The 144,179-nt window shown below is 43.9% G+C and overlaps 1 protein-coding gene across 2 annotated transcripts; it reads right to left on the reverse strand.

Annotated features, from left to right (window-relative positions):
* Window positions 1-458: 458 nt before the first annotated feature.
* On the reverse strand, window positions 459-116,027 carry Klhl2 (kelch like family member 2). 2 transcript variants are annotated; one of them, XM_051169499.1, is made up of 15 exons: window positions 115,862-116,027; window positions 99,137-99,262; window positions 86,990-87,096; window positions 76,101-76,222; window positions 43,442-43,604; window positions 23,971-24,080; window positions 19,545-19,661; window positions 18,157-18,306; window positions 13,181-13,298; window positions 11,523-11,720; window positions 10,453-10,554; window positions 8,460-8,588; window positions 7,752-7,892; window positions 2,765-2,908; window positions 459-1,566 (listed from the first exon to the last, which is right to left on the reverse strand). In XM_051169499.1, exons 1-15 carry the CDS (start codon window positions 115,885-115,887, stop codon window positions 1,538-1,540), a joined length of 1,782 nt encoding a protein of 593 aa, XP_051025456.1. In that variant the 5' UTR covers window positions 115,888-116,027; the 3' UTR covers window positions 459-1,537. The 2 variants fall into 2 exon arrangements, with proteins under 2 accessions (XP_051025456.1, XP_051025457.1); XM_051169500.1 differs by lacking the exons at window positions 76,101-76,222; window positions 99,137-99,262; window positions 115,862-116,027 and having other exon boundaries at window positions 86,990-87,079.
* Window positions 116,028-144,179: the final 28,152 nt, after the last annotated feature.

Raw genomic sequence — 144,179 nt, forward strand, 5'->3', positions numbered from 1 at the left:
ATCTTCATTTACAATGGAGACCTCAACTGTGTAATGTGCTTGTTTAAATCCGAACAACTTGTATCAACTACAGAGAAATGCTACCCTATGTTTTTTTCCTAATGATTTTGCCAACAGTGCAACTTAACCCTTTAGAGTCCTCTCCTGACAGATAGTTACAGGCTTATTACTTTCTTTCAGTTCCATCCTTCCTGCTGTGCCGAGCACTTCAGCCCACACCCTGCCTCCCGTCCTCCAGTTCTCCGTGTTACTACCAAAGCTGTGGGTTCTTGGCTGCTTCACAGCCAGCTTCCCCATCCAAGGCCACTTGCTTTTTAAAAAAATTCTGTTGGCCATAAAGATTTGTTAAAAACATTAAAAAAAAAAAAATCAATTTAGGAAGTTGGAGAACCCAAGTTTTGCAAAAAGAACGGGCAAGCATGTTGCACAGGTAAAAATCAAGGACATTGTAAAACAAATAATATACAAACTTTTATTCAAAGATAATTCAAGAAAGACACATGGTGGTCATCTTTAGAGAGATTAACCGAAGATCTCAGAAACCCTATCTGCTCAATACACATGGTTACTCACAGAAAGCTTTCTCTTCCATTAATAGCAGCTAGATTTATACACACAGAAAAATTCTTAAGACCATGCAAATTCAGTTGAATTCCATACATTCATTATATCATCAAAAACCTGCAGGTATTTTCATGCCAAAAGTGTTACTTTAGGGAAAAAAAAATTAAAAACACACACCAAAACATGACCAAGATTAAACTAAAGAAAAAAAATAAATAAGCATAATTTATGTTTTATTTAAAAAAGTTTGGCATCACACATATTAAAGTGTGTTACGCCATTTTCATTCCTCAGAAGTGGCGTTTTAAAGTGTTAAGCATTGTTAAATATCAAAAAATACAACTCTGTTTTACAATGTAGTACTGGCATAATTCAAAGTACTGTGCCAATTATAAATAGATAATCAAGTTTCAAACACCTTTTCAAACATATTTAAAGGAAAGCATATAGACACACATTTATATGCACACAATTTATTATATCCATGTAATCAAAGATACTTATAAAAGCAAACAGTTTCATCCCTCTACTATGTTTATACTTACATAGATTTTAGTCTGTCCCAAAGATTCTGTTCCCATGAGTTTTCAGGAGAAAGAATAAAGATAAAACTTAATTTTACAAGAACACATGTTAACTTTATTCTCTTTCACAAAATAATCCATAGTCATTCGAGGCTGATAAGAACTAGTTTTATGAAAGCAACTGTTGCCTAAAGACCATGGCGTAGGGACCGCAGTCTAGGTCTCTTGTTGTCAGTCAGCTGCTGCTCGGTGCAGAGAAAACCTACACAGTGCTTCTACCAAAAATAATCTTCAGTATCCGAGGCCTCTAAAGGCAGATGATCTCGTCTTCCACTGAGACGTAAAGTGCAGCTCCTAGTGGAGAAGCGCTAGGCTCTCAGTCACTTCAGAAATACTTGTTGATGGTGCCTGTTCCTCGTGTATTGATACGCTGAAAATGTCCTTCGGGCTCATAACGGTTTATCAATAACTGTGACCCCTGCATGAAGAAATGAAGAAATAGCAACACTCTGTGCTTTTGAGGAAATCTGGACTCCTCTACTGCTAAAGCCACAGGCAGCTTCTGAGTGCCTTTCCTCCAAGCATGCAGCACTATGTTTTAAAAATTAGATTTATTTATTTTATGTATATGAGTGTTTTGCACGAGTGCATGTATGTACATCACATGTGTGCCGAGGTGTGTGCCTAGTGAACTCGGAAGTCAGGGAAAGGCACTGGTCTCCTCATACTGGGTTAGCCATGTTTGTAAACCACCATAAGGTTGCTGGGGACTGAGCCTGGTTCCCATGCAAGAGCAACCAACACTCTCAACGGCTGCACCATCTTTCCAGCCTTTACCACCTCGCCTCTGTCTCTGTCTCTAATAACGCCTTTTTAAAAAGGGCTGGTTTTCATCATTTAATTATGTGTATCTGTGTGTGTCTGAGTATGTCCCTCCTGGAAGAGCCTGTCAGCTGTCCTGGAGCTGGAGGTTCCTGCAAATCCACTAAGCACTCTTAAGCCTGAGCCGTCTCTCCAGCCCCAACATGACCACTGTAACATAAATGACTGTGAAAGCTCTGCTTAGACCTGAATAAATTCTACAGCAGACTATTTGCCCTACAACTTTTTTTTCTCCCTTCGAAGTTATTTAGTGGGGAGAAGTTGCGTTAGTGAGAAAATAAGAAAGTGTAGCTAGTACTTGAAGGGTTCAGAAGACATGCTGGATGTCCATCTTGGTCTTGGTGACAGTCCTGTGGGCATGTGTGAGTGCCATCAGAAAGAAGGCGTATGTGTCACAGCCCATACATGGAGGTCAGAGGACAACCCATGGGAGTCATTTTACTCCTTACATCGTGTAGCTCTCAGAGATTCAGCTCAGATCACAGAGCTTGGCCAGAGCCTTTGCTCGCTTGAGCCCTTGTGACCCCCTTCGTTACGCTTCCTAGTCAAGGAATGAAAGCCTTGCTGCATAGTAAACTGCTCTCCACCATAGACATTATTTAATCATTATAATTTATTAAGTACTTCTGAGCTGGAGGTTCGGGCTTTTAAGTATTACACAATGAGAATGCTGGTGCTTCACTGGGAAAACACACACACCCAGGGCACACTGTGTAAGTGTACATCACAGAAGATCCTCTTACAGGAAGATATGTCACGTGTATAGCAGGAGACAGAGAATGAAGCAACCGTACCTGCATAGCTTCTCCCCGTGCTCATACAAGAGGACACAACTGTCCATTTATCTGTTGTGGGGTTATAATACTCTACTGACGCCAAGTTACAGGAACCGTCATCTCCTCCGACAACATATAACAGACCGTTAACTGCACAGACACCTTAAAAAGTTATGCAGAGAGGAAACAATTATTTACAACCTCCAGGTGGGTGCAAGAGATGTTCCACAGAAGGAGGCAGAGGAGGGGAGGATGTTACGTGAGACCTCCTCTGTGCAGGAGCACAGCTTCTACTGTGCATCCTTTCTGCAGTAGCTGCTTTAGCTATACCAATTCACTCAACTACAACCACACAGCTTTACATGTAGGTTAGAAAGTATCTCACTCTTCATCTTAGAAACACAAAGAAAGAGGAAGAGGGGGAGGGGAAGGGAGAGGGAGAGGGAGAAGGGAGAAGGAGACTGAGGAGGGAAAGGGAGGAGGGAGGGGGAGGGAGGGGGAGAGGGAGGAAGGAAGGAAAGGGGAAGGGAGAGGAGACAGGGAAAGAGAGGTCATAGTGGTAATGTTCTCCATGTCAGCTTTTTAGGGAAATATAAGAAAACATTTATTAACAGGAAGTTGAAATGAGAGCTGGGGCTATCTACATAGCTCACTCGTAGAACAACTGCCTACCCTATCTGTGATTTCTAGTCTTCCATTGGATGGTTCAGCTACTTTCTTTTCTTTTTTTTTTTTACTTTTATTTTATTGATTTATTCTTATTACATCTCAATGGTTATCCCATCCCTTGTATCCTCCCATTCCTCCCTCCCTCCCATTCTCCCCTTACTCCCCTCCCCTATGACTGTGACTGAGGGGGACTTCTTCCCCCTCTATATGCTCATAGGGTATCAAGTCTCTTCTTGGTAGTATATGTGCATTCTTTTTTTTTTTTTTTAAAGATTTATTTATTACATATACAGTACTCTGCCCGCATGTACACTTGCACACCAGAAGAGGGCGCCAGATCTCACGATAGATGGCTACGAGTCACCATGTGGTCACTGGAATTGAACTCAGGACCTCTGGAAGAGCAGATGGTGCTCTTAACTGCTGAGCCATCTCTCCAGTCCCCTATTTTATTTTCTTTAAAGGGAGTGGTGTGTTCAGTAGCCGAGCATCTGCCGAACGTGTATGAGGTGCTGGGTGTAATGGCTTAGGCTGTAATCCTAGCACTCTGGTGGCTAAGGCAGGAATATGGCGAATTCAAGGGCAACCTGGGCAATGTATCGGGAGGTAAACATTATATTTCAACTTCACTTTGTCTAGGGCTAGAGAGAGCGGTCAGCAGTTCAAAGCACCAACTGATTTTCCAGAGGACCCGGGTTCAATTCCCAACACCTGCATGGCAGCTGTGATAACAACTGTCTGAGACTTCAGTTCCAGGGGACCCTGTGCCCTCTTCTGCCCTCCACAGGTACCAGACATACAAGTGGTGTTCACTTTCAGGCATCACATACATTCACATAAAATAACAAGATTTTGGTTAAAGTCAACAGAATTTGTTTCTTTTTAAGTAAAAAGCCTAACCTGGGCATGGGAGCACACACATACCTGGACTCCAAGCATGTGGGTGGCAGGGGAAGAGCCAAGTTTTTAGGCTAACCTGGTCCATAGTGAGACCTGGTCCCTCAGACACACAAAGATATAATATTTTCAGAATTATTAAAAATGTGTATTTCAAAACTACACTAAAATGGAGCGAACCTTCTCTCTTTTTTCTTAGACTCTCAACCATTTTCCTAGTCTAGTCTTTCCACAAGAGCCAAACTCACGGTGTTTACAAACAATTAAAAATCTTTAGGAACAGAAGAAGTCTTTATAGCAGCTCCGCAAGGTCAGCGTGTGTACTCAAGTGCATGCTAGCTCACTGACAGACGGTGGTGAGGAAATCCAATGGGCCCTGGATGGCCCAGGGAGCTCAGGTCCTATGCTGACCTGTGAGGGGCACACAGGTGAAAGGGTGTCCCACCGTGGAGGAGCTCAGGTCCTACGCTGACCTGTGAGGGGCATACAGGTGAAAGGGTGTCCCACCGTGGAGGAGGTCGGCTTCTGCATCCTTCTAAAGTCCTAAGATTTACTTACACCAGGTTCTTTTAGGCAGTTGGGAAACAACAATCTACTTTGCCAAAAGAACAGACCTATCGCAAGCTCTTGACAGTCCTGGTCTGTTTGGTTTACTTTATGTCAACCGAACATGTACCAAGGACCTTACAGGTGTCATAACTATTACAAGGGTGCTTGCAACACTTCTCATCTCTTTCTTCTGCTCTCCGTGCCATACATTTCCTTTTTTCTCCATTCTGATTTTGTTGTTGGTGGTGGTGTTTACACAGTATCTCCCTATGTAGCCCAGGCTAGCCTGGAACTTGTGTCACTCAGAGCAGCCTGGAATGCAAGATTTTTTTTTTTTTTTTTTGCCTTTATATCTCCCCAGCGTGGGGATTACAGGTACGTGCCACCATGTCTGCATTTTTTTTGTTGTTGTTGTTCAATTTCGATGTCACAGTTTACCACGCTTATGAAAACTTTTGAAATATGGCCTACAAATGGGTTGCTAACTTAAACTTCTGTGATGCCCTCACTTCTCCCCTTTTGTAATTAGGACATGTCCTGCCCCTTCCTTGCCCCATGAGTCCTTTTTTCCCCTTGGAGGTGCCTAGATGAGGCCTGCCTTTCTCCTAGATTATGTAAAGACAGACTGGAAAGAGCTTCAGAAACAAAGAGTGAAGGTTACCTGACGTTCCTAGTCCTGAGTCCTTGCACCCTGGATCAAACATTTACTAACCCAAAGGCCCAGACCTGTGGGTCCTGCAAAGCCTCTAGACTATCTCTTGCTGAAAAATTTTTACTATCTTACCAAATACAATTGATCAGGTAAAGTACACGACCGAACAGTTAATTATAAATTTTGTCCTGCTTAGTGACAGTACTTACAGTACTGTACTTTGTACAGTACCTCTGGCCACAAAGAAAACCAAAAGAGCATTTTTACGGAGGACATCTAGCAACCTAATCTAATGGTGCCTGGTAACCTTGGGAACCACTAGGAACTTACACTAAGGGAAAGGGCAGGAGAACACTAGCACTTCCTTCCCAGGAGTCTTTGAAGTACGGTAGTCATATGAGCCGTAACTGTTTAGGGCAGCCATAGGTTGTATATACAGTGCTGATCCCATGACAGTGTAACAGAGATGGAAAATTCCTACCCTCCAGTGATGCTGCAGCCTGGGACAGCTAATCTGACACGGTGGCAGGTTGTTTCTGGTAATGCCAATGTGAACACAACCATCGACCTGCCAGCTGTGTAAAAACACTGCATGCGTGGCTACAAACAATACACAATACTTCATGGTAAATAACCATAGCTCCTGTTTTATGCATTTTGTAGTTATTTTTGAAAAACACATGCTTCTACTTATCAAAGAAACATGTACTGTTAAGCAGTGAGCTATGTTACCCAGGCAGTAGCTCCATACAGGTTATGCCTATTGGGTTGTTTTCATTACATCAAGAGGCCACATGGGGTAACAGGCCTCTAACACCTTGGATTGTAAAAGTGTGATGTTCACATAATGTGAAGCTCACTTGCAGCTAAGCCCTTTCTCAACATGTTCAACCATCTGTGGGAAACACGTGACGGCAGCTCTCTGACCTTGAAAACCTCTTTGTTCTCAAGATTATTTTTTTGTGGTGGCCACAGGTTTCTCTATGAATCTTGAACCACGTTAAATCAGGGCAAGCTCCTCAGACTCCGCTCCCCGCCCCAAGGTTCAGATAATAATTTGCTTTGTTTATGAAAGTCTTGTTACACAACGCACAACAGCTGGAATCCAGTGCACCACCACACGTGGCTCAAGCAGCTTTTACCTACTATTGATATTTACCCAACTGGGCAGATTCCATAAGAACTGAGCTCACTGGTATGTGATAAGCGGTAGGCACTTAAAAAAATGTTTGCAATGGGGCTGGAGAGATGGCTCAGTGGTTAAAAGTGCCGCCCGCTCTTTCAGAGGTCCTGAGTTCAATTTCCAGTAACCACATGGTGGTTCACAACCATCTATAATGTGATCTGCTACCCTCTTCTGCAGATACAGCACTCATATGCAATAAATAAAATAAATCTTTTTAAAAAATGTTTGCACTAAAAAAAAAAAAAAAAATCAATGAATTCAATAACAAATAAAGAGGGTTTGACCAGCAGTCAATCAGTTTACAAACCACCATCAAAAGATGGTAGAAAATATTAGGTTTCTAAAGTAATACACACACACACACACAGAGCTAACAGTGACCTTGAACTTCTGACCTTTCTGTTTTCATAAGTGGAATGCTTAGACTAAAAGCATTTACCACTATGCCTGATTTCTGTGGCCCTACTGATTGAACCCTGGCCCTCAGAGATGCTAGGCCAGCATTCTACCATAGGGTCTTACATGTGTTTGTCCGTTTTGAGACAGCCTTATTCTGTAAGCGCAGGCTGACCTGGAACCCTCTATGTAGCCTCAAACTCCTCTTGCCTCAGTGCCCCAAATGCTAGGATTATAGGCATGAGCCACCATGTCTGGTTTCTTAAATTTTTAAAAAATTACCTTGGTGCTGATAGGGATCAAACTCCCGGTCTTACACATTGAAGGCATGTGTGCTAAACTGTGCTCCAGCCCTAGGAATTCATTTTAAGCGCTTGTTTTGTTTTGTTTTTCAAGACAAGGTTTCTCTCTGTGTAGCCCTGGCTGACCTGGAACTCACTCTGTAGAACAGGCTGGCCTCGAACTCAGAGAGATCTACCTGCCTCTGCTTCCCGAGTGCAGGGGCTAAAGCACGAATTATAAGTTTTGCACTGGAAGTGCTCAAAGCCTATCAGGAAACGAGATCAGCAAAAGAACAATGAAGACACACAGTGAAACTAGGAAAATGTTCCTGAAAATGCAGTTATGGACAGCGTAATCTTGGCCTCAACAGATACCTGCATTTCTTCTGCACATGTTCATATCTGCAACCTGTCTCCAGGCGTTGGTGGCGGGGTCATATACTTCAACGCTCTTGCGGACCAAAGGGCCATCATGACCTCCTACAGCATATAATAAGTTGTTTAACACGCCCACACCTAGAAAACACAACCAAACACATTACTGGCGAGCAAGGGAGGTGAGAGCCTTGCGGTTCAGTGCAGCTGATGCAGATGCCTTGGGATGAAACCCTGAAGTCATAACTCTCCCTGACAGGGCTCTGACAGGAAAGCTCGGCACTGCAGAAATGGAAGGGAACGGACTGGCAAGGACCTCAGTGAGAGCCGCTGTTCTACTAAGAGAAGAAAGTCAAAGAGAAGGAAAACACGCCAAGCCCTTCAACAAAACCCTTTCACAAACAACTTTCTCTGAAGCGTTCAGTCTGTGAAGGCATACAAATGCAAAGCAGTGGCCATGAAAACACTTGCTCGCTGAACATCTTCCCAAATAAGCACTAAAAACAAAAACCTAAAAGGAATGACAAAACAACATTATATAACCAAAGCAGAGGATCTTTCACTCTGTAAAACCACACAGTAGTCTTACTTATCACTGCCATGTAAAAGCACTTGACAGAGGCAGTAAAAGCGGCAGACTTTCCACACGCCGTACCCAGTTGCTCCCCAGTCACTTCATCCCAGCTGATGACTGGGGCTTCTAGTTACCTGCCCCGCTCCGCCTGGTGCTCATTTCCGCTATGTACGTCCACTCGTTTGCAGTAGCGTTATAGCACTCTACTGTGCTGAGACACTGGCGCGAAGCTCCATCGTAACCCCCCACGGCATAGAGCAAACCTAGATGTGGAAACCACAAAGAAAGCCAAGTAAGCAACCCATTCTCCTTCTCATCATGAGATATTAATGTAAGTTCCTCTGTGGCAAAGTATTTCTAATTTTCATAACACACGATACTCTTGACAGACGGTAGCGGGTGGAATGATCAAATCCTATTACAAACAGTGCATGGAATCAAGGATGCATTCTTGACATTTTTTATACTTTCATCAGTGATCTGACTAAGAGCATAAGAGAAGTCCATGCATGACTTTAGGTAACCCTAGCTGACTCATGAGCAACATCTTGGAAAATAGAAATATCAGTTATCATGGTAAGTTGGGGAAGGGAGTTAAATCAACAGTCAGTAGCAAGGGGCTAGACAGAGGGCTCAACAGTTAAGAGAGTTGGGTGCGCTTCTAAAGGACCCGTGTTCTATCCCTGGCACCCACACGGAGGCTCACAACCACTTCCAACTTCAGTTCCAGGGGATATGACACCCTCTTCTGGTCTCCATGGGCACTTCAGGCACACGCTGCGCAAGCGTACATGTAAGCAAACCATCCATATACATTAAAAGAAAGAGCCAGTAGCAGGATGAAATGTAGAATACAATGAAATATTTGGGAAGAAAAAGTTACAACGTGCTAATACTATATCATGGATGAAATAGCAATATAATGACATTAAAAGCAACATGCTGAGAAACGCTAGTCATAAACATGCTCTGATGTCATTTATATAAAAGGTCTGAAAGAGAGAAATGTACATGGTAACAGAAAGTCGTGATTGCTAAGGACTAAGGAGGATAGGGGACAGCTGGGGGAAGTAGGAAGGCTTTTTTGGGGTAACAAAAATAATCTTAAACGAATTGTGGCGAAATGGGAAATTATACGACATTTCAATTATTTTTAAGAAGCCACTTTAAAAGAAATGCATTTATTATTATTAATTATACATTTATGATTATTAATAATTATACACATAATTAATAATCATAACACACTTGCATGTGAATACAGATGCCACAGAGACCAGAGATATTGGATGGCCCTAGGGCTGGGGTTATAGGAAGCTATGAAATGCTGGGAATCTAAGTCAGGTCCTCTGGAAGTGCAGTAGATAGTCTTAACTAGCAAAGCATCTCTCCAGCCCTCCTCTCCCATTCCACCCCCCCCAACCCCCCAAAAAAACTTTTAAAAGTATACAGAAAGCTGGGACTAGTTGCACATTTCTTTAGCCCTAGCACTCTGGAGGTAGAGGCAGGTGGTTCTTTGAGTTCAAGTCCAGCCCAGAGCTACAGAGTGAGTTCCAGGACAGGCAGGGCTACACAATGAGACCATTATCTAAACAAAACACTTTTCTTCAGCTGTAAGCAAAGTGATGTGAGCTAACTAAAGCAACCTCGCCCCCCCTCCCGCTTTGAATGTAGACTGGCCCTCGTTTAGATATAAACTTTTTAAAGTATAATGACCTGAGATTGTTTCCCCAACAATTGTAATAAGACCAGGGGAAAGGGCTGGGTGCCCCTTAGGTAATAAAGTGCTTGTCTAGTGTCTGAGGTCAATTCCCAGAAATGTTTTTTAAAAAAAATTTTTTTTTAAAAAAAATCAGTTGACTGTCTTATATAAGTCACATACAAAGAAGGGGAGGGAGGAAAAAAAGAGGGGGAGGGAGGGAACAGGTAAAAAAAAAACCGGCTTACTTGTACAGTTTAACTTATGTAAATGGACTGATTTTAAAAGAGAACAATTAAACTATACAACCACTGCTTTTCGTTCAGCCATTTCTAGAAGAGTGCTCAGATCTCCAGATGACCCAGTCTCCAGAAGCCAGCAGGCCAGAGTACCTGCACACGCTCACGTGAGGGGACCGCCAGACCTACCTCCGACGACGCCCACCCCCACACTGCTCCTCCTCGTGTTCATCGGGGCGACGTGAAACCACTCGTTGGACTTTATGTTGTATGCTTCCACAGACGAGAGACCTGCGAGAAAGCAGAACACCCTTCATTTCCTCTTCCAAAAAGACACCGGTGTTCTTCTATATAAATATCACCAGAAGAAATAATGCCAGGCATTCTACACTGTGCTGAAATTAAAAGGAGGAAATGGGAGAACATGCTAATTACATGATAAGAGCGGCTTCTCTTCTAGAAGCTTCCACTCAAGCCGTTGCCATGTATAAGATTTTTAAACACGGAAGAGTGGCAGATATTAGTTAATGCACAAGAAACAAAACGATATAATTTTCACTGTTACGTCTTTTTAAAATAGCTATTTATGTGTTTCGATGACCCTACATAAAATTGTTACTTAAGTGTTTACGTACATGGGTTTGTGCATAGACTGTAGTGCTTATTCAGGCCAGAAGAGGGCGCTGGGTATCCTAGAGCTAGAGTGACATGGGTCGTGAGCTGCTTGGCCTAGGTGCTGGAAGCCAAACTCTGGTCCTCTCAATGAGCATAAAACACACTTAACTATGCAGCCATCTCTCCAGCCTCTATTGATATCTTTTAAAGGAAAAAATTAATTTAAGATTTTGTGACAAGTTCTCATGCAATAGCCAAGGCTACAGTTACAATTCTCCTGTCCCTAAAATTCACCACACTGGCCTTTAAAGAAATTCTTAGTGTCACTTTAAAACATCTCTTAGATATCATACCTGCTCAAAGCACTCAAGCATATGCTAATTTTACCATAATCTGTTCCACAAATGTGGTTAACATGCTAATTATAATACCAATGTAAGAGAGAAAAAAATCAGCTGCATCTAGAAGTTTCAGAGCCCACTCTGAGGGCTTTTTGGCAAGCCCCTCTTTATGGCCCTCCTTGGGGTCAACCCTTCTTCCTGCCCTACTTTCCCCAGCCCAAACCTCCTCAATGTTAGGGTTGGGCCAGCCCCTGAAAAAAAAAAAAAAAAAAAAAAAAAAAAAAAAAGAGAGAAAAAAACTACCTGTGCTGCCATCAAAGCCCCCCACGGCATATAACAACCCGTTAAGCACAGCCGCTCCGAGAGTGCTTCTTCGGTCTCGCATGTTTGCCACACTGGTCCACTGGTCTTTCACGGGGTCATAGGAATCTACAGTGCGAACTCTCAGTGAGCCATTAAAGCCACCAACAGCAAAGACAAGCCCAGCCATATAGACCATCCCTGCAAAGGAAGACATCAATTCAGGATAAGTATACCACCCAACAGCTGCCCTGATCTGAAAGCAGGCCGCGGCCAAGAAAGCCTACAACCCTTGTCAGAACACACAACTCTTAAGAGTTTTAAATACTGAGTCAGTCTTGAAAACTCTGCATTTGTAAGGAACAGAAAATCAGATGTGCACTCGGTAGTAAAGGGCTTGCTTGGCCTTGCACCCCATAGACAAAACTAGTATCACAAAAGAGTAGCCAATGCGGGGGGGGGGGGGGGGCGGGACAGACAGACAGACAGACACAGAGAAAGGGAGAGGGAAAAGAGAGAGCTCATGCGTGCATGCGTGTATGCGTGTGAGTGTGTGTGTGCGCGCGCGCGCGTGTGTTTTACTGGCGCTTGAATCCTGGCCCTCATACATGGTAGGCAGGTGCTCTACAACTGGATCACACCCCTAACCCTTTATTCTTACTGAATGAAGAAACTCTGGGTTTGCTGGCACGTAACGATTACCAGGACACGCTGGCGGGGCGCTACTGTCATGGACAGACACTACACTGAGAACTCCTTTTATGAAGGAGACGAGAACAATGGGTCCCGTCTCAGCCCCAGCAGAGATTCTCCAGATTTGCAACTGCTCCTTTTGAGTAGTTCTGGTTATACAATATCTGCTTCAACATGTCTGTAAAACAAATGGCCGGAAAGGGAGCAAATGATGCTTACGGCTTAGTTGGAGATTTCTAGAACTAAAGGCCCAAGATTAAAGAGTTTTCTTCTCTCTTGATATTTTATTAAGGTAACTAGTCAGCAAATTGCCAGCTCCGCCAGTTTGTCCTAGAAAACCAGAACAATGCCGAAAAATGAAGACAGCATAGCAGCCAGGCATAATGGAAGACTCCCGTAATCCTAGTGCTTCAGAGACCAAGGCAGATGAAACAGGAAGTTCAAGGCCAGCATGGGCTACATAGACACATAGACCCTGTCTTAAAATAAAATAATAAGGGGCTGGAGAGATAGCTCAGTGGTTAAGAACACCGCCTGCTCTTCCAAAGGTCCTGAGTTCAATTCCCAGCAACCACATGGTGGCTCATAACCATCTGTAATGTGAGATATGGTGCCCTCTTCTGGCTTGCAGGAGTACATGCAAGCAGAGCACTGTATACATAATAATAAATAAATAAAGCTTAAAAAATTAAAATAATAAAATAAAATGAGCTGCTATCCTTTCCACAGAACGGGTTCTGTCAGTTCTATACAACACCCTCCTTCTCTTTTTTCCTCATGTTGTCAAGGCTGGCCTTGAACTCACTGTGTAGTTAAGGATGACCATGAGCTCCTCCTCCTCCCTCCACCTCTGGAGAGCTGGGCACAGACCACCACTCTCAGCTTTCTAATAGACACTTTTTTTCTAAAGATCTGAGAGCTCCCAAAGACCCAGCAACAGAGAGCTGATCACAACACCCCACACTCACCTGCCCTGCATCTCCTGGAAGGCAGCTCTGCCACTTGGTGCCATCGCTCCTCTTTGAAGTCATAGCATTCCACGCTTCGGATAGCCTTTGGCGCTTGGCCCCCGACTACCACCATCAACTAAAAGGGAAGAAATGTAAGTGCTTGAACCGATGACGTCATCTACTCAGGACACTGACAGCATCCTACAGAGACACTGCCAAGAGGAGTGCTGGGATGAAAAGGGCACCACAAGCTGGGGGAAAATGGCTACCTAGCCAACATGAAAGCGACACCAGCAAGGGGCACGTGTTAAAATTGCACTTCTATCATCTAGCACATTTAGTTTAGAAATGAGGCTTTTAGAAACTGAAAGAAGCTTCTGGCCACTCAAGCAATATTGAAGGCAAAACAGTAGGCAGCCAGCACTGGCAAAGTACTGGGGCTTGCTGTAAACCAGATGCTGGTTCTGCAGTGATCAGAGGGAAGACTGCTACAGTACAGAAGAGGCAGAAGTAAAGCCTGTGAGTGGGAAATGAGAGAAAGGATAGTAAAGTGTACGCACATGGAGAAATCATTTTAATTAATAAACCATCATCAGAATATAATGGAGATGCCAAGCTCACAATGGCCAAATGCTGGAGACAACCAAGGACTGCAGACTCTCCTCATGTCACTTGGGGAGCGGGTTAACCAAGTAACTCCACATTTCTGTCTGCTTAGGATTATGACAGGAATTGCATAGGACATGGTCTCTGCCCACCAAGAGCTTATAGACCTCACTACTAAGGACCTAACCCCCAGGATGCAATTCCAGACCCATATACAACTGTGCATAATCAAAAACCTGTATGACATTAACTGCTACTGGGGAACAGAAAAAAAGAGAGTGACCTTGATTAGTGAAGGCTTCGCCGGGAGCCAGAGCAAAGGCCTTGGAGGACAGACAGGACTTAGAAACCCATGTGTTTGTCTTTTACTAGACACATGGATACTTTCTGGCAAGGAAGAATAAAAACTATGACATCAGGACAATGTCACAGTTAATAAAGTCTTGGATGGAAAACTGTAAGGAATGGCAGGACTTTGGGGAGAAGATGAGAGAAATAATACTGAAAATAAACAAAAAAAAGCCAATGTGGAGAAACTCACACAAGTGGGATGTTTGTGATCTTGACAGCATGACTTAAAACTACAGAAAGATATAAACATAGAAACCGCGTTTCCAGACTCACAGCAAATCCCAAGTTTCAAGGAGAATAGCCCGTGTTATTGAGTAAAGCAAAACAAAACAGCCTTAGGATGTTAAGGCTTACCACGGACCAATGGACCAACGGTGCAAATTATTACTGTTATTCCTCCAGTTCTGGATTCAAATAAACAGCAAGAATGGAAGAAAATCACTATACCCTACTACCAAAAGACCAAACAAACCATAAAGACAGTAGTGGCAACTCTGTACATACAGATCTGTGTTCAAAGCTGTCTGGTAATTACAGTATGGAAAGGGTCCTCAATGGTGTACCCAGTGAACACCAATGCAAATGTCAAACCTCACAACAGGATACAGATATTTTAAAGACTTTGTTTTGGACTTCAACTATGCCTATATGTGTATGCGTCTAAGTGCGGGGTTTGCGCAGGCTGAGCGCAGGGCCTGCAGAAGCTGGAGGATGAGGGCGATGGGAACTAAACTCAGGTCCTCTGCACGCACAGTACACATCCCTAAGCACTGAGCCATCTCTCCAGCCCCGAGAATACTTGACAATCCTCAGTGGGCATGCCGACTGATAGATCTCATCCTTCTTAAACTGAAGCCCACTGTTTCTATACTGAAATGAGAACAGAAGAGAAAGCAAGTCACTGCAGAGAGCAGGGGGTAACATCTTCATTTTACTTATCCAACAAAGACAAAGTGGGATAGAGATTTGTACTCCAGCGATCAGAGGAAAGTGAGCGGGCAGAACATAGGGGGCGGCATGAGAAGCCGCGGCAGAGCAGAAGGGACCGGGAAGTGTTGTGCGACCAGCATAAGAGGCTGTTCATATCACTGGATCCTTGTCACTTAATGGGATCTGAGAGCCACGCTGTATGTCACAGCACACAAAGGAGAGCTTCTGGAGAGAAAGATCAAAGGTAATGACGGAAGAGGACAAGAAGTGGGGAGACAAGTCAATCCCTGTGGCCACTTAGACTGTCTTTACCCAGAAACACATCAATATTTATTTACCAAAAGCCGGGGTCGGGGATGGTGGTGGTTAAGACAAAAAAACAAAGCACAGAAGCAGTACGTCTCTGGGGGTTGGAGAGATGGCTCAGCAGTAATGATGTGTACTGCTTTAGTAGAGACTACACAACAGCACCCAGCTCAGGTGGTCCACAGCTGCTTGTGACTCCACTGCCAGAGAATCCAATGCCCTCTTCTGCATTTCGTGTGTGCCTGCATGCACACGCATATTTGTACACACAGACACATAAGTAAAAATTAAAAATAAACCTAAAAAGATTATAGTTTCTTGCTATGATATTCAAATATAAACATGCTTCACACAATGCTTATATAGTTTACCTAGAACATAAACAAGTGTGTGAGGCTAATAAGTCGTATGTGCAATTAGTGATTGCTGTAGGCATAAGGTTACTGTGTAATATAAATGCTGATTTCTGTAAACCACCCCTCCTGATGTCTGGTTCCAAGCTTTGTTCTTTACTGTTTAAATGTTGTTTACTTGCTTCTCCCCAACTGTCTCCTTGAGATGTCTATAAGGCAGCTGCAGCCAATCAATGAGCAGGAGAGAGAATAGGGCTGGACTTCCTGCCTGCCAGAGGAGGAGGAATTGGGAGAGGAAGTAGGGGATTCAACCATGGGTAGAGGTCTAAGGAAAATCAGGACGAAGGAGCCAAGGAAAGCTACAACGTGCAAGTATCACAAGGATGTTTGCTGGAAGCAAGACAAAATAGCACAGAAGGCTAAGAACAGACTTAAACTGCTCAAGATTGTGTTGTGACGCCTTGGATTATAAAAGAATCTCAATTTGTATGATAGCTGGATTAAGAAATAAGCTAAGAAAAATAAACACTGTTTCATATATATATATATATATATATATATATATATATATATATATGTATGTATAAATAAAACTTTAACAGAGTGCACATGAGAAAACATATTTACAGTGGGAATTTATCAGAAGTTACGGTAATTTCCTCCACATTGCTACTGTGCTTTATTCTATTTGACCCTTCAAGATTATGATACAGATACCATTACTATGAGATACGCATGCATACAACATTAATCCTGTTTCATTCTCACCTACTCAGAATAAATCCTGACTATAACCACTGTAAAATCATAAACAGTACCATAGAAAAACTTCTCACATAAGCACCTTTTCCAAAACCCATAAAGAAATGTGAGAAAGGATGGGGCATACAGGAAGTGCATACTCAAAACTGAACTGCTGCTCCTCCACAGCAAGGGAAAGCTTGAGGAAGTGAGTGCCAGAGAACTGCCATGAATCCGTATGCATACTGCAAACAGCAGTTATAGTGTGGAAAACTCTGGAAGGAGGTAAGAGTGGGAAAGGGAGGCCCAGGAGACAACTTAAGTGAATAGATGGCTTAAACCTTACAAAGAGAAAATAAAACACTCGGCAGGATTTAACCCAGAGCTCCTTAGCTCTGAGAAAGTGCCGTGTTTAGCCTGGAAATTAGATGAAATTAGGTGGAATTCATCTTGATTCTAAAGATCTCTCTGCAGTATATAGCTGAAGATGCCAGAAGATGGCACGTGAGCCAAGAAGGCTTTTATTCTCCTCCTCCTCACAGACATGAAATATTTATGAAGTATTAAAGTTAAGTGGGAGATGTCAATATGGCTCAGCAAGGAGAGGTACCTGCCACTGTGCCTGATGATGTGAATTTAACCTCTAGGACCCACATAGGGGAAGGGAAGAATGGACTCCCCAGTCATCCTCTGACAGCCATGTGCACACATGTATGCACGTACGCACGTACACACACACACGCACACACACACACACACCTCAATCTAATAAGACATTTTAAAAATGTATAGAGGACAATGTCACAGTGCACACAAGGAATAGAAACAACTGACTGAGCTACTGCTCATCTTTCATCCTAACATGTAAATCTAAGAAAACCCCAGGATTTCGGTTATGAATGACCTTGCTCACAGGAAATTCTGCTGTTTAGTCTAATTCCCCTCTTGTTCCCACAACTACTTTAACTAGAGGAACTCAGAAGGAACAGAAACCAATTGCCTTCCATTCCAGAAGTGTGATGACATAGAACTTATCAAGATTAAATGACGGTGCTCTAGAGATGGTTCTGTTGTTTAGAGCGCGTGCTGTTCTTACAGAGAACATATCTGGCTCACAGCACCTACACTGAATGGCTCACAGCCACTTGTAACTCCAGCTCTAATGCCCTCTTCTGGGCTCTATCGGTACCTGCATGCATGTATATGTACTTACGTACGTACGTGTACACACACACACACACACACACACACACACACACACGCGCGCGCGCATACACAGAGACAGAGATTAAACAAATTAGGCTGAGAAGATGCTCAGTGGTTAAGAGCACCTACTGCTCTTTCAAAGGTACACAGTTCAGATCCCAGCACCTAGACTGGGTGGCTCACTAATGCCTGTAACTCTAGATCCAATGACTCTGGTACATCCTTCTGGCGTCCATGTGTGCACATACATCACATAAATAACATAATAAAATAAATCCTAAAAAATGATGGGAAAATGATTTTTAAAAGATTAAACGAATTGAACAATCTATACGTTAACACGTAGCCAACAGACACTACATCACATTTGCATTCTTAGGCACACTTCCCACACAGGAAAACTCAAACAACCAGGTGTGGAAATTCAGATGATCAAAAACAGTAACAGCTCACTGTGGGCCTTGAGACGGGGCAAGCACAACTGTGAACAATCGGTCCTACTTTGGGAAGGTTCATGGGTGTCCTCAGCCGGGTCCGCACACTCTTCATTAACATGCGCTGCTCTGTTGGCAGCAAATGGTACTTCATGGCTTCAATGAGGTAATCTTTGCACGCACTGCTGTTCTTCACCAGTGCTTCCTCTTCCACCCTCTGTGGGAAGGAAGCAGACAAGCTCTGTGAGGGGGAACAGCTAGCGCAGAAGAAAGTGGCTACAGAAACAGACAGGAAACAGAAACAAAGCAGTAACTGTCGTGTCCGCCCAACTTCTGCTCAGGCATTTGGCTATAGAGAAAAATAGCACTGAAAGCTTTAATCCACTCATTCCTTATCTTTAAAGAGGCCACAGAGTTGACAAGAAAAGGAAAGGAAAAAAAGAAAGAAAGGAAAAGAAAAGAAAAGAAAAACTTGATGGGAAAGGCAGGGCATGCGGGCTTGGGGACTTCAGCTTGGAACTCACGACCCCATGATGTCCCAACAAATCTAAGTGACTATGAAGAGGCAAAGCCTGTGATCTGGGCTACTAAAAAACGTAGATAACAGGTTCTTCAACTGGGCTAGGCAAGGCTATTAATTCATGGTACTCTCTCTAAAACAGAAGAACAAATGAAAAGAGACCCAAAATACTCTAAACCATTATACCTATGTCCGTCAATCCCTCACATCCCCAGAATGCTTGGCCTCAGTACTGTCCTGTCTGTCTGTCTGTCTGTCTCCTTCCTTTCTAAATACTACACTATCCAGAGACCATACAGACCATGTTGAATGATGAGGTTTCAATAAACCTTAAAATGTTGAAACCTGATCTGCTAATCAAAAAGTGTCTATTTATTAATGGTTTCAATTACAGGAACTAATGCTGAGAAGTTCCTGAAAGATTCCTAATAAGCAATGAAGAGCAGATTTAAAATATTCCAAGGATGACTAAGAACCATGCATTTCTGATTAGTTCGAATACCCTGCTTTTCTTCATCTTAGAAATAGAGATAGCCACATACACGTCCCTGTGCAAGTACGAAGTAAGATTAAACAGCAATTGGGTCAAATCTCAAAGGTCCATTCCTGTTATGCAATTGGAAGAGGCTACCAAAGGAAGAAAGCAGGATAAACCTGAGCACATTTATGTACATGCACTCAGAGGGCCACAAATGCCACCTCAGAAAGTTCTAGTACTTTCCTGATAGAGAAAGACAGCGGAAGCCAATTCCTAGGAAGAGGGGATGGGCTCAGAGGGGGTTGCTGTCAAGGTGCCAGGTGCCTTAACTTCCCTCCTTCATACACTCTAGAGACCTGTACCCTGCAGCCTTTACCACTGTGGGAAGGGGCTCTACACGCTGTCAGGCAGGTGCACAGGTGCTGTGCGCATGCCTATGATTTATATATGCACTTACCTGTACCAAGTACTCCCGAGGGAGCAAGGGTAACCGGACGTGTTCCATGAGCCGAGCCATAAACTCCTGCCTCACATCCTTATCATGGTTTACCCAGGCTATTACTGCTTCAAATACCTTAAAAAAAAATTGGAGAAATAAAAAACAATGAGTTATATGCCAAAGCATGTAGCTCTGCGACGAAGCACATCTTATACACAGCATTGCTAACACTATAACATCTGGATCAAAACTTCTGAAATCCTGACTTGCCACACACAAAGGTGTTTGGTCCAACTCGCTTCTCTTTCTTTTGGCATGCAGAGCTTAGTAGGTCGTTCACTAAGGAACTCTGGGCACCCAATAAGCACTTTTCAGTTCACTCTTGCTAAGCACTTCACCAACTCCATCATACCTCTTACTGAACTTCAATGGTAGCTGTGCCAACATGGTAACACACGCCTTTCTCCACTGTGCACCTAGCTCTAACTACAGGCTTAAGCTCCTTTAGAATAAAGCACCCATAGTAATGCTGCACAGCGACATCCTAAAATGAAAACCACACGTCTTAGTTTCTTTTCTATTGTTGTATCAGAACACCGTGACTATGGCAACCTATAAAAGAAAACACTGACTTTGAGGCTTATGGTTGATTTTCACCATCGATGTGACTGACTTTAGAATTGCTTCTGGTGTCTCTGTGAATGTGTTTCCAGAGGGGGTAAAAACTAGGGAGAGGGAAGGACCCATCCATCTTAAACGCAGGTGACACCTCTGCATAGACTTTGCATAGACACAGATGCAATAAGTGGGGAGACGGAGAAGGCCAGCAGGGTGCTAGCATCACAGTTTCTCCACTTCCTGGCCCTCATTGAGAGGAAACTGCTGCCCCACCATGCCCTCCTGCCACAAGAGCCTGAACACTCTGAGACCATGAGCTGAGTGAGGCAAATCTCTTCTCCTTTATGGTGTTTCTGCCCAATGTTGTGGTCACAGTAACACAAACGTGCCAAATAAATACACTCTTATAAATAACTCATGTTTAAAATTCTCTTCAGTTTTATGAACCAATTTTGGGCCACACATTTAGAAATCAAGGGTCTCCACAGTGGACCAGCCCTTCTTTACCACAACAGAACACACGTAACCATAGCACCCTGAACATTTTTACAACGTTAACAGAGAGAGCATCACTACACAACATAGTCCTCTGAGGAAACAAATAAGCCAATAGAGAGGCAGTGTCTTTCTACATAATTTCCTCCCGGACTGACGGATACATTTCCTGATAATCTTTAAAAGGTTGTAGGAAATGTTTGGCAATATGCAAATGGGTTACTGGAAATAAAAACGGGCTATTCTGATACAGCATGAAGCTAAAAATAGTGTGCCTTCTAATTATCATCTTTCTTTAATTTATCCTGTCAACAAGGACTTATTAAAGGCTTCTGAATGCCAGGTGCCTAAGATAAAGAAGTGAAAGAGTTGGCACTCTGTCAGCCACCCACTGCTGTTCAGCTCTGTCGGCTCCATGGCCCTGTTTTCACGGTCCCCCCTCAGATTCTCCTGCTTACTGCTATCACCTCAATGTTCCCCTACTTGGCCCTCACGCCACAGGCACACGCCTGCTCCTCATCAACATGGAAGCTAGTCTCTGCAGCTGCTTCCCAGAGAAGTCTCATCTCCGAGGACTTATACCACTGTGTGATAACTTTCCACAGCTAACCTAAACTGTCCCTGTGCAACTAACAGAGCGTGCACAATAGCAGCAACTCGGTGCCATCTGAAGGCGGGAGGATCAGAGGAAGCCAGCACCTTTCATCTTGGTTTCTTGACTTGTTTGCTGTGATGGCCATGTACATCACGTAAGAGTTATGGTTACCTGCAGCAATGACCACAGCATGAAAACCTTCAGCAAGTGATAAAAGAGGAAGAAGAGAGGACAGACAGGGATTTGGAGACAGACAGCATAACTATCTCCTACCCCCAGCTCGAGCCTGACGTGTCTATGAAGGAGTTACTTTGGACATTGCAGACTCACAAGATACCACGTGAAAAAGAAGGGAAGCCCCAGATACCCACTACAGAAGAATCTAGAAGAATAAGGCTAGACACTTCCAGTCAGCTGGGCCGCTCTGACTGAAGCCTTGGATGCTGCAGAGCTGAAACAGGCTGTGTCTGCTACATCTTCCATGAAGGCTGACCACTGAAATGTACACATGATAAAAATGGGTCCTGAGTGTGCTGTTTCGGGGTGGCTCATTGCGTCAGTCACAGTCACAGCAGTTCTCATGGCCTTTCTCAAACGCAGGGCTTATCACGGCGTCTGTCTCCTGCTTAGAGCCTGGAAGCAGCTCTTCAGCACCACAAGGAAGGTCATGACAGCTAATACAGCTGAAGGTATCCACAGTGCTCTCTTCCCACCTCGTTTCCGACTACTCTCACTGCCGCACTCCCCCAGCCACCCTTGAGCAGTGACATCCCTTACATCCGCCTAGTCCGTCCCTGCACCCTGAAATGCTTTCCCCGCCCCAATCCACTTCCATTTCTCTGGCAAACTCTAGCTTGTTGCGAAAGGTGTGGATCCTACATCTAAACCAAGCTGACGTATCACCCCTCATCCCAAAACAAAACGCTCCTACAGTGCCCCGGACAGAGCTCTGGAATCACTTAGTTGCTGGTTTACCCACTATGACTATGACTCTAGTGTGACTAGAGAGGTCTACTCTGTCACAGAGTCAGGATCCTGAGACAGTGACTGGGGTGTGGAAGAGACTCGGCAGTAGTGTCACCCTTCTCTAAGCTGCTAAGATTATGCACGTCACAGTTCTACATATATTTTCACATCATAGAGAGAACGTTTTTTTTTTTTTAATCCCCAGATGACATGAATGCCCTGAGAAATAGAACCAGGGCCTCTATAAATGTTTTTTTCTCCCCAAAACAGGGTTTCTCTGTCTAACAGTCCTGGCTGTCTTGGAGCTCGATTTGTAGATCAGGCTGGCCTCAAATTCACAGATACCCCACCTGCCACTGCTTCCCCAAGTGCTGGGATTAAAAGTGTGTGCCACCACCACCCAGCTCTCTATAATGTTAAATTTCTCTGAAATTCTATTTGCAGCTGTTGTTTTAGTTTTGTTGTTCTTATTTTTTGCTTTGAGACAGGTTCTCTCAACTGTCATGTATCCTTGGCTGTTCTGGGTTCATGTAGATCAAGCTGGCTTTGAACTCATGAAGATTCACCTGTCTCTGCCTCCCAAATGCTGGGATGAAAGGTGTGCACCATCAGGCTGCTCTGTCAGCTTTTGTCTCTTTATTCCTATGTGCTACAAACTGCCCAGAGAAAACAGAACAGTAAGAGGAGCTTCTATCTCCAGTCATATAAGACTCAATAACGTAATAAAGGCAACCCAAAATGTAAGGTCAGAAAAAGCAACTGCATGGAAGGGAGGGAGGGAGGGAAGGAGGGAGAAAGGAAGAAAGGGAGAAAGAAAGGGAGGGAGGGAGGGAGGGAGGGAGGGAGGGAGGGAGGGAGGGAGACTGACCTGCAGGGCTGATATATAAGCTTCAAAAAGCAACTTAAAAGGATGACAGCACTCAAGGATGTTCAATCTAGAACTAATGAAACTTTAATGCACTGAGAAAATTCTTCTGGGGACTGAAGAAATGGGCTGTGCAGTGAGGAGGAGCACGTCCTGTTGCAGAGGACCTGAGACCAGTTCCTAGCACCCAACTTGGATGGACAACTGCCCGTATCTCCAGCTTTAGTGCATCCAACTCCCTTCTGGTCTAATAACTTTAAAACTTTTAAAAGAAGGTGTTTCAGCTCACAAGACAGCAAAGCTAATGAGTTGTTGTCATTCGGGTTTGTGTGAAATATTTATAGGCATCTAGCTGTAGAAACAAGCCCATTCTCCCAAAGGGACTTGGTCCAAATCCTTTAATGTGTACTTGCTCTTGCTGTAGAGGTCAAGTGCACTTCTTCCAGGTCACTGAGGCTTCTAGTCACACGGGACACAACTTACAAAACAAGTGAAAAGGCACAAGAAGAGAAAGGTCTAGGCTGGAGAAACATCTCAGCCAGCCCCATCTTTGGAAGCATCAGAACCCGACTGTGGTCCTTGGAGTCCAGATGAAAACAGTTAGACATGGTGGCACTCCCTTGTAATCTCAGCAGAAAGGGATCCCTGGGCTCACTGGCCAGCTAGCCCAGCCTACTGGAGAGTTCCAGACCAGCTAGAGACACTATCTCAAAAAAAAAAGGGGATGGACAACACCATGTCCTCGGTTCTACACACAATGCTTGAAGTCCCACCCCCACCCAACAAAGAAAAAGGAGGACAGGAAACTACCCAACTCCTAGAAGGATACAGAAGGGAAGGTGAGGGCAGAAAGAAGAGGAAGAGGAGGAGAAGTGGAGGGGGTAAAGAGAGAAGGTATCACTTGCCTTCTCCTCTGAGGAAATGGTGAGCTTGTCACTTGAGATTAAGCTGCACACTTGCTCGATGCCAAGGTTGAGAAACTCCTCACTAAGTACGACGTCAGCAAAATGTTGCTCTGTTGGACAGACAGATAAGTCATCAGTCATAGCATCAGCATACAAGCAAAGCGGCATCGTTAACTGATCTCTTAATTAACCCAAGAAGAAGGAAACCAACCACATTTCTTCTGGGCAAGAATGGGTGCCAAAGCGGCCTTAATGGACACACACTGGGCAGAACGGAATTAAGGCTTAGTGCATGTTCAACAGTGATGCCTTATGGAGCACAATACTATCGATACTTAAGTCTGTAAAGCCTTCCGGTCACACAAAGCACATGGCAGTATAAATCCACATCCTTGAATGTAGGGTGTAAAACGTTACAACAGGAGAAAACTGCTTATTTGAAAACTAAACAAAAAGCCTTAAATGCTGCTCAATATGAACACAGGGCAGCATTAAAAATTACTTTATTAAAATAAAACAAAGGTTTAGAATAGATTTAAAGTCTATATAAGTGATTTATTTGGGAACACAATGATTAATTTTATATCTCACATCCTTCCCCGGAAGCTGGCAAAATTGGTACTTCTTAAAATATCCAAACCCTCTCCTTGATTTCCTAAATATGCTTATTTGTGAGGGGGTTGGGGGAGCAACATAATGACATAAGTCTATTGACACAATGATTTAAAAGCTTATAAAGAATATATCCGGTCAAAACAGCTTTTTTTTCCCCCCAAACCTACTTCCCACTTACAAAGGTTGAGCTGGAACTAAAAGACTGAGGCCCAGTCTTAGCGCTCACTCAGACACACCAATGTTGGATCTCAGCTCTACCATGCTCCGGCTTGTACAATATGAGGTGATTAGGTAATCCCCTAAACCCTGGCTTGCACACCTATAGAGGCTCAGAAAGAACCTATCATAGTAAGAATGCTGTAGGTGTGAATACACTCTTGGTTTATAAGGCATTAAGAACTACGGTGGAGGAAGCTGAGAACTCTCTAACAGTGCCTGTTAGCCCTGTGACCTCCCAAGAGTTAAAGGTGTGCTACGAAGTCTGCACTGCCTCCTGCGTGGCCTTCACAATTATCTATACCCAACAGTACATCTGAAAGACTTTTCTACGGTGAAATAAAAGGTTCCTTTCAACACACATTTCAAGACCCTAAAAAAGATTATTGGCCTCCTCTTTTAGAATTATTTAAAAAATAAAGTGTGCACTTTCACAAGCCGCCTGAATACCTATTCATTTTATAAAAGGCTCCTCACAAGACAACTTCAAACATAATGAACAACTCTTTGGGTAATTACAAAATGATTAGATTTTTAAAAAATCCAACAGACACAGTTCTTTCAAACTCAGTGTCTGCATTAGGCAAGCAAAACAGCACACTGAAATAAACATAAAAATGAAGGCTGAATTTCTTTTGTAAATGAAAATAAATAAACAAATAAAAATAAAAAAGCAAATGGGCCCAGAAACGGTCCCACACAAACCGACCAACTCTGGCACAGAAGCAAAGGTGACATGGTGGAAGGAGGGTGAAGGTGGTGGCGCACACCTTTAGTCCCAGCACTTGGGAGGCAGAGGCAGGCAGACCTCTGTGAGTCGGAGGCCAGCCTGGTCTACAAAGCAAGTCCGGGACAGCCAGCACTACAAGAGAAACCCTGTCTCAAATCAATTAATCAATCAAACAGAGAAAGAGGTAAGGATGAAAGTGGCCAGCCACACATGAAAAACAATCTAGAAAAAGACCTTATATGTTTCACAAAAATTAACCCCAAATGAGTCACACACACAGCTGCATTAGAAGCACAAAATGTCAAGAGTCCTAGAAAATAACACAGAAGGAAATCTAGAGGGTCCCAGCCCTGAGATGACCTTCCCCTACAACACAGGAAACAAGACAAATGAAAAGAACAATTAGTACTCCGGATTTCATTAAAAATAAATGTTTGGCCCTGAACAATGGTATTACGAAATAAAATGGTAAACCATAACCTTCAAGAAAAGTTTCTATTAAACATTTATCACAAAAAAAGTTATGTAAAACACAACACCCACAAAACTCAACAAGAAGAAAATAGCCTATTTTTCAAATGGGCAACAGATCTGAATAGGTATTTCATCAAAGATTATATAAAGGTGAAAAACAAGCACATCAAAAGACACCTATCACCTTGTACCATCATAAGATACAGCATCCTACAATTCTGCACATCTCTCAGAACACCTGAAATTCAGGCCATCCAGGGGCTACACAGTGAAGCCCTGTCACAAACAAAATCCCAAAACCCAAAACACCAACAATGTTGAATACAGGGTGACAGCAACTCTTGTTACTTTGCCTCCAGCAAGGGGGAAAAACCCAAAAACATGGAAGAGCAAATAAAAGCCTTAAAAGCCTTGGCCACAGAAGTCTGAGGTCAGACCTTGCGCCCCCAGAACCCACATCTGTGACAACAGGACACCCAAGGCAAGACGGGAGATGGAGACAGGAGGATCACGCAAAAGTTCTTGGGCCGGGTAGCCTGGAACAGGCATCAAGCAGAAACAAGGAACCTTGCCTCAAAAACAAGGAGAGAACTGACACCCCAAACTCTGACCTCCACATGTACCATGGCAGTATATGCCCCAACAGTAATATTCAAAACCAAAACCAAACAAACAAACAAACCCTACACACAGTGATGTATAGCAGCTGAGCAACATTCCATTGTGCCGATGAATGACATTTTCACTATTGATTACTATCTGCTGACAGGTATCTAGGTATCCATTGCCTGGCTACTGTGGAAAGAGCAGATACACATTATCCCTGGTAAGATGCAGAGTCTTTGAGAATATGCCCGGAAGGTATAGCTGCGTCATGTGGTTAGATCTATTTTTAGCTGTTTTGAGAAAGCTCTACACTGATCTGCACAGTGGCTGCACTAGTATCTGCTCCCACTAACAGTGAATGAAATGAAGGTTCCTTTTCCCCTACATCTTTGTATTTAGTCATAAAGAAAAATGAAATTATTAAAGTTGAAGGAAAAATATATATTAAGTATAATAACCCAGGATCAGAAAGACAAACATTATGCGTCCTCGCTCATATACAGATACTTGCTTCCAATTTTTTAATATGTATATTTATGTAGGGGGGTAAAGACCAAGAAACTGGAAGGGTTGAGGACATGGGGGAAAAGAGGTGAAAGAGAGAGAAATTAAATGTGAGACAGGAGAGTGGGAGGGACGGCATACTGGAGGTAGAAGAATACAAACCAAGGATGGGGAAAGAAACAGTGAAAGGCGCTGCTGTTAGAAGGAAAATAACACAAGAAAATGGGCTACTTTGTACACTAATTAAAAATTCTAAGCATAAAAAAAAAAACCCTTTTATAAAAAGCACACCAAACAAAATGCAGCCATGTCTATAATATTTAACCAGAATAAAGTAAAAATGGCGCAGGGAGCAACAGTCAGGGGACATGCCGTCTCCAAATCAAGCCCAGTTGAAGAGGGCAAGATCTAAATTGAACACCAAGATCTTAACTCTTCGTTAAAAACCACCGAGCCTGCCAATCAAAACAGGACAGAACAGGAAGATGCTGCCCCGCTGCCAAAGCAACTTAGTAACAATTTACTTCCTGGTAAAACTCTAATCTGGGAGTTGGAGAGAGAGAATGGGAGGGAAAGGAGGGTAGCTGGGTAGGGAGAGGGAGGGAGGAGGGAGACAGGAGGGGAGAGGGGGAGAGAGGGGGGAAAGAGGGGAGAGATGTGTCCCTCCCTGGGTAAGGCCACTACTCCCATTCCTAGCAATCATTGTGTAGAGTTAAGCCTCAAAAGGCTTTTCTCTGTCCACTTTTGGCATGACAAACCATAGGCTTTTAATAACAAGGTCCATACTGGCCTATCCACTGTGAGAAATACCATAAGGTGTTTATAACAGGGGAAACCAAGTGTGATAGAGGAACTAAAGGAGATTATAGTGAATGTAATTTGTTCTAGTATTTTCCATAAACCTAAAATTTTTCTAAAAATAAAATCACTTTTAAAAGAATACATTAATAAACAGCATGAATGGTAACTTTATGGTCAAATTTGAAGTTAACCAAAAGTTAATTGAAAAAAGGTCAAATCAATATTGGAAAAGCACAAAGAACCAAGAGATAGCCATCTAGTGTTTAGGGAGTGGTAAAAAGAAAACCTCACTTAGTAGGGCTTCAAGATTAAAGAATCGGCCACAATCCCTTCTACATCTGAAAACCCCATCCTACATTCCCTGACCTTACCAGAGGTTTATGAAAAAAATTAAAATTTAAATAAATCACCCTGAAAGGTTTTCTTTTTTAAAAAAATTATTCATTCTTTTATGTGTGTGTGTGTGCACGCGCGCGTACACTGAGTACATTGACTATGTGTGTTTTTGTACACTGTGTAAAGGTTGTCTTTGTAAATTCAAATTCTGATTTCTGTACCAGCAGAGAGCTGAGCAGACTGGACTTTGGTTCTGTTGAGCATCGCCTGTTTCAATGTTGTGTAAACACTGTTCTCCATCACCTTCTGACTGGTTGAGTAAAGACCTGAACAGTCTATAGCAAAGGCAGGAGAGAACAGGCGGGACTTCCGGAGAGATAGGAAAGAAAGGTGTGAAAGGATTTGCCTATAAGACACACAGGAAGTTGGACAAATGAAACTGAGGAGAGGGAAAGAACCACATGGCAGAACATAAATAAACATAGGTTATAAGAGCCAGTTGGGAACTACAGTGAGCCAAGGTCTAAAGATATTGTATATAAATATAAGTCTCTATATCATTATTCAGAGCTGAGGCGGACACAGAAAGCCCATATGGTTTGGTGTGTGTCCACACATGCATATGTGAATGAGCCTGTGTGTGGGTGTGGCGGAAGCTGGGGACCTATGTGAACTTGCATGAGCCAGTTCTCTCCTTTTACCATGTGGGTACGAAGGATGAGACTCAGGTCACCAAGCTTGGTGACGACACCCTTGCCTGCTAAGCCACTACATCAGACACCAGTCTTTCCTTAGCCAGGTCTCGTGGCTTGTGCCTATAATCCCAGCACTTAGATGACTGAGGCAGGACAATTTCTGTGACTTTCAGACCAGGCTGAGCTGCAGTCTCAGGGTGCCTAAAGGAAAGGGGAAATAAAATGAAAACCACAAAGCAGCAGCAACAAATATGATTTCTGGAATATTAAGAAAAACAGAAATATTGTTTTACAAGTAAGAAGTAAGTAAAGGTCAGGGGGAAGGCGCAGGGTGTAAAGGCATTTGCCATCCAGCCTGCTGAACTGATGTCAATGCCTAGATTGCACATGGTAGAAGTCGAGTGTTGACTAACTACACATTGTCCTCTGTCCCTATACGCCATGCCATACAAATAAAGAAATGTTAAAAAGTAAAAGAAATATAAGAAAAGCAGAACAAGCTGGTATTGTGGCACAAGCGTGAGAGGTGGAGGCAGGAGAATGAAGAACTCAAGACCACAGTGAGTTCTACACAAGCCTAGGCAACACGGCAGTGTCCTGTGTCAAAAAAGTGTTAGTGAGGGCTGGAGAGACAGCTCAGCGATTAAGAGCACTGACTGCTTTGGCAGAGGATCCAGGTTTGGTTCCCAGCGCCCCATGGCAGCTCACCACTATTTTTTTTTAATTACATTTTTTAAAATTAATTTATTCTTGTTACATCTCAATGTTTATCCCATCCCTTGTATCCTCCCATTCTTCCCTCCCTCCCATTTTCCCATTATTCCCCTCCCCTATGACTGTTCCTGAGGGGGATTACCTCCCCCTGTGTATGCTCATAGGGTATCAAGTCTCTTCTTGGTAACCTGCTATCCTTCCTCTGAGTGCCACCAGGTCTCCCCCTCCAGGGGACATGGTCAAATGTGAGGCACCAGAGTACGTGAGAAAGTCATATCCCACTCTCCACTCAAGTGTGGAGACTGTTCTGACCATTGGCTAGATCTGGGTAGGGGTTTAAAGTTTACGGCCTGTATTGTCCTTGGCTGGTGCCTTAGTTTGAGCGGGACCCCTGGATCCAAATCTGCCTATCATAATGTTCTACTTGTAGGTTTCTAGGACCCTCTGGATCCTTCTACTTTGCTATTCTCCCATTTGCTCAACCATGTTCATATCAGCCTTACTCACCACTATTTTTAACTCCAGTTCAAGGGAATACAATTCCTGCTTCTGGCCCCCAGGGGTGCTGCAAACACGTGGCAGAAATGTCGGCAAAACACTCATACATGTAAAATAATTTCAAAAGCATAATGATATTTTCATTTTTTAATTTTTGAAACAAGTTCTCAAGAATCCTGGGCTTCCCTACAACTTGATAAGTAGTCAGCGATGACCTTCAACTTTTTAAACAGTTGCCTCCGCCTCTTCCACCTCAGATTACCTCAGGCACACGCCACCACACCCAGCCTATACAGCGGTAGGGGTGCAGGGCTTCATACCTACTAGGCAAGCACTCTCTCCAGTCCTCACAATGCGATTCTTCATACTGAAAGTTCTAGAACACTGAGGAGCAAATTCACCTTGTGAAAAATATGGCAAACTGGCATACACATTGAAAAATATTTATGTGCAGCAATTTGGAAATTCAGATAGAAAAACAGACGGCAGCTACCAGACCTACGACAAACTAACATACAATTCTTCCCCTCAGTCACAGCAGGGTCGCACCTGTACAAGTATGTCTATTAAAAAGAATTATTTCTTTTCGCTATGTTTGTTCCACAAATGTAAAACCGAATCAAAGCTAAGAGACTGCTAGAGGCCTTGTGCTTCCCAAAGGGGAAAAGGCGGTCTCTCCAGGCATGGTGAAGCCAACGGGGAGAAGATGCTCTCTCCAGCCATGGTGAAGCCAAGGGGGGAAGGACAATATCCTTCTATGCTTTCACTAAGTGTGTGTGTGTGTGTGTGTGTGTGTGTGTGTGTGTGTGTGTGTGTGTGTGTGTGTGTGTGTACACATATAAAATCTTAGTCTCTGCTTCATGATCAGGAAAACATATAATCACTGGAAAACAAACTTGGTGAATTTAAAAAAAATAACCTCAACGATTATATAAATTAAAAGCTAAAGGGTTAGTAAACCTCATCCCAAATCAAGCCTGGGATCTAAAGTCATGGTGCAGTTTACTAGTCTATCAAGGAGGTCAAAAGCGCACAGAAAACAGTCAGCTATTACAATGCACAAGCAAAACTGTCACAGCCAGCTCTGAAACAGAACAGCACGCCTTGCCAAGTATTAAGAAAGTTAGTAGCTGAATATGGCCGTGCATACCCGTCATCCCAGCAGTTGGGAAAGAGGGACAGGAGGATTATGGGTTCAAGGTCAAGTTCGAGGCCAGCCTAGGCTACTTGAGGCCCTGTCTCAAAAGCAAATTAGCCGACAGGAGAAGAGAGAACAAAATATTCAAGACAAACACATGCTTTAAAATCATTTCCAACTCAATTCTTACAAGCTCCCTACCATAACCATCTTTCCCCAGCACAATCACTACTATTCCCCACATTTAACCTTTCTTTGGGACACAAGCAGTAAATGTGTGTCACCAAAAGCAAGGAGTGCTGGTGGCACCTAAGTCTGCTTTTTTCTTTTTAGAGCCTGCCTTTCTTCTATTCAGATTTCTGACATGGCTTGAGACATTAACTAAGTGACTTGTGACACATTTCCCAGGACCAGATACCCTAGTCCGCCAGGTTGAGTCTCTAGAAAGCATACGTGGAGATAAAACACTACTAGTGCTTAGAGCTTATGGCTCAAGTAAACAATTGTGACAATGTCATGGAGTCATAATATTTACATTGGCTGTCACTACCTCTTTCTACACATTGCCCTACAACTAGTTTATGTGAGATGTCTTCACCACACAAAGCCAACTGACGCAAGCACATCCAGGGCCAACATCCCCGCCCCCACCCCGCGGGCTTTCTGCTTGGCCAACGATGTGTCTGTGATGTCTGGGGTCTCATTCTCCCCCTGCTGTTGGCTGTTCTTGCTGCCTTTTGTTGTTGTTGTTCGTCCCTTCCCTCTTCCCTCTCTCCTTCCTTTGGTTTTCATTGTTTTATTTTTCTGAGAGACAGTCTCATTCTGCAGCCCAGGCTGGCCTCGAACTCACAGCAATCTCCTGCCTCAGCATCCTCGGTGCTAGGGTTACAGGCCCCAGCCAACGGCCTACCTCTACCTCTTTTCTTCTTCAGTTCTCTTGTACGGTAAATTTTAAAAAGGTCTGATGAAGAACAGGTTCTCAGTGAGACCTTGTGTTAAGCACTGCTGGAAACTGGAAATAAAGGAGCGAACACGTCAATTAGTTCTTAGCTATGGAACATCTCCTTGCTCTGTTTTGCTTGTTTGAGACAAAGGTCTCACCTCAGACTCTCTATATGGCTAAGGGTGACCTCGAATTCCTGATTCCCCTTCCTTTATGCTCTGGGACTGCAGGTGTACACCACAACACCTGACAAAGATGAAACATTTCCAATTAGTGGCTGATGGAAAAACGTGTCTAAATAGTGTATTTATCTCAACAGACTTGAATAACACGCAGTCTCTTTTCTGAGTGGTGTGTCACAGTAGTGGTCCCCCAACTCCAAGCTGAGCGGGACGGATGCACTTGTGTCATCAAGCTATGCCACCTGCCAGGCATGGTAACAAGCTCATTCAATCCCGACACCAAGACAGGAGAGGGACGACGGTGAGTTTGATGTCATGACTATGTCGTGAGACCCTATCTAAAAAATACTAACAATAAACCAGAATAACCCTTACTTTTTTTTTTTAAATTATGAGCTAGAATGGAACTGTGAAGGATAGAGCAGTGTTCCACAGTGGGGAATATGCACTATCAAGAGTCACTCCTGCACACTGTGTATTCAGTCACACATCCACACACAGCGGCATTCATACGGACAGGTGAGCCGTATTACCCGGTGGATGCTTAGGTCCCAGGATGCTTGCAAGAGTGTCCAACCTTTCGACATTGCTGTATGATGTTGTCATCTAAAAAGTTCACACACAAGTACAGTGCAAATATACACAAATCCCATTATGTTTTAAGTAAGTTTATGGTCTTTGGGTTGGGACACATTCAAAGATATCCCTGGGTACATGCATGCAGCCCGTGGACAGGCCAGACACAACTTGGGTGTAAGAAAAAAGGCTATCTGTGTAAAAGCACATATGCACAATCTCTTGAAAAATAAAGCATGGGCTGGAGAGGTGGCTAGTAGGTAAGAGCACTTGTTGTACAATCATGAGAACAGCACTTAAGGTCCTATCACCACGTAAAGCAAGCCAGGCATACTGTGAAAGTCTAAGGCCCGGGGGGAAGGAGGGAGACAGAAGGATGGCTGGGGTTAGCTGGTTTGCAGCTTAGCCAAGAAAATATAAGCTCCAAGTTCAGGGAGAGGCTTAGCTTCAAAGGCACAAGTGGACAGCAGTAGAGGAGAACATTCAGTGTGCTCCTCTGCTTCATGCACCCACACCCACACACGTGGGGGCACACACACACACACACACACACACACACACACACACACACACACACACACACACAAATAAACTGAAAATGCAGGGGCCAGCGGGATGGCTCTGTGGGTAAAAGTGTTTTTACACAAATCTGAAGACCTGCGTCTTATTGCTAGTACCCACCTAAGAGTGACAGGGAGAAAGTGTTCTACAGAGTCGCTCTCTGAGCCCCACATGCACACCATGGTGCACATGCACCCATACCTACACACATCAGATACAACAACAACAATGGGAGACAAAATATTTAAAACAAAATCAATCTTACAATTTTTTGGAACAGAAGTTTGATTCTATATTTGAAGAAAAACAGGTGATATCAAACTTTTAAGGGCAAAAGGAGCTGGGGAAAAAAACTGTTATGGAAACATGCAACATCTAAAACGCATCTCTAACTTCTTGGCTTTCTCGAGTTTGACTGAAATGAAACCATACTTAACTTATGTGAGACTCTGACCACAGGGCATGTTACTTCTTTAATATATATCATATATAATTATATATTATATAATGTTCATATATACACACATACATACATATATATACATACACATACATACATACATACTTACACACACACACAAATTAATATGAATCCAATGTAACTAATAATGGCAGTTCTCAATGCAGATATATAGATATCAACTATCAAGTGAGAACACATCTGGATGGAAACCACAGGCACTTAGGAATGTAACAAAGAACATATAACATGTTCTTGATTCAGATGATTCATCTCTGGTGCTTAGCTCATGACATGAAATGCTCTCATATTAATTTCTTTTCCAGGCTCAGCCCACAAAACCATGGAGACCAAAGTGTCTTAAAAACCTCTACCATAAGCCAGTCTCTCTTCCTCCCTCTTTCTCTCCTCCCACTGCCGAGAGAGAGAGAGAGAGAGAGAGAGAGAGAGAGAGACTGCACAGTAGAGAGTACATAAGCATGGCTCCACAAACGGGTTCTCACATTCCCCCCCCCCACTTGGCTCCTTGGAAAATGACACTCTGTGATTCACTATTAGTGCCACACTATTAGGAGAGGAGATGACAGTACTAGGCTCAAATCGACTTGAACATGACAGGAGCACTGATTTTAATTATTTAGCAGTTTACCAGTAAGCGTTATTTAAAATACAGTGAAGCCATGCCATGGAACAATCTACACATATTAAAAGGGAAGCTCACAATATAAAAGCAGCTTCAGGAAATACAAGTAAATAAGAGACTATAAGGCATAGGCCAGTATACATAACATGCTAACTACATGTTACACATGTCATATATGCTAGTTACATAAAGGGAGATGCACAAGAAAGATAAAAAAGTAACTAATAAATATTGCGTGAAACAGGAAAAAGCATGTATAAATCCCTTATGCGATGAGTCTGTATCTAGAACAACAGCTGACACATCATATGGGACAATTAAAAAGTAAGGGTTAATAGACGTTTCTCCGAAGACCATACACGAATGCCCAATAAGATTACAAAATGATGGGCCCAGGGGTCCCGCTCAAACTAAGGCACCAGCCAAGGACAATACAGGCCGTAAACTTTAAACCCCTACCCAGATCTAGGCAATGGTCAGGACATTCTCCATAGTTGAGTAGAGAGTGGGATATGACTTTCTCACATACTCTGGTGCCTCACATTTGACCATGTCCCCTGGAGGGGGAGACCTGGCGGCACTCAGAGGAAGGACAGCAGGTTACCAAGAAGAGATTTGATACCCTATGAGCATATACAGGGGGAGGTAATCCCCCTCAGGAACAGTCATAGGGGAGGGGAATAATGGGAAAATGGGAGGGAGGGAAGAATGGGAGGATACAAGGGATGGGATAAACATTGAGATGTAACAAGAATAAATTAATAATAATTTAAAAAAAGATTACAAAATGACAGTAGCGTAACTCATCAGCAGAGAAGTGGGAATCAAAGCCACAGGCACCTGTTCAACAGCCCGTGCTCCCTTCATGTCTTGATGGTTTTGCTGAGGCCAAGACTAAGCGAGTTCACTCTTCTTCTCTCGCCCTTTTAAAGGAAAATATTATCCACCCTGCCATCCCCCGCGAGTGTGAGACGGGGAGGGGGGTGTGCCTATGCTACTCAAATCCCACTGAGCACATGAGGAGATCAGAGGACAACTTGATGGAACCAATTCTCTTTACGGCCTTTTGGCCTTTATGTATGTCCCAGGGATCAACTCAAGCTGTCAGGCTGGGCCAGAAAGTACATTATCTGGTGGATCACTTCCCCACCTCTCCCTATTTCTATTAATTGTGATACAATGTTTCACTTTAGCTATTTTCTAACATACTGGTTGGTAATGTCACAAAGTCACATTGTTGCAAACCACAGCCTAGAACTTTCCCACCTTGCAGATATATGAATGATCCCACTCGTCTCTCCCATTCTCACTTTCTCTCCAACACCTAGCCTGGATTTGCAAATCCTCTTGATTCTTGATTGTTTCTCAGCAGTGCTATAGGAAACATAATATTGACTGGCTCAAGGCATTTAAAAAGCCATCTGAAACAGGTTGCATAAAACATAAGAGTAATCTATAAGTTTTTCATAATAAATCCCTACTAGGCTGTCAACAAAAGGTAAGACAGGCATATCGCCCCTGAATAGTTACTACTGGAAGTTCCTTCAAATTAACCCCTCTCCCTCAACCAACATGGCGTCTTAGTTAGGGTCCCTATTGCTGAGGTGAAGCATCAAGACCAAGTGCAGCTTGGAGAGAAAAGGGTGTGCTTTGTTTATACTTCCATTTCACAATTCATCGTCGAAGGGAGTTGGGGTGAGAAACTCAAACAGAGCAGGAACCTGGGGAGGCAGAATGTGCTGCCCTTTATGGCTTGCTCAGCAGGGCAGAATGGGATGAGCATTTTACATGTCTGTGGACTCGACTCCGATGCTCACTGAACACACTATCAACCAAGGGCCAAACATGAGGGGATTAATGTGACTTCCACAAGCTCAGTGTCTCACAGGTAAAAACTGTAGCCACCGCACAATAGCAATAAATGTGCACTCTAGAAGCAGCCACCACAAACGCAGGAAAAAGAGTCTGTTATCTCCTCTATGCATACTTATAACCATGCTTCATTCAAACACTACTTATTTTGGAGCTGCAGGGAAAGCTCTCGGTGGCTAAGAACCCTTGCAGCTCTTTCAGGGCACCCAAGCTTGGGTCCCAGCACTCATTTTCAGGTGGTTCACAACTGTTTATAACTCCTGGGGATCCAAAACCTCTACCAACCGGAGGTGCCTGCACTTATGTGCACACACCCACTTGCAGACATGGTCTACCCGTAATTTTTTTTAAAAAATAAAATTATTTTAAACTATTTTTTAAATCTCTGTATTCTTAAAAAAGATCCATTTATTATTTATGCAGTACTCTTCCCGCATGTGGACCTGCTCGCCACAAGAGGGCACCAGATCTCATTACAGGTGGCTGTGAGCCACCCTGTAGTTGCTGGGAATTGAACTCTGGACCTCTGAGCCATCTCTCCAGCCTGTTTATTTATTTATTTTTTTTTTAATTAAACTCTGGTTCTTAACTCTATTACCAATCTCAGATGACGTCCCATCACTTCTAATCCTTTCAGTCACACATTGTCAAATCACTTACAACACACGGCTTTACTGTGTGACCTTAGTAGTTACCCTGCCTAGAGTAGTTCAGCCTGGTCACTGAGTAAGTCCTATGAGCATTTACTAGTCAACCTTTTCTTCTCTCTGAGCCTACAGGAAAACGGCAATAGTGACTACTTTTCGACCGTATGGATTATGCCATTAGTATATAATACATATTAGACAACATACACATACTACGATATATGCAATTAAACAACATATATATGCAGCCTACAGGAGTGTGTGTGAGTGTGTGTGAGTGTGTGTGTGTGTGTGTGTGTGTGTGTGTGTGTGTGTGTATACAAGAGCTTGCCCTCACTAAAAAGTGGAGGAAAGCCAGGCAAGACACAGCAAGTGCATGAGTAATGCTAGCAGCACCTGGATCTGCAAACAGCTCGCCGCATTAGACAGAGTTCTGGGGAAAATAAGCGCCTACTTCATCCTCATATTCTAATCAATAAAGTAAGTGCACAGCTGCCATAGTTCCTATAAGTAGTAACACTGATTCTTGACTCTTAATCTCTAGGAGGAAAGAAGAATTGTTACACATTTACTGCCACCAGTTCTGTTATCAGAGGGTTTTAGTGGGGGATGAAAACAGCTAAGTTATCTTCACTAGAAAAATTGCCTGCCAGCCAGCTGGGTGTAGTTGTGCACGCCTGTTAGGGAGGCAGAGGCAGGCGGATTTCTGTGAGTTTGAGGCCAGCCTGGTATACAAAGTGAGTCTAAGACAGCCAAGGCTACACAGAGAAACACTGTCTCAAAAAAAAAAAAAAAAAAAAAAAAAAAAAAAAAGAAAGAAAGAAAGAAAGAAAAGAAAAAGAAAACAACAAAAAAACCAAAGGCAAAATTGCCAGCAAAGCAGAGCTTGCATGTAGTTTAGTAAGCTATCAGTGAGGAACATAATAGGTGCAAGAGATCTGAAAGTTATTAATTATATTAAGAAGCATCATTCAAAGTTGCCATGAACTGAGTTGTAAGCCCAGTGCTTGCGTATCCTCCAGAAGACTTTCGTATCAATAAATTACATGGCCTAGACCCTCAAACAATCATCTTCTGTATGCTATCGTCAGTATCACATACATAGTTAAGTCTTGTAATACTGTTATATAAATCACTCACTCAACATGGTGTTTCTTTTGAGAGAGAGAAGCATTCGAATCATAGTTTATTCTGATAGATGTTTACACGAAACACGATGATTGCTTGCCTAAATTATAGGAGCGTAGACACAAAAACGTAATTAAGTTAAGCTTTTTGCAGAATAAAATCTTGTAGAATTGCTTTTGGCCGGGGGCGGTGGTACATTCAGGAAGCTGAGGCAGGAGGATAAGTACAAGTGCCAGGCCATCCTCATCCACAAAGAAAGATCTCTGTCTTGAAGAAACATCAGAAAGGCAGCCACAGAGAGCCACCTTTATAGAGAGACCAAGGCGCAGAGGCTGGTTTTGAAATGAATGTGTGTAACTTGAACATGCATGAGTTTTACAGGAGAGATGTGATCAGAGACAACAGACTTATGGTGAAATATAAGAGAATAAGAAAGGAGAGAAATGGTTGGCACACACATTCTGAATATCAACAAGGCATGGAATGTGCTGGAATGGTATGCAGTCTAAGGTGACAAGTCAATTCATGCAGGAAAGACGGGAGCTGCAGGAACTCTGAAGAGGGGCCTCAACTGTGCCAACAGCGTGGTCCATGACAGAGCATGGAAGAAAAGGATAATTCAGGTGTCAAACTCAGAGGCCATGAGGGAAGACGGGCTGCAGGGAAAATGCTGACACTTGTCAGGGAGTGCAGAACCAAGGCTGGTGACACGCTAGAGCAACGGTCAAAAGACTGAATGACTTCCCAGTGAGTTGGAGAGAGAGGCCTCGAGTACCTCTGCCTCTGACATGCAGCTGTAGGGCAATGCCACGTTAAGACAAAGGGAAGAGCTCATATAAAACCGCTGAGACAGCTCAAAAAATAGTCATCTGACAGGCCTAGTAGGTACGCTGGCAGGAGACCATAAAATGTGAGGGGAAGGGTGAGCATTCCCCTGGGACTGAGGACGCGCGCGCGCGCGCACACACAGACAACACTGAGGGGTGCTGGCGGTTCACCAAGCCAGGAATGTCAGCTGGAACACTAGCCCTAAAACGAGACTTCTATTTCTCCCGAAGTTCAGTTATAATCGGAACCAAGTAGTTTCTCACCTTCAGAGTCGTGAGCTAGGTGAGGTATCGATACACTTAGGGCTCCGAGACTTTTCTCCCTTTGTATTTGTGTGAAATCATGAACTTTGACTGCCAGCAAGGCAGGCGTTAGAAGGTTTGTATTTCAGTCTATAATTAAAACCCAATTTCCAAAGTGTCTTTCCCACTAGAGCTATTAAAATGCACCTAAACTGATGAGTTGCATTTCCAGCTCATTTACATCTCTGGCTTGCTTGCCAAAACCAGCTTTGAAACAAGGTCTCGAGCTGGGCGGTGGTGGTGCTAAAACAAAGTCTCGAGCTGGGCGGTGGTGGCACACGCCTTTAATCCCAGCACTCGGAGGCAGAGGCTGGTGGATCACTGTGAGTTCGAGGCCAGCCTGGTCCACAAAGCGAGTCCAGCACAGCCAAGGCTACACAGAGAAACCCTGTCTTGAAAAACCAAACCAAACCAAACCAAAGTCTCATTGATTTGGGAAATGTTTAAAATATGGACATGTGCATCACCTGAAAAGCATGAGAAGCCTGCCCCCAGCCAACACACTCCTAGTAAGTCAACAGATTGCGGACACAGCAGATTCTTCACTCAAAAAATGTTTATTATTCTCATTAATCCATAACAGTTATATCAATTAGTGGACTTTACTATGACTTCATTTTAAATATTTTATTTGCTTGTTTATTTATTGTATGGGGATGCCACAATACACATATGGACGTCAGAGGACTACTTGGGGAAGTCAGTTCTCCACTTCCATTATATGGGGCATAGATCCCACCAGGCATGGTGGTAAGTGCCCTATTCATTGGGCCATCTCACCTGTACCCCCAACTCTTTTTTTCTTTTCTTTTGAGATGAGTTAACAGTGGCTTTGAACTCCCTATGTATCAAGTTAAGAATAAGCTTTGGGGCTGGAGAGATGGCTCAGTGGTTAAGAGCGCTGCCTGCTCTTCCAAAGGTCCTGAGTTCAATTCCCAGCAACCGCATGGTGGCTCACAACCATCTATAATGTGATCTGATACCCTCGTCTGCAGATAAAGCACTCATATACAATAAATAAATAAAAATTTTTTAAAAAGAATAAGCTATTACAACTATTTCAAAGCAACAAGATTTTCTATGTGTATGCCTATTTACAGAGTTTGCATATGAAAAGTAACAGAGAAGGGGGAAAAAGAAGGCTACAGCCGAAAGATTATCTACAAGTTGAGAGCTCTTAAGCTTGGCTTATAAGCACTGCTCTAATAGTTGTGTATTTATATCTTTTCACAGTAAAAGATATTTTAAAATGTTACCTGCAAACCTAAGAAGCCCAAGCAAATATAAAATTCAGAAGCAAACATAAAAGGCAATGTAATCTTTAAGACTAGACTCTGATTTAAAATACAGCATGCTAAAAATGAAGAATCCGTGTTTCTGTATACTTTTACAGAAAATGTCATTTATTTCTCAAAAAAAAAAAAAAATCTATACAATCATGAAGGACTCTACATAGTAAGACATAGATGGTCCAACTTTGATAGAATTTTTTTTTTCCAAATCTTGCAGTATGCCAAGAGAAAGCTTATTTTTAAATAAGAGAAAAACATAATAAAAACCACATATATCTTGAAAACACAGTTAAGTGATGACTTGGTTCCACCCTCCTGGTCTAGTGCAGTGCAGGTACTGTCTCCCCTTTACTTTCCATCTTTTGCATCCACTTGCTTTACTCCCCCTAGATGACCCTCCTCCACATTAAGAAACAACATTTACCAAGTGCAGTGTCAACTAGCAGCAACTCAGGGGAAACATGTTAAATACTGATCGCTTTATACACACTGGAAAAAAAAAAAAAAAAAAAAGGCCCTACCCCAGCAGTCCTAATGAAAATCACTTAAGAAAGACATATGCACCGCATCCAGCTAGTGGAGACATTTTCTATTTGGCGGAGGAACAGAACTGTTGACACGCGGAACAGATTGGTGAATTTAAAGCTGCACGTTGTGGAAAAGGCTTACTGACCGTCAGTCCAGTTACGGACAGTCCTCGGTTTACTTAACCACACCCAACTCTGCTTCCAGAAACTCAGAATGGATTTTCCCTCAGAACAATTTTATAAAGGGCAGTTAGGCTAGCAGGTTCCACTCGCCCCTCCCCCCCAAATAAACCACATGGCTCAAATCTTTTGGGTCTATATTGAAGGCAGTGGTAAGGCATAGTGGCTCTCATCTGAAATCTTAGAACTCAGGAGAGAGATCAAAAGCTCAAGGCTAGGCTGGGATATATTAAATTAAAAAAAAAAAAAAAAAAAAAAAAAAAAAAAGAGGAAGAAGGAAAAACAAGAAAGCAGTAGTGACCAAGCACACATAACCAACCTTTATGCCTGAAGGCTCAGCTACTGATGAAGCAGAAGCAGGCACATCCCAAGCAGGAGGATCCCAGGTTCGAGGCCTGTTTGAACCGCATGAGCACAAGGCGCCCCAAGCCAATTTACTGAGACTCTGTCTCAGTAAGCGTAAAAATAATAGGACGTGGCTTATGCAGAGAGCTTGCCTTAGCCAAGGTCCTGGGTTCAATTCCTAACACTAGTGGGTGGAGAAGGGGAGGGAAGGGGGGAAGGGCGAGGTTGGAGAGATGGATCAGCAGTTACAAGAACTTGCTGCTCGGGGCTGGAGAGATGGCTCGGAGGTTAAGAGCACTGTCTACTCTTCCAAAGGTCTTGAGTTCAATTCCCAGCAACCACATGGTGCCTCACAACTATCTATAATGTGATCTGGCGCCCTCTTGTGGCCTGCAGGTGTACATGCAGACACACATTCATCAGAGCAATGTATAAATAATAAAACAAACATCTTAAAAAAAAAAAAAAAAAAACTTGCTGCTCCTCCAGAGGACCCAGGTTCGATTCCTGGTATTCACACTGGAGCTCACAACCATTTGTAACTCCAGTTCCAACGGGGATCTGATGCCTTCTTCCGGCCTTCATCGGCACTGCGCACATGCGGTACACAGACGTATAATAAAAGTTATTTCTCGCTGAAGCAGGAGAATGACTGTGGTTGGGGGCCAGCCTAAGGTGCACAGTAAGACCCTAGTAAGACTCGGTGTCAGACAAATGAGAAGGAGACTGTGTAGACTGTGGATGGAAGGCCTAGAGGGACTCCTCCCACTGAGCAGGGTCAATTACGGTTTCTGTCCAGTCTGTTTCCAGGAATACGGTTTTAAAAAGCACGGCGCTTCCTGGCAATCACGTTAACGTGCATTTGTAAAGGTTACAAACTCCCTCTGTGGCCCTTGGCTGCTTCCGAAGGCTTACCCATCCCTCTCTAGATGCAGGGCTGGTCTGAACACACAACACAACAGCCAGGGGAGTCCATCTGCTGATACATGGCACCCACGGCTACAAATGGAGAGGCCATAACTGGCTCCTATCTGCCTAGCCTACCCACACATACCGAGATTTCACTTCTTTTGAAGATTTTAGGCCACAAAAGTGTTTCCACGGACACAGCGGGAAAGGTGTAAAGCATTAAAAAGGCAAAATAATTTAATCACATGCAAACATTTCCTCATATGCCTATGCATTTGAAAGAATATCTAGGGATTCAATATTTACAAGAATAAGCTATGCTATCATTCAGCCCAATATCTTGTACTTTATTTTATTTTTTTAGACTGGGTCTCATACATTCCAGGTTGGCCTCGAACTCACTATGTATGCAAGGATGGCCTTAAACCCCTGATCTTCCATCCTCCCACTCTTCCCACATGCTGGGATTACCGGTATCCACCACTGACCCCAGTGTATGTGGTGTTAGACAGTCAAACCCAGGGCCCCATGCCTACAAGGCAAGCATCCTACCACCTATATATTCAGACCTGCAGCTGCTTTTAAGTTCGGAATTTTATGTCTCAATTCTGCGGTGCTATCCTTCTAAAACGTTAACCCTAACTTTAGAGTGCCTGACACGACTCACTGCAGCCCATGTGGAGTCACAAGAGATCTAAGGGGTTCGACTACCACCAGCCTCACACTTTGCTAAGATGCGTTGCACTTGCCTGCGTAAGTGTTGGCCTTATTCAGGAGGTCTGTGCATGCGTGCATGTCAGCGAAAGCCCGGATTCCTAAGCAGTTGACAGGGTGAAGCTGGGATTCCAAAAATTCACAGCACGTCTTCTTCACGTCCTGTAACTGCAGCAGGCCAGCTGCTGGGAGGAGGACCTGCAACACACAAGCGAAACACTTAGGCAACCGTGGGCCACCGCTCTCCCCCTGCCCCGTCTACGTGAGGCAGGTCCAGCCACAGATGCAGCTCACATCTACATCCACATGTTTCATACAAATGAATGAAAGTAATTGTTGGGGAAAGGGTCACGGTTCTTCATAGTCGCCGTAATTTCCACAGGATCTTTCACAGGTCTCCTCAGTCACACATGAATGTCACAGGATTCTATCAATGGTTCATTTTATGAACATAAAATGTTCACTTGAATTTTTAAAAGTTTATCTGACTCTGTGTGTGTGTGTGTGTGTGTGTGTGTGTGTGTGTATCGTATGTGTTGCAGCCTGTGTGGGGAGGTAAAAGGACAGACTCGGTGTTTCTCAGTTCTCCTCTTCTGACTTCACATGGATTCCAGGAATCGAATTGAGGCTGCAAGGCTTGCCAGGCAAGCATCTTTTACAAGCTCAGCCATCTTTCCAGCCCTCATTTGAAAATTTAAAGCACAAATTATTAGGATGCTAGGGGGTGCTATGGTTCAAGAAAAAGGCTTTTGTTCCCTTAGAGCAAGGACTCACTGGTGAAGGGGTGGACCCAGAGAGGTATATTAACACAAGAAAACTGCACTTCATAGAAGGCTTGAAGCTCCTGGGCTTGACTAATTTCTGCTTTGCCTGAGAGATAGGCGTCTGGGTGGGCATGCACCAAACAATTTCAAATTCAGCGTAAGTCTAAAGCTACAAGCAGACAATTTCTCTAGAATATAATATATATGCACAAAAGGTAATTGCCTAATAACTTTAAATGTAGATTTGTGTTTAAGTAGCTCCAAGCAATTTAATATTCATCACAAGTTATTCCAGGGGCCTTAACTACAATCGTTACAATAAATACTACCACCATCTCTTCAACTCCCTTCAAATAGATCAGCAATGGAAACATTTTTCTCTGTAAATGAATTAGGATGTTGCCATGTTAAAGGCCACATTTGAAAGTTAAATTAAGGAGAAAAAATTCATTTGAAAAGTTGTGAGATTCCTGCTGTTCTTATGAAGGCCATCTCCCTTGTCCCTTAACTACTGGAATAAACAATCCATTTTAGAAGAGGTGACATTATCACAAAAAATAGCCTTCTAAGTTCCTACAGGGTTTACTGGGAAAGGCTGGGATGTAACTCACTGGTAGAATGCATACGAAACAAAAAACAAACAAAACCAGCATTATTTTAATATGCACCACACTGTAGCCCAAAGACAGAAAGTGCTTATGATATCTCTCATGATCTTCCATGCTAGGTATTAAGACAAATTTGGAGAAGAAAGAACATGCTCCTTTAAGGGGGGAAGGGAAACACAAGCTGCCCTTACTTTCATTCATGAAGTGTGTGTGTGTGTGTGTGTGTGTGTGTGTGTGTGTGTGTGTGTGTGTGTAGGTGCATACATGTATATAGATGCTATACACAAGTAGCAACTAGCAGGATTAAAGACTAAGAGGGTTAATTGCAATTTAACCCAAGTCTATTAACTACCACTAATTTTCTCTGAAAACCCAGAAAAAACATCTACAGATAACAGAAGAAAACCAACATGCAAACAGCACACGAATAGGGTGGTGACAGCCAAACCTGTTGCATGGTGTGCTGAGTGTGGTTCGCTACTTTAAGTAAATGGTTCTCCATGGAAGGCTTTAATTTGCTGATCACGTTCATATTGGAAGGATTTTCTATGCTGGTATAATTGTGCTCTGAAGCAACGTAAAATACATTCCAAGGCGCTTAATAGCACAGCCATTTAATTCGGCAAACATACAGAGTTTAGAAAGTGGTCTTCAGTGTAATAGTCACTCTTTGGAGTTTATACAAATCAGTAGTAATGATCAACCAACTAATTGGCACTTCCCCAGCGATGCCACAGTGCTTTTCAGTAGGTTCTACAGTAGTGGTAAGACAGCAGACAGGAGGAAAAAGTGGCTGGGAAGAAAGAAACAGGCTGGCTTACACACTGGTGGGGGTATAGACTGGGTGAACTTACTCAAAGAACAGTTTGTTTATTTCAACCAAAACTGCCAAGGCACATGTCCTCTGACTCAGCAACTGAAGCCACTGACTCACTACCATGTGCACAGGCTCCGCTGTAGAAGATACCCACATCAGTGTTATTGTGGGTAAAAGTGGAAGTTGGAGGTGGCGGCCTGAATCACACGGAGCCTGCTTAAATAACTGCCATCCTTCGCCAGAATACCTTGCAGGAAAACAAAAACAAAAACTATACAAACGGAGAGTGTCTACAATATGTTCTCAGGTGAAAAAAAAAAATCAGCAAACAGTATATATATTTTAACAGACATTTATGCCCACTCACATATGTGTATAATTATCCAAGAAAGCAGCTAGTATATGTGTACGTGTGTGTGTGTGTATGTGTGTGTGTGTACGTGTGTGTGTGTACACATGTGGGTGCGTACTTGTTCATATGCACAGTGGCCACAAGAGGGTGTCAGATGCTCTCTATCATTCTTACGCAATTACTTTGAGTCAAGGTTGTTGCAGTTCATTTAGAAGTAGGGTCTAATAAAGTTTATTATTAGCCCTATAATTACTATTACGGTGGTATTTCCTAACCTGCTAGCAATCAATGAAGACACAAACACCTGTTATATTTTAAAATAGCCTTAGTTAACTTGGGGCAGGGCAGATATTAATCCACTAAACTACCTCCCATATTGGGGCAGGTGCGCATACCCTACCCCAACCCCATGCCATCTGCTTCTAATAATTTCTATCGAGCTACCTCCCATCCATAACCCCAAATACTTGCTAATTATCATCATGTGGGCCAAATCTCCATCCATGCCAGCCCTGTGTCTCTTCATCCACCTAACCCATGATGCTGGGCCATTCCTCTTCTCTTCTCTTTCTCTTTTCTGGTCTCTCTCCCCAAATCCCAAGAACCTTAGCCATGCCTACCCCATTTGCCCTGCCCAGGTGTGTTGGCTTTTTGTTGGTCAAACAGTAACAAGGTGTTAGGCAAGGTTACAAATATTTTGGGGTATATGAGTCTGCTCATTTGCGCAGACCAGACCAACCTCCAACACAAGGTCTCTTCCTAAATTTGGGGCTCTCATTTTCTTGGTTAGTCAAGAAGCCACCAAGCCTCCGCAATCCTGTCTCTATCACTTTCTTTGGGCTAGGGTTACAGTTGGACACTAGATATTTGGCTTGCTACATGGGTACTGGAATTGTACCCCCATCCTCCTGAAGGCACAGCCTTCTCTCCCTAGCCCCTTAGATTTTTTTTTAATTTATTCTGCTTTACTGATTTTAATGTAATCACTAAGACGCATAGAGCTAGCTTATCTGAAGATTGAAAATCATTAAAATTACACAAGTGTAAGTCTACACAAGTGTCTGAAAGCAGAGGTAGAAAAGTTCTTTCAAGGATGGACTACCTGGATTTTTTTTTCCCCCAAAACAGACTCAATAATGAGATCACTGTTTTCAGGCTTGGAGAACATGTTAAACATGTGAGTCAACTGTATAAAACATAACTATTTTTAGCTTGCTAATAAATCCTTAGTTTAGTGATGTAATCTTACTAGGACCAAACTAAGAGAACTCATAATTATGTAATTAATTACATACAGCCTCAAAACAAATAACTGCTGTCCCAGCTTGTCAACATGACACCAGATGACCACCAGTCACTCATCATACCAACAGGAAAGCAGCTAGGGCCATTATCAACTACCTACCTTTGAATCAATCAAACAGCTGGTTAAAACAAAACAAAACAAAAGACACCAAATGAAGCACATTCTATTACCAGAATCACCCAGTTAGCTGAGAGCCTTTGGCTATGTACCTTAGGCTATAGTCAGTCAATTTTCTAATTTGCCTGATGAAGACCCCACACTCAAGTGGACCTGAAGAGACTAAGTCATATGGCCAAACCATCAGAAGATGGGGATATAATAGTTGGCCAGCTCTTTAGTGTACCATTCAAACACCTCCAGTCCCACACCTCTATGTACAGAATGGAAGTGTCTGCATAATTTCTAAATAAACAATAATATCCTTTTCATCAGAGTGATAAACATAGTCACTTCAATAAAACCACTCTCATAGTAGCTTCCATTTATGGAGTACCAGGGCAGGCAGAGAGCTGGCAGCCAGTAACATCTCATTATCCTCATCATATGGAAGTTAATACAAAGCCTTGAAGAAGGTATGTGACTCACCTAAGGCCACACATCTGATATGGAGACAAAACAAGCCTGTTACGGGAGTAATATTAACCAAGACGGGGTAACTACTTCAGAAAGCGCATAGAAACTCCGTGTTCACAGTTCCCAATTTAAACCAGGGAGGGGCTGGAGAGATGACTCAGTGATTACAAATGCCAGTTCTTCCAGAGCACCCATGGTGCGCGGCTTGCAATGGTTTGAGGGAGCCAACACTCTTCTGGTCTCCGTGGACACCCACATATGCATATATGTATACACAAATACACCCGTATATGTGTATGTGTACACACACATATGTACACACACACACACACACACACACATACATACCACATACACACTAAAATTAAAAATCCTTAAAAATTAAAATGATGTTGTGGACCAGTATGGCTTAATGGGTTATCAAACAGAGAAAAAGGAACAAAGTTGGTCAGGCATAGGAAGTGGGGTAGGACCTAGGAGTAGTTAAGGACTATATAGGGAATGTGACCAAGATATATTGCATGAAATTCCCAGAGTTAATAAATTATTATATTAAACTATAAACTAACAGGAGTATATCTAACGGTTACCTTCTATTTATTTTAATTTATATAAACATTCTTACATAAGTCCATTTAAGTAAAAATTAAGCCAATGTAGAAAACTGAATTTAAAAATTCACTAGGATTCATGATACAGAACATGGCAGAATCCTGAAGGTTCCCTGCAAAGGGTCGTAATTTGGAAAAGACTGATTTGTGAGATCAAATTTACTGTCTAAATCTTTCAATATTTGCTGTGATTTTTACACGTCAATAAAAGGGTAGGTGGCCTGTCATAACACTGGGGCTTATTTTCTTCTGAATCAGATAAACTGTACTATTGGTTACAAAACAGGAAATACCCTAAATTTTAAAAAGCCCCTTTCCTTTTTTGAGGCAGAATCTCACTACACAGTCCATATTGGCCTCAAACTTGTCACCCTTCTGCTGCAGTGTCCTCAGTGGAAGAATTATAAACATGTGCCACCTTGAACACCTGAGAAGTAATTTCAGATTTGGTATAAGTCATAAAAATATCTTCTCATGGCCAGGTGCAGTAGCAAATACCTTTAATACCTTTTAGTCTTAACCCCAGGAGGCAGAAGCAGGCATATTTCTGATTTCCAGACCAGCTGAGGCTACACAGTAAGGCACTATCTCAAAGAAAACCTACAAAAGTTACTAAAAGATCAAAGAAATAGATTTATGTTTCTAAAATTTTGGTAAGTTTTTTTTTTTTAACTTTGTAGATGATTCTCAACCTTCCTAATGGTGCGACCCTTTAATATAGCTCTTCGGATATAATGACCATCCCCCCCAGCCATAAAATTAAGTTGCTACTTTAAAACTGTAATTTTGCTACCGTCATGCACTGTAATGTAAATATCTTATATGTGGGATATCTGATATACAATCCTTAAAGGGGTCATAAGCCCCAGCTTGAGAACCACTGTCTTAGATTAAAGAGGCAGTTGAACAATGAAATTTGGGGGGAGCGGAGGAGGGGAAAAGGAAAGGGAAAGTTGGGCAGCAACTGGAAAACCTCGTCCATGTTAGGAAGTGGCCTGCTGAGCCAGATTGTGAGCCCTGGTCAGATCCTGTACAAAAGTGCAATTACCCTGATTCAGTCACCTCCCCCACATCTCTCATTTATCTGATAGAAATTTTCCATTTACTCATGTTTCATTGGCATTAGGTCTGAGACTGAGAAAAATAACCCGGCTGCATCCCGTCGTAAGATCCTCAATGCATTCTGAAATATCAAAGAGAACAGTGACTTCCCACAGATCTGAGTGACATGACTGTAAGAATAATTACATCTCATGGAGTGTGTCTCCGGAGGAAGGCCACATTCTCAAAGCCGAGACATCCCCCTCAGGTGTGTGAACCTCCATGTGAAATGTGGAGTGAGCAGAGGCTGTTTCTTCCTACAGCTTCTCCGGCTGCTCAGTACTGAGTCTCTCCACTTGAACCCTGGCATCATCACCACTGGCTCGGTCCCTTCCAATTACTAACAGCATTTATGCTGCAGGAACCAAATTATTCTTACATATTGGTCCCCATGTTGACTATCTATCTCCGTAAGGAACAGAAATGCTATGGTGGTAAGATCAAATTTGTTCTACTCATGGTGGACTTTCAGGTCCTAGATGAATATCTATGCATCTCAGAAATCAATCAACCTGAATGGAAATCAATTTGTTACTGCCTTTTAAAACAGATGCAATTTGGAATGTTACTTAATCAGAGCTGCACTCACTGTTTTTGAGGATACATTTGCATGTGACGTTTCTTTGATCCTACCTCAAAATACTTTCAGCCTGACCTCTTAGTCAAGCCACCACCATTGTGACCACCTCCAGAGCTGACTGATCACCTTCATGAAGATGTCACAGAGCACTTTACCTCTAACCTCTGCCACCCTCCTATCTGACATATGACAATTAAAAAAGCTAATTTCTAGGCGGGGCGTGGTGGTACACGCCTGTAATTCTAGCACTGGGGAAGGCAGAGGCAGCTGGATCTCTGTGAGTTGGAGGCCAGCCTGGTCTACAAGGCAAGTCCAGGACAGCCAAGGTTACACAGAGAAGCCCTATCTCAAAGGGTGGGGGGGAGGGGTAATTTCTAAGCGGAATATACAGTATGATACACACACACACACACACACACACACACACACACACACACACACACACACACACATTTAACTATGTAGCCCCGGCTACATGGAACTCACTATTTAGACCAGGATGGCATAGAAGCAATAGAAAATGAACTCATACTGTGTGGGCCCTTGTCTACAGGCAGAGGAGATGCTCCCTCTTGGTGCTCCGACATAGGTGAGCAGACCCCCCTGCTGGTAACAACCCACCAGACCCAAATGTGTTAAAGAGATAGTTCCTTGCAGACCCTAACCCACACAAAGGTGTCAAAAGCTGGCTGTTTGAAGAAAAACATCAAAGGTGCCCTGGAGACAAGGCCTGCCACCATCCTCTACCACCACCAAGTGTCCAAGGATTGTCTCCTGCTATTCAAGGACACTTAGTTTAAAAACCCAGAGGCTGGAAGGTTTGGGAGCACACTCCCCACTTCTCCCTGTAGCTCTCTCCCCTAGTCTTTCTTTTATCACTAAGCTTAGTGAATTAAAATCTAGTTCTTTGACTCTTGGCTGTTTTTATTTTAATCAAGTGTGGTCTGGCCCTTCAGGAGCCAGAGGCTCCCTTCCCCCTCTGGAAGGGATGCAGATTTCTATTGTCCTGGCTGCCCTGCACTCCCTCCCTGCCCAGAAGGCCTTCTTCATGACCAGTCTCAGGTGGGAGCATTCTTCAGCTAGCCTCCAGAAGGCTGAAGAAAATTCTGTGTGTGTGTATTTAAATGCAAAGATGGGTTAGGAAGAACCATCCTAACTATTTTTTGGAGACTCCCTCTAATTAGTGGCAGTCCAGAGGTTTTCTATTTATTTATTTGTAAACTTTTCTTACTGTCTTAACACCCCAATAGATGTGCACCATTTGGATGGTCACATATTACGTTTTACAAAGGAGGAAGCAAGTGAAAGCATGCCTTCTCTACCTTGAGAAGCACAGGCAAGGAGCAGTGAGCACTGCTGGTGAAATGCAGTTCCCTTGTGTGAACTTTGGTCACACCCTCTCCAGACTGCCTAACTTTGTGAGTACCACAGGTGTCAAGGTGTTAGGGTGTCTATTGCTGTGAAGAGATACCATGACCACGGCAACTCTTATAAAGGAAAACATTTCATTGGGGCTGGCTTACAGTTTCAGAGGTTTAGTACATTATCGTCATGGCAGGAGATGGTGTGCAGGCAGACACGGCGCTGAAGAAGGAGCTCAGAGTTCTACCTACGTGTGAACTGATTTGAGCTTCTCTGACCTCAAAGCCCACCCCCTATTCATACGCCTCCTCCAACAAAGCCACACCCACTCCAAGCCACACCTCCTAATAATGCCACTACTTCCGGGCCTGTGGGGGCCATTTTTATTTAAACCACCACCGGCAGCCTTCTCTTGAGGAGCAACAACGCTTTGTATGGTACTCTCGCAAACTGCAACATCTTACAGGTCTGGACAAAGATGAAATAGAAAAGCATGGTGGCTAATTAGGTAAGCCTATCTTAAATTGCTTTCATTTTAGAAATAATTTTTTTTCACTTAGATATTTCAAACACACAGAGACAAATTAAAGGCTATAGATGCAATACTCAAAAGAAGCCCTCCAAAATGAACAAAGAAGGAGGGGGGGGGGAATACCACTGATGAGCAACACTAGTCAAGAGAGCCTGAGCTAAACAATTAGCCTCCCTGCGACACTTTCACCAGCTGCACATTTTAAAGTAAGAGCCTTTCATCCCACCTCACAGTGACAAGCCAAATTACACGTGCAATGCTTTGCTCAGACAAGCACACGTCTTCTGATTGGCTATTAGAATGTGTGGTGTATTTTCAGCTTGGGCATTCACTCCACCACGGGGGAAATAGTTTATATAGTATGTCTTTCGGTGCCTTTGTTGTTTATTAAGAAGAGGCTACTACATACACAGGATGCGCCAATGTTTATGGCGGGAAATGTGAAATGGACAACTCGGCCACTGTAAACTCACGAATGTACTACCAAAGTGTAGGCTACACTAACTTGCCAACCCTTTTATGTTTATCTCAGAAAGACCAAACGCAAGCAAGGAAACAGCTATCCCAAGGGCATGAACAGACGGAGAGGAATGACGTTGTCTCCACAGAGGAAGATATGGTTGGACTTGAAGGGCCTCATGTTGGGGATTAGAAAACTAACTCTGTGGGCAAAGAGTTCACTCCATAAGCATGACAACCTGGAGCCCACAGTGAAAACAACAAACAAAAACACACAAGAAAACAAAGCCCAGAGCTGCATTGTGCACCTATAATCCCAGCACTGGGGAGGCGGGGACAGGAGGTTCCTGGAGCTTGCTGGATAGGTTAGGTGAACTGGTGAGCTCAAGGTTCAGGAAGAAGCTGTCACAAACAAACAAACAAACAAACAAACAACGTAGATAAATATGTAAGGTGAAAGATGACTGAGAAAGACACCCAACATGTTGACCTTTGGTTTCCATACACGTGCTCACAGATGATGTGTGAACACAAACACACAATCTCATTGTGAAGCAAAATTGGTGGATTTCAGCAGCATTTGTCTTCGAAAATCTGCACACAGTTCCCAGGTTCTAAGTAAGTAATACCCCACAGAGTTGTTTTCTCAGCACGCTGCTCTGGTTATAGGCCACAGCAGCACTGAGCAGCACTACCACCTGACTGTTGACACCTCAGTCAGTGGGTACGTGACAGAAACAGGAAGGCCATGCTTCCTCTTTCAGGGCTTCAGGACTACACCACGGAGTTTAGAAACAGGAAACCTTTGTCTCTGGCATCCTGCCCTCGTCTTAGTCACAGTTCTGCCTCTCAGAACTAGAAGCATGGCCACCAGGAAGCAGCCCTTTGCTTTAACCACCCAACCATAACTAGCCACCCCTAAAGACGCCTACCTTCCGCCCAACAGGCCCTTTCCCAAGCTCAGTCCCTTGAGCTTTGAGAGCTCTACCAATAGCAGGGCCCTATTCTTTTTTTTTTTTTTTAACTTAGTTCACATCATAGCTAATACAACAAACACCTCCAGAACAAGTTTTGCCCAAAGGCATTTAAAGTTTTAAGAGAGATTGACTCTTTAATAGAACATACCAGTGTTGATAGACTTTCCAGAGATATAATCAAAGGGATGGAAGGAAAAACTGGGGAGTAACAGAGTTTTCAGGCCGAAAGCTCTCCCCTCCAATATCCTTTTTATGGCCCTTATTTCCACCTTTTACAACCCAAGATTTCTCTAACAGTGCCCCAAACGCACAACATGGACAGCACCTACCTTGTTTGGAACACTGTTAAAAAACTATAGTCAGTCTACTGCTTAATACTGAGCCTGGGCCCATAATCACTAACACTGTCTCTAACTCAAGGTTTATTATTTTCTTTCTTTTAGAATTGAGCGGAAGATACAATCCCATGACAAAGAAACACAAAGATCTGTTCTCTGCATTCACAAGACGATATTCTGTCTTCTGTATTTCAACTTTGCTTTTTGATCAAATACTCTTAAAATGAAACCCATCATTACCCATCATTAATATGTTAGTAACAGGCAACCCGTCGTTGTCTCCCCCGCCCCCGCCCCCACTGCCCCACCCCATCCCTCTAACACAGAAGTTATCTCCAATTAAAAACTGCTCACAAAGGAAAAATCAGTTTTCTCCAACATAATCTCACTGGGTATAAAAACCACACTTAAGGGCAGGCCTCATGCCCAGCAGGAAGTGGCCAACACAGAACAAACCCAGGCATGTTTTGGGAGGGATTTTTTTTTTTTTTTTTTTTTTTTTTCTCTCTCTCTCTCTCTCATAATGCTTTGTCTGGACTTTGAGTTTTTGTTTTGTTTTGTTTTTATCCTCACAGGTGTCCTGCTTATATGAAGGTTTTCAGCCTCGTGTATTTATGAGCTACCTGTGGGAGAGAATGTGTGTGTGTGTGTGTGTGTGTGTGTGTGTGTGTGTGTGTGTTTGTTTCTTGTGTTTTTTCTTTGGCTTTTTTTTCCTCTCCCGGTTTTGTTCATTTTGTCCTATTATTTTATTTACTTATTTTTTAGATGCCGGTTTTCTAATGAGAGGGAAAAAGGTGTAGATTTGGATGGGTGAGGAAGATCTGGAAAAAGCTGAGGGGAGGGAAACTGTGATCACAATATGTTGTATTAAAAACTCTATTTTTAGTTTTGTTCAAGAAAGGACAAATGTTAATGAAAACACTTAAAATATTCTTAAAAGATATAATCAAGTGCCTACCCATAATCTCAGCATCCAGCTGGCAGAGGTGGAGGACCGGGTTACTACCTAGCTCAGGTTAGCCTAGGCTACATTTCCAGTTCTAGGCCAGCATGGGCTATCCTAAGTGCCAGCCGAGGCTACAGAGCAAGACCCTTTCTCAAAACAAAAACAGATGTGACCGGAGTAATTTACAGAAGAAACTATATATGAGAAATGAGAAAAGCATTTAGTGCTCTATTAGTTATCATATGCATATACATTAAAACAACAAAAGAACTTATAACTATGAGTACACACACACACACACACACACACACACACACACACACACACACACACACACAGTTGGAAGCTTTGACCCTACAGATATATGTTTAGAAATGTACTCTGAGAGAACAGTAAAAAAAGAAACAAACAAAACCAGGTTATATCAATAAATTTTACTGTAGTATTTATTATTCAGATGCATAATAAAAACATGTAACAATGTGGCAATGCTTGACTCAAATATCGTAAAGCAACATGATAAAATGTTTTATGGCCAGTGATAATGGAGTGACGAGTTGTTACATAGTCCAGGCAAGCTTTGAGCTCACACTCAAACTAGCCTAATCTCCTGAGCACCAGGTCCACAAGCATGTGCTGACACACCAGGCACCAAAATTAATATGGTTTCTAAAATAACAACCATTTCTCCAGGCTGTGGAAGTAGTGGCATATATAGCATTTGCCTGGAATATGCCAGATCCTGGGCTCCATTTCCAGCACCACAAAATGCATAAAATAAATGTAATAAAATATTTGCTATAACTTATAATCCTATTGTAAAGTAAAGCAGAGACGCAGCTTTAACATACAGCCACACTAGAAAAGCCCAACGGTCACTACATTATACAAAGAAGAGGAAAAAAAATCAAACAGCTGGACATTCACACACAATTTCCCCTGACATACAGAGGGAATGAGTAAAGACAGGGATCTACTGGTATCTTCTAATGACAGCTTGGCTCCTGCCCTTACATCCTGCATCCAAGTGCATTCTTGTCTCCAACAGAAGCAAAGCAGCCAGCCCACTGAATGTCACTGTGAATGTGGCCTTAGCATTATGATGCCGCTATTCTGCAGGCCCAGGTTCAGGCAGCTGCCCCTCCCCATCACTACCCCCAAAAAGGATTCTTCTACAAGATCCTAGCTACTCTGCCCCACTTTGTCACCCTCTGCAAGGTTCTGCTACACATGAGACCTGCCCGTGGTACTGACCTAAGGCTGAGGAATCCCTTGCTGGCTACTCATCCTAAAGGACTCATGAGCATCTGTTTATTCATTAAATAGTGCCTTATTATTCACTTAGCAAATGTGTATTGAACACCTCTGTAGTAAGGTGTAAGCCAGGAACTAGGGATACAGAAAGAGACAAAACCACCAGCCATCCTGGGCTCATATTCTAGTGGGGATTGCTTCCATTTATTTAGCAGGGATATATACAACTCCCTTCACCCCTCCCCATACTGCTGCCGGATAAGAGGTCTTAGAACTCCAAAATCCAAAGCCATGGCCAGACAGAGGCTGGAAGTGAGGAGTGGTAGATATTAACACCAGCCCGTCACTGGACTCCTGGGAAGCTTTAAGAACATGAAGACTGAGAAGAAGGAATACAGAACTGACATCACACGGCAGAGAACTCTGGCCCTGAGTCCAGGATCATTCCACCGTAGCTCTGAGATCCTGGAAAGCACACCACTGAGTCCTCCTGTGCCACAGTTTTCCCAACTGTTAAACACTCCTCTGTGCAGGATGTTGTACAAACTAAGTGGGGTCAGTGCTTGACGAGGTGGCTGAGATACAGAACGCTGGCAGCCCCTTCCTTTAATATTCTTATCGTATTATCCCTTCTCAAAATTAACGCACTTTGGTCTCGGCTACATTAATGTCTTCTCCCTAAGTTATCACTACAAATCAGAAAATGTAGACACACCGGGATGATGCTAGCCGAAACAAGAGGATAGCAAGTTTGAGATCAGCCTGAGGGACACAGTGCAAGACCCTACCTGAAAACAATCAAAACAAACACCCAAAAGCCTGTCAGGTTAGACGTGCCTTGCTTTTGTGTGCCTGTTTGTATTGTTTTTGTTTCTAACACAAGGTCTTGCTACTTGGCCCACGCTGGCCTCAAACTCCAGATCCTCTGGCCTCTACCTCCTGCACACTGAGAGCACAGCTGTGTGCCACCACAGATAAATTCGCCTTTTGTATCTACATTAGATCCTTCCCAATTCTTCCTTCCCATAGCTTTAGAATTTCTTGAGTAACTAAAAAAAAAAAAAAAAAAAAAAAGGCTACCACTAAGTTCGCATCCATTTTTCAAGTAATTTACAACTTGAAATGTAGCTGTTGATAGAGTGCTTAGCTAGCATGCCGGGAGCTCTGAGCTTGGTCCCCAGTACCACGTAAAACTAGGTTTAAGAGTGCACATCACTTAAAGAAAGGAGGCAGATGGATGAGAAGTTAAAGATTATCTTAAGTCACATTGTGAGTTCAAAACCAGTCTGTCCCAAACAAACAAACAAACAAACAAACAACAAAATGAGGCTGGTTATATGAGGCTGACTGGCAAGCTGAAAAACCAATTCAATGTCTAAAATAGAAAGCAGTAAGTACCCTCAGAAGACCTCAAAAAATTGCCTTTAAAACATTAAAGTATTAAAAGGCATGTTTAAGTTACTCAAAGGACAGCGGTAAGATGTGTCTTCAGATGAGGAACTAAGAATAGCCTTGCCTCTCAAAGGTGTCGCACAGGGACCTTTACACCTGTGGATAACAACTGCCAAATTAAATGCCAAATATAATTGTCAGAATAATTTACCTCCAGTGCCTCACTTTGTGGCAATCATCACCTAGACTGGGGGAAGTCATTCGGAGAGTTCTTTGGGCTCTGGCTGCTTTATTATATTACCTTCTTCTCTTCCTGATCTTTTCTCCTTCCCTTTCTACCTGACCTTTCTTCTAAACCTTCCTTCTCCTCCTCTTCCTCCTCCTCCTCTTCCTCTTCCTCCTCTTCTGGAACACAGAGTTCCACATGTAGCCCTGGATAGCCTGGAACTCAATGTGTATGAGACCAGACTGACTCATACCTAGAGATCTACCTGCCAATGCCTCCTAACAGGCTGGTGTAAACAGGCACCACCACGCCTGGCTTCATCTTCGTTCTAAATCACACACAGTTTTTTTTTCTAATGGGAGTCTTTAAGGTTTTAAGAGAGGGCTAATCATTCTTGTTTTGTATTCTCAGAAACAACACTCAATCAAAACACACAAACACTGCAATCTCAGGCCTTGAGGAACTGTTTGAGGGACGGCTGAGATAAATTAGAAGGTAAAGTACTTGCCATATAAACCTGAGAACTGGGTTCAAGCTCCAAAACCCATATAAAAATGCCAGAGCCAGGAATGGTGGCACAAGCCTTTAATCTCCTCAGCACTCAAGGGGCAGAGGCAGGTGGATCTCTAATTTGGAGGTCAGCCTGGTCTACATAGTGAGTTCCAGTACAGCCGGGGCTACAGAGACCCTGTTCTCAAAAAGCAAAACACCAAACAAACCAACAGAAAATGTCAGGCACGGTACATGCTCTCATTACCTCCATGCTGAGGAGGTGATGGGAAAGCGGGGACAGGAGGATCCCTAGGACTCCCCGGGCATCATCCTGGCTGGTCTATCCCAACTGACTAGCTCCAGGCCAATGAGAGAACGTGTCTCACTCAGGGGAGGTGGATAGTGTTCCTGAAGATGATATGTGAGGTAGTCTGTTGGTCTCCACATTCACACTCAAGCCCTTATATTCTCATATTCCCCTCCCTTCTCTCTCCCTGCCCCCCCCCATGTCTGTCTGTCTCTCTCTCTCTCTCTCTCTCTCTCTCTCTCTCTCTCTCTCTCTCTCTCTCTCTCTCTCTCACACACACACACACACACACACACACACACACACAAGGCAGAGGGGAGGTAAATAGTAAGATTAAATTACCGCTAGAAAAAATAGATACACAACAAAGTACCTAAGCAAAAAAATAAAATAAATAAAATAAATAAAATTTTTTTTTTTAATAAGATTTTACTTTATAGGAAATTAAGCCTACACATCTTATTGAAAGCTTGGCTGACCTGCACAAGAGCTTAATTACAGCCGATTTGTTAAGCTCAGCATTGCCCATCAAAGCTCTTTACATCTTTTCATAACACCCCAAACTGTTCGCATGAGTCCTTATCAACACACTATATCACATAGTCAATACATATAAAGGTTCACTCAGGAAGAAAGAAGAAACTAATGCCGAAAACCCACATAGATGAAGCTCAAAAACACTACAGTGTGGGATAGAAGGCAATACCCTATCCCACCTCCAAACCATATCCCAGATGCTTCTGATTACACAAAACCAAAACTATTTTCATAGAAATCACATCAGTGGACTGGGAAGGGGTGAGACATGTACTGGAAAGATGTCCAATATATTGATGTCACCATGGGTCATAAGTATCTGCACTTACTAAAATTCTGCAAACCATACAGTTAAATCTCAATTATATTTCACTAAGGAAAAGTAAGTGAGTCCTTAAAACCCACACTAAGCAGAGGATATAGCTCAGCGGTGAAGCTGCACACAGTAGACCCTTAATCACCATCAAAATGCAAAACAGGAAGCACACTGGAGATTAGCCAGGAGTCAATGGGTGGCACCTGATTTTTTTTTTTAATGGAAAATAATGACCCTATCTAGTAGAATCCAAAATTTGAAATAAAACAAAACAAAAACATCAAATGTAGTTATGTAACAAAATTTCTACAGTAGCATTCACAAACTTTATTTAAAACAGTACTAGGGGTTGCAAAGATGGCTAACTTGGTAACGTGCTTGCTATGCAAACATGAAGACCTAACTTTAGATCCATAGAACCACAAGAAAAAAAAAAGCTGGGTGTGCCCTCCTATATAATCTAAGCATTGGAAAGTGGAGCCAGAAAGGTCTCAGGGCTCATTACCCAGCCAGCCTGGCTAATTGATGAACACCAGGTTTCGTAAGAAATAATGTTTCAAAAAAAATAAGGTGCAACGCATTAAAGGAAGATACCCAACGTCAACCTCTGGCCTCTGCGCGTGCCTGTAAAACACACACACACACACACACACACACACACACACACACACACACACCAGAGAGAGTTCAGAGTTTCACAATAAAGATTTCAGAATCAAATAGGTTATCAAGAATACATTAATTTTCTTAGCCAGTTAATATGACTAAAACATCAAGGTTCAAAAGGTCATACTAGTTTTAAACTGTGTACAGCCATAATGCTAGGCTTTACAAAAGTTTGTCTGATCTGAAACTTAACATGCCAGGTCCACAAATAATTGAATTTCAGGCCCTCTTAACCACGAAGCCTCATTTGGAGAGAGCCACTGTGGACACTGGCTACCACATTGGTCCAAAAGTGCCGCACCCAGGCTCCATACATAGACAATGGGAGGCAAAAATCAAAGATCACGAAAAACGCATGTCCACTGAGACTTTTTACCTCTATTTTTCACTATTGTTCAAATTATTACAACAGTGTGATCATTTGCAATGTCATAATCAGGGTAAAGTCACTTTTCTGTCCATTGAGATAAATGTCTTTTATGTCCCACATAAATCTCACAATGATTCAGCCACGTGGACATCTTGAAAGATGGCATGCTTTAATGACACAAAGCCACAATTAAGTTAATGACTAAAGCTTCCGAAACACCCAGCTGTGTCCCAGGCAAGCACCTAGAACACGCCAAGGCTTATAGGCACCTAGTTCTAGAAGATGCTATTATGACAAGGCTCTAAGCTCCTCCAACTAGCTGACTACAATGGCCTTTCCAGACCAAACTTAAGTAAGCTTTTCACATGGTCTGTACTCCTAACTTACATGGAACAGAATATAACTTGACTGGAATGACTAATGAAAGCATGTTCTGGCTGCACAAATATTCAACCAAAATCAGACTTCTATTGAGTAAGTCACACCATGGACACCACTCATTTATAAATACTGAAAAGTCTTCTGCCTTTGGAGCATAGTAAACCCCTATGTCTGCTATCTTGATAAGGTTGATAAAATGTTAGAAGATTACTGAAGATTAGAATCTCAGACAACCCATACCAATGACACGACCTCATTGACAAGCAGCTATAATGGTTGGCTATAAGCCACCATCAGTTCTGAGGGTTTGCTCCATGGAATTTTTATGTATGTTTTTTTCCCTCAAGTTTTAAATTATGCCTTCTAGGCACATCATCTAGCTAAGGACTTATTTTCTATCACACAGTAAAACAGAACATAGCTAGAAGTCAATAGCCAGCCCTCCACATGCTGTGCTGTGAGAGATATCACTTTTTCTCCAGCTACGTGTGTCAAATCAATGGACTAGGTTGTTATAAATCAAACATACTGCATGGTACAACAACCACTCCAGAGTTTTATCTCAACACTAAGTCAAACTCAAAAGCCTCACTGTATGGAAAGACCTCTGCAGCAAACTAACAACAACAACAACAATAAATGCCCTGATTCAGAATATAAGGTGTCAGATGATGGCCGTTTCCCACACAGTGATACCAGGCACTCTTAAGGAGTTGCTCGTCTTGCTCAGCCTTGTCTCTTTATTGCTGGCCAACTCTAATCTCTGCTCAACGTTTACAAAGCCTCTTTAATATTTTCTGCGAGGTTTCTGGTGCATTTTCTAGCAATCCCGTGATGTGGCAAGGCATTATGGGCTTCACTTAATGGCTGAGAAGACAGAAAGGTTAATGCCCTATTCAGATCTATTCTCGAAGCTAATGGTAATTTAGGACGGGAGCTGTAAATGATCATGTGATAATTAGCCAGGGTCCATTGGCCCATGGGGTTTTCTAGCAGAGAACCACTCTAAGCGCTTATTATTTTCTGAGTCATTCAACTGTCATTTAAACATGCAGCATTACACACTTAAGTGATTGTGCCCAAAGAGGCCACTAAGGACACTTAACAAAACTGCTTAGCAGATGCTCTTATTCACCTGGAAGCTGAGTCTCCTACTGAACTTTCACTCCTGTGGTACTTGAGCAACTTCTAACCATACTGCCTCTGTGAAAGAAGAAAGGTCACTCTACTGAGATGAGCAAAGGGGAATGAATGGGCCTAGAAAGGGACTTGTCAGTAAGCACAAAATATAACCAAGGGGTTGGGGACACAGCTCAATTGTAGAGTGCTTGCCTCATGAGGTTAAGGGTTCAATCCCCAGCACAAGTAAAAGCAGGGAGGTCAGCCCATAATCAAGTACACAGTATTTTTTAAAAATAATTTAAATGCCCACATTATTAAATATCCACAAGGAATATCAGGAGAACTCACAACTCCAGGGCCCCTGGTGGAATCATTACCTTAGTGATCCACCGTGGCTGGTGGAGTTAGCTATGTGCATCCACAGGAGCCCAGGGAAGAGAAGCGCAGCCACCAATGTACTAAATAAATAAACAGCTTATGTGAGGAGCAATTGTGGGTTAAGGTTTTCCAAGGCCAGCTTATGAAAGGCAGAGACACAGGGTTTCATGGTACACAATCGACACACATACTGTGCAACTGATAGGTTCTAGAACAGACTGGTTGTTCAAGAGGGCTCTCCCCACCTCTTTATCTCTGACAAAATCTGTCTTCCCTGGGAGTCCACGTTCCCCACATGATCTCTGATTATGAATTCTATCATATAACTAACTAGATTCTGTAACCATGCGTATAACATAATACATACATATATTATACACCATAGAAATACCTGTGACCCTTCTGGGAATAAGATTGTTAAGACTCATGTATTAATCTTTTAATTTTGACAAACCTTATCTACTTCCAAAGAATCTAATCAACCCTATAGCAGTTAATGAAAAGCTTCTAAACCCTACAAAGCCAAGAAGGACTCGAGGTCCTGCCATCACTCTGACGTCATCGTCACTGCTCCCCATCTCAAGCAGCACCATCTGCATGTGTGTTCACCGAAAGAAAACAGACTCCCTGGATTTCTACTGAGTACTTACGCTTGCCTGACAGTCAAGCAGCGGTGTGCTGAGCATTTCCATATTTTAAGGGTACCCAGAAGAATATGGTTTAGAAGAGCTGGAGAGACAGATCAAACGTCGCCTTCAAACTTAGCGACTCAATACCCGGGACCCACAACATGAAAGGCAAAAACTGACTTCTCAAAAACTGTCCTGTGACCACATGTGCACCATGATGTGCACACTCACATATATACACCTACACACACGATAAACAAATAATGCAATAATACCGCTGGGATAAAAAGGGAAACAGAAAATACTCCCAAATACCAAAGTGTTTATGCATTGTTAGTAACAAACTCAACTCATGTACCTACTATTTATATTAAATTTTCCCTCTCATACCCCACGTAAACCCGCACTCCACAGCTAACACTTTTACATTGCAATTCAGAACCCAAACGCTTCACAGAACATGGAAACTTTCTAGAACCTATTTCCTAATAGACTCTTTAGACTTGAGACAGTCTTTAGGAATAGATAGAACTTTCTAGTTTAAGATGACTTACTGAAATTATTGCACTAATTAGTCACCACCCACAGCTAAAAACAAACAAACAAATGAACGAAAAAAACAAAACAAAACAAACCACAGCAGTGCTTCATGACGCGCAGATGCCAATCCCCATTGGTACCTGCTCCCTAAACCCAGCTTCCCTCTCACTCTCCTTAGTGCGATTGCCCATGACATCGGCCACTGCTACTCATTTACCAATGGCTTTTTAAAAACATAAATCTCAACTCTCCTCTCCAACACATCTCACTTGCAAATATACAGATCCAGATAGAGCAAATACACAATCCAATAACACTTCAGAAGTGTGCAAGAGCAGTTGGACATCACCCGGCCGTGTCCTCCCCCACTTCTCTCACGCATCTAGCCATGTCCTCCCCTTCTCAGTTTCATTAATAGAGAAACGTGGGACATACCTAGCCACTCCGCCCAGCCGAGGTGACTCAAACCTGTCAATCTGCTGGTGGTCTCCTCTGCAGCATCATATGGCAATAGCTAAGCTCATTATCACTGTGTGGAAATGGCTCACCGTGACTGAAGAAACACAATCATTCCAGCTGTGACGGTTATGACTTCAAATCTCAAGTGGGCGCTCAGCACGGTATTTCTACTTTCTGTGCTTGGTGAGCAAATTCACCTTTGTCCTTTGCAAGATGATGACCTAGCACTGCTAGTCTCCTCTTACATCTCCAGTGTCTCTTTTTCCCCATCGTCATCTAGGCTGGCAACTTACCACCACCTCCATCTTTATAAATCCAGGCAGGCTGACGGGACATCTGACCTTTCCACCATCCGAGTGTACAAACCACTACCCTGCTTATACATGTACACATGTCTGTTTTTCCTATGGTTCAATAGTAGAACAATTTTTCTTGTTCCTGTCCCTGGGTAAATCCCTGTACTTTGTTTCAGATCTTAACCTTCATCAATTCTGTAAAACTGTCCCAATTATACACTTCTCTCATTCTCTCTCCTTCTGTTTCTTACCAACTTGTGCTTCTCTATGGGTCATTCTGACTGTTGTAGAAATTGGCTTTAAAAAAAAAAAAACAAAAAACCTTCCACTACCCTCCCCATCCACTGCAACTAGCATATTTAGCTTGGATTTCAGAACAAAACGCTCTGGGTGAACAGTCTGTGGTCTCTGCAGTCTCCTCAGTCCACTCCAATCAAGTTCTCATTCTTATCGTTGCATCCAAAGAGCTTTTCAGGGTCATTATCAACTAGGATGACCCTGTAATTCACCACTGCCCCTCTTGAACATTCTGAGGACAGTAAGCCCTGATCACACAAGACACCAGATACTCAACATAAACTGAGACTATGGGGGGAAACTGCCGAATAATAAACACCATGCTGATGACGCCACCCTAGCCAGTGACAATCCACTCTCCACTTTTCCTGGCCTGTCGCCAAAACCCAGCATCCCTGCTCAGAGTACTCCTTTCTCTAAAACTAGCATCTACCTGGCTTCCCTCTGTATAACTGGCTACTCATCTGCTCACGCAAACTAGAGAATACTCCAGACCGTCACCGGTTGTCTTTCATTCTTTTTTTTTTTTTTTTTTTTCCTTCCATTTTCTATGTAGTGACTTGCATAGGACCTAGGTACCAAATTTGTGACATCTGATCCTTTCCCAGCACAGAATCAAATCCTGATCAACACTTCAACAGTCAAGGTACTACCCCTAAAATGTACTCCCATCCCATGCCTTCACCATCTGACACAATACACAACTGTCTGCTCCAATGCTCATGCCATCCTTGGTAAGTCATTATCACCTTTGAGGCAAACACCAATATCATTGGTCCTACCTCCAAACAGCTCCCATATCTAACCATGACTCACCACTTCACATCAAACACCCACTCTCCAGTTGGCCATGACAACAGACATCTGAATGGCCTCCTGGGTGGGAGACGGCACCTGCTGCTCTTCCCACATGGTGAACTAAAGCTGCCCATAACCCTAGACCCAGAGGATACTATACTCTCCTCTGACCTCCCTGGGCATCAGGTATGCATGTGGTGTGCAGACACACATGCAGGTAAACACCTAAGTAAAAATAAATGAATTTCAAAGAATAAAAATAAATTACCTCTTACCTTGCACTACCACATCTACAATCCATCTTCCATGCAGCAACTGGAAAAATAAGTAATGACTAAAGTCCTACAAAGGAAATGAAACTCTACCTCCTCACTAAATCACGTCATCTGGATCCGCTTACCTTTCCAGTAGCATCGTTCTCCATCCTTTCTGTAATACACTCTCTTCAAACCATAATCACCTTATGCTGGGCATGGTGACACACCCTTTTAACCCCAACACTCAGACACAGTGGCCGGCCTGGTTTACATAGTTGAGTTCCGGGACAGCCAACAGCTATGTAGAAAGACTCTGTCTCAAAAAACCAAAACCAACCAATCAAATAAACAGTAAGACAAAAACGAAAATCCCAATGTTCACCTTTTACTTTTTGACCCTTGAACACGCCAAGCTTACTCCCATCACCATACCTGATGTTTCTCTGCTTGGGACACTCTGTGTCTTCACCTCTGTACCACTCCTTACTTCTCTTCAACTTTTTGCTCAAATGAGTCCCCTTCAGAGCACAGTAATTATGTACAATTGTCAGGTTTATCTGAGAGTTTACTGTTTGCCTGCCCTCTTCCCCTCCTCTACAACAACCCGAAGGCCTTCGAGAAAGGCCTTGTGTCCCTGTCAGAAACTGAATTGTCGATAGACAGAACACAACTTGGCACATAACAGATACTTACTCCAAAAATATTTAATAAATGATCGATTGAAAACCAGAATTCATCAAGGTCAACACTGGCACTAGGGAAAAAAAATGTGCAAGGCCAGCAGCTCAGAGCTGAGAAAGGAAAAGTGCAGCGATGTGTAGGAAGCAGTGGCAGTTATCAGCCCTGACCCACCTGATAACCTGCCCTGTCCACACTCAAATCCTAAAAATCTCATATATCCCAGCGAACTGGAAGTCCTATTTAGCCAGATACCAATGCTGCTCAAGATTGCCAAGTTAACTAAACTCCACAAGCCAGTGTTAACAGTCTAGTCTGTCACAAGCCAGCTGTGTTTTACACCAGTGTGCTCCCCTGAGCACATAACACTTACTAAGCCAGAATATGGGCCTCAAAGCCTCACATGCTAGGTCTCAGACGTTGGGTTTGATCTCCAGCCCCATATAGAAATAACCACTCCAAAATCTCAAACATCCTTGGCTTTGGTCAATGACAATCACCTATCCCTTTACCAAATCTCTTTATAGATAAGCTAGAATATAGGCACTACAGGATTGGAGCCATATCCACACAACAGTAGCCTTTCATGTGCCGGAAACTGCTACCTGTGTGAGAGATATGACCGCATCACCAACCACCTCTTCCATTTCTATATCCACCATCATTTCTACCATCAAAACCACCTCCATCTTTATACCTCCATGTCCACCTCCTCAACTACAACATCCATTTCTACGATTACTACCAGGACCACCACCACCAGCAGCACCAGCACCACCACCACCACCATCACAGTCTTCTTTATCACTGCCACCATTACCAACATCATCACACCACCACCACCACCACCACAATCTTCTCCTCTACCATCACCGTCATCACCAATACTGTCTCTGCTACTAACACCATTATCAATGTCACCTTCCCCAATGTCACCTTCCCCATCATCACCAAGATCATTATCAATATCACTCCTTCATCACCACCACATCCTCCACCACCATCATTACCAACACCTCCTCTACCATCACCATTATCCTGTATCACCTCCATCATCATCATCACCACCACCTGCCCCACCACCACACTGCCGTTCCTGTCATCAGAAACCACTGCCATCACCACCACAACCACTACTTCTACAACCATCATTATAACAAGACCCCTAACGCCATGCCCCCTGCAACGTGTCACTCAGATATGAACTCACCTCTTACTCCATGTTTTCACTTACATTATATGTTGTCCTAAGTTTAAAAAGAAGTCACGTTGGTTAGTGCTCCTATTCCCACCCTAGTCCTTTATGTCTCAGCTAATCTCAACCAGATTTTTACTATTCTCCTGTTTACAGAAACAGATTTATCTAACCAGTTTCACAAGCTCTTACAAAAGACAGAACAGCATTATCCCCGCCCCCTCAAAAATAAGGGCCCAGAAAAATTAAGGAAATTGGCCACAGGATAGTTAAAAAGCAAAGCCAACATAAAAGCAGTCCAAGGGTATGCAGTGTTCATTTTTTTGTAGTGCCAGGATTGTGTATCTAGCATAATCCATTAATGCGTGTTGAAGTGACAGGGTGTTTTGTTGTTGCTTAATATTTTTAAGATTAAAAAAAGTTTATGCGCCTGGGTGTTTTGGCTGCACATATGTCTGTGCACCATGTGTGGGCAGTGCCCCTGGAGGCCAGAAGAAAGTGTCAGATCCCCTAGGACTGGAACACAGATGGTTTTAGCTGCCATGTGGGTGTTGAAATAGAACCCAGATCCTCTGGAAGAACAGTCTGTATGCTTAACCTCTGGGCCATCTCTCCAGCCTTTAACAGAGGTGTCTCAAATGTCCATTTTTAATGACTGGGCATGGTGAAATTTGCCTTTAACCCTAACACTTAGATGGGAGACCTGGGTGGACCTCCATGAGTTTAAAGCCAGCCTAGCTTATATAGGATTCCAGGACAGCAAAGGCTACGTAATGAGATTCAGTTATGAGAAAGAAAGAAAGTCCAGTATTAAAACAAATATCTGCCAGGCAGTGGTGGTACACACCTTTAATCCCAGCACTTGGGAGGCAGAGGCAGACGAAGGCAGATCTCTGAGTTCAAGGCCATCTAGGTCTACAGAGCGAACTCCAGGACAGTCATGGCTATACAGAGAAACCCTGTCTTAGAAAACAAACAAATAAACAAAAACCAAATATATGTCTAAAGAGAATTTTATTTCAATGTCTATGAATATGATAAGAAATTTACAAAACAAAAACACCTTTACCAAACTTCAAGTGATCTATTCAGCAATTCTGTTCCTCCATCGAAGCTGCACTTTGCCAGCTCACACATGTTGGGTTTGCTCCCCAACTGAAATATCACAACTTAAGTACATACATACAATCAAAAGAAATGTGAATAAACACAGTTCTATGTAAACAATGCCAATTGACTCAGAATGACATGATCAATGAGCGAACGCAAAAAAATCAAGTTAGACACAGGAGCAACAAAAACTGTATAATTCAGAGAACACACTGAGATTTCTTTGTAAGTGCCTCAGTTCTCACACTGAACGCAAAAGACATGAAGTCGGGAGGCGACTGTGTGGGAGAGCTATGAGTGGAGGTAGAAGCAGGAAATGGGGATGGAAGTGATATTTCATTTTATACATGGATGAAATTCTCAAGAGTAAGGAAAACATTCAAGATGGAAAATCATAGCTGACACTGCTTGTGGTATGGCTGCGCAACAAAACATGAGTGTCTCCAATCAGGTGATCACGCTTAGTTTTAAAACAAAAGACTGATACAGAATCTTACATCTACATGTTTTGGTTAAAATAAAATATCTAGTCAATGTATTTTTGTAACAATTTCTTCATTTTTCCATGGCCATTTTGTTTTGTTTTGTTCTTTGAGGCAGGGTTTCTGAGTATCCCTGACTGTCCTGGAACTTACTTTGTAGAAGAGGTGGCCTCGAACTCAGAGATCCACTACTACCTATCTCAGGTAACTTTGGGGTACGGGAACCCAGAGGTCCTCCTGAGTGCTGAGATTAAAGGTGTGTGCGGCCACCACCTCCCTTTAATGGCCTTTTACTGGTATAAGCAACTTCAAATTTTTTCCTTTATGAAATATTTTTTTAAATATTTACTTTTATTATGTGAGTGTTTGGCTACATCTGTGCACCGTGGGCATACTTGGTTCCCACAGAGACCAGAAGAAGCTATCAGAGGCCCTGGAACTGCAGTTCTATAGACAGCTGTGAACTGCCATGTAGGTCTGGGAACTAGACAAGCGCCCTTCACCGCTGAGCTATTTCTCCATTCCCTTGAAAGCTGCCAACAGACCCGGGAGCATGCGAGTCCCGTTTGTTAGTACCGCCACGTGAAACACACTCATAGCACTTCAGATGTAATGTAGTCTACACCAACGCAATAGGCACATCATGCTGAACTGGAGACGGCACCAGGATCCTGGTGAACACTGTCTGTGTTTATTACTAAGAACTGATTTTAAAGCTTTCTTGGGGGGAAAAAAAATTGCTCATTTAAAATTCTGCTCCCGTTCCTAAAGAAATGAACTACTCTTGTCCCAAACAATTCCTGCTGAGGCAACATGTAAATTTCATGGATTGCTTTAAATCCATCCATCTGAAACTCTCCCAAGGCTCTTCACATCCCACTCCGCTGATAGTGTTCTAACACAAATGGAGCCTGCAAGTAAATGTCCGTAACAGCAGTGTGTGAATGAGCACTTGTTTGCACCAACACCATTTAGAATCATCCTTTGTCTTTCACAGTTTATTATTATTTTGTTCTTCACACTTACAAATCAAGTGGAAAAACACCTATTTTAGCAAGCCAAACATACCTCCAAAATGAAAAGTCAAAATGTATGGAACAAAATATACAAAATTTAACAAACAAATGAATGTTGGTTTTTTGTTTTTAGTTTTTTGTTTTTAGTTGAATGCTGCAGAATCTCCAAAAAACTGCTAATAACAACTTCAGAATATGGAAGATCTTTTTCAGAATATGGAAGATTTTCTTTTTGGTTATAAAGGTCCTGATACTTCCTTTTCTCTTTGGCGGTACAGGGATCCAACCTAGGGCTTTGCTCGTTCATCCATTCAAGCAAGCACTCTACAATAGAACTATATATCCCCAGTCAATATGTTTTAATTTCTAAAAACCTCTTTACAGGGACTGGGAATAATGACTCAATAGGTAAATGTTTGTCATGCAATATGAGGGCCTGCTTGACCCCTAGCATTCATAGGAAAGAAAGAAGGAAGGAAGGAAGGAAGGAGGAAGGGATGAGGAAGGGCAAAAAAGAAAAAGGAAAGACAGGAAGGAAGGGACACATGCATAATTCCAGCACTGAAAAAACCATCAAGCTCCAGATTTGGTGACTGACTGTGTCAGCAGCTAGGAATTCTTGGTGTATAAGAATGAGGACTGGAGTTCGGACCCCAACACCGGTGTGTGAAGCCAGGCATGGCCGGGCCCCGTGTATTCCTCTAACGCCTGCACTGAGGAGGGTGGGGAAGTGGATGGCTGGATCCCAGCTAGGTAATGCACACATGTGCGCATATACCACACATATACATCATATGTATGTGCACACGAATGTGTACAAACATAAGTAAAATAAAATCTTTTTATAGGCTGGATGGTGTCGAACAAATTATTTAAGCTTTCTGAGCTTTCTATTGCAAAACAGAAAAACACATGTCTTACATAACACTAACAGACATCAAATGAGGTACATAACACACATATATAATGCATAGTACATGCTTGGAGATATATTTGATTAAAAATCCTGCCTTAATAATATTCATACACATAACTGTACATTTACATTTTTTGTATCTAAAGTTTTTGTTGTTGTTTTTGAGACTGGGTCTTGCTATGTTCCCCTCTATTGGGGGCACAAAGTTCTTTGCACCAACAGATCACTAGAGAAACCAGGAATGTTAAATACACAGGGGTAAAAGAGATAAAATATGTGTTTTCTGTTTAGTGACCCTTCTGTTATCTGTGGAGGCAGGTCATACCCACCTTTTGCTATAAAGGCAGACCTTACCCAAGTTCCAAGACTCTCGCCCTGGACCATTATCTTTAGCTCCCAGGTAAGCCCATCCTTAGGGAAGGTGTCACACGCACTTTATGTACTGCTGACCTTTGCACTATCTTGATCAGAAACCACACTAGATTCTAGGCCTTTAGCTACAGAACTCACTCTCATGGCCACGTGTACTTAGTAAGGGGCTCTCTAAAAGTAGTCGCATCTTAAGCTTTTTTTGTACACCCGGAAAAGGAATGGCTGTTGCCTGAAAACTTTTCCCCCAAAGTTGTACTGTGTTTTAAATACGCTGACAATGAGCCAACCACCTGGCATTAAATCCCCTGAGATCCAGGGTGAGGAAGTCAATCCAAACAGGGTTTTTGTTCTTATCTCTTTGCGGGCCAGTGCCTACATTGACACCTGCAGTCTCCCCTCTGCCCCCGGGCTGGCCTTGAGTTCACGGCCCTCCCATTTCAGCTCCCCTCATGTAGCTGTTCTCAACCTGTGGGCCACATATCAGATATCCACATCATAGCTCCTAGCGGTAGCAAAATTATAATTATAAAGTGGCAATGAAATAATGCCATGGCTGCAGGGTCACCAACAACAGGAGTAGCTGTATTAAAGGGTCGCAGCGTTAGTGCCGTAGCCATGAATCACAAGGAGTAGCACAGGCCCCACAATGCTTGGCTTGCTACGAGTTCTTTTTTTTTTTTTACTTTTTAAAAATTAATTTATTTGTATTACATCTCAATTGTTATTCCATCCCTTGTATCTTCCCATTCCTCCTTCCCTCCTGTTTTCACCCTATTCCCCTCCCCTATGACTGTGACTGAGGGGGACCTCCTCCCCCTGCATATGCTCATAGGGTATCAAGTCTCTTCTTGGTAGCCTGCTATCCCTCCTCTGAGTGCCACAAGGCCTCCCCATCCAGGGGACTCAACGCAGCGGGGAAGGGACAAACCTGTGCATGGATTGTCTGGGAGTATGCAAAAGTCCATGCATGTTCTTCTGTGCCTTCCCTTGAGAAAAGCTTAGGGGCTGGAAGGTGTCCGTGACTCACGCTTGACAGCAAGATGCAGCTTTGTTTTCTCTATTCCCTTCATTTTGTTAACATTTATAAAGCCTGCGAAGAAAGCAGTCTTAAAATCCAGGCACATGGCAGCACATTTTAGCCAGTTAGAAGGCAAGCAGAAACCAAAGCAAGGTCAAGGTGAACTGCTGGGTTCCCTTTTTATCTCTCCTTAAAAATCCGAATTATTGTAAGTTTTTTTGGCTCAAATTATTCCCCAACTTTGAAATATATGTAATGAAACAGCCAAACTCAAAGTTTAAAAATATCTAATAAAAAAAAAAAAAAAAAAAAAGCCAACCGTAATACCAAGGGAGGGGGAAAAAAAAATCAAAATCAAGGAAACCTGAAATAGCCCTATTGCTTATACAATAGGGAAGAGTCTCTTCCTTCTTTGGAGTGAAAATTTCAAATTATGCACTCCCTCATTCTGACTCAAAGTTAACAACCTTCACCTTAAATAGCTGTCATAGTGTTTTAAATGTGTGCAATGAAGAGACCAGTAGGGAAAGGAATTCAAAGTAGGAGTGAGGTGAAACATGGTAAAAGTCTTGTTCTGCCACCAGCTGACTGAGAGAGAGCTGGCCCGGAGTACCCTGTAGCTCTGAGAGTCTTCAGGGAAACACACAGTCCCAGAGACTGTCACAACACCACTCCGAGCTCTGCTTCTGAATCAACGGCTTAGAAGAAGGAGTTCATCTTGCAAGCGATTTGACTCCAAGTCTGAGGGAACAGAGCAACAGCAGCAAATATTTGCTTTCTACAACGTTCTGTCCCCACTGTCCATATTAGAAAAACAGTATTCAGAGCAGCTCCATGTCACCAGGTAGCGGCTAAAATTTCAGTGTAACTTTCCTGAGGCCACCAGACACCCCCACCCCACTGTCCCTTTCCTTAAAATGCACTGGACTGGACAAGAAACTTTATAAACGAAGGACAAACAGATAAAGAATAATCGAAACACGGCAAACGGAAGTTAGATACTCACTCATCTATAAAGCCTCAGTCTAGAGTTCATGGAAAAATACTTTCTACAGAAAGGGAAGCCTGCTCTCATCAATTTTACTTCCAAAATGTCCTTTCAAAACACAGATCTTCCAGGAGGTTATACAGACTTTGCAAACCAGAATAGCCCTAAGCTAAAGAGTTAACCCTCGTCCTCAAAAGAGAAGCTACAGCACAGAGCAAGGCCACCCAATGCAACTCTTAGAATGTAGTGTGAGGGCTACACAATGTACACAAAAGGCAAGTCATCGTGTGAGGTGGTTTTTCTCGAAGGCTGAGACTAATATATTAAGACTGGAATGTGACTGTTATTAAAAGAAAGCTGAGTGGTGTTCTCACCGCTAACAGGCAGCACTCCCACCGTAAGAGCTGCTGCGAACTACAGGAAGGACTGGCCTTATGTTTAGACTCTAAGTCCCACACATCTTTAGCAGTTTCTCCCCTTGTGGCCATTATGTGTCAAAGAAACCTACAATCTATTTGCTAGGTAGGTACAGGGTATAATGACGCTCATGCATAGCAATAAAAAAAAAAACACAACAACAACAACAGCTACTACAACAAAACAAGGTACTTTCTTGTAGACCCCAGCAATAGCTTAAGTGTGCATTAAAGTCTAGAAGGAGAGGACATGTTGTCAACTTCTCTGATTTCCTGACATAATGCAAACACATTCCTCCACACTAAAACAAACGTTCCTCCAGGCTTCTGAAGATGGCTTAGTGGGTAAGGTGGTTGCTGTGCAAGCATAAAGACTTGAGTTCAAATCCCCAGAACCCACATAAAACCAGGTATAGTCCTGTGTGTCTGTAATCTCTACAGCAGAGATAGAAGAATCCCTGAAGGCTTGCTGGCCAGCTAACCGGGCATGTTGAACAACAAAATGGAAGGCAGGACATGACACTCAAGGTTGTCCTCTGGTCTACATGTGTACCATGGCATGTATGCGCCTCTCCCCCAACAGATAAACAAATAATGTTCATTAAGCATATGATCCAATCGCCCTTAGTCACAACTCTAAAACTAATGGTGGATTTTCTTACATTTTGCCCCATAACTGAGAGGCCCAAGCAAAGTCTAAAGAGAATAGTTGAAAGGACCACAAGGAGGGTTAGCTCCGTCCAACTAACACATCACATGCTACCACAGCAGCTCTTCATTTAAATGTGAGATGGCCCATTTCAGCCAGTGAGAGGCATAAAATTTGAAATTCATATCTTATTTGGACAAATAGAATTTAAAAACTGTTTCTTAAGAATTTGGATCTAGGGGCTGGAGAGATGGCTCAGCAGCTAAGAGGGCTTGCTTATTCTTCTGGAAAAAAAACAAAGGTTGGTTCTCAACACCCATGTCAAGTAACTCACAAGCACCTGTAAGTCCAGCTCCAGGGATCCCAAGCACTCAGACACACACACACACACACACACACACATAAATTAAAATAAATCTTGTAAAAAATGTTTATAAGTTCTCTCTGTTGCCCTTAAAACATAGTGTCCCTACTGAAAGGACTATGAATAAATACAAACATTTACATGTTGATAGAGGCATCGCCACCGAGAACTAAAAGATTCATATATTCTTTGCTCAACCAATTCTACTTTCAGGGATCTAGCATGTGGAATTCTTGCACGCAAATATCAGACACTCATTCATTGCAGCAATCCATGAAAGCAGGGCAGTGTGTACACCCATCACCATAAAAGACATCACACAAAGGAACAAGCCATTCTGGTCAGTGAGGGGAGGGTAAAAAACAAAAAAGCAAAGTTACTGAACAAATTCAAAATAAACACAGTGGAAATTTCAATTCGGTGCATGCCTGGCCTGCATTCATGTACTTGAATCAATGAATGGGTAATGGGCTGAAAGGATCTGTATCGGTCAGAGAAGAGCAGCTACCTTTCTCAGGAAAGGAAGGATGGGTATGTGGGGGGACAGTCTCAGAAAAGGGCTGTCCTAGACTCTGTTCTATTGCCGTGAAGAAACGCCACGGCCATGCCGACTCTTATAAAAGGAAGCCTTTAGCTGGGGCTGCCTTATAGTTTCAGAGGTTTAGTCCATTATCATCACGGCTGAGATGGCATGAAGGCTGGAGAAGTAGCTGAGACCTACGTCCTCATCCTCAGGTGAGAGAGAGAGCACTGGGCCTGGATTGAGTTTTTGAAACCCCAACGATACACTTCCTCCAACAAGGCCACACCTCCCAACCCTTCTAATCTTTCCACATAGTTCCACTCCCCGGAGCCCACGCATTCACATATACGAGCCCACGGAAACCATTCTCATTCAACCAGCACAGGGCTGCTTTAAGAAAAAAAAAGCATCTTTTTCCCCCCTGCAACATCCTTCTACGTGACCTAAAACATTTAAATGTTTATATAACATCTATAAAACATTTGTTCTCTACAGAAAATAAGATGCTACATTAAATTCCAGACTTATGTAAAAAGGATACTCAAATAATAAGGAACTAAAGAATGTTGGTAGTCAAAAGCATTCTTTGTAGACTTCACCCTTCAAAGGAATAAAGAAAAACTGTGGGCCGCATGAAGCGGGGATTATAAAGACTGACAGTGTTGTCACAAAGGAAGGCGCATTACTCAGAGAGAGAAAGGATGCATCTCAGATCTTCAAAGATATAAAAGGTACTAAAATCAGAAACACCATTAAAAAGATGCAACCATCCCAAGTGTTGCTCAGAAATAAAATTTCAACAATGAATCTTTCTGCTTTGGCACAAACTACATGCTGTGTGGGAATATGGTTTTGGATCAGGAAAAAAAAAAAATTAAAAGCGTATACATAAAGAGCTAAGTGGTATGAAGTGTCTACCCTTACCTGTACGTTTTCTTCTGTGACCTGAATTTCTGCGGTGTAAACATAATCGATTAGCATCCTCAGGGTCCAGCCATCGACTTCTTTTATCCGAACTCTCTTTGCTCGGCTCTCGCTCATCTCACCTAAAACACCAAGGAGCGATGTGAAGTTACAACAGGAAGCTGCTGTGGAAATGCCAAAACACGGTAGGCTGACTCGTCTGCCTGCCACTCACTTAATTAAGCAGGCAACCGGATCTACCATTTTTTGCAGGCCTCAGCCACTCCCCTAGAAGTTGTCCTGAGCAGACTACAAAGGAGCCTGAAGACAGCACTGCAACAGTGAAGCTGGCCTGACCCCAGCTGCGTGGCCTGACCCCAGCTGTGTGAGCTGCATCTGATGCTACCCATGATGCTAAGCATGGTTCTTGGTAAATTCCAACCTGGTTCTGTTTGTTTTTTGTTTTTTTGTTGTCTTAAGACAGGGTTTTTCAAATGCAGTGCCAGGTGCAGTGTTGCATGCCTGTAGTCCCAGCACTCAGGGAGGCAGAGGCAGGTGGGTCTCTGTGAGCTCGAGGCCAGCCTCGTCTACAAAGTGAGTCCAGGACAGACAAGGCTACCCAGATACAGAGAAACCCTGTCCCCAAAAACCCAAAAAACAAAAAACAAAACAAACAACAACAACAAAAGACAGAGTTTTTCTGTACAGCCCTGGCTGTCCTTGAACTTACTCTATAGACCAGGCTGGCCTCAATCTTGGGGATCCACTTGCCTCGGCTTTCCAAGTGCTGGGATTAAAAGCATGTGCTACCATTATCTGGCGGGGTTTTTTGGTTTTGTTTTTAATTTTCTTTCTATGAGTTTTTTCGTGTGTGTGTGTGTGTGTGTGTGTGTGTGTGTGTGTGTGTGTGTGTGCGCGCACGTGAGTGCAGGTGCAAGAAGAGGGCATCAGATAGATTCCCTGAAGTTGTATTTATTGGCAATTTTGAGCTACCTAATGTGGGTATTGTGACCTGAACTCAGGTCCTTAAGAAGAACCACATGTAACCTTAACCTCTGCTCCATCTCTCTAGGCCCTCTCAGTGGATTTAACCACATCTGTAAGAGGAACAATGTGGCCATCATTCAATGCGGCTGTTGAAAAGGACTTAGCCTCTTCCTCTAACCTGGGCCACACACAGAGGCTCTGACTCTTAGTGAGAAATCACAACTCCTCATGTACAATCTGAAGGCCTTTAAGTACCAAAAGTTAAGACACTGATTACTAGTTATAGCTAGTGAGTCGGTGTGTATATGTGAGCTCACACCTGAGGGCAAGCTCCAGTATCATTGCTGTACGTCCTAGGAACTTCATCACTTTTTAAACAGACTGTATGCCGGCCTCCTATCAGACTAAGCTGGCTAGCCAGCGAGTCCAGGGATCCATCCTCCTGGGCCTTTCCAGCACTAATATATGTATATATTCGAAGAATTTCATACATGTACTTTTAAATTTTTATTTATTTATTTTATGAGTATGGGTGCTTTGCCTGTATGTAAGTTTTTGCATTAAGTGTGTGCCTGCTGTTACTGGACGCCAGCCATGTGGGTGCTGGGAATTGAACCTGGGTCATCTAGAAGAGCAGGCAGTTAACCAGTGAACCATCTCTCTAGCCCTCAATTTATTTTGATTATATTCACCCCCAACTCTTCCCCACAACTACTCCCAGATCCACCCTCACCTATCTACTCCCAACTTCCTGTCCTCCTTTTTTTTTCTTTTCAATTAAATAACTCATGAGGTCCTATTTGTGCTGTCTATATACTTCTGATTATGGGACCGTACACTGGGGCATGGTGGACTCTATCAGGAGCCCTGCCCATAAAGAAAACTGACTCCCCTCCCTCAGAATTCATCGACCGTCTACAGCTTCTCCGTTAGGGGTGAGGGCTCATGATCCCCTTCCCATTTCACGTTCGAATGGTGACTGCCTTCAGATTCAGTGCAAGCAAGCAGGTATCTTGTGAGTATCCAAGCCCATCTGTCCTGTTGTGCCCAGAAGACGTTGGGTTGCTATGGTCCTTCTTACCTCTGGCTCTTAAGAGTCTATGCTTTGCCTTTTTACATGGGTTGTGGAGCAAACACTTTACCAATTAAGAAATCTCTCCATTGCCCCTCCCGATTAGATTGTAGATAAGCACCTTACATTGCTTCAGCCACAGTGCCCCTAGAGTCTGCAAAGTCCTACAGAGCTTGGGGCAATAGAAGTACAAAGCCATGGACCTATTCCCCAGACTTCAAAATGAGTTAGCTTAGACAAAGCCTTAGACAAAACCAAGTCTCTTAATCTATGTATATGACTGAAAATAAATAGTCCTATGCCAGGCAGTTTTCTCTATTATGCTCTATAAAGAGGCACTTTGCTAAATCACATCTTTTCCTTACATGTCATTTTTTAAAGATTATCTCCCCAGAAAATTCATCTGCTTCCAACAATGCCAACCTCAATTATATGCTTTTAAGATGTTTTAATCTTTATTTCTTGATCTTAATTTACAAAAAAAAGTAGCAAAACCAAAAAAGCCTGCCACCAAATGCATTAATGGATTAAAATTTCCAATAATCAAAGCACAGGGAAGGAGAAAGGCGAAAGCTATTTATATCCCAGTCATGGTGTTACACAGAATCTAAGTTACTGCCCTTTGCTACCTTTATAGAGTGTACTATGTTTAAACACTACGGCTTTCTGAGACTTACATTGGATAACAAATTTTAAAAAGCTACCACGGGCCACCAAGATGGTTCAGTGGGTAAACTGCTTGCTGATGACCTCAGCTGCATACCTAGGGCCTACATGGTAGAAGGCGAGATCTGATTCCACACACAGCACGGTGCACACGGGTCTATACTAATGTATCACAGGCCAGGTCCACTTGCTGCTCTTACAGAGACCTGGGTTCAGCTCCTCCCTCTCACGTGGTAGCTCACAGTCATCTGTAACACCAGTCCCAAAGAATCCAACACCCTCTTCTGGTCTCCATGGGCTCCAGGTATGCATGTGACGCACACAGATGGGTAGGCAAGTACTTACACATAAAATAGATAAATAGTCATGGACAGGTGAGCTGTCTGGTGATACTGTACAGCTCTTCCTGTATCACTTATAATGTTCCACACTCTCCATGGACCAAGTTACTTAAGATTAACTCGGGAACGAAATTAAAACCTCCACACAGAAGCTTATGCTAACCACTGGAGAAACACTAACTTTGTACTGTTCTCTTTTCATTATCCACCAATCCATCTTTCACCAAAGCCTGAAGAAGGAACTAACCTTAATTAGACCTATAATTCACACACCCCCGCCCACCTCTTTTATCCTCTCATCACTGGGCCACAGGGGTCCTATCATCTTTGGAAGACCTATGTAGCAATACCCCAATGTCTTTTTCCAATTCCATGTACGTGTGTATGTGTATGGGTGTGTGCACGTAAGCACCGTGTCCTAGGGGTCTGAGGATTTTGGACTCCCTAGAGCTGGAGTTACAGGTAGCGTATGTCAGCCAACAAAGACACTGAGCACCAAACTGGACAACCCTTCAATGTTTATCCTCTCTCCGGTGCTAACTCAATATATTGGATGACTATGTTCAGAATCAGTCGATTGCTCCTCAACCAAGTATGCAAAGCCCTTCCATAGCCAGCCTCTAATTCACTACCTAACCCCATATAATCTCTCTCACTTCCAGATATAAAATATACCAGTAGGCCAACAGTTTGTAATTTTCCACACAGACCAAACTACAACTTTTTGGCTTGATACCTGAGCTTGTCCCACTAGACTCCATGCCCCTGTTCCCCAGGCCAATCACCACACACACTTTAGGATCTCGCTGGAACCTCTGCAGGATGCACTAGCTCCTGATGACCCCTCGCTGGGTTGAGCTCTCACCCTAGATATAGTTGGGTACCTCATGCATGGCCACTCTGTCACTCTTTCCCTAGTTCTTTTGGGCTTCCCAATGGCACAGATGAAGGCTTTCTTAGCCCTATACCCCACCATGCCTGCTAGTCAACCAATGCTTATTAAGCATACGCTCTACACTGCAAGCTGGGTTAAGTATATTCATCAGCAAAATAACACATCATCTACTTGATATTTAAAAAAAAAAAAAAAAAACAAAGTCATCCAAGATGTAAAACTTCAAAGATATACTTATGGCTAAAAATGCTTCCATCCATTGAGAACCTTCAAGCAGGACTCTTGGAGCCCTGCACAAACTGGTAGCTTCATTTATCCATTCTGAATGACCTAAATTAAAAGTGCCCGGGGACTGGGGCTGGAGAGATGGCTCAGAGGTTAAGGGCACATAACAGTTTTACAAAGAACTTGGAATTCCGTTCCCAGCACCCAGCTTACAGTTGTCCATGACCCAGTTCTGGGGGGGTGGGGCGGGAAGAGGTGTCTAACGCCCCATTCTGGCCTTCAAGAGTACTGCACTGATGTGCACAAACCTACACATAGATACATTACATACACATAACTACAAACAAAAATAAAATCGACATGTATGAAACTACCTTTCCTGGATATGTGTAGCTACCTCACGTCATCAAAGAAGCCCCTCTTTATAACAAATGGAGACCATCACAGAAAACCACAACTGGACACAACGAAGAGACCAACAGACCACGAGGAGTCTAGCCCCAACAGATACACGCACTTCACAGCCCCTCCATCCAGGCCTCAGGGCGCGTCCCACGAGAGCCAGAATACCAGTAAGTCTGACGTGGAAACGTCTCTTAAAAATGGTTTAAAAAATAAGGCTAGAACAACGGCAATGTCTGTGACCATATTAACATAGAAGGGGAAAGGTTTTTTGGGGGGGGGGTCCCACCCCTAGACTGAAAACTAAAGGCAGCTAACTGCTGACTGCTGAGAGAAGGAGAATTAGCCTCTCCCAGGGACGAGCTCCCTTACTGGTTGTCCAATGCAGAGAGGTCAGCCCTGAAACAGGGGAGGGGTTGGAAGCAAAGTACCTGGGAGGGGCTGGAGGAGGAAAAGGAGAGGAGAAAGTAATGTAACTCCATTTCAATAAAAATATATTTTAAAAAATAAGCAAAAGAAAATCTAAAAGAAAAAGATGTACAGTTTAAACTCTATAATCAACTCCATTAAAAAGTCCATTATTCAGCCGGGCGTGGTGGCGCACGCCTTTAATCCCAGCACTCGGGAGGCAGAGGCAGGCGGATCGCTGTGAGTTCGAGGCCAGCCTGGTCTACAAAGTGAGTCCAGGATGGCCAAGACCACACAGAGAAACCCTGTCTCAAAAAACCAAAAAAAAAAAAAAAAAAAAGTCCATTATTCTAATTTCAACTTTATTTATAATTAGGGGGGTACTTAAAAAACAAAAATGCAACATTAAAGCTTTGATTACACAGAGAACCTAAGAAAATCACATTTAATTAATTTTGCCCCATCACTCTTCAAGTTCGACTTGTCATTGACAATAATTGTCACTGACATCAGTTCTCTTATTAGTTCGGGCTACAATGAAGCTGCTAGCAATGTTAGTCTGGCAAAGTGACTCCGCAGGCCACCACCAGTCACCGACTATAGTAGGCATGGCACAACACGCTGCCCTAGTTCTTCAGCACTCTCAAGCAAACACGAGAAGTCCATGTACTTGTAGCTTTAGTCTCATTTGGATAACTACTGCAAAGAATTATGAGCTTCTAAAAGAGTAGGGAAAAAAATAAAGGCAGCAACCCCCACACTCCCCCCCGCCTCCACTTCTCTAAGAAGCTATTTCCACTCCCGCAGACACATCCTGCATTCCAGAGGACCAGAGGTATTTGTCGATGTTAACAGGTAAAGAGACAGAAGGAAGCAGGTTCCCAATACAGCTCTCACCCTGCAGACCAGTTGTCTGGTGTCCAGCCTCCTTCTTACTATTTGGCCTGGCCTGAGTGGCATTTTCTGTCACTGGAAGCCTCAGGCATTCTAACTTGGGCTCGTTGCCTGCAGCATCCTATTCCATTTTCCCCACAGCAGCCATGAAAGGCAGAGCGCTGCTCTATAGTCACTGGCTAACCTACCCTCCTCTCCCCATCGTAAGAACAGGAACTCCTCAGCTTTGTTCATCACCATGGTCCTCAAAACCTACAGCAACATCCAGCAAATGGAAGATGCTCAGTTCCTTGATGGACGAAAGCATGAATCTCAGACACATAGAGCCATGCATAAAATTTTCAACATTTACATTCTTTAATCACTCAAGTAATAATCTATGTTTATCTTTTTAAATTTTTGCTAATTTATACTTACTTTAAAATTTATATTTATTATGACACAGGAAGTTATCAGAAAGTATATACTCCCAAAGAAGTACACACTACTCAGTCTTTCTGACTAGAGTTTAAGAGATTCAACCTGTGGGGCTGGAGAGACGATGGCTCAGTGCTAGGAACACTTGCTGTTCTTCCAGAGGACCCGAGCTCATGTCATAGCACCCAGCTCATAACTGCCTGTAGCTCCAGTTCTAGATGGATCCAACACCCCTGACCTCTGACCTCCCAGGGTAGCTGCACCCACATGCACACAGACACACATATACATAATTACAAATAAATCTTAAATGAATTTTAACCTGCATCACTGAATACAACTAAATGTCTTTGTTGAATCAAAGTGTGGTAGAGGCTACATTTTTAACAGTCTAAACCCACAAGAACCCAATTTGCTATGCTCTTTCTCAAGTCATAGTTAACTACCTGGCTTGACTCTAAATAGTCCCAGTAGTCACAAGATGACAAACCTGCAACTACACCGTGGAATTATTTATCACCTTTTTTCTCTACTCCATACTTGAAACTACAAGGAGTAACAGAATCCTTTTTTATATCATATAATTTGAATGAAATTGTCACCTACAGTTTAAGGGCCTGGACTGGAGAGATGGCTCCCTGATTAAAAGTGTTCTCTGCTCTTGCATAGGACCAGAGATGGGTCCTAGCACCCAAGTCAGGTAGTTCACAGGCACCTATAACTGCAGATCCTGGGGGTCTGAGCTGCTCTCTGGGCCTCTGCCACCTCCTATACACACACACCACGGACTCACACAGGCTCATCCACATAGACAAAATAAAAACGAAACAAATATCATTTCTTCCCTCAAGCAGAGCCTTGCTATATTGATTCTACTATCTCAAACTCCTCGACACAGGCTACCATGCATCTGGGATTAAAGATTTGTGCCACGGTGCCTGGGTGGTAAGGAGAGGCTAATAACTACATTTTTGTTACTCTCTGGAGAATAAAAAAAAAAAAATGTATCAAAGAAAATGTCTATGAATCCTCAGCCACATGGTGCGTTCAAAGCAAGATTGTGTTATGTGAGACAAAGTCTCAAAGGGAGAGGAAAGGTAAGGGAAAAAGGAGGGAGGGAGAGAGGCAAGGAGGGAGGGAGGGAGGGAGGGGGAAAATCTATGAAAGTAAAAGGGGAATTATTACAGAAGATGTGGGGAGCCAAGGCGGGGGAGATAAAAGAAGGCACTAGAAAGTGAATGTGATCATGGTATGGCATATGAGCATTCAAAGGTCCCGGTGGAATTCATTATTTTATAGAATTAATATATACTAATAGCTTTTTTAAGGAAAAAAATTGTAGATGTCTAGCCTACAGTTTGCACAATCTCCTACTCTTACACAATATAACAGGAGATGGATAGCCATTTTACTTACTGCCAGCATTAAGTGAGCAGTTTCTCTTGTTTTTTTTGTTTGGCTTTAACTTTTTAAAAAAACCATTTTTGAGAATTTCATACATGAGCACTATACTGCATCATTTCCACCCATACCACTCTGAACTCTTTTTTTTGTTTGTTTGTTTGTTTTGGTTTTTTGTTTGGTTTTTTGTTTTTTGAGACAGGGTTTCTCTGTTTAACCTTGGCTGTCCTGGACTCCCTTTGTAGACCAGGCTGGCCTCAAACTGACAAATATCCGCCAGCCTCTGCCTACCCAGTGCTGGGATTAAAGGCACATGCCACCACGCCCGGCCCACTCTGAACTCTTAAATCCTCCTTTTTTCTTCCCATTATTCTCAAATCTATAACCACTTCTTTAATTATTGTTTTCTCTCTCTCCCTCCCCCCACCTCCCTCTCTCCCTCCCTCCCTCCCTCCCTCCCCTTCCTGCCTGCCTGCCTGCACCCTCCAACTGCTGGGATTACAGTCATGCATCACCACACCCAGTTAAACTGAGCATTTTTCTACTGGCCAAGAGATCAAAAGACACGCTAAGAAATTCACATCTATGCCCTCATCCAATCTTTTAAAAAAATCCAGAATGTGAGCTACATGATCACGCTACTTTCCATATAGCAAAAGGAAAGCCCAGGTTATTCAAGTCAGTCCCCAAAGACTGAGTGGTTCCCACAGGGCTGTGGCCCTGAAGTCTGGCCACACAGACAGCACAGGTGTTTACTGGAGCATTTCTAGGCCAACCGTCCAGGAGAGCTCCCATAAGCCAAGACCCTGTCCAGAAAGGCATCCAAGATAACAAACACAATATAAGCCAAGAGACTAAAGTGAGAGTCGGCACAGAAGAACGTGGCCACCCTTACCTCGTTAGTATTGACTATTCACAGCCCTGACTGCCAGCATCTTCCCAACGCTTCCCTGACTTGGCTCACAACCCCACTGGCTGTCCTTCCTCCATTCCTGGTGACTAAACTCTGCTCAGAAAGTGACAGGACTCTGGTCTCTTCCTCTGCTAAGACACACAGAACGTTTTCCCCACTTGCATTCCCTCTCTGTATGGGCCATGTTCATCTGGGTATACCCTCTCCGTTCACAGGAAATGTCAGAACCCTCCTCCCAATGCTGTCCTGACAACTGGGTCACTGGGTGGGACCAGGTTTCTACCCCCTACATTTAAATTAGGTGCCTCTCATGTCCCCAGCTGCACAATAAACCATGAGAGCAGCAAACACAGTCATACTCCGCTTCTTTCTTAATGTAATACGTTAGGCACAGGCAATACTGAAGAGTCTATATATTATAAGCAGCATTTTTTCCCCCAAGAGAGGGCTCTCTACATAGCCCTTGACTATCCTAGAATTTGCCATGTCAACCTAGCTAGCCTCGAATTCACAGAGATCCACCTGCTCCTGCCTGTTGGGATTACAGGTGTGTGCCACCGTGCCTTGCTACAACTTTCTAAGTGTATCTTCTGACACACCTACCACGTACGTTCTATTTGGTGTAGCGAGACTTGAAGACTACACTCGGGGATCAGACAGTTCATTTCCGTGCACAACATCACAGCTTAGTCTCCCCTTATCAGTTTCACTTTTTTGCAGCTTTTGTTACTCACAGTCAACATGGTCCAAGCGTATTACATAGGAAGTTCTAGAAGCAAAGTTCGTAAGTTTTAAAGTGGACACTGTTCTCGGGGGCCTCCTGCTTTTGTCAACGCCGGGGACACAAATCATCATTCTGTTTAGCACAGACGCACAGGATGCGTTACCCATCAGGCCCTAGCGGCTACTGGAGCATCAGTCAACCATCATGGTACTGCCAAGCTGATGTCCATGGGACACTTATTTTATTGAATAATACCTCCTAAGCACAAAAGTAGTGATGCTGGCTATTTTATCATAGCATGTTTTCATTATTCCATTTTACTCTTAGTCAATGTTGCTACTCTTTGCCTAACTGACAAGTTAAACTGTATAGGTGCATATGTGCATATAAAAATATTCAGCTTACAAACAGTTTGGACCTATCCACTACTTTAGGTATCGTTTGTAAAAGGACTATGCTCCGCGCTGCCCCCCCCCCACCTCCCATTTCCTCTATATGGCCCAAGTGCAACGGGGCAAATGCTCTGCATTCAAAGGAAATGTGTGAACCTTCCTTTCAATGCCCCTCCCCTCCCCTCCCCGCCTCTTTAAAAAAAATTAATTTATTATCATTTACTCAGATTACATCCCAATTGTAATCCCCTTGCTTGTATCTTTCCATTCCCACCCTCCCTCCCTCCCTCCCTCCCTCTTCCATCCTACTCCCCTCCCCTAGACCTCTAATAGAAGGGGACCTGACCACAGCCTATCAGATCTCATCAGCATAGCCTGCTTCCCCTTCCTCTGTGTGACTGCTATCTGAACAGGAGGTCTAGGTCCACTGCATGCATTGTGTCCTTGGTTGGTGCCTCCTCTCCCATCCCCTTCTCTTCTCAACTTCCTTTATCTTCTGGCCATGCTGAGGACTGAACAAAGGGCCGGTGCAAACCAGATACATGCAGGACCACTGAGCTCCACGCCCAGACCTAAGGATTTTCTTGGGGTTTTTGTTGTTGTTGTTGTTCTTTTGTTTGTTTTGGTTTTTGTCATTTTTTTATGTGGCTGGAGGTATAACTGGCATACATTAGTTCTTTTCCAAAAGTGCTAACGGCAAGCTATACATGTTTAGACATATTAAAGTAAAAACCTAGGCTTATGGACCTACGTCAGCCTTTTTCTTGGATTTCCAAAATAAACTGTCTTAAGACAACGCTTCAGTTTACTATAAATACTGGATTAAAGGAAATGTGCAAACCCATTCGGAGGAAAATATAAAACAGTAAAAATGCCCTTTCCTTTAGCACACACAAAAGCCAACCAATAATAACTGAAGGGCCTTAAACGCTGTTCTAAATGTCAAGAAGGCACACTGAGAGAAAACACGTCAATTGTAACCTTGCAGTGGCAATGCTAAGCTGAGGACTAAGCATAGAATGCACAAGGCAAGGCAAAGGTGGGGGCACCCACCACGGGTCGAGGCACCCCCTTTATAACTCTTCCTCTCACCAAGGCGAAATGCTGAAAACAAAGGTTAACACGGAAAGGTCTCCATTCTGAATACAAGGTAAAAACTACCGCATCACATACCTGTAAACATGGCGTGGAAATAAGGGCTGCAGGCCGCCAGCACCACCCTGTGAGCAGCGATTTCCATGTCTTCTGCCACAAGCGTGACATCACACAGCAAATTCTGACTGTTCCCAGGGAGAAAAAGAAAATGTAAATGCCTCCAATAATAAAACTATTCAACATTATACACAAAACTGAGGCTGTAAAAAAAAAAAAAAACGACTTTTTTTTTTTTTGAGGTCTTGTCTACTTTAGGGAAATCCCTTCTCTTCTAACAGGATAAAGGCACAGAAAACTGTATGCTAAATAAAAGTCCACTGTGCCTGGACCTGCCCTTGTCCCAGAAACCTATCCAAACTTGATCACTGATTTCTCACCCTTCAGGTACCTAAGGAGGCAGGGCAGCAATGCCTGAAAGGAGATGCAGCTCAGTAAGCTCAGTCAGCAGAAATGCACGAGGTGCTGCAACACAGAGATGCGGACAAGCAAACTAAGCCAAAAACACCCCCCACCCCACCCCCCACTTGCTAAATTTAAAAATCCTGGAAATGACCCTGGGTCTCCACACCAAGGTGAAATTCTACTGTTATGCTGGCTGCTTATAGAGCATTTGGGCACGAAAGGCTTCACCTAGCCCATGTTAGCAACATAAAATATATTATTCCTTGAGGCCGAACTGCCAGTAACAAAACTAAAAAGCATTCTGTAACGTTAAAGCACTCTCCAGCTATCACAATTATACTTAGAATCCTGAAACATCCACTTTAATTCCTGCAAAAATGTGTGCTGAACCCATGATACTACATTCTCTGGGTGATTTAAAAAAAAAAAAAAGTTACTGACAGTTATGCTGGGACCAGCAGGGAAGTTTCAAAGTCCAAATATTTGTTGGCAGTCATCTTCTGAGAGACAGGATCAGACATGGTACAGGCACACATCCTATCTGCACATGTGTGAGCACCGAACTCACATGTGCACAGGGGAAACAGCTCACACTTCGCTCTCAATCCCTCTGCCTCTCTCCTTCAAGGGGAGCCTACTGCTAATTTCCCACCGGCTCACAAGCAACATGGCTCTGGGAGCTTAAGCAAATCCTTGCAGTCTTTCACTTGCTTACAAACTTGTTCCTAGGGGGCTCACACCAAAACTTTCTGGGAAGTCTACTGTCACTTACTCTCTCTTGAGTTTAGGAAAAATTATGAGAAAAAGGAGCAGGCCAGCTCCAGATATGACAGCGTTCCCTGGCCTAATTCCTGACGAGCCTGCTGTGCCATGAAGACTGAAGTGTGGCTTGTGGGTGGCGCTGACTTAAAAAGCTCGTGATAACGAGAGGCATCGGGAAGGTCCCATAGTTGAGTCATTAAAGGAGACACTCGTTAGGAATTCCTCCAGATCAGGTGGACAGTGACAAAGTCTACCATCAGCACAGAGAAGTAAAAACATTCTGCCCACTGTGAATGCCAGATATCACAAGTAAACCAACATGGAACAGGCAGAGGGGTGGGGAGGACCTTCTACTGGATGGTCCTTTTTAGTGGTCCAAATGAACATTCGGAGAAATCAAGGTTAAAAGAAACAGCCCAGGCTAGCGGTGTAGCTCGGTGATAAAGCACTACTTACTATGTATGAGACCTAGGGTCTATCCTCAGGACCACACACATGGGCTGACCTGCCTACAGCCCTCCCCAACCCTCAAGTGCTGACATCAATATTCAAATTCAGCACCTCCTCTCCACCACAGGATCATCCGATTACCTAAGCCAGAGCAAATTACAAGATTTCTTTAAGCTTGAACAAAACAAACTGGCCTTGAACCTTTGTTTTTTGTTTTTTGTTTTTAATGGTTTTTCGAGACAGAGTTTCTCTGTGTAGTCCTGGCTGTCTTGGAGTCTCTCTCTCTCTCTAGACCAGGGTGGCCACAAACCCAAATAGAGATCTGTCTGCCTCTGCCTCCCGAGTGCTGGGATTAAAAGTATGCACCACCATGCCTGGCTCTGGCCTTGAACTGTTATATAGTCCAGGCTAGACCCCAAATCAGTACATAGCCCAGTTTGGCCTTCAACTCTTAATGATTCTGCTTTGGCTTCCCAACTTCTGAGGTTATGGATGTACATCACTGCACACTAGTCAAGAAATCACTAAATGTCACATAGTGCTGATAAACGGCTCAACTGGGCTATCTCTACAAAACATTTACAAAATCAAATAGAGTTTATACACTCATTCAGAGAAGCACTCCCAAGCCATCTCTGCCACTAAGGCGACTAACAAAGGCCATGCCTTACCAGACGTGGAAAACATCGCCATAAAGATGCCGTGGGAAGCTGGGTATGGGAGCTTACATCTTTAATCCCACACTCAAGAAGCCCATGAGGCAGGAGGGTGACACATACCAGGCCAGCCTCTTGGGCAACACCCTGTGCCTGCCTATAAATAAGCAAGCAAGAAGGAGCAGGACAATCATCAACAGAGAGAAAAAAAAAAAAAAAAACAGTATGTGTGATGCAAAGACTACCCTCAGCAAACGACAGTGGGGGACTGCAGCCCAAGTAGAGTGGGCAGAGGATGGAAATGAGCAAGGGGTCAGGGGTCAGAGGTCAATGAGGGGTCATAATGGGGCCAGCCTGGCTTTCCTATAGTGAGAGGAAACCTGAACTCCAGTCAAATCCAAGGCAAGGGCATCTTCACCAGTGTTTTCCTCGTGTCAGCAATCCCCCCTACTGCTCTCATTTAAAGATGGATCTTAAGCAGCATTACACTTGAATACCTCAAAAACCACATAACTAATTACGCTCGGCTTCAATTACAATTACTCATTGATCCAAGCCTTCTAGCACAGCACCTGCTGGTTCCTGCGTAATTAGCTTGGCCTCACTGGCTTATTAGCCGATGTCAGTTAACTAACAAGACTGAAACATTAACGAAATATTATACAGGCACATCCTGGGTGAGGCTGCAGGAAGTCTGAGGACCTCATTAGAAATCACGGCCACAGCGGCTCTTATACCTGTTCTTCTTCCTTTTGTGTCAAGCAATAATAAATCTTGAAACAAAAGCCTGGCCTGGTACTGTTGAGTGTGCACTACATGCACATCAGCATTCATAGCTCGTCACCTCCCCTCCTCTCTTTTAATTTGTAGTATTTGTGTGTGTGTGCATGCATGCGTGCGCATACGTGTGTATGTATCTGTGTGAGTATATGCTCATGTGGGTGCTGGGAACCAAAGGCCTCTTCTGTGAGGCCTGCAAACACTCTTTCTTTTTTTTTGGGGGGGGGGTTGTTACATTGTACTCTTTTTTTTTATTAATTTATTCATATTACATATCAATTGTTATCCCATCCCTTGTATCCTCCCCTTCCTCCCTCCCTCCCATTCTCCCCTTACTCCCCTCCCCTATGACTGTGACTGAGGGGGACTTCCTCCCCCTGTATATGCTCATAGGGTATCAAGTCTCTTCTTGGTAGCCTGCTATCCTGCCTCTGAGTGCCACCAGGCCTCCCCATCCAGGGGACGTGGTCAAATATGGGCCTGCAAACACTCTTAATGCCCAGCCATACATCTCTCCAGCCACCCCCCCCCCTTCCTAAAGGTGCTTTCTTACAAGCTGAATGACTGGGACGTGCAGAGAACTGAGAATGCAAAGTCTGACAAGAAAAGACAAGACATTTTTACTAGCTCACAGCCTGTCGTTTAGAGTGAACCTCTGGGCTTGTATTTGAAGTCTAATAAGACAGTAGGCTACAAATAGAAAAGGACTTCAAAATAATGAATAAAGTTGTTACTGAGCATAAAACTGTATCCGTTCCTTCCTCAGCCATTCCAAGGCGCCTACTTGATGCCACCGGGCTGTCAGCTTACCACAGAAAGGCAATGGCGCGACAGCAAGGGCTTTACAGGTGAGTGGGAAGGCACCCAAGAAAACAAGTCATAATAAAAGAGCCTACAGGCACCTGGATGGTGACTCACACTTGAAAGTCAGCCCCTGGGAGGTGGCGGCAGGAGGAGTTCAAGGTCAACGCAAGGCCAGTCCAGCCAGACCTTGCCCCAAAATACCAGAGATACAAAGAGACACAGACAGAGCCTGGAACCGAGAGAAAGTCTGTGATGTCTAGGAAGAAAGTGGCCCAGGCCAACTATGAAAAACCTTAAGAAAAAAAGTAAAGCCTAGAAAGGGAATATGGAAATTACAGATCATATGTAAAAATGTAAATAACACTGGGGTGGGAGGAATTTATCTTCTAAATCAGTGGTTTTCAACCTGTGGGTTGCATATCAGATATCCTGTGTACCAGATACTTAGATTATTATTTAAAACAGCAAAATTACAGTTATGAAGTAGCAATGAAATAATTTTATGGTGGGGGGGGGGTCACCACAGCATGAGGGAGTGTATTAAAGGGTCAGAGCATTAGGAAGGTTGAGAACCACTGCTCTAAATGAAACAGTATCATAAAATTTGATATATCTTAGAAAAAAAAAAAAAGAGAGAGAGAGAAACTTTGAAAATGATGAAACCTGCCTGGATATATTAAGACATTGTTGGGTTTTGTGAGCTAAGACGAATGAATTCCTAAGAGCAGAAAAAAACCTATCACTGCTTTTAAAATCCAGTGGGTCCTCTTAAAGCAAATGTGCCATCCAACTTGGAGATGTCAGAAATAATTAGATGTGATATGAAAACAATTTACTAATGACTGGAAGTGGGGGCAGTAGGAAAAGGACAAGAGTCTGCCCCTCCCCCTCAGGTGCCAGAGATAGTCTGGAGGCACCTCCTGCCTCGGGGAGCAAGTCCAGAGGTGTGCAAGTCCAGAGGTGTCGGGCCCAGGAGGAAAAGTGAGAAAAGGTGTCGATGGGAATGCAAGCCCACCAAAGTCTGGAGAGCTTTGGCACAGAGAGGAAAGGAGCAGCAGCAGGCGTCAGAGAAAGAAGAACACAAAGTTGGAAGAAAGCAGCAGAGGATGAGCTAGGGTCAGCTCCTATCAGGACATGGCCCTGTGGCCCACAGTTCGCTATGGGGCACTAGGGAGGCAGAATGAGGAAGTGAGCTGTTTGTCTATACCGGTATGTGTGGGTGCAGTTGTGTGCATCTGTGTATTTACGTGTCTGTGCACTCATGCATGTGTGTATGTGTATGTGTGTATGTGTGTGTGTGTGTGTGTGTGTGTGTGTGTGTGCGCGCGCGCGCGCGCATGAGCACATGTTTGTTGCATATCCATGTGAGTTCACATGTCTACCTGTCTATACCTCCCCAGCACTGGAATGCACTGTGAACCACTATGCTGGCTATTTGTGGGGGGAGGGCTGTGGAAGGGGGATGGGTTTTGTTTTTTTTAGGCAGGATTCCTCTGTGTAGCACTGGCTGTACTAGAACTTGCTCTGTAGACCAGGTTGGTCTTGAACTCAGATCCACTTGCCTCTGTCTCCCAAATGCTGGGATTACAGACATGGGCCCCAGCTGCCCGGCCTCTTTTATGGGTGAGTTGTAGATTCTGGACCAGCATTTAGCTGACTGAATTATTTCCCCAGCCTCGTGTAAATTGCAGGTCAGAGAGTCCCCACGTGGAGATTTCAATTAGTCACATTTAACCAAATCGAAGACTGACAATGCCCATTACTAGAAAAGCAGACAGATTCTGTCTAACATGCCAATAATCTCAAACAGACGAGCACGTACAACACACAGTCACAGTCATCTCCCCTTCTCCTCCTAAAGCCGTGCTGCCAGGTGACATCTGTGAATTCCTGTGGCAGCCAAACACAAGCGAAACCTAGGCCCTAGGCTTGACAAGACACAGCAGTGTGCTAAGAGTTCTGGGAGCACTCAGCCCCTCAGGAGACTTACAAACACATGGGAAGAGGAGACAGTCCGCCACAGGTGAACTTGGGAGGAAAACCGGTTACAGCCGATGCGACAGCGCACCAGGGAACTTAGAGAAAAGGCAGCCAGTTACCACCAACGATTTAGAAACTACTTCAAACTAGTAATGGGTCCCAGAATAGGGAATCTATCATCTCTTTCAGCCAGCCTTCAGACAGCAGAACCGGAATGAAAAACGATAGAGTACAGCCACAAGGAGCCCCTGGGGAGAGCATGAACTCAGTCTCTGTAGAGAAAGAATGTCTTCTGGTCCGGGGACTTGCAAAAACACTTGGTTGCTCTTAAGAGAGGTAAAAGAGGATTTATTTATGAATAAGTAAAACGAAACATGAGTGGGGGGAAGGTACGGGAAAGTGTAAGAGTGGAGAACAGGGAGCCTGAAGAGATGGCTCAGTGGTTAAGAGCACTGCCTGTTCTTCGTAAAGTATCCGGGTTCAATTCCTAGCACCCACATGGCAGCTCACAACTGTCTGTAACTCCAAGATCTGACACACATAAATTAAAATTAAATAAAAATATTTTAAAAAAAAAGTAGAGAAGAGGAAGCTGCTGCCTCTCCCGAGGGGAAACAGTTAAGCTAGGGATGGTAGGGGGTCTAGACTATGTGGTGAGACTAGCTACAGGGCAGAGCCTGCAGAATACATACACCGGGGGGGGGGGGGTGGCTAGAGAGATGGCTCAGAGGTTAAGAGCACTGCCTGCTCTTCCAGAGATCCTGAGTTCAATTCCCAGCAACCACATGGTGGCTCACAACCATCTAAGATGTTATCTGATGCTCTCTTCTGCAGATAAAGCACTCACATACAATAAATAAAACAAACAAATCTTAAAAAAAAGAAAAAGAAAAAAAGAGTATATACACAGGACACCTTGCTACAAGTTTGTTATTTCAAACACGGTGAAATACAGATGGCCCTGCAGCCCTGTAATCCCAGCACTTGGGAAACTGAGGCAGGAGGATCATGGCTTCAATGGCTAAAGACTTCCAAGACCAGCCTGTCCACAGCCAAAGCCTGTCTTTAATGGGGGTGCTAGAGAGATGGGCTCAGCTGTTAAGAGCACCGAGTGGCTTACTGCTCCTGTAGAGGGCACAGGCTCTTACCCCAAACACCCACATCAAATAGCTCATTACTGCCTGTTAATTTTGGTTCCAAAGATCTAACGCCCTCTTCTGGCCCCCATGGGCAACTCCATGCATGCAGTGTACATAAACAAACACGGACACACTCGTAATAAATAAATCAAATAAATAAATCTGTGTGCTAAAGGGATGGTGCAGGGGTTGAGATCAAACAGGAAGAGATGGAGTAAGATGCTCTGACTCCTGGTTCAGAGCCGACCAAGGACAAACGGAGGCAGCACAGTGGGTAATGTATGCCTCATGGGTTTCCAGCACCTCGGGGAAGAGGAGGAGAAAAAAGGAAGATGGTTGTTTTAGTGAAGTCATTTTCAACTGTCCCTTCTTCACATTCTAGAGGAGTTTAATGATCCTCTCCCTGCTCAATAAAGACCATTAAAAAGAAATCAACCACCAGTGCTTACGAGACCCTACAGACTGCTGCTGGTTAACTCTGCCCGTACTCCAGGCTGTCTCTCAATCCTTCTTACGTAAAGACATCTGGAAGGGCTGAAGGGCTTCTTGTCCTTCAGGGAAGATCTTGTGTTCCACTGTAGTGCACAAAACCAAAAGATCCCAACGACACTCCGCCATAACAAAACCAGAGCAGAAACAGTAACGCCCTGTGTGATTTTTTTTTTCCCAAAATCTCTTGCAAAAATACTGAAAGTGATGAAAACCAAGGCAGCCTTGCTTGAGTTCGGTGCTCAATCCACTTGCTTTGGCCTCTAAGTAGCAAGTAGGAAAAACCGCATAGAAGCTGCCACAGTTGGATTGTTCACAGGTACAGCACAGACAGCAGCATGCTGGAAGGAGGTGTGGGTCACACGCTGTGTCAGTCCTGGCGCACAGTGAAGGAGAGGGGTGACAATCATTCCTCTAAGAGAAAGACCACAGCTTTCCAGTCCTCTTCTACAACATAAAAACCCACTACTCCTGGTGACTAACTAAGGATGTGGGGATTTTCATAAGGCATACAGGTGAATCACAGTTCACCCTTATAGAACACTTCTGGCCCCTAAATATAATTTAAGGGTCAAAAATGGCATTCCTGCTAAATGAAGCTAAGAGACTTGCACCACACCCACATCCTCAGTCAGAATTACTGCAAGTTTTGTAAGCTCAGGTAGAGTCATATATCCCAGGAATACATTGTGTTTCTTTAATCACAGTTGAAGATAAAGTGTGGCCCTTTTGTTACAGTTCTTTAATCTCTATGTTTCTCAGTAACAGTTCTTAAAACTGGGGTATGGAGGTGCATGCCTGTAATTCCAGTACTTGGAAGGCACAGGCAGGAGAATGGAGGGTTCACAGCTGGCCTTCCCTACATAGTGTGTTAAAGGAGCAGGGATACAGAAGACTCATCTAAAAAAAAAAGAAAAAGAAAAAAAGCTGGGCAGGTAACAAAGGCACTTGAGAACTTGGGAGTCAGAGACTGGGACCTACTGGCTGAGTTAGAGGCCAGCCTGATCTACATAAGAAGTTCCAGACAGACCAGCCAAGGCTACAAAGTGAGACTCTGCCTCAAAAGACAAAAAGGTACCTGCGATGTTCCTTGATTCTTTGTCTCCTCCTACACCCATCCCTGTGCAGCACGTATTAAAAAACATAATTGTGGGTGTGTGTGTATGTGTGTGTGTGTGTGTGTGTGTGTGTGTGTGTGTCTGTGTTCTTCAGTTTGCATTAGGATCAGGTAAGTTTTACACTGAAAAGATACAGTGAGAAAGAACATCTTGCCAGCTCACTGAGCCAATTCGTAGAGTGTGGGAGTAAAGGGTCCACTGTTTGATTTGGACAACACTTGTGTTTTAAACTCACACCATCACTTGAGCAAAGTGAGGTCACAGGCTCCATTTTGTACCAAAGGATCAGGGCTATGGTCGAGCCAGCCTCCCAAGTCCTTGTTCTTACCCTTGCTATGTGGTTTCTCACACATCATCAGTGAATAGTGCTGCCCAGAAGATGTGGTCCGGATCTACACGCTATGCTAGGGTAGCAGGATTCTGTCCTTCAACTTGTCACCCTTGTCTACAAAGTGCCAGCACAAGGCTTTATTCACCTTATCTAAGGGCCATCCCTGTCCTGCCTGTGCAGCTAGTTAAACCATGTGTATCCTGGGACTTTGGGAGAAGGAATTTATTTGGGTAACAGTTTGAGGGTACAGTCTGTCATAGTGGGACAGCATAGTGGCAGGGACACTTGCCAGGACCACGGTCCAAGCAGTGGTACTTCCCACTTTCAGCTAAACCTATCTCAGGGCGCTCTTGTCCTCCTACCTCTATCTGGGGACAGATGTGTGGGCAACCATACCCTACACAGTGATTCATAAAAGTGACTTTGCTCAGACTTTGCTCCCACCAGCAGAAAGTTTACCAAAGCCATCCCTAGTGCACAGCTGTGATCCCTCCGCCACCCCCCCTGCAGCCACTCCCACATTGAGGCTAGAACCACAGGGTTGGGGGCCAATGGAGGCCAAGCAGAGGGGTGAGAAAGAGGAAGCTCTCTCCCTTCCCAGAAGTCAGGAAACCAGCTACCCTTTCCTGACAACAGGAAGCTGATGCAAGGACAGGAAGTAATTAGTGACTTTCTTTTGCTTGTATTTTTAAAAGAACTGCACAAACTGGCTACAAAGGGTAAGAAAAGGAGAAGACGACTTTTTTTTTTTTTCTTGAAACTCCATCTCACTATGTAGACCTTAAACTCAGAGATCCTCCTGCCTCTGACTTCGCAGTGGGGGGATTAAAGGCATGTAGTATCACACCACTCAGAAACGACAGACATTTTTTAAAGGCCCAGTGAACTCGCAAGACAGGAGTCTTCTTTTGCTTCTTGCCCTCTCCTACACACTCTTCAGAATACAAGCCTAAATCTACCCATTTCCTAGCTGTGCAGTTAATCATTCTGTGTTGGTGTGTACGGGCATGCGCACTGGTGTGAGTGTCTGTATGCATATGTGCAAATGTGTGGAGGCCAAACAAAACCTCTTTACGGGTTGCTATTGGCTTATCTGAGACTGAGTCTTTCAATGAAGCTAAACCGTTTGGTCCATGAGCCCCCAGGGCCAGTAGGATTACACACCTGTAGCTCCAGGCTACCGACGTGTGTTCTGGCGTTCCAAATGCAGGCTCTCTTATTCTGGTACGACGAGCACTCTAACCCCCCAAGCCATTTCCCCGGCCTGACAGTTCATCTTAAAAATATTATGGGTTAGTGACATCATTAGAGCACACCTGGTTACAGAGCAAGCACCCAACAGCCACTGCTCAAAGTTCTCCTTTGTTTGAAGATCAGGACAAACTACTGCCTGGTGACACGAGCTCATGAAACAATGCAACACAAAGAACAAGGAGATACTTTTTCACAGCCATGTAGTCCACACCCACAGCAGCTCAGGGATGGCCAGGGCTAAACAATCCTAGAGTAAAGCAAAGACTCGGAGTTAAATGCTGAGGGAATCTCTTCATTTGCCTCAGGGGAGGGAGCAGCAGGTATTGCCTCCTTGTCTGTAGTGAGTCACACCCAGGTCAATCAGAGACAGGGTAGAGAAGGAAGCCAAGGCTACTGTGCTTGACAGGAGTTGGGGGGGGGGGGGGAGTGGTGACAGAGTGGGCAGTGGTTCTGCTAACAGCCGGCCTTTTTAATTTTATGTGTGATGGCTCTGCTTGAGTGTTTGTGTATGCACTATATGCACGTCTGCTGCCCAAAGAGATCAAAAGACTGCATTGGATCCCTTGGAAATGAAGTTATGGACTATTTAGAGTCACAGTGCTAAGTGATGGGCACAAAAGCTGGGTCTTCTGCAGGAGCAGCAAGCAAGCGCTTTTACCTGCTGAACAATCTCTCTAGGTCCTATTCTAATCAGCTTTTAATGGTACCCTTATCATCAAACACTTTTTTTTTTAAAACCGGATCTCTTTATATAGCCTAGACCAGCTTAAACATGAAATCCTCCCACCTCAGCCTGCTGAGTGCTAGATCTGCAGGTACGTAGCACAAAGGAATGTGTGGCGATGACCCTTAATGTACATAAGAATCACCTTAGCAATGGGCAGGTACTAGTCCCCAACATAATCACCACCACCAAAATAACTTCTGTGTTTCCCTGTCTAAAAGTTATTTTTCCACATTCTTTATGGCAGGAATCAGAAGCCTGTCTGCAGCATCAATGACTGGAAATGCAATGCAAGGGACAATTTTCTAGTAATGACATTAAACATTTTTTTTTTAAAGAAGCAAGATTAATTTCAGTAAAATATCCTATTTAACCCCCTAGGCCCAGGCTCAGAGGATAAAGGTGCTTGCCATCAAAGTTGAAGGCGTGAGTCCAAATACCTGGAACACACGTGGCAGAAGAGAACAAGCTATTCCCGCAGGCTATTCTCTAACTGCCACATGTGCCCCCCGACACGCACGCACACACACACGCACGCGCACACACACGCGCACACACACACACACGCACGCACGCGCACACACACACACGCACGCACGCACACACGCAACACACACGCACGCACACACACGCACACACACACGCACGCACAAAACGCGCACACGCACACACACGCACGCGCACACACGCGCGCACACACACGCACGCACGCACGCACACGCACACACACGAGTGCGCGCACAAATAAGCAAATAAATAGAGGATCTGCTATGCTATCACTTTAACATATAATTAGTATTTTAAAGATAAAAAAAATAGTTTATAAGCAGGGGCATGGTAGTAGCACAAGCCTGTCATCTAATTCTCAGGAGGCAAAGGGAGGGGATCAGAGTACAAGGTCATCCTCACCCTGGAATACTTAAGACCTGATCTCAAAAATACTAAAACTAAAAAAAAAAAAAAAAAAAAGGAAAGAAAGAGAAAAAGAAATGAACTCCTTTTCTTGGAAAGCCACTGTGTATTTTTTTTTAGAGAACACCTGAACTCATACTAGCCACACATGACTAGACGCTATTGGACAGAGGATCGCTCCATCATGTGCACCTCTCATCTCCTTTCTTCCCATAAAAACCTTGCAGAAAAGCGCCCGATGCTCCCTGTACCAGAGCAACAAGTGGGGTGGGGGAGGGGGAGGGCTGCTCTACAGACAAGGAAATATAAACAGAAAAGAAAACATATGACTAAAATGGCTACATATGCATTAGAGTAACGCTACCTCCTTAGCTCGTTCATGACTTTAAAGGCTTTCTTCATGTGCCACGGGTTCACCGTCACTGGGCAGTGTTTTTCAGGATTATCATCTTTTGAATCGAGGGGCTTCTGATGACCCTGCTTTGTGCATCTGTACATAGAGAAAAGAACAACAAAAAGAAACAAAGATCTCATTAAGGATAATTTAGTTCTGGCTTGTCAAGCTTCGAGAGACAAATTGAATGCCTCCCTCCTTCCCTCCCTCCCTCCCCTGCTCATTTAGAAGGAGGCTGTCCTCAAGCAAGAATGAGACACAATTCAGAGCGCTTTCTGACGGTCACTATGGTTTCTACAAAAAAAAAAAAAAAAAAAAAGAAAGTGGGTAATTATCTCCCTGATGGCAAAGATCTGTCAAATATAAACATGGAAGATTGGGGGGGGGGGGGGGGGGAATGGCTTAACAGATCTCTCTAAATAAAAGTTGCTGCAAAATGAAATCTGTTGGAAATCAACTTGATTTTACAGCCAATCTACAGTTATATACATGCATACATGTATTATGTATATAGTTTACAAACAAACAAGAGAACAGGGTTGCACTTCAAGCAAACTTCAGATACAGAATCTGATTTAAATTTGTTCTTTTTGAGAAGATACTTAGCCCATGTATTTTGTACTGAGTTCACACCCGGCAGCTTCTGTGTGTAACAGTACACTCTCATTATCTGTAATCGGCACAACAACCCTGTAAGCTAATTGCCATTACTAGCCCATTTCACAGACAAAGAGACTGAGGTGAGAAGAGGCTATGAGTGACCTCGTTTAAATGTATCATTTTTCTACTTTTAAGAAAGGCTTTGTTTTCTTTTTATGGGTATGGACCTGTATGTTGTAGGGCTGTCCATGGAGGCAAGAAGAGGGCACCGGCTCTTCTGGAGCTAGAGCTCAGACAGTTAGTGGTCACCCACCAGATGTACAGACTCGGAACCCAGCTCCAGTGCTCTGCACGAGCCATCAAGCACTCTTAGCTGAGGAGCCAACTCCCACAACCCCTATATTTACAGTATTTAAGAGCACTAGACTCAAGTATTTTAACATGAATATTCTTTCAAGAGGTGGAGGCTAAAAAAAAAAAAAAAAACTCTGGCAAAATTAAGAATGTAGTGTGAGAGCTAAAAACTACGAACTAAATGGACACAAAGGATATTTTTGAAGTGATAAACACATACCTCAGAAAATCTACTACAAATCATTCAATCACATATATTTTATAGAATGTAAATTATACCTCAAAAAAACTGGGGTCAAAGAAAAAGATGGGCTGGATAGCTCAGAGCTTAAGAGCACTTGCTGCTCTTGCAGAAGATGTGGTTTGGTTCCCAGAACACATAGTGGTTCCACAACCATCTGTAACTTCAATTCTAGGGGATCTGACACTGTCTTCCAACACCCTCCCTGGGCACCAGGCACCCATATGGCACACACTCATAAATACACATAACAAGTTTTTAAAGTTTGGAAAAGTTAAGGCACCACAGTAAGCCTACTGGGAACCACGCTTGTCTGTGTATTGTACAAAGAGGAGCAGCAAGCTTCGCTCAGCACGGCACTGCGCTTTCCTTCCTGTCCCACTTCTACAGAGCACTGTATTGCGCACTCACTCATGCATCAACTTTCTCCTTTCTGTGTACTTGTAAAACATCAGTGAATAAAGCAAAGATTCCTGCCCTTCAAAGTCTGGGGAGAGGACACACTAAGCATGGCAGATCGGAACTCTGGGTAGGTAGCATGTTACAACGTGGGAAGAGCTATAGGAGAAGGGCAAGATAAGACAAGCAGAAAGTAAGAGGAGCCAGGGGGTGTGGTGGTACACACCTTTAATCCCAGCACTCGGGTGGCAGAGGCAGGAGGATCGCTGTGAGTTCAAGGCCAGCCTGGTGTACAAAGCAAGTCTAAAAAAAAAAAAAAAAAAGAAAGAAAGAAAGAAAGAAAGGAAAGGAAAAAAAAAAGATGCCAGATAAAGGCAACAAAGGGGTGAATTTTCAATACTAAAAGGGGTGGCCAAAGTGGCCAAAGAAAGCAACTGGGGACTGAGATCTGAATAAAGGCCTACAAGGTGAGAAAAGCTTCAGTGGGGAAGGTACAGGCAGAGGAGGGCTCCCTCCCCGTAGGCACGGGACTGACAAGTAACAGAGGCTACAACCTACATTTTCTAGTTTTCATGGCTGTTGGGTGAAGAAAGACACCTGTGCTGGTCTTTACTGTCAACCTGACACAAGCCTCAAGTCCCCCAAGGAACTTCAGTGAAGAAAAGCCCCAACTGCTGTGACCGAGAACTAATGTGGAAGAGAAAGGCCACTCTGAGTGGCACCATCCCTAGAGGCAGGTGGGCTAGGGCTGTGTAAGAAAGCTAGTTGAGCATGAGCCAGAGAGCAAGCCAGTAAGAATCGCTCCTCCACGGTTTCTGCTCTAGGTTCCTTCCTTGAGTTCCTGCTCTGACATCGTAGAGACCAATGGTTATATGGACATGCAAGCTGAAATAAATCCTTTCCTCCCCTAAGCTGTTTTTGGTCGGAGTGTTTTTTTTATTTTTCTGTTTTGTTTTGTTTTCTAATTAGAGCAACAGGAAGCAAGGTAGGACAGCAGTCTATAGGGGTCCAGGAGAAAAGAAGAAAAGGAGTTAAGTATGGCAGGAGGCGTTGAAACTGTGGTTCTCAACCAGTGGGTCGCGACCCCCTTGGGAGTCTAGTGACCTTTTCATGGGGATCAAATATAAGATATACTGCGCATCACAATTCATAACCGTAGCAAAATTGCACTTATGAAGTAGCAACGGAATAATTTTATGTTTGGACGCCACCACAGCATGAGGAACTGTATTAGGGTAGGGCTGCAGCATGAGGAAGCTTGAGAGCCGCTGACCCGAAGGGTTACGGGGAGGCTGCCTTGGGTAAGAGAAGTGGCTGGCTTTTGATATATTCAAGGAAGAGGCAACAAAATTTGCCGACGGGATGAGCGTGCACATCAGAGAAAGTCTGAGCAAGGGGAAGGATTTAGTTTCCATTAATAGAAAGCGCAAGGCTATAGGTAGGCAGAACTAGTTTGAGGAAGATCATTTTCACACAAGTTGGTACTGATGTAGGGACACAAAACTCATGGGAAAAATAAAAGGATAGCCTCGAGTTGAAAATTAAAAACCTAACTAGTGGACTGGTGAGACGGCTGAACAGGCAGACATTTGCCAAGTCTGACTATCTAAATTTTACCCCCAGGACTCACAGGGTAGCAAGAGAGAACCAAGTCCCAAAAGCTGTGCACGCGCATGCGCGCGCACACACACACACACACACAGGTTGTGCATACTCACACACTTTTTTTTTTTTTAATTTAGATGGTGACAGAATTCTGAGAATGACTAGTTATATGGACAAAGGGGGATGAGGTAGGGAACGCTGGTTACATGGGCAGTATATGAAGCCAAGAAGCAGCTTTCCAACATTAAAGAAACCTAGAAAAGTCAGCCTAATTTGCTGTTCTCCTAATCCCTGAGTAGCACTAGTTCAGTACTTGATTCATTAACAGGCTCTTCACCAAGAACTCTACTTTCCCCTGTTGATTTGTTTGTTTGTTTGTTTGTTTTTCTTTTAAGCTGAACAGCTGAGTGAGCGCAGGGCACAGCCTCTAGAGGCAAATTCCACTGGGTGAGATAAGAGGAGGCACGCTCCATTAATTATAGCCTGTGGGGAAGAGAGTGGAGAGTGAGACAAGAAAGGGTCCTTGGCCTGGAGAGATGATGGTTCAGTAGTTAAAGAGCACTGGTTCCTCTTCCAGAAGACATGAGCACAATTCCCAGCACCCACAAGGCACCCCATAACCCTTCCTGGAACTCCAGTTCCAGGCAATTCCGCCACCCTCTTCTGGCTTCTGTGGGCACCAGCCATGAGCACAGCGCACAGATACACATGCAGGCAAAAAAACACACATGCACATCACATGAGACGATTAATTTTTTTGCTTGTAGGAAAGAGTGTTAGAGGGCTGTGGAGATGGCTCAGCTGGGAAAGTTCCTGGTGCACAAGCAAAGGACCCAGGATTGGATTCCCAGCGCCCACACAAAAGCCAAGCATGGCGATGTATGTCCGTCACCCTAGCAACGCGAGGTGCCCACAGAGGACCCCCAGAGCTGACTGAACAGCTTTCCAGCCAATAAGCAAGCTCCCAGCTATAGACGGAAACACACAACATCGTCCCCAGGACACACGTGCATTACACATATGCACAAATTCTAAAAAGAAGAAAGATCTTGGAAAGGAACTAAGCTAGTTAAGTCTAAAAAGGCAGACAGAGGAGAGAACTGGGGAGATACATGACTATAAAAGATAGACACCCCCAATCTCACAGCAAGGGAAACAACGGGGTTCCCACGACAAGTCTGTGGAGCCCAGGCAAACTCCCCCGAGGCATGCAGTACAGAATTCCTGAATATACAGAATGTATTCAGATAGAGTCCAGAGAGGCTTTGGAGAGGAGAAACAGACTGGTGCTAAGTCAATCACAGGGGAGGTCCCAGTGTTCAGAATGGAAGCAAATGTGACACTGTCCTAAAGAGAAGAGCTACCAAGAAGAGACTTGATACCCTATGAGCATATACAGGGGGAGGAGGTCCCCCTCAGTCACAGTCATAGGGGAGGGGAGTAAGGGGAAAGTGGGAGGGAGGGAGGAATGGGAGGATACAAGGGATGGAATAACAATTGAGGTGTAATATGAATAAATTAAGTATACATATATATAGAAAAGCGTTATTTAAGAGTCAAGAGCTTTACACCTACGTAAGCAATCAGGAATCCGTGCTAAGCCTCAGTGGGTAAAGACACCGTCCCCTGCTCTAAACAACCTGCCTCCAATCCCGGGGACCCACATGGTGGAAAGAGAGAAGTGACTCCTCCCACCTGCTGTCCTCTGACTGCCACACACACGATGTGGTGTACACATAACTTCCTCGACATACATACATACATACATACATACATACATACATACATACATACATACATACATTTTTAAAGTAGCTAAGAGGAGCTTGAAAGGTGACTTAGCAGTTAAGAACATTTGCTGCTATGGGAGCTGGAGAGATGGCTCAGAGGTTAAGAGCCATAACTAACTGTTCTTCCAGAGGTCCTGAGTTCAATTCCCAGAATCCACATGGTCACTCACAACCATCTCTAATGAGATCTGGTGCCCTCTTCTGGCCTGAAGGTGTACATACAGGCAGAACACTGCATATAACAAATAAATAAATAAATAAATAGTGGCATTAAAAAATTAACTGGTTAAAACTTCTGAATGTCACTAAATTGTCACTCAAAAATCTTAAAAAAAAAAAAAAAAGAACATTTGCTGCTCTTGGAGAAGACCAGGATTTGGTTCACAGCACTGACATGGTGTCTCACAACCACCTGCCACTCCAATTTCAGGAGATACAACTCTTCCGGCCTCCACAGGCATCAGGAATGCCCTTGGTACACACACATACATGGAGGCAAAAACACCCATAAAATGACTAAGTATATATTTTAAAATTAGGATTTAAGAGTGGGTGTGGTAGGCTAGACCTGTCATCCCAGCATTCTAGAAGCTGACGTGGGTCACAAGTTCAAGGCTACCCCGGACAACCCTGCAAGGGCCCGTCTCACATGAACAAGCTCAGAGAAGAAACTCCCGGCTTTACAGAAGGAGCGCTAAGGCTGCCACACATGATCAAGGCACACAGTGGCAGTACCCACATAAAATGATTTTCAGCTTCCCTTTTGTTGATTGAAAGACTTAAAAGAATAAGGAAGAAATAACACTGGCTTTCCTTTCTTAGGTGTTCTTTGTACTGAGAGCCACTTACAAACACAGCCCTTGCTGCACAGGCTGTATCCTTCCCATAATTCCTCCTTTCCTATGTGGCTTTGTGTTAGATGGTGTCTCGTTCGTTCATAAGCAAAATGCAGCAACAGGCATGGCACACGGTGATAAAACTATAGTGGTGACCACTGTAGCTGCTAGGGGTATTCCACTAGGGGGGGCGGGGTGTGTATGTAAAAGTCTACCTTTGAGACTATACCATGTGTGCCCAGATACCCATCTTTCTTTCCCTTCTGGACAGAGAGCAGCGGTCTCCAGGAAAGTTGGGCACTGCTTTCCTGGAAATATCAAATGGAGACACTTGCTCAAAGTCCCTTCACCTTTCTTTCTTTCCACCACAACTATTCTTTTTTTGTTTGTTTGTTTGTTTGTTTGTTTTTGCTTGTTTGTTTGTTTGTTTTTTGAGACAAGGTTTCTCTGTGTAATAGCCCTGGCTGTTCAGTGCTCTATTTGTAACACTAAACTGGCACTGAATTCACAGAGATCTACCTGACTGTCACTCCTGAGTGCTGAGATTAAAGGCGTGCCCCACCACAACCATAGCTGTTCTTATTAACAGGCCACACAATTGCAAATTCTTATTAAAAACACATCTGAAAGAGTTGCCATTTCTTTTCTTTCCTTTTATTTTTGGAGGTGGGTAGGTGTTGTTTTATTTGCTTTTTGTTTTGGTTTTAGTTTTTTTGAGACAGGGTTTCTCTGTGTAATCCTGGCTGTCCTGGAACTTGATCTGTGGACCAGGCTGGCCTCACACTCAAGAGATTCTCCTGCCTCTGCTGGGATTAAAGGTATGTGTCACCACTGCCAGTCCAGTACAAGCTGTCACTTCTGAGGGTTTGAATTCCAGTGTACAGCTTAGCTATGCTGTATATGAGACGGTCCCTGAATGCCTGACCTCCAGACTCCTGAGCTGGCTTTGTAACCAAGATGGTCTTGCCACCCTGCCTTATAATAAGAACTGCATCCTCAGACACCAGAAAATACTCTAATCCGGAGAATTCCCAAATAGTCAAGGTTTCAAAACCATGCAAAGGCTTGAAAGCACTTCAACAATTTAGACAGGATGGATAATCTCTTTCATGTTATCTGATTCGAGACAGTGGTTTGGGGGTTCGTTACCAAGGATGGGGAATAGTAATATCAGAAAAGGGCTGGAGAGATGGCTCAGAGGTTAAAAGCACGTGTGTAAGCATGAGGATATGAGAAAGGGGTATCACTGGGACTTGCTGGTGACCAGCCTAGGTCTAAACTCGGGGAGAGACCCTGCCTCAATAGTGAGAGAGTGACAGGGTTTGTATGATTAAATGTTTATTGTCAACTTGCAATAAACTAGAGTCACCTAGGAAGCCAGACCCCAGCTGAGGGGGTGCTTCCTCGAGACTGGCTTGTGGGCATGTCCACGGGGGTGGGGGTGGGGAGCTGCTTTGCTCATATCCTGTCCACTGCATATGGTACCACCCCTGGACTCTTTGGGCCTGAACAGAATAAAAAAATGAGCAGAGAGAGCCTGAACCATCTAGCGAGCAGCATTCCTCTGTGACTTCTGCTTCAAGTTCCTGCCCTGACTTCCTTCAAGGATGAATTGTAACCTATAAGATAAAATAGGTCCTTTCCCCTCCCAGGATCCTCCACTGGCACAGGAATGCATGCTCATGCCTGAGCGTGCATAGGCCATCCACATATATACCATACTCAGGTTAAAGGTTAAAAGGGAAACACACCTGTAATCCTAGCACTGGGGAGGAGAGGAAAGAATTCTGGGAACTTGCTGCCTAGCCCGCCTGCAGAATGGAAGCAGCAAGCCCCAGTTCCCAATAGAGACCTTGTCTCCAAAAACTAAGATGGAGGAGCATTGAGATGGCTCAGCTGGTAAAGACCACCAAGCCTGATACTGATGATCGGAATTTGACTACCAGGACCCTAAGGGTGAGAAGAGAGAACCAACTCCCGCAAATCAACCGCGCGCGCGCGCGCGCGCGCGCACACACACACACACACACACACACACACACACACACGAAGAAAAAGCCAATCAGAGCTCTGCGCGGTGGCACTCTCCCAGCACTTGGGAGGCAGAGGCAGGTGGATCTCTGTGAGTTGGAGGCTAGCCTGGTCTACAAAGAGAGCCCAGGACAGCCAGGGCTCTGTGTAAACAGAGAAACCCTGTCTCAAACAAACAGAAAACAAAAACAAAAATTCAATCAGTTTCTCAAAATTATGCAAATCCAGCCCTCCTCATATGAAAAGGCAGGCAAGCCCCTTTCAGAACTAGGTATGTCAGAACGGTGGTGTCTCTGGGGTGAAACAGCTATGCGTGACTTGTAAAAACAACAAGAGGTGATGTGATACGCCCTCCCACCCACTAACCCTCCCACCCCAGGCCAATCTGGGATGACCGAGAAGAAGCGCTTTAGAAAATCTGGGTTGTTTATAATGTTAGTGTTTCCTGATGATACAAGTCACGGAGAATGACCTGGCGGCAAAATTTCACTGGGGACCAAAGACACTGTCACATTTAGGATGTAAATACTTGGCCCCTGGGTGGCCACCATCTCTGCTCTACCCTCTCTGCCTGTTCACCTCAAAAGCTGCAAGACTCCCAGCTTGCAATGAGTCACCCACCATTACTCACAAATTTCTGCCAAGTTCACGTCAGCAGCTGTTGTTTTCAAAGTCACCATCCGTGCTGTACTGCTCTGAAGTTTCCCGGGACTTTATAATATTTCTCCTATGCTCCCACTGTCGTCCCTGCCAAGCTTGGCAAGTTATTAGCAACGGTCCACTTAAAACAGTACCAGGCAGTGGAAGTACGGACTGAAATCTAATGACTGTCTTCAAAATATTTATCACAGCACTCTACAATAAAACTTCTTCCCAACAAGATGCTCTCAAGAGTCCCACCCCTCCCCCATGGTGTCTCTCCATAATCGGCACATCAACTGAGAGGCTGGAAAAGCAATAGGTGTTCCTCATTCAATGCTTAGTTTATGGTAGGGTTGTGACTGAAGTTTCTGCAGTGCTCTAAAGGCACTTCTTCAAGTGTATGGAATTTAAGCTTTACTTGGGCTTTAGTTGTGCCATTGAACAAAAACATATGTAACAGTATTCAGCAAATAAGTATGGCTTTTTAGAAGAAATTGAGAATGTATGCCATAGTGTACCCAGAGCTTGAACCCGGCCAAGTATGTAGTGCAGGGGTAGTAGGACGCTGTTTAGGATGTGTGATGCTCTGAGTGAGATGCGCATCCCAGCAGAAAGATGAGATTGAATCTTCAGTACTAGGTCCTTAGGCCTGAGCATGAGACAATTGTTAGACTAAACTCCTACCCTGTGTGTGTCGCATAACAGCTCATGATCTCAGTCATATCTTTGAACTCGTGTGTGAGTGTGTGTGTGTGTGAGTGTGTGTGTGTGTGTGTGTGTGAGTGTGTGTGTGTGTGTGTGTGTTGTTGTTCCTGCTGCTGTAGCTCTTATTGTTAAACAGTGTAGTTCTGATTCCCCAGAGCTAGAAAGGAAATATTTAGAAAACATGCTCAGTTTGATTAAGGAATAGCAGTTACAAACTGGAGCCCTGAGCCTACTGGAGGGCAGAGGGGAGACTGTGTCTTCAGCCAGGGACGGAGCCATGTGGGGAAGTGCTGGGGGGTGGGGGTGGATGGGATGGATGTCTGAGGCTGAGAGGTTGATGGAAGCTGGGGCATAATTGCTCTCTGATACTAGAACAATGGTGCTGTAAAAAGCTGCACTTGAGTTCAGCCCAGCTCTCTTCTCTTTCCCTCCCACCTACATGACAAACAGAGCACAATCAGGCACTTTTTGTCCCTGACAGTGACTATTACCAGGAACGGGATGGGGTAAGAGCATGTCTTATGCAAGATCAATCTTTTAAAGAATATCTCATAAACAATTAACAGAGCACGATCACAGAAAGATGTTCATGAGATGATAAAATAGAGAAAAGAGTAATGAGCCATTTCAAACATTTCCGTGTCTTTTATCGCTCACTTTTTTTTTTTTTTAATTTTGCTACTTTTCTTTTTATGATGGTCATCACTTCAAAGCAGCAACCTCACCTGGAAGTTCAGATGATGGGCAAAATTCTGGGGCAGGGGTTGGGTGGAGAGGACCACTCAAAGACAGGAATCAGGTGGAAGACCAAACAGTACTCCAAACACTAAGTGACTCTGGATTAACACAGAAAGAATTACCTCTTCGTTGACTTGTTTCATGGATCTAATAAATACCATAGGAGTGCAAACATAAAGAAGAAAAATGTTGAAGCTGGGAACGAAACTGAATAAGGCCATTTACTTTTACTCACTTTCTTGGCCTCCAGTGTTAATTGCAACACACAACTTGATGTCACTAGAAATGTACAAACGATCACAGCCGTTAGTAAATCAAAACATATGACTGTTGCCTAAATGTCCAGTGCATGCCTGTAATACAGCAGAAGACCAAGACCCTGTTCCAGTGTCCCACCCACTCCAGTGTCTGTCCTGTATAATAGGGAAGGCAAGGCGAAACACCAAGGAATGGCCCAAGGCAATAGACAATATACACACATAGACAAGATAAAAATTCCTAGGAAGCTAACAATGATCCAGCAGGGGCTGAGGTCAAAACAAACAAACAAATAATAAAACTGTGAAGGAGGTGTGGGGCTCAACTGGGCCCTGCAAGAACTCCAAATCGTCTTAAGCAGAGACAGGAGCATGAGCAACGGACAGGCTGGAGACCCCTGGCGTAGGACACAACAGAGATTTTAGATTCAGAGGCTAAGGCCCATAATGACCCTGGATTTTAAAAGTCAAAAAAACGATGGCTGGCCATGGCTTCCTAAGTGAGCCATGGCTTTGATTAAGCATGTTACATGATTCTAGGATGCTGAAAGGTTAAGACGGCACATGGACTAAAAGGTCAAGAGTGACAGAAGAATTTAAGGGGAGATGACTGGAAAGTTTCAGGCTTTAAGGGACGAACTCTATGGACACCGATATCTAAGCCTCCTGCAGGCGGACAAGGTGAGGAGGAGGGAGGAGGAGGAAAAGAGGAGGAATCAAAGACTATGTGGGTGTTCTCCGTGCCAGGGACTCGACGGCGATTCTTTCATTCCCACATGGAAAAGCTACTTGGGAAGCCAGTCTGAGAACAGGTTATGAAGTCATCCTTGGAAACACCAAGTTTTACACTGAAGCAAAGAAGCTCCTTTAGAAGCCCAAGATTCTAGCACCTTTAAGCACAGATGTTAAGTGCTGTCTTAAGACACACATGTCCCAGGGCTCCAGAGCCTGAGGCGAAAGGATTCCTGCATGCCAAACGCCAACCTGGGCTACACTGTGAGATTGGCGCCAATCAGGGCTACAGACTGAGACACCTTGTCTCAAAACATAGCAAACAAAACGATACAGATGGGAACAGATGAGATGAATTGTAGATTAAGAAGTGGCCAAGACCCACTTCCGAGAGGAACAAGCGCTGCCTGCGAATTGCAGAAACCACAAAGCAAGGCTTTGTGGTGCATTCCCACAATCCCAGCACTAAGGAAGCTGAGGCAGGAGAATCAGAGATCCAAGCCAGTCTGGTATACATGGCAACATCCTGTCTCGAGAAAAAGCAAGGTGATCAACACAAAGAGATTGGAATACCAGTTTTTCAAATATGTAGAAGCTTGGGAAAGCAATTTAACTTGCATTTCCTCAGCCAAAAAGATAATAATGAGAGACCTACAAAGGTAAGATGGTTGAGACAATTAAGTGACTACGAAATTATGTAAATCACATTCAGCAACTGAAAAATTAAAGGAGGAGGCCCAAACAAATGGTGGTATACATAGCAAAGGCTGTTGCTCAAGACAGAATCTGTGAAAGGCACCAGTCAGAATATGTGAGCAGACGTCAACAATCCAAACCGTAGGAAGGTGCCGTGGACAGCATGCCACCACGACACTGGCTGGGACGGTGTTACCTCAGTAGAAACACCACGCGTGGATGCCTTCGCGCTTGCTTGCTCTCCCCTGCACCTTCAACGTGAGTCCTCCCTTTGGCTCTGTTCATTTCTTCTCAAAGACATCTCCGAGGTTATCTGAATGACGTGTGAGTGTGTGTGTGTGTGTGTGAGTGTGTGTGTGAGACACCTATATAGCACACTGACACACACACACTATTCCCCATCATATCCAACCATACGTATCACTCTGCCCCTCACTATTCTCTGTCATGTCCAACAATTATATGCTTGGTTACTATCAGTTCCAAGCATGAGATAAAAGATTTTGTTCTGTTTTCTAAGAAATCCCCGAAATTTAGCCATAGTAGGTAATCTATAAATGTGAATTAAAAACAAACAAACAAAAACCCTGAGCTGCCAGGTGTGGTGGCACCCGCTTTTAATCCCAGCAGAGGCAGGTGGATGGATCTCTGTGAGTTCAAGGCCCAGCCTGGTCTACAGAGTGAGTCCAGGACAGACAAGGCTACACAGAGAAACCCTGTCTCAGAAACAAAAACAGAAACAAAAGCATAAAAACTCTGACGGGAGCCACTGAAATAGTTCAGCAGGCAAAAGCGTTTCCTTGTGTTCAATCCCTGGGACCCACATTGTGAAAGGAGAGCACCGACTCCGGAAAGTTGTCTCTGACTTCCACAAGTGTACAATGATCGCACACACAAGCACACACACACACACACAACACACAAAATAAAATTTTAACAAGACATACTTAAGAAAATGATAGTTACGGTAAGGTATGGTAGGTAGCACATGCCTTTAATCCCAGCACGGGAGGTAGTGGCAGGTGGATCTCTGAGTTCAAGTCCAGCCTGGTCTACAAATGTGAGTTCAGCATAGCCAAGGCTACACAGAGAAACCCTATCTCGGAAAAAGAGGGAGTGAGGAGGAAGGTATCAAAGATTAATTAAGTGAAAACAAGATTGTACTCCAATGAGCTTTATGAAAGACACACAGACAAACAGCCGGCCAATAAACTGCAAGGTTGGCAATTCACAGCCCTGGGATCTTAGAAAGAGCCCTAGTCCTGCAGGCACCCAGTGTGCTGCAAACCTCAGCATTCAACAAATCGCTTTGTTTCTGTAACAAAATGAGAGCAATGAAACAGGTTTTCACAAAGTTACATTTACACAACTAAAGCACTATCCCTTCAAGACTTGTGTTTGAAAAAGGTATTACAATATCCTTTGATAAGCTAATTACTCTTCTAGAGACACTTCTATTTGGCAAATCAAGACACTTGGCAGCTCTACACTGGACTTCACGCCTTCCTTTAAACCGGTCAATGAAATCGAAAGACCTGAAACCTCTGCTCTGATCCAGCCCATCTTTGGGGGCCTAAAAGCCCTTAGAACATAGCTAACAAGTAGTCTGGCTGGGCTGGTGCACCTCTGATGACAAGCATCGTCTCCAGTGATGCAGAATCGCCCACTGCAAACAGAGAAGGCTGCACCTGAGGCGTGATTACTCGGCTGAATGAAGAAAAAGCAAGACTGCAGGGCCAGGAGGAGTAAGGCAGCTTGGGAGAAGGAATAAGAAAGCTAAGAAAACTGTTCCCTAACGGATGTCAAAGGGATTCACACAGTCTGAACTTCACAGTCTTTGGTGAGCTTAATAATTAGGAAACTCTTTTATGTAAATAACCATAAAGGCTAAAACATGAAAAGTAACCCAGAGAGCAAGGCTATTCAGCCTACTTGCTTGCTTGCTTTTTTGGTTTTTTGAGATGGGGTTTCTCTGTGTAGCCTTGGCTGTCCTGGACTTGCTTTGTAGACCAGGGTGGCCTCGAACGCATAGAGATCCACCTGCTTCCACCTCCTGAGTGCCAAGGCACCATGGCCGGCTGCTATTTAGCTTTGCCTTCCTTCTGCAGAGCTCTGTCTACTACTTCAAAATTCCCTGACTCGTTAATTGACACCTAATTGTTTGGTTGCATATCTTTCAGATTCAGCCAGAAGTAAACAAATGTCCTCTGGTCTCTTAATATCTCTTAGACTTCCAAATGAAACAGAACCTAAATACCACATATATTCAAAAATGCAAAAAGACACATGAAATATGAAGTGCAGCGGCAACCAATGAGACTTCTCAAAGTATGAGGGAAAAGTTGGAAGAAAAGAGTGGAAAACACAGAAAGGAGATGAAAATGACAGAATGATAATCTAGGCAGAGCCAGGCAGTGGTGGTGAATGCCTTTAATCCCACCACTCGGGAGGCAGAGGCAGGAGGACCGCTGTGAGTTCAAGGCCAGCCTGGTCTACAAAGCGAGTCCAGGATAGTCAGGGCTACACAGAGAAACCCTGTCTCCAAAAACCAAAAACCAAAACCAACCAAACAAACAAACACAAAAAAACAAAAGAAAGAAAGAAACAAAAGAACGTAGGCAGAGATGCCCGCCACCCCTCCAAGACACAGTAAGGGGAGAAGAGTGGCACCAGAAGACAATGTAGATTTAGCTCTTAAAACAGAAGCCTAGACGGGCACCATGAAAAGTGCCAGGCAGAGACAGGCATTCAAGAAGTTGCCCATTGAATGAATTACTAAACAGACACACAAGGAGAAATTCTGAGTCCCTGCTTCCAGCCACATTATCTAAGGCCCTTTAAGTCTAGGTCAAACATCCTTCTTTGCCTTGAAGCTCAGGCTAACACTCGGGGTTTATAGAGAGCTGAGTACTCGCAGTGACTGCTCCTCGCTCAGCTCTAGCTGGGAAGCCCAGCAAAGCCTGTCCCAAAGGCCTCGCCTTTACATCACAGGGCAAGCTCCAAGGTGAAGGGGAGTTGAAAGGAACACAGGCAAAGAAGCCCCAAGGGTAGGAAGCTAAAAATCTGTTTCTAATCTACGGAAATCTATGCAGCGAGGGAACAAGTTCTAGGAAGGGGTTGACTCTGGGTCTGTCTAATAAAACATAAAATGCGTGCGCGTTTTTTAATTAAGTGGATGTAAACAACAACAAACAACTCTCTCAACAGCTTTAGTTCCAATGATTGAAAGATGTTTCTACAATTCTTTCCTCCACCTCACCACTCCTGGTTTTCTCCTCTACCTCAAGCCTCTTTCTAGGTGCAGAACTATACATGAAGTATTAATATCAAAGAACAGGGTTTGATATGTATTTATTTATTTCAATTTAAGCCATTTTGTAAGCCTCTTCTCCCTCTAGGGCCTGTTTTTCCACACACACACACACACACACACACACACACACACACACACTTTTTTTTTTTTTTAAATCTCCATCCTAAGATCCTCTTGTTCTCTCCTTCAGCTCACTCTGCTCCAAAGATGAGAAAGGACTGCATTTAATCGACAGAAAAAGGACAGCAGCAACGAGGGCAAGTTCATGGTAAGGAACTTACCTACACATCCTACATCACATGCAGTGTGCTGTCTATATGCAGAGAGAGCTTATCCTGCCATCCGTGACTTCTGAGCCTGGCTGGAAACCTCAACGTGGAGAAGCTGTTGAAGCATTCAACCAACATGCATGGGGCGGGGGGCTCAGGAGGCATTTCCCAACCTGTTGGGGAGGCCGACAGATCACAGAGCCTCAAAGCCACCTAGGGCGGCAGCATCTGATCCCTTGCTCTCTGTATCGGCGGCGCAGAAGGGACCAGGCAAGACTCTGCCTCCCAATCTTCAGAGCCCCACAACCTGTTCCACTCAAACTCAAAATCCTGTGATGCACACACAGGAACTGTAGCTCTATCATCTCATTCGATCTCATCAAAGGACTCAAAAGAAAAAAAAAATGTTCAGCCAAAACCAAATATCCTTATTTTAGCTGGAATTCTGCCAAATAGACATAAGAGGCTGGTGAGGAACATCTGTGATGGAGAGGAGCTAGCCAAATCTCACTGAAAACCGGGAAGGTTCCATGAATCAGATCGAATGAAAAGGTACACCTCTTTTTAGAGTGAGGTTTGTCAGTGGGTTGAAAAGTCAGTCAGAGCTGTCTGCTCCTTCATAAAGGTTAAGCTGATGAACAGAGGAGAAAAGGAAACAAAACAAAACACAAAATGTTTAAACTCCTGAAGATTTCCTGGCTGCTTTTAGAAAGGTTTTTTTTTTTTTTAAACAAAAACTTTGTACCGAATAACATCTTCCACATGATTTTTTTTTTCTTTCAGTTCTTATTTCTAGAAAGTAATTTTGCTGCAGGTGATCTTGAATGCACTTGGGCACCAAGGAAAAAAAGACACCTGTGCCTAACAGGTCTGTAACACTACCAACGTGCCCCGGGTACCAAGGGAACGGGAGATGCTCTGATTTCTGGATAAAAGATTTTCTGCAGTGCCAGGTAAGAGATCACATGCCCTAAAACGGCCGCAGCTCATTTGGAGTGATGTAAAAGCTCCTTGGATATTAATTTTATTAGAAATTCCGAGAAGCAAGCAACCTCACATAGCATTCATTTTGGACTCCAGGCGTCTGGTACTTTCCAGTTTCCTATGCATCCTCCGGCTTCCTACTAGAAAGGGGTGGGTGAGATGGGCAGCAGCAACCCATGCATTTCGGAGAGGGGGGATACCCACAGGGCAATCGTAGTCGCCCCCCACCACCACCCCCACACTCACACCTCGCCATGCCCCACGCACAGCCCCATCTGGAACGTTCAATTCGCCCCAGGACTGAGAAGCCCATTGCCGCGCCCGCCCGGCCAGGCAGAGTCAGGTCCCCGGGTCGCCCTCCGGACTGCGGACGCCGCGCCCCGTCACGCCCCGCGCCTCCCGCCGACCCCCGCGATCGCGGCGTGTCCTCCGCAGCGCCCGCGCGCCCTCCGCAGCCCGCACAGAGCCCTCCGCCGCGCGCCCGGGGGCGCCCGCTCACTCACGCGGGAGGCAGCGGCGGCGTCTCCATTGTGGCTCCTCGCGGGCTTCAGAACGCAGGCACCGACCGCCGCCGCCAGCACCATTCCAGCCGCGGACGCCGGCACTGTCCGCCCGCCCAGCCGCGTTCCATCCGCCCCGAGGGGGCGCAGCGCTCCTCACCGCGCGCCGCCACCACCTGCGGCGGCGGCCCCCGCGGCCATGGCCCGTCGGCCCCGCGCGCTCCTGTGCCCGGCGCGGCTCCCGCGCTCCCCCGAGTGCCGAGCGGCGGCGACGGCGGCGGCGAGGCAGGCGAGCAAGCGAGCGAGCGGGCGGGCGGGCGCGCGGCTCGGCCACTTCCGGGTTCTCCCGGCCGGCGCCGACGCCGTGACGGGCGGGCGCTGCGGCCTCCCGCGGCGGAGGGACCCCTCCCTCGGCGCCGCCCCTTCCTCCGCGGCGTCTGGAGGAGGAGGCGGCAGGCGGGCGGGCGCGCGGCGGGACCCGGGACCGAGGCTGGAGGCTAGGCGGCTTAAGCGGCTGGGAGGGCTCTCGTGGATGGACGCTTGCCTGTGCACGGCTTGCTCTGATTCACAGACATCCTTCTCTTTGCGTTCGAGTACCTTCCCACGGGCAGGCCAAGCGCTGCCTTTCCAAAGGGGGAAACCGAGGCAAGAAGAAATGAATCGGCCTGGCCAGTATCCCAACTCCGAAGCTATGGATCTCGCTCTGCTAGGCAGAGCTTGGGGACGTGACCGAGCAAACGTGGGTCACTGAGCTTAGCAAGCTGCCCATTTGGACGTGATAAGAGAAACAATGTACTGTGGAATAAATTACGGTGAGGACAGGGCGTGATGAGGAATGATCAGGAAAGGCCTCGAGTTATGAGTTAAACAAAAATGAACCTTGAGTAACGCAAGGGATGAATGCCCAGGGCTAAGGCAAAAACAGTGACGATCCCCGTCAGCAAGATGACTGTCACGTTGAGGAAAGGCAGGAGGGTTGGAGATTCTCCACCAATGCCTGCTGCTAGAGGAAAGAACACTTGGGAACTTAAGAGATAGGAATTCTCCTGTTCTACTCCAAACTTACTGTCTCAGCACCCTCAAAGGAGAGCCAGGATTCCCTACTTGAAGGAGTCCTCCAGAGGGTGCTGGCGCCCGCTGAGGTCTGAGACTCTACAGTAGCTGAGGCAGAGCGGGACCTTTCAAGACCAAATGATTGCTGTTAGTTGTGTGAGCGATAGCCTCCGCTTGGGGAGGGAAGGGAGCGCGCAAGTGATTGAAAGACGTGGCACTTAGTAGGAACTGCTGATGTATTACGTGTTTTTAAAAAAGGTAGCTTCCGTCCGGAGTGAACTTAAATTTTGAGGTTGTCCCACGTAGATGGTATGTGCAGTCACAGGACCAGTTGAAATCAGCTGTGTAATCTGGCTACAGAAAAGAAGACCAAGATATGACGCCTGGGACACCCCAACATTAAGAAAGTAAAATGAGGCCTGGGGTGCATCTCAGGGACGCAGTGCTTGCCTGGGGGAGCACTGCCAGTAACTACAGAAATAAACTAAGGTGATGCCCAAAGTGGTGATGTGTGCCTGTGATCCCAGCATTCTGGAGGCCAAGAAATGATGCTCACTAGTGGCCTGTTTTAGTAAAATAAAATATGCCTTGCCGTGAGCTAATGGCTCTGCATCCTTGGAGATGTTATCAATTTACCATCTATAGGGCCTACGCGATGGCTTATTTCCTTGGTATTAGAGCTGATGTCTGAACCATAGGAAAACGTCCTACTTAGTATAGTACAAATTGAATGAAGGGGTGGGTGTAAACCTGGTTATAGAGTAAGTTCCAAACGCTGCCTGAGTAGCCTAAGGGAGACTCCATCTCATAATAAGTTAAATTAAATTAAATAGGGGGCTGTAGTTCAGTGGGTAGTGACTAGCTTATACAGAGCTCCGGGTTCAACCCCAGCACTGAAAAGGAAAAACATAGTTTTTCTTATAGAATGTGTCAATCAGCTAAGCATAAACTTTGAGTGACAGCCCCCTTTATGCCTTCCTCTGTTTCAGCTTTGTCCACCACAATTTTCTGCTAATATCTTTAAATGTCTAACCCTTTTTTCAGCACCACTTGTAGGTTTCGGGAGTGAACCTAGAAGGGATGCTTTTTTTTTTTTTTTTTTTTTTTTCTTTTTTAAGTCCAATCCTGCTTAAGGTTCAGCATAAATCTGAAGGTCTAGATTTCTAGCGGTGGTACCAACTAGCTCCCTTTTTCTCCAGACAGGAAGAAAAGCGCTGGTATCTGCATCAGAGGAAGCTAACCAAGGGTCTCACTTAAAGACCTAGAAACAATTTAAAGATGTTAATAAGTCACACCAAGCCATTGCTGTTTTCTGAAAAGACTGTCAGAACCCCTGGCTTTCCGTCATAAAGCCAGCTTGGCCTCACATCCATAGCAGGTTTCCTCTTGTTTTGTTTTTTTGAGACAGCATCTCACTACATAGCTCTGGCTGTCCTAGAACTCACTAATGTAGACCAATCAGGCCTCCAACTCACACTGAGTTCCCCATCTGCCTGCCTCTGCCTCCCAAGAGCTGGCTCCATTTTCATCTTTAAAGTGGGCCAAGAAACTTCACAAAATTAGTCTTTGGTCAGAGACAGCCACCGTGCTTGACCCGGTCTTCCCATTCACAAGGGCAAGTATATAAAAATGCTTGACAGGGAGCCTGGATAGATAGCTCAGTGGTTAAGAGCACCAACTGCTCTTTCAGAGGTCCTGAGTTCAATTCCCAGCAACCACATGGTGGCTCATAACCATCTATAATGTAATCTGATGCCCTCTTCTGGCCTGCAGGTGTACATGCAGGCAGAACACTGTATACATAATAATAAATAAATAAATCTAAAAAAAAAAAAAATGCTTGACAGGACAAACACCAAGCCATGGATAGGGAAGATGGGGGGTGGGATTGTTAAAACTGCCTCCAACAGCCCACCTTCCTCAGAAGGCTACTCAAGGCCACCAAAGAATTCTGGCTCCCTTTCACCCTTGACATAGAACTGATTTAGACACAGGGCTGTTTGACCTTTGCTCTGTTTGAGATTTTAACTTACCTTTTAGGGGGAGGGGGACATGATGCTGGAGATGGATATAGGCCCTTGAGCATGGAAACCAAAAGTTAAATCATTACAATCCTAAGTACTGATTTGTTTATTTATTTCTGGTGTTGGAGATGCAGAGATTGAACGATCCAAGGCTTCCTGCAGGCTAGGCAAGCAATTCATCATTGATTTACACTCCTTGCCCTTGAGAGCTTTTTGTTTGTTTGTTTTAATATGTCCAGGCTGCCCTTAAACTTATATTTACACTCCTGCCTCTGCTTTCCAGGTACACAGATTACAAGCATATGTCACCATGTATGTAAGCCTTTGATTTTTTTTCTCTTAAGCTCTTATTTTAATTCTTTAGGTTTGAGGGCAGAGAGGGAGTCTGTGTGTGAGTATTCACATATGCATGCAAATGCCCAAAGAGGTCAGAAAAATTGGTTGGATTACCTGGAGCTGGAGTTACAGGTACTTGTAAGCCAGCCCGATATGGGTGCTAAGAATTAAAACCGCAGCCTGCTATAAGAACAGCAAGCACTCTTAATGACTGAGCCATTTTTCCAGACTCCTGATTTTTCTTACAAATCCTTCCCCCTTTGCAAAGAGATGAAACCTTATGAAAATGCATCCATTTGTTATACTTGTAAAATAAAACAGTCCCTAAGGCATTAGAGTCTAAAATTAATGTGGCATCACCAGAAGAGATCACTTGCAAAGAAGCTAGAACACACAGGTGAGCAAGTGCTTGGCAGTAGCCCTTCCAAGAAATACTTAAATGGGTGGAAAATCAAAAGTTTCAGTAGAGCTAATGGCAGGACATGGCAGGCAGGAACGTTAGTGTCACGGCAAGAATATCTGGCCTGAGAATGCCGTTGTGGCAAAAAGATTCAGTGTTTCTGTAGAACTTCAAAGGGATCCTGTGTTGGAAATTCTCTCCACTAGAAAGATGGAAAGTAGAAAAAAAAAATCACTTACTCAAAATAGATATGCTGGGGCCTGGGGGACGTGACCGAGCAAACGTGCTTTCCTAAAAGGTAGGAAGCCCTGGGTTTGGTCCCTAACACCTCATACAGTGGAGCATGGTGACACCACCAATAATTAAAGCACCATGGAGGTAGAGGTAGGGCCATGAGTTCAAGGTTATCCTCAGCTGTATTTTGAGGTCAAGGCCAACCCGAACTATGTGAGGCTCTATCTTTAAGAGCTATATAGATGAGCAGGATGTGGTGGCACAGGCCCACCAGGCAGTAGGCAGAAGCTGAAGGATCACTTACAACCTGGAGTTCAAGGACAGCTTGAACAACATAAAAAGAACCTTTGCTAAAATAAAGGCAAATCGATTCAAAAGAAAGGGGAAATCTTTTCAAAAGCCTTAGTTTTTATCCTATGGTTAGCCTAAAGTGCATTACTTAAATTGCTGCACTATTTTTTTCTTTTCTTTTCTTTTTCAGACAGAGTCTCGCTAAGTAGCTCTGGATGGCCTGGAACTCCATTTGTAGAGCGTCCTGGCCTTATACTCAGTTCTGCCTGCCTTTATCTTTCCAAGAGCTGGCTGGAATTGAAGGTGTGTGCAACCATGCGTAGATGCACTAAGTTTAAACTCCAAGTCTTTTGCTTGGATACATACACATTGGTGGTTTACTGCACGCAGAACTTATGAGGCATTTCAAAATAGTCTCATGAGACTTCATTGTTTAGCAGGCAGATCTGACAATACATGAAAGTATTTATCATACGTCTTACCACTCTGTCAGATGGGGTAATGCGACTCTTCTGCTCCAGACTAATAGAAAAACACTGTTGAACAACAGATGTCTTTTGGAGTTTGGTGTGGTGGTGCATGCCTTTAATCCCAGTGCTCAGGGAGGCAAAGGCAAGAATTCGAAGCCAGCCTGGTTTACAAAGTGAGTCCAGGACAGCAAAGGCTATACAGAGAAACCCTATGTCAAAAAAAAAAATTTTTTTTAATGTCTTTTGGGGCTGGAGAGATGGCTCAGTGGTTAAGAGCACTGGCTATTCTTTCAGAGGTTCTGAGTTCAATTCCCAGCAACCACATAGTGGCTCACAACCATCTGTATTGGGATCTGGTGCCCTCTTGTGGCATGCAAGTGTACATACAGATAGTGCACTCAGACGTGTGTGTGTGTGTGTGTGTGTGTGTGTGTGTGTGTATGTATGTGTGTATGTGTGTGTGTCCATATATATGGATATATACACATATATGTAAATAAATCTTTAAAAAATATATCGTTTGTGCCTGTGCATTCAGTTTACTTTACAAGTGCTTGTTTCCTTGTTTTTAATGCCTTGAAGATACCAGCTGCACCTCCAGCATGACACACCTGCCCATTAGCCTCTATCTAAAATTCCCAGAGAAATGAAAGAAAATTGTTTTCTGTGAAGCTTAATTGGTCCAGGAAGTAGCCCAAAATAGGTTTCACACTAATATATATCAGGTAAGCATTTTCAGTGCCTTTTTAAGAAAAGAAATTGACTAAATCTATTTTTATTGTATATAGTTATGTAGTATCTATTTATACAGCCTGGTGATGTAATACCTCATTATAGAATTATCTAGAACTAAACATCTTTCTACATGGTCAGCAGTGAAAAATGAAAGAGAAAGCAAGACACAATTCTTGATAAATTCTGAGACACATCATTAATTTGCCATTCATCTCAGATTACACATAGGTATGCATGCATACAAGCATGCCCACCCACAGCTTCTGCTTGCCCCTCACGGTGGAATGTGAGCATAGACCCTAAGCAGGCGGTCTTGTTCTTTCCTTTCCTTTTCCCTATTAGCATTAAGACATTTCTCACCTCTAGCCCTCACTGTCTACAGACCACGTGTGTTCTCCTATTCCAGGAAAAATTGGCGATGATGTGGTATCAGTCAACAGAATGATTAAGGGTCACACACACACACACACACACACACACACACACACACACACACACACATACACACACACACACTGGTATACTGATACATTAAGACAAGATTTCCTGGCCCGGATTGGCCTCAACTTTGTTGTATAGCCTAAAAAGATGTTGAATTTCTGATTCTATTGCTTCTGCCTCCCAAGTACTAGGACTACAGGTGTGTACCACCACACTCAGTTTGCATTGCTGGCTGAACCGAGGTTTTTGTACTTCCTAGGCAAGCAGTCTACCAACTGAGCCACACCCCAGCCCCATATTGGCATCACTGTAGCTACATTAAACTCAATTTTCTCTTCTGCTTACTCCAGGATGCATTTCAATGACTCCTATATTGTTTAAATCACATTATAGATAAAGATTGTGGAGTTAAAATGTTGTTTTCATTAATAGTTGTTTTACCTGCAACACTATGGCTAAGAAGCCATGTTGAATTTAGGAGGTGAAACGTTCTTTCTGAACCACAAACCTTTTGAGAATGAACCTGCTGAAGTTTCCATTGCTTGTTCAAATTGTTCGTATGGTAAGGTTAAAAAAAAAAAAAAGATATGCCTTGAGTTTCCACAGAGTTCAGCCCAAGTCTTAGAATTCTTTCTGCACATAAGGATGCGTTGCCAAGGAATCCTTAGTTCTCAGTTTGGTTCTGATGGACTGGAGAAGTGTGCTGGACACAGGAGGTTAGTTGTTAGTCAAGCCCTGGAACACCTCTATTTCTCCAGTTTTCTTGTTAGAATTTTGGTAATGGTCCGGCCAGGAGAAGGCTTGACCCCAAAGTGCATGTGTATGACAGCCGTTCTACACTGAACTAAGACTCAACCTGAGCTGCCATTTTGAAGTCTTTGTTAAAAACCAACTAGACACTCAAAGGAAGGATAGCAGGCTACCAAGAAGAGACTTGATACCCTATGAGCATATACAGGAGGAGGAAGTTCCCCTCAGTCACAGTCATAGGGGAGGAGAGTAAGGGGAAAATGGGAGGGAGGGAGGAAAGGGAGGATACAAGGGATGGGATAACAATTGATATGCAATATGAATAAATTTTTTTTTTTTTTTTTTTGTTTTTTTAGACAGGGTTTTTCTGTGTAGCCTTGGCCATCCTGGCCTCACTTTGTAGACCAGGCTGGCCTCGAACTCACAACGATCCACCTGCCTCTGCCTCCCGAGTGCTGGGATTAAAGGCGTGCGCCACCACGCCCAGCCTCAATATGAATAAATTAATAAAATATATTTTTTTAAAACCAACTAGAATTATATAAGGACAATATTTCTAGCCATGTTTTCTGAGGCACAATGATTCAAGACAAAATTCTATTTTACTTAGAGATATTGACTTGTTTTTCTATGCCAGAAGGGAAAACACTGGACACTCTATTTTAAGTTGCAACTACCACCCCCTCAACATACCTCCTACATTTCCTAAATGCCTGTTATCGTTTATTAAATTCAACAAACGATTTGCATAGCTTCTTTCATTTGCTGTCTATGCTTTCCTCTGGAATGCAGGCCACACGAAAGCACACATTTTAATCTATTTAATCACCATTGTGTCCATAAGGTCTAGCAGCATACCAGAAACACATCGTGTATTCAACAGATGTTACTGAATAAAAGGAACTGACACTAAGACATCTGCCTCCTTTTGTATATATTCCAGCTCAGACGCGTGCGGTGTACTATTTGGGGGGGGGGGAGGGTGCTTGCTGGTTCAAGACAGGGCTTCTCTGTGTAGCCTTGCCTAACCTGGACTCCCTTTGCAGACCAGGCAGGCCTTGAACTCACAGCGCCCCACCTGCTTCTGCCTCCCTGCGTGTTGGGATTAAAGATCTGCCTGTCCCACCACACACCATACATTGTAAGTGCACCTATATAGTACCTTTCATTTGTTATTTTATTTTTGGAAGTGCACAAACAATGCTTTCCACAAATAACAAAGATACGGTGCAGTTTTCTTGTCTCTCAGCCAGCCAACTAGCCAACCATTAAAGGATGCCTTCCTCAATGACATACTATGACCAGTGAGCAGAATGGGGAAGTGGGTAGGTATGACATGAAGGTTAAGGCAAGAATTCTGCCTTTAACACACTGTAATCAACAGTAGACACACACACACACACACACACACAAAATGAATCCAGTACATTAAATAAAAGTAAGTAAACGAATATGAGAAGTGCTGTGGGGAGTAGCTCAGTGGTTGAAGTGATTGCCGTGTAGGCAGGAGGACCTGAGCTCAGATCCTTAGAACCCAGGTAGAGCAAGGCAGGACACAGTCGAGCATCTGTAATCCATGTGTCTACAAGTAAATGGGAGGTGGAGGTTAGGAAGCCCAGAGTTTGGTCCCCAGCACTCCATAAAGTGGGGCATGCTGACACACAAGTATAGACACAGTACTACCTACAAGTAAGTAGGACGTGGGGACAGTAGAGTCACTGGGAGCTCAAAGAACAGCCAGCCTTGAGGAGTGCAGGTGCAAACAGCCAAGGATCCTTTCTACCAAGATGGAAGATGAAGGCTGACAAGCAAGATTGTCCTCTGACATGCACACACTCACACACATAAACATACACAGAGTTTTTTTTTAATAATAAAAGATATCCAAATATTAAGTAAATGGTGTGCTGAGCATCTATGAAGTGAGAAAAGAAAGTATATTTAGTGACTAGAAAGAAGAACTTTGGACATGTGAGCCCAAGGATAAACCATGGAGGCATAAGGCTGAGGGGTTAATATTCAGGTCGGGTCTTGGGGATCTTGCATGAATTTCAGACTTTCTGTAGAGCAAGTATTGGATGATTGTATCTGTGTGTGTGTGTGTGTGTGTCAGCCTGTGGGAGTGTGTTTGCCCAGGTACTGGAATGAGACTGGAAACCTGCTATGGTTGTACAAATAGGAAGCATTTGAAGTGAGATTTGTTTTGTTAAAAAACAAACAAACAAATAAACAAAAAAACAGCAGCCACACAACTATTACATAAATTCATGCCATAATGAAAGCTTGCAGTGCATGATCTACAAGAAAGAGAGGCCAGATGAGAAAAGATGACATACACCTGACTCAATCAATGATGTCTTATATGGAACAAGGAAGATAAAATGGCCAAAATTTTAACATGTTGAGCATGAAAAATTGATGATCAAATTGACAAGCTTGAGCTGCATGACAGGCATGATAGTGTGTGTGTGGTTTTACTCCTGTGGTGGTTTTAATAAGAATGCCCCCCCCCCCATAGTCTCATATGTTAAAGGCCTAAGGAGTGGCACTATTCGTTGGAGTGGGTAAGGCCCTGTTGGAGGAAGTGTGTCAATATGGGTGGGCTTTGAAGTTCCGAGGGCTGGTGGCAGCCAGGCCCAGAGGCTCTCTCTGCTCCCTGATGCCTGCAGATCCCGATGTAAAACTCTCAGCTCCTCCAGCACAAAGTCTGCCTACGGGGCTTTCCACCCTGCTGATAATGGACTAAACCTCTGAAACTGTAAGCCCCAAGTAAAGGCTTTCTTTTATAGGAGTTGGCATGGCCGTGGTGCCCCTTCACAGCATGAGAACAGGGACTAAGACAAAGCCCAAGGGTTTTCAATCATAGCACAATGTTCCAGTGAAACAGCCAGCAGAACAAACACTCTTTAGTACAGCAACACAGTAACAGCTTAAAGGTATCAGCCCCTACTGAAAGTGAGATTGCAGCTTGCTTCCTGTTGGCTACTTTGTTACAGGCTGGAACCACCCTCTCCAGCCTGTTTTCTACACTTTTCTTTTCTGCATAAGTTGACACCCTAACATTTCTTTAGTTGCTCATTTTTTTCCCTAATGTAGGCAACTACCACATGAGTATATTTTCTCTCTCCTAACTAACCTTTCCCCGAATGTGGCATGCATTCGTCCTCCTACCTGTGTCTTTTCATGTGTTTTTCTATGCGGTTGCATCATAGGAGTCGCCTACCCGGGTTTACATTTGTTTGTCTCTGGTAAATGGAATCATGCTGTACCCTACCATCAGCCATTAGCAGCTGCTAGGGAAACTTCACTGCCAATTTGCTATAGCTGCAGGGAACCCAGGCAGGGAGAGCTCAGCTGCCAATTACCGGTACATCTGGGATTGAAACTAACACAAATTTCAGGAAAGGTGATGGGCGTGAGAAGGTAGACCAGATATATCCGTTTCAATATCGGGCTGCCAGGTGAGAATGCGCCATCATCTCTTTACACCTGGGTACCACAGACAGCATTGCATACCCACTCACAAAACATGCACATCATTTCAGAAATCTTTTCAGTTTTGTTTGTTTATTTGTTTGATTGTTTGTTTGTTGAGACAGAGATTCTCTGTGTAACAGCTCTGGTTGCCCTAGAACTCTCTATATAGAGCAGGCTGGTCTCACAGAGATCAGCCTGCCTCCCTGCCACCCCTCCCTCCACCCCTGATTGCTGGGATTAAAGACATGGGGACCATATCCAGTTTGGTTGTTTTTATCTGTAAGCACGTGAATACATGTGTGAGCGCAAGTGCACTCATATGGTACACGCGTAGAGGTTGGATGACAACCTTAGGTGTCAAACCTCATCTTCACCTTCCATCTGGTTTGAGATAGCTCTCTTGATGGTCGTTGCTGCATATGTCAAGCTAGCTGGTGGTCAAGCTTCTGGGGATTCTGCCGTCTCTGCCTCCCATCTCAACTACAGAAGAGTGCTGGGATTAAAACACAAGGATGCAAGTATGGTTTTTAATGTGTGTCCTGGGGATCCAACTTAGGTTCTTGTGTCTCTTTGGCAAGAATGGCACACATAGGTTCCAGGGGTCAGGATTGCCATCAGGTGCCTTTGAGTACTAAACCATCTTCCCTGGCCTAGAACTCCTTATTTATCTATTTTTATGTTTTTGGACACTGGCTCTTGTTCTGTAGCGCAGGCTGCCACAGAGTGTCAAGGCAAACCTGTCTTGGCTTCCCGAGTGCTAGGGTTACAAATGTATAACACCATGCCTGGCTTGGAAATAACCATTTTAGTTTTTAAGATTTACTCTTATTACTGTCAATTATATGTATGTCTGTATGTGGGGATGTGCACAGGGGTATAGGTGCCCTTGGGGGTCAGAGGCATCGGATGCCCTGGAGCTGGAGGTTGTGAGCTATGTAGCACAGGGCTGGGAACCCAACTCACATCCTCAGGGAGAGCAGCAATAGCTCTTCACTGCCAAGACATCTCTTCAGCCCCTTGTTTTTATTCTTTTGCTTTTGTTTTTGCTTCTGGTTTTGGTTTTGGTTTTTTGAGACAGGGTTTCTCTGTGTAGCCCTGGATGTCCTGGACTCGCTTTGTAGACCAGGCTGGCCTCGAACTCACAGCGATCTGCCCACCTCTGCCTCCTGAGTGCTGAGATTAAAGGCCTGTGCCACCATGCCCTGCTGATTTTATTTTCAACCCAACACTACAAGTCATTGTTTCCCCAGTAAACATTAGTGGTTTTGTTTGTTTTGCATTGTCAAAAATCCTCCATTTGTCTAAGCTCTGATTTTTAGTACCTTTGTTTCTAGCCAGTACTTCTGTTATTTAATTTTTTTTTTTTTTCATTTCTCTTGCCTTTTTGAAGGAGACTTTGAGTGAGGAAGCAGAGACCTGAGGTATGGTGGATATCTTATTGGTCAAAAGGTGCTGAAATTTCATTATTTTTGTGTCGTACTTCCTGGGTAAGCCTCCCAAAGCCATAGTAATTGCATGCTTACTTATAATAATGATTTACTTTAAAGCATGCTTAAGTATTGCAGCAAGTATTTTACTTAGCACAATCCATTTTTATATTTTTAACTGTGAGAAGCTATATGTATTCATAATTACAGTTTATTTGAATGTGTAGTATTTTTAGAACAGTAAAGTACCATACTTTGGGGGGGCGGAATGAAAATAATTTATGTATTTTTAAATGAACTAAGCTTTTGAATGTTTAGTGTCTAGGATAATTTTAAAATTCATTGGTTGTTTTTATTATAAGCCATGAATAAAAATATCTTTATACAATGAACCTTATTTGCAATATCCATGTCATGTGACCATTCCACTATCTATTTTTATCATTGTTGTGGCTAAATTATCTTTGAGAAATTTGCCCCTTTTTATTCTGAATTGCATGCCAAGTTCTCTTTTACATTTATTTGCATATTTGCACATGCATGTTCCACCACATGCATGTAGAGGTCAGAAGGCAACCTGTGGGAGTTGAGTCTCTCTTTCTGCAATGTAGATTATGGGGCTAGAGCTCAGGTCATCAGACTTGGCAACAAGCACCTTTACCTGCCGACCCATCTTATTGACCCGCAAACATTTTTTTTAATAAGTGGAAGTATGCTTGCTTGTGCTAAAAAAAAAAATACTTGTTCCACCATCCCTAATTAAAATCACATTGTGAGAAAACTTTCGGAATCCCACTCACAGACTCACTTGGTTCATTCATCTAATTTTCTGTGGGATGTTGGCCTTTTTACAAAAAAATATCCAGAGGGCAAGCGAGATGGTTCAGCGAGTACAGTCACCTGACCTAAGCATGATGATCTGAGTTTGTGCTCAGGATCCACATGGCAGAAGGAAAAAACTGATTGCCCTAAGCCATTCTCTGACCTGTATACATGTTTCATGGCACGTGTGCATAACATGTAGGCACACAATAATAAACCAAAAAAAAAAAAAAAGTTTCTAAAAGGGTCTCAGGGAGCCAAGCATAGGAACACAAGTCTTGGATCCCAGCATCTGATGGATGGAGGTAGGAAGAGCAGGAGTTCAAAGTTATGCTGCACAGTCAAGTCTGAACCCAGCAGGGCTACTGTGACCCCTGTCTCCAAAACAATCACATCTAGAGAACGTTCATGATTCTGAACTTTCCTTAGTAACTCACTGCATGGTTTCACAGCCTTTTTCAGGAGTTAGTACTTGTTTGCTGCAGAGGCAGATTTGAAAACTATCTAACCTGCCAGGAACAGCTTGCCCACCCCAAGGAAATTTTAGGTATATGTCTAAAATTACAGAGGGCTGTGAATCGTATGCAAAAGAGGATAACTCGAGGGGGGAGGGAGGGAGGATTATCTCAGAGACACTGTCTGGAAGCGATATAGTTTGATCTGTACCTTGGTGACGTAGACAACTCAGCTTCATAAAGAAGAAAAGAGCCATGTTCATAGAGGACAAACAAAAAACAACCATTGGAACTGGAGTTGGAGGTGGTAAGTGATGGTGGACAAGAAAGATCACGTGCTTTCTCAGGGGTCTCCCAAAGCTGGGGTGCTTTAAGTCAGTCTATTTGGAAGCAGCTGAGGTGTTACTTATTCATAAGGTACTCTTGTCAGAAAGGTGTAGCTGAAGTGGACAAGTTAGGTTTGAGGACAAAGGGTGGGTGTGAGGCAGGGCTTTCTCTGGCCCTTCAGGAACACCCTCAGCAATCCAGGCTGGCCTCAAACTCAGAGATCCATCTGTCTCTGCCTCCCAAGTGCTGGGATTAAAGGCATGAGCCACCACTGCCTGGCTCATACTTATCTTTCTAATAGGCACTTTTTTTTTTTTTTTTTTACGTACAAGAATGTTTTTCCTTGCACATATGTCTGTGCATCACGCGTATGTAGTGTCCATGTAGGCCCAAAGAGGGTGTCCTTGTGAGCCATTATGTGGGTGCTGAGAATCTAGCCCAGATCCTCTGAAAGAGCAGTCAGTGCTTTCAACCACTGAGCCATCTCTCTGGCACTAGATATGAAACTAATGGTATCATTAAAATAGGCAAATGCTTACCTCTGAGTTTTCCACCACTTCCCTCCAGGGACTTGGGGATTTTCAAAGGGAAAACATTGATTAAGTAAGTGACCAGTATGCATGCACCAAATATTTTTAAAAATAGATGGACCTGGTGACACATCAATTCTACCTCTAGGAATTTACTCTAGAGAGTTAATTATAGATACACTTGAGTCAGCTTCAAAAAACAAAAAAAAAAACAAAAAAACAAAAAAACCCAATAGAGCATATTTATATAATAATACATTGAAGGCACAAATTGGCCAGAGGTAATGGGATTCACATTATTATAACAGTACCACATAATGAACTACTATGGGACCACTGTATTGATCAAGTATAGTGATATTTAATGCCCTAAAATGATGCCTTCAGAGACTAGACAGCAAGGCTGATGCCCTGAAGCTGGAATTACAGGCAGTTGTTTACTGCTCAGTGTTGGTTCAGGGTACCAAGCTCAGGTCTTCTAGAAGAGCATCAAATGTTCTTAACTGATGAGTCATCAGTCCAGCTCCCAATAAAGCATTGCTTAAAGGCAAATCAAGTTACAAAACACTGTGTATTATTTGATACTATATATGTAACAAAAAGAAAAACAGCATCTACATGTGTAGATGGTAAATAAAAAAAAAAAGATACACTTTGACTGTAGTGAAAATGTGAAATTTTTTTGCTTCTATTTTCCTTTGAGATGTGTATTTACTGGTTTGATCTTATCCTACCCAAATATAAAATATTGAGGAGGACCAGGACTCATTAAAATGACAGATTCTCCATCCTATTAAAATTCTAGCTATGGTGATGGTGGCACACACCTGGCATCCCAGCACTCGGGAGGCTGAGGCAAAAAGACTGTGAACCAGAGGCTCGGGCAATGGCTCAACTGTGAAGGGCTTGCCTCACCAGCATGAAAGATCTAAGTAACATCTATAGTAGTCACAGTAAAAGCTGGGTGTGATGGTGTGGACTTCACAGTGCTGGGAAGGCACAGATAAGACAATCTCTGCAGTTTGCTGCAGCCAGTTCCAAATAAGCAAAAAACCAGAAATGTATGTATGCAGGGGGAATGGGTGAGTGGGTGTATATGTACACAAATGTATAGGTAAACAAAAGATCTATACACATAAAACTTAACTATAAAATATGCACACACACACACACACACACACACACACACACACACACACACATCACAGTAGCCCAGCAACCAAATTCCTGTAGGAGGCCATTAAAGTGACCTAGATAATTAGGTTAGGCCAGGGTTTGTGATCTGACCCTAAAGTTGGGGAGACAAAACATACTGATAGAGATAGTGGGCAGTTGGTTTTGGAAGACCCTGATATTAAGGTCAAAGTCTACCAGGTCCAGATAGCTTTCCAACTTTGTCACAAAATGGAGGACTCTGTTTCTCAGTGAGCCTTTCTCTTCTCTGCCTGGCCACATCTGAGAGTATGACCCTACCCAAGAGCTACATGACTCAATGCATGAGTCTTGCTCCTTTGCCTGCCCATATGATAATTAGGTACTGTGTTATGACCAATCAGTCCTTCTTGCCCATAGGATAATTAGGTACTGTGTTATGGTCAATCAGTTCTTCTTGCCTATATGATAATTAGGTACTGTGTTAGACCAATCCATCCTTCCCTCCTATAACCCTAAGAACCTTTATATACTGCATCCCTAAAACAATAAAATGAGCTGCCTCTCTGAAGCTGACTCCCAGAAGTCTTGCCCATTCTATTCATGGCTGTCTAAACCTCATTCATTGCTTTTGTTCCCTTTGTCCTCATGGGCAGGTGACCAACAACCCCAAGGGGAAGAGAGGACCACAGTTGGACCATAGCCTGTAAATCACACACACACACACACACACACACACACACACACACACACACACACACAGAGAGAGAGAGAGAGAGAGAGAGACAGAGACAGAGACAGAGACAGAGACAGAGACACAGAGACAGAGAGACACACAGACACACAGACACACAGACACACAGACACAGAGACACACAGACAGAGACACAGAGAGAGATTGATTCTCTGGAGAACTCTGACTAACACAGGCATCATTTAGATTTAGTCTTTTAGTCCCTAGGGCAGTACTTTATAAATCTTCACCGTACTTGAAGGCAGTGACCTTGGCTTCTGGACCTCTTTGCTCCTGGTACTTAAACCTTCTTTTGTTTTTATTTTTTGAAACATGATCTCACTTTGTAGCCCTGGCCATCCTGGAACTCACTATGTAGACTAAGCTGCCCTTGAACTCACAGAGATCTGCCTGCCTCTGTCTCCTGAGTGCTGGGATTAAAGAAGTACCCCACCTTGTCTGCCCTGCTCTCAGTACCTTACTCATGAACGGATGTGTGTTGCATGATTAGGAGACTGATTTGGGGGAGAGATGGCAAACAGCAATCATCTCTTCTGCAAGAGTCCTTTATATGTATAGTTCCAGATGTGAGCTCTCAGCTGCTGTTGCAGTGGCCATGACTGCGTGCTGTCCTGTTTCCTTGTCATAATTGTTAGTGATTGACACATCACTCTGGAACCATAAGGCCCAAATAAACCCTTCCTTCTAAAGGTTTATTTCTTTTTATTTTATGTGTAGGAGTGTTCTGCCTGCATGTATGTATGTGCACTACACGTGTGTCTGCTTCCCACAGAGACCAGAAGAGGACATCAGATCCCCGGGAACTGGAATGACAGTTTTGAGTGACTGTGTGGTCTGAGAAGGGAACGTAGGTTGTCTGGAACATCAGTCAGTGCTAACCACTGAGCCACCTCGCCATCCCTCAGACCCTTCATTCTATAAGTTGCCCTGTGTTTCATCACAGCAGTAGAAAGTAATTAATAGACACGGTAAGCAAGCATTTTGTTAACCGTGAGCTATCTGCCAGTACTATGCAGTACTTACTATGCAATATGTCAGCAAACAAAACACATAACTCCAACACCTATGGAACTTTACATTTTCTAAGGAGACTGACAATAGCTGTAATAAGTTAGAATATCATATAGCACGTTAGAAATAGTGCTGGCAAATTCTGTTTGCTAACTGACTAGGATATATTCCTTACTTGATCAAACATGAACATGCCAGAGTGTATGGAATACATCTCTAATCCTAGCTACTTTGAAGAGTGAAATAGAAAGATCAGTGGGCCCAGACATCCAAGGCCAGCCACCCTGAGCAACACAGTGAAGCATGTGTGTGTGTGTGTGTGTGTGTGTGTGTGTGTGTGTGTGTGTTTGTGCACATTTATGTGTGTGTGTGTGTGCGCGCACATCTGCTCTATGTATGTATGCATGTGTGTCTGTCTTTATGCTTTATATGTGTGAGCACATCTGTGTATGTGTGTGTGCATCTGTCTCTGTGTATGTGCGTGTGCACGGATGCAGGTGTGCATGCACATTTGTCTCTCTGTTTATGTCCGCCTCTTTCTCTCCACGTGTGTATCTCCTGGTGCTGGTTCTCTGGTGGGTCCTCAACACTGAAGTGAAAAGGCAAAGGAAGGCATGGGAGTGCAAGGTAGGGAGGAGGAGTTAGGGAGCTGGAAGATTATGTCGGAGAACCAATTGTGGTGTCCTGGAAAAGTGAGACAAGCAGAAGTATAAGGGACAGGAGCCGGTTCCAGTCTTTGTAAAATTTCTGGGTCTTTGTAAAAAATGTCAACTTTTACTGAATGAACAAGTAAATGGTTGTAATGTTAAATTGCCCTCATGGTAATATGATCCACCTTTGGGGAGATAGAGTCTGCACATGCACCCTAGACTAGCTCCAAAGTCCTGGACTTCTTGCCTCAGTCTGATTTTGTTCATTTATTTGTTTCTGAAAAAGTCCCATGCATCCCATGCTGGCCTAGAATTTGCTTGAATAGCTTGAATAGGGAAAGACGACCTTGAACTCTGCTTCCTCCCACCTCCACTTTCCGAGCTCTGGGATTAGAAATGTATAGTACCATCCTGGGCTTAAACTGGGGATAGAACTCAGAACTTTCTGTATCCCAGTCAGGCCCCTCTACCAACAGAACTACATAGAGCACCAGGCTCTGACTTATGCTGGTTCAATTGAAAAGAAATACTGTGTGAAGAAAAAAATACAGGGTGGGGGTGAGTGCCTTGCAAGCAGGAGCAGAGAAATCGGATGCAGTGTTGGGATAAGCCAGATGACATATAGTACTGAGGCTTAATCTAAATCTTGAAGGCAAGTCTGACATTCAGGTGGATTTCACTGGGTTGGTCGGTGTCCAAGTCATACTAATTAGGAAATATTCTGCATATTCCCTATTCAGAAGGCAAGGAAGAAGGTAGGCGGTGGGTGAATATGGATGTGCAAGCTTTAGCCATCTGCAAAGCATAAGGGTCTAAGAAGACTCATCCCAGCCAGGAGTTTCCAGGATGAGAAAATGGTTGGTTCAAACTAATGCTAAGTAGCAATAAATAGCTACTGACATACCACAATCTGGACACTTTCCTGAATACTGTCCATGTACCATGCAAACAAATTCATTATTTCTGCATCATTCAGTTATTGTGGCAAAAGAGACTAGTCCTAATATAATGGTTTGATCATGGCTTATTGTTCAAGATTCTGTGGGGCTGGCAATTTGAACTGGGAAGGTTTACCTCCGCTCCACAGGGTAGCAGCTGGAACCACACATATGGCTAGAGCCACTTGACAAGTCAGTAGGGGTGGGGGGCTGGGGGGGGGTTGCTGGCTAGTCCCTGGTGTCCCATTGTCTGACTTAGTGGTTGGATGATGAGACAGGGCCAACTGGACAGACGTCTCAGAATCCAGCAGGCTAAACCATGCCTCTTCAGGTTACAGCCAGGCTCTGCAAAGCAGTAAGTGAATACAAAGCACAGTACGAGTGTGAGTTTCAAATCTCTCTGTGTGGTCTTGGCCAAATCAGGCCACATGGCCAAAGCTAAGACTGACATTGAAAGGGATATCACAAGTTCTTGAGTTTTGGAAAGCATGGTTCATTAAGTCTGCTGTTAATCCACTACCATCTTTACTAAAACATCATGAGATGCTTGTCTCGTTGTTCTGACAAAATATGTAACAAAAGCATCTTAAGGGAAGGTTTATTTTGGCTCACAGTTTGAGGCTGTCATGCATCATAGTGGGCGGCACCATTCCCCTGGTCTCATTGCATCCACAGTCAGGAAGCAGAGAAAGATGAATATGAATACTGGTGCTCAGCTCTCCTTTTTCTCTTTTTACACAGCCTAGGACCATAACCTGTAGATTAGTGCTGCTCATATTTTCTGTTTTAGTTAGCCCAGTCTAGAAACTTTCTCACAGATACCTGTCTCCTAAGCGATTCTATGACCTGTTAAGTTAACGATTGATATTAATCATCACATCCTGTGATGTAGGTACTATTAATGTCCCCATTTTTTAAAATCTAGTTTGGATAGTGTGTACAAATACTCTCAACTGCTAGGGGAGGCAGATGTGGGAGGAGTGTTTGAGTCTAGGACTTTGGGGACAGCATGGGGTGCAAAGGAAGAACCAGTTGGGGTGGGATCAGGGAGTCCCCATCTTTGGCTGAGAAATTTGAGCTTAGTAAGGCATTAAATAACCCTAGTACAGGGTGAATCCAGAATGTGTGCCACACATTGCATTCTGAACTGCTTTGCTATACAGCAGGAAAGCCACAAACGGAATGGCCAGAGGGGTGAGAAGGGAAGATTTCAATGGACTTTGAACCCTAACAAGTTCCACCATCTAGGTGACTGCAGACTACGAGGGCTGGGTAAGCCTTAGGAAGCAGGAGGATTTGTGGGCTGAGGCTCCTGAGAGAGAAAGAGAGAGAGGCTTCAAACAAATAAACAAAAAATAGAATCAGAGTCATGGGCTGGGAGAAAACCCTGAATCAAACTACAGAAGGCAGATGCTGCCATAAATAGAAGTGGTGTCTCCAAAGTCAGCCCTGAAGGAGGTCAAGAGAACAGAGCAGAAACTGGCATACTGTGTGTGGCTGCTAAGGGACTGGACATTCATAATGCCTGCCTGAGGTGGAAGCGCACCTGAAAATCAATACCTGGTTTTAGGGCAATTTTCTGGAATTGCGGTCAGGAATGGCAGGATTGAAATTCACTTTCTTCTTTTCTGTGAGGGTGTATGAGGAAACCAGGAATAGTGATGGTGCCGGAATAACAGTGAGCAGCTTTCGGCAGCCTCTGAGTGTATTTATAGATACCGAGCACACGAAATACGCCCACATCATACACCCTCTCCCCAGGAATCCAGGGTGTATGAAGAATAATACAAGGTGTATGGTTAACAGGCTGTACCACACACAGGATGGGCTGGGCGCAATCATTTCCTTTTTCTTTCTTTCTTTTTTCTTTTGTACCTGACCAGTGTTCTGGCAAAACTGTGAATCGAATGATTGGCAGGCACACAGACAGAATTGTTTTTTCAATGTAAGATTTTTTTCTGTGTTCAGATTGCTACTGAGGGGATGTGTCAGAAATCTCTCAGATCAAGAGGATTATCAGCTGTGACCTCTAGCGAATGGGTAGGGCTGTGACCCCCACCCCCCAGCCCACAAATCCTCTACCCATCTCTGCCTAGGATGCTTGTGAGTAGGACCACAACATTTTCACCCCTTACAGTTCTCTGTCAGTTCTTACATTAAAAATATATTGATTTTTTTTTTTAATTGGATTGGGGTTTGGCTCTGTAGTAAGAGCACTGCTCTGTAAGCAGGCGGACCTGAATTAGAATCCCTAGCACAGTGGGGCTGCAGAAAACTTTATTTTCAAGATTTATTAAGAGCACTCTTAGCCAGGCATGGTGGTGCATGTCTGGAATCCCAGCACTCAGGTAGGAAGAGGCAGGAGGATTGCCATGAATTCGAGGCCATCCTGGTTTACAAAGTGAGTCCAGGACAGTCAAGGCTACTCAGAAAAACCATCCCTGTCTCAAAAAAAAAAAAAACAAAAAAAACAAAAACAACAAAAACAAAACAAAAAAAAAAAAAAAAAACCCCAAAAAAAACCAAAAAACAAAAAACAAAACAAAACAAAAACCTAAACAAAAAGAAAAAAAATAACTCTTTCAAATGACCCAGGTTTGATTCCCAACACCTATACTCCCATCTGTAATGCTGGTTCCAGGGGACCCAATGTCTGCTTTTGGTCTCTGCAGGCACCAAAGCATGCAAGCACCTCACAGATATGCATGCATGAAAACAAGCAAGCAAGCAAACAAACAAAAAAACCCCACAAATATGCAAGGTAAAATTCTCAGCATCCACAATTAAAAATAACTAAATAAAAAGGTTTGCTTGCTTATAGCTCCAACACTGGGGTGGAGATAGACAGGTAGATCCTAAAAGCTGACTGACCAGTCAACCTAGCCAAAACAGCAAGTCTCTAGTTTAGTGGGAGATGCTGTCTGCAGGTGATTGGGTCAAGGGGGATAAGAGGAAGGCAGTGAAATCCTGCTCTGGCCTCTGCATGTTCAGATGTACACACCAGCATATATGCCCCACACCTACATACACATACACAAAACTTAAAATAAGAATAAGACTATTTTACTTGAGTGTTCGGATGGGCTGGGAGGCCTTACCGTGTAGTCTGGACCTCACAAACATCCTGATTTGGCTTCTGATGTGCGTTGGTGTATTAACTTACCTCCTGTTACCATGATAAAGACCATGTCCAAAAGCAACTTGACGGGGAAATGGCTTATTTCAACTTATAGTTCATCATGGCAGACATCAGGGCAGGAACTCAAGGCAGGAATCTGGAGGGTGAGGCCTACTGGCTTGTTTGCCAGGCTTGCTGAGCCTGCTTTCTTATACAACCCAGGACCACCTCTCAGGGGTGGTAACTACCCACAATGCCCAGCTGAGAAACTGTTAGTTTCAAAATATTTAATTGGCTCTCTAGATAGACTGTCTGTCTCCGTGTGTGAAATAAAAGACTCGATGAGAAAATAAGGACAGATTCTCTGTAACAAGGGAACTCCTCTTCTTCTTACTCCATGATGATTAAAACCATTAAACTCCAGGACCAACTCTTCACCAATAATAGTCTAGCCATGAAAAGATCCTGGAGGCATTTTGACGTAGTATCCTTATTTTGTTTTTATTACATTTATTTATAAGAGAGAGAGAGAGAGAGAGAGAGAGAGAGAGAGACTTGTTTTTGGGGGAGGTGGAGAAAGTACACATGCTATGGTGTACATATGGAAGCAAGTGAACAGCTTTTTACATTTTATTCATTCATTTATTTACTTTACATCCCCTTTGTTCAAAGCTTCCTCTCCCTTCTCTCCTCCCAGTCTCTCCTCCCCCTCCCCTCCCCTCCCCTCCCCTCAACCATCCAGTCCTCCCTTTCTCCTCAGAAAAGGGGAGGCCTCTCATGGATATCAACCCTCTGAAGGCAGGCAGGCAACAGTGTTAGAGACAGCTCCTGCTCCTGTTGTTAAGAGTCACACACAAACTTAGAGATGCACAACTCTTACACGTGTGCCAAGGACCTAGTTTCATCCCATGCATGCTCTCTATGGTCATTCAGTCCCTTGGGCCCCTATGGGCCCAGTTTAGTTGATTATGTAGGTTTTATAGTGCCTTTGACATCTTTAGTTTCTTTAATTCTTCCTACCTCTTTTCTACAGGACTTTCCAAGCTCCACCTGATGTTTGGCTGTGGGTCTCAGCGTCTGTTTCCATCGGTTGCTGGGTGAAGCCTCTCAGATGGCGATTATGCTAGGCAGCTGTCTACAAGAATAGCAGAGTGTCATTAATAGTGTCAGAGTTGGGTTCACTTTCATGGCATGGGTCTCAAGCTGGACCAGTCATTGGTTGGCCATTTCCTCAATTTCTGTTCCATCTTTACCCCTGTGCATCTTGTAGGCAGGACAAATTGTAGGTCTAAAGTTTTGTGATTGGGTTGGTGTCCCAGTCCCACCACTGGGTGTCTTGCCTGCTTACAGGAGATGGCAGCTTTAGGATCCATATACCCCATCGCTAGGAGTCTTAGGGTCATGCTCTTAGATTACTGGGAGTTTCTATTGCCCTAGATGTCTAACTCTTCCCTGAAATTTGCTATTCCCCCCACAAATTCCAGTTGTTTCTCCCAGTTCTCTCTCCTTTGGTCCTTCCTCCACTTGATCCCTCTTGCTACCCTCCCCACTCACCCCTACCCAGTTCCCTCCATCCATCAATCCCCAATGTCTATTATATTTCCTCTTCTCAGTGAGATTCAAGTGCGTGCCCCCGTTGGGCTCTCCTTGCTACTTGGCTTATTTGGGCCTGTGAATTGTAGTATGTGTATCCTGTACATTATTACTAATGTCCACTTATAAATGAATACAAATCATGTGTGTCTTTCTGGATCTGGGTTACTTCACTCAAGATGATCTTTCCTAGTTCCATCTACTTGCCTGCAAATTGCATGATTTCCTTGTTTTTAATAGCTGAGTAGTATTCCATTGTGTAAATGTACCACAGTTTCTTTTTCTTTTTCTTTTTTTTTTAAAAAAGATTTAATATTTATTATTATGTATACATTGCTCTGCCTGCATGCCAGAAGAGGGAATCAAATCACATTATAGATGGTTGTGAGCCACCATGTGGTTGCTGGGAATTGAACTCAGGACCTCTGGAAGAACAGTCAGTGTTCTTAATCTCTGAGCCATCTCTCTAGCCCATACCACAGTCTCTTTATCCATTCTTTGGTTGAGGGACATATAGGTTGTTTCCAGTTTCTGGCTATTACAAGTCAAGCTGCTATGAACATAGCTGAGCAAGTGTCCTTGTAGTGTGGTGGAGCATCTCCTGGGTATATACCCAGGAGTGATATAGCTGGGTCTTGAGGTAGAGCTAATCCTGGTTTTCTGAGAAACTGCCAGGTTGATTTCCAAAGTGGTTGTCCAAGTTTACACTCCCGCCGGCAATGGCGGAGTGCTCCAAGGGCATGGGTGTCAAACTCAGGTCATTAGGCTTAATGAAAAAGTGTCTGCACCTGCTGAACCATCTCACTAGCCCTGAGCTATCCTCTTGAGAGGCAATAGTGACATACATTATTTACTGAAGAGCTCATCATTTCTCCACTCAACAAATAAAAGGAAAGGGAAAATGTTCCCATGGAGAACAGGTAGTACAAAGGTCAGAGAGCATCTATCTGCCTTGCTGTCACTAATTTGTGAAGTGCAAAGAGCATAAAAGACTGGCAGGGTCTCAGAGAGACTCAGCTGTGACAAAACACGTGTGCAGGTGCCTTTTTCAGTACAGAGAGCCTCAGTGCTCACTGCAGCACACATTTCTGGAGTGGAACAGAGGGCTTGGGGAAGGTGAGACCAGCCCCCTGCCCTCCAGGAAGCCCCTTCACTTGGCTCTTTAACACGCGTTCCTGCTTTTTCTAATTAGATCAGTTGATTTCATCTATTCATCCATCCATCTATCCATCCATCATTCAGTGTCACATCACTGAATTTGATGTGATGCTCTTTTATCATCATCATCATCACCACCGTCACCACCTTCATCATCCTCATCATCTAATCTCATATATTTCCCAGGAGGAGAAGTGACAGATTATCACTGCTTTATCTATTGGAATGTTTTCTGTGGTTCTCTCCTCAGGATATGTAAATTCCTGAGTACTTGGCGGCTCCTGGAGTAAGCCTCCAAGTGCAGCTATGCTACCTCCGGGAGGAAAGACCAATCGTCGGAGCGGAACTGATGGAGAGTGCTGAGCAGGGATCTTCCACGGAAGCGCCGGGTGGTTGGGGCCTTAGGCGAAGGGCTGACCTCTAGGCACCACCTCAGGAAGTGGGCGTCCAGTGTATGTGCCAACATCACACTATCTGGGAAGAAGCGCAGGAAACTGCTGCAGTAGACCCACCTTGCCCAGACAGAAAAAGCAGCCTTGGAAGTGGAAGCCTCCTCCAAGGCAACCAGGCCTAGTGAGCACAGCCCAAAGACAACAAAAGAAGATAAAGGCTTCCCGGATGCAGATATGCAGGATCTTGGAGATGAGAGCTAAACTTCCTACCTCTTCTACCAGAAGATTCTCAGCAGCAGCCAGAAGGACTTGGAGGGCTTTGGAGAAAACATTACTGTATTTCATTGTTCCAGACACCACTTCTATAATGGCCCTCCGACCTCTCTTGGAGGTGTGTATTGGGAGGATACAGAAAGACTGGAGAGGGCCCCCTCTAGCGGTCAACTCTATCGCTGGGGGTGGGGGGCGGGGGGTGGAAATCCTGAGAGCTTATGGACAGGAGAAAACATCTTTCTTTGAGCTACGAATTTTTTGATAGGTGTGTAAACCCTATTCTCACTTTTAACATCTAATGGTTTCTTTGAGCCTGATAACTGAAAATATTTTAAACCTCCTTACTTTGAGTTGTCCGACTGGCTACTTTACATCCGACTGATCTGTTTGGCCCTCTGACAACTAGCGACATAAAACCAGGAATGTGCCGTCTGGGCTTTTGTTCCCACAAGATTTTAAATACATGGCACAGATACCAATGCTGAGCAATAAGATGATGAGGACTGTCATGCTCTACCACTAAATAAATGTGATACCTAAGAAGCTGGGATGATTCTAGCACAGCAAGATTGCAACCAGTGTGCTTTCGCTGAAGAAAGTGTTTGTAGAGGGAAACACACACACACACACACACACACACACACACATCAGGGAGCTACTAGCTTTACTGTGGGAGCCTTTTAAAGAAAGCCTGAAGTTCTCTTACAGCGTTTATTTGCATATGAATGATGGGCTAATTAAAATGACTTTTATCTATTTGTTAAAACTGGTCCAAATAACTCTCCTTGGAAATTTGTGAGAATTTGTATGTTGGTCGAGAAGTGCTTTTGAACGTACAAACTTACAGATCTTGAAAGGAATTCTATAAGCCAGACTTTAATTCACTTGGGTCCTTCAAGTAATTCAGTATAATGAGTCAGAGTTAGAGTTTTCGGAGTGATTTTATCCACTCACTGATGACTTTTAACCAAGCAGTTTAGGAAGGTGGCACATGTGGAATTACTCCTTGGAGTCTGACTCAAATCAGTCAGGGCCAGAGAAACTTCCCTGCATAGAGGACCCAACTCAACCACACTGCCTAATAAGAAGGCCTGTAAGAAACTCAAAGGTAGGAGTCATATTGTTCGAGACGAGGCTCTGCTTATGCGTTAGCATATGGGCCTTACATCTGGGCATGTGGAGAGAACGCAGCGAGTGAAATACTTGTCGTGTGGACCTGAGCTTGGGCATAGAGCCCCTAAGTCAATGCCAGGCAGGTATGGTGGCCCAGCTGCAATCCAAAATGCACAGAGGATGGGGGAAGGAGACAGGTACTCCCCCTGTTCCCCAACCCCTCCCCAACCTTCCACCCCCACCCAGGGAAGCTGGAAGACAGACCAGCTAAGGGGGTGTGTAAGCTTTAGGTTCAATTGACTCCACCTCAACTTAAAAGGTGGAGAGCAATTGAGGAAGACAACTGATGTCAACCTTAGACCTTCACGCGCGCACACGCACGCACGCATGCACGCACGCACGCACGCACGCATGCACCACATTTCTTAGTGAACTACAGAAGATTTCTACTTGCTCCTCAGTGTAGTTCTCTAGACAATGCAGACTAATTTTTGTGTATGTGAATGTAAAAACATTACGTGCCCGCCATTCGATTTGCCTTCGAGCAGTGTGTGCTTTTAATTACAATTTTGTATTTCCAGTTTCTGATAACTTGTTACTCTGCAGTGCCAATCTCTATGTATTATAGAAAACTTATAGCATTATTATTATTATTATTGTTATTATTGTTATTGTTATTATTATTGAAGGGGGCAGGGTTTCTCGGTGTAACTTTGGCTGTCCTAGAACTCACTCTGTAGACCAGGCTGGCCTCAAACTCAGAGATCAGCCTACCTCTGCCTCCCGAGTGCTGGGAGTAAAGGCGTGCCCCACCGCCACTGGCAACCTTATCTTTATTTTATAATTCATCTCCCCCACCCCTTCCTGTCTCACTCTCTCTCCCTTCTCGTTTTGGTGGTTATCCAAAGGATGGATCATAGGGTCTTGCTCATCTTAGGAAAATGCACCACCACTGAATTGCACCCTCAGTCTCTGTTTCTTTGCTTTTTAACTAATTTATTCAGAGATACAAGCTCATCAACCCCAGACTGGCCCTGAGTTCAATACTACGCAAGAAAGGCCCTGGTCCTGCCTGTCAGGCCTCAGTGAGAGAGGATGCGCTTAGTCCTACTGCTATTTGCTACATGAGGTGCTATGTTGGGCTGGTACCCTTTAGGGGCCTCCCCTTCTCTGAGAAGAAGAGGGGAAAGTGGGGGAAAGGCTGCATGAAGGTGGGCCTGGAAGGAGAGGACAGATGGGGCTGGGGTCAGACTGTAAAGTGATTAAATAAATTTTAAAAATAGGAAACAAAAAATGGCCCTGAGCTTTGGCTGCTCCTGCTTCCGTTTTTCCCAGGGCTGGGATCACAGTGTTTGCCCCTGCACTGCCTGGGGATGGAGCACAGGGCTTCTTGCCTGCTAGACAAGCAGGCTACCAACCGAGCTACTTCTCCAGCCAATGTGTTTCTTTACAAGTTTAAAATTAAGGAACTCTTCCTTAATTTTCTGTCTCCTCAAGCTTGCATTTGTGCTGTCTCCTTCCTTCCCACTCTCTGGCTTTTTCTTCTTTTCTCTACCTCCCCTCTCCCCTCTTCCTCTTCTTTGTTTCTTTCCTTTTCTCATTACCAGTGAGAAAAGCTTAAGGGTTTTCTTCTTCACTTTCCCAGTATAACCACGCAAACCCTTAAACTTTTGGAATCGCCACTTGGCAAGAACGGTGTTTGCATGTTTCTGTTCTGAAAGATAGTGCCAAATATTTCGGCACAGCTTGGCGTTTAATCAGGCTCCGCAAGCTACGGAGGAAGCCATCCAGATTCACAGCTCACTCATGAACTAGATCAGGATGGGAGGGGGGAGAAAACAAGGACAGAACGCTCTGGGTACCGCCTGATCCTGCTCTCCCTCTGACACCTTCTTCACAGAGACTGTTTTCCTGTGTTTGTTTGTTTGTTTGTTTTTTGTTTTTAGAGACAGTTTCTCTGTGCTAGCCTTGGCTGTCCTAGACTCACTTTGTAGACCAGGCTGGCCTCGAACTCACAGTGATCTGCCTGCCTCTGCCTCCCAAGTGCTGGGATTAAAGGCGTGTGCCACCACCGGTCCCGGCTTAAGACTGTTTTCTTAAGCTCCCAGCTAACTGACCAGATCTTTGACCCCCCCCCCCCTTTTCCTTTACAGTAATTTTTATTATAATAAAATTTTTGTACTTTTTGTGGGACCGGAGATACGCGGTGGTGGGTGGCTTTTCTGATACACGTGTGCGTAGAGACTTGAGGCCAGCCCTGAACATCATCCTCGGTTTGGGAGACAGTCTCTCAGTGTGACCTGGGGCTAGGCTGCCCAGCCAAGGGAGTTGCAGGGATTCTCCTGTAACCATCTCCTAAGTGCTAGGATTGCAAGCTCATGCCACTGCACATGGCTT

The sequence above is a fragment of the Acomys russatus genome, chromosome 27 (assembly GCF_903995435.1).
Source record: "Acomys russatus chromosome 27, mAcoRus1.1, whole genome shotgun sequence".
In the NCBI taxonomy this organism is placed as follows: Eukaryota; Metazoa; Chordata; class Mammalia; order Rodentia; family Muridae; genus Acomys; species Acomys russatus.

What these genes read in the sequence shown, in the direction of transcription:
- Klhl2 (XM_051169499.1), bottom strand. Translation starts at nt 115,887, where the DNA reads ATGGAGACGCCGCCGCTGCCTCCCGC. An exon ending in TAAGGCCAACACTTACGCAG is followed by an intron (nt 24,081 to 43,441) that starts GCAAGTGCAACG and finishes TCTGTCCAACAG; the next exon opens with AGCAACATTTTGCTGACGTC. An exon ending in GGGGGTGGGCGTCGTCGGAG is followed by an intron (nt 8,589 to 10,452) that starts GTAGGTCTGGCG and finishes TTCCACATCTAG; the next exon opens with GTTTGCTCTATGCCGTGGGG.